Source organism: Juglans regia, chromosome 13 (genome assembly GCF_001411555.2).
Source record: "Juglans regia cultivar Chandler chromosome 13, Walnut 2.0, whole genome shotgun sequence".
Classification (NCBI taxonomy): domain Eukaryota; kingdom Viridiplantae; phylum Streptophyta; class Magnoliopsida; order Fagales; family Juglandaceae; genus Juglans; species Juglans regia.
Window position 1 is genome coordinate 21,281,455 of NC_049913.1, and position 144,179 is coordinate 21,425,633.

General features: G+C 38.9%; 4 protein-coding genes across 5 annotated transcripts in view; 2 read left to right on the forward strand and 2 right to left on the reverse strand.

Annotated features, from left to right (window-relative positions):
• Positions 1-17,871: 17,871 nt before the first annotated feature.
• On the reverse strand, positions 17,872-25,999 carry LOC109005793. The gene is made up of 5 exons (XM_035684351.1): positions 25,947-25,999; positions 22,381-22,492; positions 22,160-22,253; positions 21,855-22,032; positions 17,872-18,082 (listed from the first exon to the last, which is right to left on the reverse strand). The coding sequence occupies exons 1-5, from the start codon at positions 25,997-25,999 to the stop codon at positions 17,872-17,874; spliced, it is 648 nt and encodes a 215-aa protein (XP_035540244.1).
• Positions 26,000-36,040: 10,041 nt separating this feature from the next.
• On the forward strand, positions 36,041-48,907 carry LOC109006095 (AP-5 complex subunit beta-1). The gene is made up of 3 exons (XM_018985266.2): positions 36,041-37,546; positions 46,543-46,982; positions 47,204-48,907. Exons 1-3 carry the CDS (start codon positions 36,122-36,124, stop codon positions 48,687-48,689), a joined length of 3,351 nt encoding a protein of 1,116 aa, XP_018840811.1. The 5' UTR covers positions 36,041-36,121; the 3' UTR covers positions 48,690-48,907.
• Positions 48,908-50,556: 1,649 nt separating this feature from the next.
• Positions 50,557-106,435, reverse strand: LOC109006106 (pre-mRNA-processing protein 40C). Of its 2 annotated transcripts, none has more exons than XM_018985285.2 (16): positions 106,207-106,435; positions 94,718-95,033; positions 94,483-94,629; positions 93,260-93,905; positions 92,970-93,133; positions 89,800-89,837; positions 89,223-89,301; positions 84,566-85,024; positions 83,785-83,868; positions 76,070-76,210; positions 75,849-75,955; positions 73,347-73,470; positions 60,861-61,004; positions 55,831-55,977; positions 52,501-52,623; positions 50,557-51,168 (listed from the first exon to the last, which is right to left on the reverse strand). In XM_018985285.2, exons 2-16 carry the CDS (start codon positions 95,024-95,026, stop codon positions 50,845-50,847), a joined length of 3,036 nt encoding a protein of 1,011 aa, XP_018840830.1. In that variant the 5' UTR covers positions 95,027-95,033; positions 106,207-106,435; the 3' UTR covers positions 50,557-50,844. The 2 variants fall into 2 exon arrangements, with proteins under 2 accessions (XP_018840830.1, XP_018840821.1); XM_018985276.2 differs by having other exon boundaries at positions 93,254-93,905.
• Positions 106,436-138,913: 32,478 nt separating this feature from the next.
• Positions 138,914-144,179, forward strand: part of LOC109006080 (tricalbin-3) — a 23,534-nt gene continuing 18,268 nt past the window's right edge. The window contains exon 1 of the mRNA XM_018985251.2: positions 138,914-140,088. Within this exon, the coding sequence (XP_018840796.1) occupies positions 139,307-140,088 (782 nt within the window). The 5' untranslated portion in view covers positions 138,914-139,306. The remainder of the gene's footprint in view (positions 140,089-144,179) is intronic.

The following is a 144,179-nucleotide window of genomic DNA, read 5'->3' on the forward strand; positions in this document are numbered from 1 at the left end:
TACGGTTTCAAGGAGAATAAAAGTCAATGGATTTAAATCAAACTTGTCCCATAAGTTAGGGAATAGATGGTTGAGATCAAAAGAGTTTGGATCTTTTCTTGAGTAAATAAAATTAAAGGGCTTGAAAGAAATATTATAAGGTCATAAAAAAAATACACCCTTGAATTATTTAATAACCCACATAAAATAAAATACACCCATCTTAAAATAAATTAATAAAATAATAAAAGTTTTTATCTCAAAATACTTAAAATTTTTAATAGATAACGTAAGGACCTACGTAGTAGGATTCAGGTATTACACAATGAGTCCTTATCAATTAGCTTTCTCGTGCTAGGCCTCCCACTTGGGTTGGTGTAACTCGCAGACTAGGTTCTTTAAGTGGCATTTGGGCGCCCCCTTATAGGATGAGACTTAGGCCGGGTTGAGCCCTCATTGTCCTATATGGGCTCAGTCCATGAGCCAGGAAGGAAATTCCCCGCACAATTAGGTTGGCAGAAAAAGATAGTTGACAAATAATAATTTAATTATTAGTTAAATTCTTAATTCACATATGATTAATATAATTGTAAAATATGAAAAAATAAGAAATTATTATTATTATTAATTTTATTATTATTTTGACTAACAGATGGATAATCCAATGTGAGAATATCTCTTGAAAAGAATAGACAAAAGGTAAAACATGTGATTTTAACCAAATTTTACCTTTGTCCACATCAATGCTAATGCTTAATATGACACATACGCGTCAAGTCATAATCAATCATAAAAGATATATTTTAAATTATAAAATTAGTGTGATAATAGAAAGAAAACTTAAATCAAAACCAAACGTGCCTAAAAACATAAAAGAAAGTCAAGAGATAAATTTTGCGGAAAAAAATATTTATTTGAATGTCTTTATACCATACACTATTCACATGTTAAATTAATTTAAATTTTATAAATTAAATTATGTTATGTGACTGATGTGTAATGTAAAGACTTTCAAACATCATTACTTTAACAAAAATACTTACTTTACATAATTTCTTTAAGATAAAAATAATGATGAAAATGATATAATTAGAACATATATAATTTATTAAAGAAGTCTGCATGGTAGCATGGCTGCCACCTATATATTTGCGTATTCCACCAAGGGATGGGTGACATCTGCCCATGACCATATATAACGCCTTGGTTATAGTTTATGCAATTTTGACACCTAGCTCTTTTTCACTTCACCTTCGACTTCTTCTTCCTTGGCTAGCCAAGAGGTCATATGAGCTTCAATTTTGCAAAATCAAGCAAGTTTTCTTACTTAGCTCGAAATGTTGCTGATATGATGTTTATATTGTTTAATCTTTGAAAAACAAAAAAGAGTTTATAAGTAGAGGTTGATCAAAAAATCAAGTGAAAAGTGCAATTAGGGTTTTGGGTTGAGCATGTACTTAGGGTTTATGTGTTAATATTTCTAGACCGTGTATGATATTGAAGTTATGCTATAATTTTAGACTTGATTGTGATATATATTTAAACATGGTTATGTGTTATTAGAATTAGGGTTTCAAAAAAAAAATAATTTTTAGAGATAAAAAGAGTTTAGGTATTTCAGCCAAGAGAAGTATTTTCAACAGATGAAACCTGTTTTGTAATTAAGCTATTTTCATGTGCATGTTAACCTAAAAAGAGTCAAATAAAGAGAAAATATGAGAAATTGAAGAAAAAAATGACTTTTGTAGATAAGTTATTCAGCTATACTATGATGAATTAGGGTTTGTGAGTTTATGTCAATTTAAAATGAAAATCTTGGAAGAAAAAAGAACATTTAGTATTCAGCCATGGCAACAAGTCATACCTTTGGCACTCTATGTATGATGTTGAAAACTTGAATGGGATTAAAAATGAATAAAGCATGATTTTAGGGTTATGGTGTAAAAGTGTTAAAAGAAATGAAATATGGAAAATATGTGAAAAGTGTTAGGAGAGATTTTTATTAAATAATATTTGGTTCAATGTATAAAATTTGGACTTAAGGTATTAAGAGAAAATCATCAAGGGTTAAGAGAAAATAAATAATTTAGGTTTTATATCATTCTTCCACTTGAGAATTTTGACGCTTAGAATTATCATTAATTAGAAATATGCATAAAAAGATGAAATAAATAGGAAGAAAATGATAGGTAAGAAAAATGGTAGAAAACGAGATCAAAATGGTCAAAACTGTAAAGAAGTAATAAATGTGAGCAGAATCGGCAAATTTTTTTTTTTTTTTTGGAAGGAATACTTTTCTTCAACACTTCCCTTAGAGCAAGGAAACAATACATGAAGGACACTCCTCCATATCCACTATTACATCATATACTTGTAATGCAGATTTAGCTAAAGTATGAGCTACAAGATTAGCCTCCCTTCGCACATGATGAATAGACCATCTTGAAAAACTCAGCAACTTTGATTTGATGTCACTAATCACCATCCCATAGCTAGACTGATTGCCATCCTCCTTGGAGGTGTCGTTGATCACTTGAAGTGAAACACCTTCAAGAATTATATCCTGCATACCCATCTCCAAACTAAACAGAGGAGCATGTAGAGCTCCCATAGCTTCTGCCAATAAAGGATAAAAAACTGATGATCTATTCAGTCTCATACTAGCTAAAACTAACCCTTCACTATCTCTGATTACAACTCCAATCCCAATAATACCTTTGCTCCCTTCTGTTGCAATATCCTTATTAACCTTAAAAGAATTCAAAGGGGGAGGTTCCCACTTTGGAACCAAATTGCTAGAGCATGTAGAAGTGATGACCTTCTTAGAGTGAGCATCCTACTACTCCTTTAAAACCTCTTTAGATTGTAGAGCTATCACATTTGGATGCTTGAAATCACTCTGAGAAATATAATGGTTCCTTCTCTGCCATACTCTCCTTGCTACCACTTCTATCTCTTCCACAACTGCTGACTCAAAGCTTGTGCAGATGCCCTTAAAGAGTTCAAGAAATGTCTTCTTCCAGTAGGCACTCTTCTGAATTTGTTTGGAACATTGGCTCCAGACATCTTGTGCTGCTGGACATGACCCACATATTCCTCTTCAAAGCAAATAGGATAGTTTGGACTTTCCACAACCTTCTTTTATAATGGTTTAGATTAGTAGGAAGACCATCTAAGCAAGCTTTCCACAGAAAGATCCTACCAGCTGGATGGATGTTCAACTTCCAAATAACTGACCACACTGCACTTAGTGTTGGAGCATGAAGGTTGACCCTTTAATAGTTCTTTTAATTCTTTGTGAAAATGGTATGCACTTCTCACTGTAAACTGACCATTAGAAGAACCATTCCATATCAATTTGTATGGTTTGTTGGTACAACTAATAGGAATCTTCATAATAATCTTAGCTTCCTCCCTTGCGAGAATTCCTTCAATTAGAGTAGCTCTTCAGTGATTAGTGTCTGGATCAATAAGCTGATGAACTTTAGCATTTTCATCAAGATCCTTTGCTACACTTTGAATTATGAAAGTAGTGGGTTTAAGAATCCACCATTTATCCTTCCAAATGTGAACCTCTCTTCCATTTCCAATTCTCCATGAAGTGCCCTTCTCAAGTAATGATCGAGCAGCAAGGATGCTTCTCCAAATATAGGATGGTTTTCCACCCACTTTAGCTTGAAAGAAATGGAGCTTTGAGAAGTATTTAAGTTTTACGACTTAGGGAAGCTAATGAATGAGGGCCTTGGAGTAGCCTCCACTCTTGTTTTGCTAGCATAGCCAAGTTAAAACTTTCCAACTCTCTAAAACCCAGCCCTCCCACTACCTTAGACTTCACCATTGTGTTCCATGAGATCAAGTGAATTTTCCTCTCCTTATCTTGCTACCTCCACTAGAAATTCTGTATTACCTTATTGATCTCTCTAAGCAGGTTACGAGGAAGTTTAAAAACTCTCATACTATAAGTAGGCAGATCTTGTACAATAGATTTGAGAAGAATTTTTTTGGCTGCGTGTGAAAGAGACTTGAATTTGAAGTTGCTGATTCTGTTTCTGACTTTGTCCAAGATACTTCCAAAAGATTTTTGATCGACCTCTTCCAACCATGGCTGGCAAGCCCAGGTATTTCTCATAGGCCATACTTGATCTAATTCATGCAATGCTCAAGATAATATCTTGTGTTTCACTTGAAGTATTCTTGTTGAATTGAATAGAAGTCTTCTCCTTATTAAGGGTAGGTTTGGGGGCTAAAACAAAACATAAAATTCTCATCTCATTTCATCTCATTATTATACCTTTTTCAAATGTCCATACAAAATATAATAAACAATTCAACTTTTTTCAAATCCCAATACACATTTTTCAAATTCCAAAACCATAATAATATTAAAACTTAATATTTTAAACTTCAAAACAAAACACAAAATTCTCATCTCACCTCCCAAACCTACCCTAAGTCTTTGCCCATAAGCCTTTTCATAAATGTTTAGCAAAAATATCAACCTGCTCCACTCAAGAGAATTTGCTCTGCAAAAAATTAAATTGTCACCTACAAAAAAGAGATGATTAATGTGAAGTTTGCCTCTTTCAAGAGGGACTCCAGTGATAGAACTAGTCTAATCTGCATTATTCGAAAGAGAACTCACGACTTTAGCACAAAGGATAGAAAGGTAAGGTGATAATTGATCACCTTGCCTAATCCCTCCAGAAGGTTTGAAAACAGGCTAAGGAAGACCATTAATCAAGATAGAGTAAGATAATGAATCAACACACTTCATCACTGAGTCAATCCACTTCTGTTCAAATCCCAACTTGCTCATGACAGCTCTTAAGAAATCTCATTCAATACGATCATAGGCCTTACTCATGTCAAGTTTCAAGGCCATAAAACCATATTTACCTGATAATCTACTATTCATGGTATGCATGGCTTCATAGGCTACAATGATATTATCCGAGATTAGTCTCCCAGGGACAAAAGCTGATTGGGTTGGAGAAATAATCTCTAGCAAGATCCTTTTCAGCCTCTTTGCAATGGTTTTTGAAATGATCTTATGAAGAACATTGCAGAGACTAATTGCCCTAAAATAAGACATCTTGGTGGGGGATTTTATCTTGGGAATAAGGGCAATGAAAGTGTCATTAATATCAGTAACCATACCATCAAAGTTGAGAACAAATAAGGCAGCTTCAGTAACTTCTCTCGTCCAACAGAATCCCATTAAGTCTGATAAAATGTAGGAGGGAAACCATCTGGACCTGGAGAGTTAAGAGGGTTCATTTGGAACACAGCCTCCTTCACTTCTATAGCAGTGAATTTCTTAGTCAACAATCTATTCATATCTCCAATCACAACAGACTGCATGGGCCTCAAGCACATCTCAATCCCTTCAGGGTAACCTGTTGAAAAAAGATCATGAAGAAATTTGTGGAACTGAGCACTTATAGCTTCTGGGTTGGTAACCATGAAACCTGAATCATCAATTATTTTGTGAATAGTATTAGTTTTCCTCCTCTGATTTGCACATTGGTGGAAAGACTTGGTATTTCTATCACATTCTTTGAGCCATCTCTACTTAGCCCTTTGCTTCTATTTAATATCCTCCTCTTCAAGAAGCTTATCAACCTCCTTTTGTAAATCTTTAATATTGTTTCCCATCTCACCCTTGTTTGACTCTTGAAGCCTCGAAAGCTTAGAAAGTTTGGAGTTGATAATCCTTTTGAAATTTCCAAAATTCACCTTACTCCAGTTAGGTGCCGTTTGGATAGTAAATTGAGATAAGTTGAGATAAAACTTGAAAGTTGAATAAAATATTGTTAGAATATTATTTTTTTAATATTATTATTGTTTTGAGAATTGAAAAAATTGAATTGTTTATTATATTTTTTGTGAAAATTTGGAAACGTTGCAATGATAAGATGAGATAAGATGAGATAAAACACTTCTTGTATCCAAACTAGGCTTAATCAACTTGGCTTTGCACCTTTGAAGACCTTATGTAGCAATTGCCAACTTGTGAGAAGCCAACATAGGTTTCTTCCATTCCTCCTTAACTAATAACAGACATTCTTCCCTTAATGCCCAATTAGCTTCATATCTGAATGGTTTATCTATTTTGGTTTTATCCTGAAACTGAGAAGCCATAGTGAGAGTAATGTTCACATAAAAATATATCTGCAAATATACAGAATCATAACAAGTAGTAAAATGTTTTAAAGAAAACGGTTATCGAACCCACATAGAATAATTATGATATTGAGTATTGAAACTGACTAAATTAATTACTATTAGCAAAACTGAAATTTGAAGAATGATTTATCTAAATTAAACTGAAGAAAATAACATTAAAATTAAGATCTTAAAAATAATAATAATAGATTTAGAGTATTTGACTTCACCTAACAAATCCCACACAATTTATTCTTCTTTTCTATAAAATCTCAATTATTTCAAGTTGATGATAAAAATCCCTTAACTATTTAATATTTTCTCTCGGACAATACCAAAAATATCTCCAACTAATAACTCCATATCTCTATGTGAATTTAACTAATTGGAGACTCATTAAGTTCTTTGGATTTTTCTTAAAAATCACACTAGTCGTAGTAAAGCATCTCTGTTTTTGCTCAACTAATGGTGTTTAATCTTAGAGCTGTAATCACAAATCACCTCTCAGTCTCATCGCAATCCAAAAGATCTAACAATAGTTAGCTAGAAAATTGTAAGCATTAAGAACATGGAATAAACACACAATTGTGGAAATATTGAAAATAAAATAACTTGGAATATAAACTGTGTGTTCAATTCTAGGTTACATCAATGCTCTAGAAAATAGAATTACTTTATAATGAAATTAAAAAGAAAAAGAATAAAACTGGTGTTCTTCGTTGAAGTCGATTGATGAAGCATACAACTCTCACCTCTGCCTTCCAGTTCCGCCTTCTTGAACGAACACTTAAAGAATCAATTCTGGAACTCTTAAACTCAGACTCAGACTCAAAAACATAAAAACCCTCGACTCTGATTCAGAACTCTAAAACATAAAACTAAGATTAATAACCATGACTTTGATTCAGAACTCCGACTCCTTATTCATCCCACAAGACGAGATTAAATAGATGTCAAAACTCAAATCCGGAAACAAAATAAATGCAGCTACAATTTAGCCTAAAAATTTAGAAAATAGCTTCTAAAGATAGATGTTAACATAAAAGGAAATTATTCCAAGAATATCGGAATTATCTAAAATGGAAGATTCAGTGATATGTGGCTTGAATTGCGGAGTTTGAGAGGATTTGGTCATCAATAGATTGATTGCGAAACTCGGGAGGGTCCCACCGGGTAGATGCCGTGTGTGCTGAATATAACTAACAAGCGTGGAGGTCACAAATGCATGGGCGTGGAGATCACAAAGACCACACGGCCCTCTCCTCGCCTATCGAGTGGAAAGACTCCCGACCAGGATGAAAGACTCCTCTCGCATTTTCTAGTTGTTGCCCACGATGTCGTTTAGGTTTGTCGTTTAGACTAATCGCCCAATCTTACCGCCTAGAGCTTTGTCGCCAAATCTTCGTGCCTTATGGTCACAAGTTTCCTCGCCTATCGAAAGGTAAGTCTTCTCGCCTTTGGGTGAGAGAAATCTCTTTGCTGCTCAAGGGACAAGGGTTCTCACCCAAATCTCATATGCTCTCTTCAGATCTCGCTGCCTCTCATCGGTCTGGATCTGTAGTCTCTTCTTTTGTACGAAAATGCTCTAATTTTGCACTAAATGTTCTCATTCATTCAAATCCAAGAAAATAAATAAAAATATATAGAAATAAAATAAAATCAATAGTACTGAAGGGAAAATGACATTTTTCATAAATAAAAGAGTGACAAAAATCACATAAAAATAACACTTATCAAGTGATAGGCCTTTGGTCTGAGCTTTGAGCTGCCTCAGTCTTAACAGTAGAAAAAGCAAACATTTCATGCCAAGTTGCATTGCCAAAGGCTCGATCCAACATTTCTTTAGTAAACTGCCTACCTTCTCTGTTATTACTCCAAGTAAACATATCTCCCATAAATCCTAGATCACTCAAACCACAGTCCTCTACAGCTAGTTTGAAATCTTCCATTTGACAATAAGGTCTCTTGGCTGCCCCATACTTTTCATGCTGGTGTAAAATCTCAGTAAACTCTCCCATGCGAAGCCGTGCCATACCAACATGAGGTTTTAGAGCTTTTAAAAGCTTCCATCTATCAGTTCTCCTAAAGGTCAAAGGATTTCCATTGAAGCTTGTTAAGATCCATTCCTTCCCTACTAAAGGATGTGTTACTCTTAAAGAGACGTGACTCTTGGTGTAAGATTCAAGACCCACTACATTATCCCATCTCCACAAAAAAACAATTCCTCCACTAAGACCTTTGTTGTCAATCACAAAACTATGATCAAAGCCTAACTTTGTTCTCATTGTTTCAACTTTTTCTCTATTACACTTAGTTTCAATCTTGAAAATGAAACTTAGGCTCTTATTCTTCACCAAAATGTGAAGTTCTCGAACTATCCGAGGGTTCCCAATCCCTCAGCAGTTCTAACTTAGACATATTATTGTTGTTGGTGGAGCTGCTTAGCATCCTCCACCAGTTTTTCCTGGTTTAAGCTCTCTCCAGGTAAGAGCACTATTTTTGACTTCTTAGTAACCCTTCTACCTTCCCCTCCCTCTTCAAACAACCTGCACCCCCTCTTGTTTAAACCATATTTATCAGAGTGTACATTATGGACATTAGAAGAATCACAAGAATGAGCAAAATTATCACGGGCTCTTCTTTTCCAACTGGCCTGTTTTTTGGACTTAGCTAACACTTGAATCTGATTAGTAGTGAAGTGATCCAGTGAGCTAACTTGATTCGAGATAGATAGCTCTTTAATAATACTGATAGAAGGGTTAGCTGATTCTTTCTAGCTTGTGCCTTTATAAGCTTCCATAAGATCCTCCTCTATAGAGTCAACTTTCCCCTCCAAGGCCTGTTTCCCATTTCCTAAACCACTGTCAATTAAGGAAATATCTTCAACATTTGGTAATGGCATCACCTTCAAATTTGTCTCCCTTTTTTGAAAAGAAACTTTTACAGAATTAGGAACCTTGCCAAATACAATGTGATTCTCTTGAAATTTTGCGTGTTCCCCCGCTGGTTCCTTAGATGGCTCTTGTGATTTAGTGCTAACAGTTCCACTTTCCTTATTGGGTTTCTCGTCAGAATTCCATTGATGCTGATTGTGTTGAGGCTACTGAACTCCATCTCTGCCATACTTCCTGGATGTATCACCAACAGAATTTGCAAAGGTTGCACGAAGCCATGACCCATACTGAAGTTTCTTCTCCTCTAAAGAACTCATACTTTGACCAGCCAAGGGATAGACTCTCTTGGCATGTTTGATTACAGCACAATGAAAACATAAAATAGGGAGTCTCTCGTATTTGAAAGGAAGCCATATTTATTTACTATCAATAGACAAGAATCTACCTCGAATCAAAGGTTGTGTTATGTCTATCTCCACTTTTATATGCAAGAACTGTACCCAACCAAATCCATTTCCATCAACTTCAACGTCCAATACCTTTCCTAGACTATTCCCTATTTGAATGCCTACTTCTCTTGTTATGCTAGCAAGAGGCATGTTATGAACCTGGACACAGAAAACTTCAGTTGAGAAACAGATATCTTTTGGGGGTGTATTCCCATCAAACTCATGTAGACACGCCAGTAGCCTATCGAAAGTCCAATGCCTCCCTAACAGCACTCTGGCCTTGTCTTGTTCCTGTCGAAACTCCAAAAGAACTCTGTTGTCCCCCACTTCCTTGAAACAAATCCAACCCTCAGGTTTCCAAACTTTAGACATGGTGGACCTAAAAGCCTCTCTATTCACAGTTTTGTCAGCAATCACAAGTGCAAGAAGACAAGATTTTCCTTTTGACATTGTCTCATGAATAGTTAATGGTGGCATAACTACTTCTTGCTTCTCCTGGTCAATGAGTCTAAAAGCTACCCACATCTTCTCTAAATCCTCCTCCATTATAACCTCAACAGACCAATGTCCAAGAGACAAACCTTTGCCTATGCAAAGAGAGAAAAAAACTCACCATTTAGAGAAGGAGAGGACCGAACCTCTAATAAGCCAATAATTTTGTTTTTTAGCAGAATCAGCAATTGATGATGCAAAAAAGGGGTTTATATGCAAAAGACTTAATTTATACTTTATACTAAGGTAGGCTCGTTTGCTTACACAAACCATCTCAATTCATCTCATCTAATCATTACAACATTTTCAAACTCCTACACAAAGTATAATAAATAATTCAGTTTTTTCAAATCTCAAAACAAAATAATATTAAAAAATTATATTCTAACAATATTTTATTCAACTTTTAGCATTCATCTCATCTCATATGTGTAACCAAACGAGATCTAAATCTCATCTCATCTCATTTCATTTTCTTTTTAAACATCGCTTAAGCACAAACATCACGTAACCAAACGAGAATTTTCTTTCTTTGGCAAGTGGAATGAGACATAAAATTCTCAGCTCATCTCATTTCATTATTACAACTTTTTCAAATTTCCACACAAAATATAATAAATAATTCAATTTTTTCAAATCTCAATTCAACTTTTTCAAATCTCAAAACAATAATAATATTATTGTTTTTTAAATTTTCAATTTTTTCATTAAATCATTACCTAATCAGTACAACTTTTCTAAACTTTCAAACAAAACAAAAAAATAATTCAATCTTTTCAAATCTTAAAATAAAAATAATATTAAAAAACTATATTCTAACAATATTTTAACTTTATAATATTTTAATTCAATTTTTTCTCTCTCATTTCCCAAAATTCCATAAAATAAAACTATTTAACTACTATTTACAAACTATTTAACTACTATTGACAATTTTTCATCTCATTTCATCTCATCTCAACATCTAAACTAACAATTGAACGCAATTTCGAGTATGAATGATCTTTAATAACCGAATGAAATTTATTATTTTGTTTCCAATTGCATGCCATGTTTATTTCTTGCCAAATGATTTGATTAAATTCCCTCATGTATATTGAAGTACAGTTCAATTTCTTATGGCACTGTCACCAAAATTAATAATAAGAAAGAAAAAAGACCCTATGCTGGAATGGGAAAGAATCTAGATGGTACTATTCTAACCACATCTAGAGTATATAAAGGAGGAACTGACATCGAGTGGGAAGCATCCGACACCGGAAGTGCGAGTGGGGGCCAATCGCATATATGTTTGATAGATTTGGGGGATACAAACCTATGGTACAATCTCTCGGTTTTAACTATGGGCTCCAGGTATAATGCATGGGAAATTCACCCCGCGAAACTTCCTCACTTACAATTTTCCAACTTTCACCAAAAACAACGAAAAACATTCAAGTCCAATTTTTAATGTTGGAGAAATCAAGCCAACTGCATGATAGCCAATGTGGGAGCAAAAATTACACAGATTACCCATTTTCTTGTGGGTGTTGTGTACATGGAGAAACTCATGCACAATTATGTTCGGGTTGGGAACAACCATGACTTCAAGGTCTGCTACCACACCATGCAACAAAACAAAAACATCTGCCAAGAGTTAGACCAAAGTTGTCCCAGGACAAGGTGGAGGCTGTCCGAGACGCCGCAAATTGATTGTCGGATGGGAAACTGCAAACTCGCATGAAACATCTTGGTATAAAAGTTGACATATTTCACAACCCTGTCAGATTTGACTTTCCCAATGTGATGGCTTGGGGAGATAAGCTCCATTGACTTTAAGATGTTGTACATGCCTCTCAAAGCTTCAAGTAAAGAGGTAGAGACCATCGATTTCCTCATGCTACCATCAAAGGTGGGAATGGGAGCAAACATGTCATCAAGAGAAGATGAATGTTGTCAATGAGAACGATCTAAATGAGCAGGATCTAGAGAGGAGTGACTGGGGGCAATATCATTGTTGTGGGTTGAGTGGTTGATGCCCTTGGATTAGGAACTCTTGGGAGGTGCCATGGAAGGTGGAGGGACGTATTTGTCCCTCACCGGGTCCTACCCACCTCGCCAAGCCCAAAGCCCAAATGCTACTAGCCTATCGAATGGCGAAGAAGAGCAAAGCCCATGCCGGCACAAGAAGATGGGACAATGCTCACACCAGCATGCCGCATTAAATGACCCTATATAGGTTGCAGGAAAGAGAGCTCGACAGGAGATCTTGTCCCTGACAGGGGCTACAGCATTAAATGCGACGACATGCCACCCAGAGCAGGGGTGGACACCCTAAGCATAGAAAGAAAAGAGACCCAACTGGAAAAGAGGGCTATAAAAGCCTAGACACAGGTACAATTCATACACAAGTGTTATCACAAACTCTCTCTCAAAAGATAAAACTAACTTAAGCATCTTAGGTGTTTTCTAGCACTGTGGGCCACAAGCTTCCTTGATATAGGTTGGAAGAGAAGGTCGTTAACTCCGTCTGCGGGATCTTTTAGTGAAATTGACGTGCCTTTCGTATGTCAGCCACGACACAGTCCAAGGTGACTTGCGATCAGGAAGCTACCTCGACCAACATGGAGGGAATGTTTGTAGAAATGGAGGAGCGGATGAGAAGGATGGTGTTGGAAATGGAGAATCTCAGGAGAGAAAACTAGATCCTAAAAGGAAGGAATGCTTGATCTAAACAAGATGCGGGGTAGAGCCAGAATGAGTGAATCGAAGCAGAGTTGTAAAGTGCAGACGAGGTTGCTGCTAACGATGAAGAAAAGAAAAAGATGCACCTTGAGCTACATAGCCTCATGGGCAAGTACGAGGAGATGGCAAAAAAGATAGGGCCATCTTCCTCCTCAGTTGATCAGCTGCTCAACAACACGAACCTCCTTTACAGTGAAGTTATAGTGGTTTTGCTTCCGCCTAAGTTCAAAGTCCCGCAGACTAAGATGTACGATGAATCCAAAGATCCAGTCAAGCATCTCAAGACTTTCCAGTTTGAAACAACGAGAAGATGAAAGTTTGAAAGCTTAAATCTCTAGTTCAAAAAGGAGAGCATGACTATTGAGTACCAGGACAAGAAGATAATGCTAATAGCACTCCTGGGCGGCGTTTGGCCCAAGAGCCCATTCATGGTCGAATCAGTGAGTATGGGTGATAAATGGTCCGGTCGGACTAACCGGACCGGTCCGGACCGAGACTTAGACCGGTCCAGTCCGGTCCACATTTTAGAGGACCAAAAATATTCGGTTCGGTCCACGGTTTTTTCGGACCGGATCAGACCGAATGAAAAATAAAAAAAAGTATATTTTTTATATAATAATTGTACAATTAACAATATAAATTTTTAAATATATTATTAATACTTGTTAATATTCTATAAATTAACAATATTTTATATATATCTTCATCTAACCTATCACTATTAACAATATAAAATTTTAAATATGCTATTAACACTTGTTAATATTCTATGAATTAATAAATATATAATATCAATTAGTTAATTATAAAGTAATTATATAAATTAATAATATAATTTTCATCTAATTTATTATCATTGACCATATAAAATATTTTTTTATTGAGTTTGTTACATAATTCACATTAATAAGTCACTTAATTTAATTTAGTATTTTAAATAAATTTTTTTATTAATTATTTTTTTAAAAAAAAAGGCCGGACCGACTGGACCGGACGGGACCGATAGCTATCGGTCCGGTCTAGTCCCTTTAGGTGTTCGGTCCGGTCCGGTCCGGAAAAATGATGGACCAAAAATATTCAGTCCATTGCCAGATCGGACCATTTGCAGCCTTATTGGTGAGACAAACCCCTACAACACTGCGAGAATTCATGGACTGGGCAAATGACTTTGTGATTATTGAGGACACCTTCCAGGTTTTTACTACCCCGAGTTGGAATAGGCGAAGAATGAGGATAGAGGAGGCACTAGTGTGAGAACCCATGAGAAGGAGTCGACGACCAGGAAGAGGCAGTACAAGAAAAGAAAAGAAGGTGGAGCTCCTCCTAGGAAGACGCATTCGAGCATGAGTGTACAAACGAGGAGCAAGGGGACTCCTTCAACAAGGAAACAATGATCACAGTCAAACAACTCACAAATTTGCACTTATCATAATGCAGAAGGCCATTGAACCGAGGATTGCCACCACTTGAAACAAAGGATAAAAGAGATACAAGAAAATGGGGAGCTTGGGCAACTGATTGCCCAGGATCCATCGTCGCCTAAGCAAGTAGATGACAGAGGGAATGAGCAAGAAAGAGAGAATGAGCAAAGCCCAAGGGGAAGGATGAGCGTGGAGAATTCCCCACGCTGAAATCAAAACAACGTACCTTTAGAAAAAATCCAAACTATCATTGGGGGATTCATTAGGGGAGGCACTTCTGTGTCCAGCATAAAGGCATATACCCGAAAGGCTAGATACGAGGAAACTTTTCATCGGGAAACCAACAAAACAATCCTAAACCCAAAAGATGACAACTTCTTCATTCAATGAATGTGACCATGAAGGAGTGATCTACCCACTCAATGATGCCCTATTGGTAACGATGCAGGTCGCCAACTTCACCACTAAGAGGATACTAATAGATAACGGGAGCTCGACCGACATTCTTATTTGGAAGGCATTCACCAAAATGGGAATCGATCACAACCCATGGGTTCCATAACTCTACAAGTGACGATCATATCTAGAATGTACACGACCACCATAATGACGAACTTCCTTGTGATCAAGACCCATTCCTAGTACAACACCATAATCGAATGTCCAACGTTGAGCAGTCTGAAGGCCAAAACCTCTATGTACCACCTGAAAATGAAATTTCCAACGAAAACAGGTGTAGGCAAAGTGTGTGGCGAGCAGGTGGTGGCGAGAGAATGCTACGTGCAGGAGTCGAAGGGTGGGGAAAAGGATGTTCATATGATAGTACCTAAGCAGCAAGCTCCTCCCCCGTTGCCCGAGCTCATCAAGCAACAAGTGGAAACCAAAGACGAGCAAAACCTAAAGCAATGAGAGGCTGACAAGCCTTTAGAACTGATTACATTAGACGAAGTTCACCCTGAAAGGAAGGCGAGGAAGTATGTGGCCATAGCAGAAGTGGTTGACCACCTACTTGCTACTAGGTTTATTAGGGAAGCCCACTGCTCGGAGCTTATTGGCTAAAGGATGCTAAAGGGAAGGAATTGCAGCACCTCAATAAATATTTTGTTTAAAAATCTCTCGTGTAAGAATATCTCACAAGCTCGATAAATTTGCTTTGAATTCTATTGCGTTCCCTTATGTTTCATTGCTTAGTTTCAATGTTCATCACTACACAAAATTATGCACTCTAAGCCGAAATTCCACGCTCGCACAGATGAACAAAAGAGGGAACTCCTCTCCTAAATGTCTCATCTCTCCTCACCACCCAAAGCGGTCAAGCACATCTCCCGCATGGTTATCCAAGCCCAAGTATTTACACACTTAGACAACAGCCAATGGCCCTTTCACTCAAGTCAAAGAATACGACTTTCAGAAAATCAACACGACCTAATCAACCTCGGCATACAGGATAAGGGGCACACATGAGAAAAGGTGTTCCTTTATCTTCTCCAGACCCAAAGTGTACCCATAACCCCAAGCTCGGTTACGAACTATTTTGGCCGTCATCATCTGAGGAGAGAGCCGAACAAGTTATTCATTGAATGAGGTGAGCTCAGACTCAGATTTCTTCTCCCGCTTCTTACGGGACCTCATCTTCATCTTAGCACACAACCAGGAGTCATTGAGCCTAGCGTACTTGTTCTCCACTATGACTTTGTCCCTCCCAAGCACCACATATTGCTCCTCGATCTCCTCTTTCTCAACCTTGATGTAGTCAAGATCCAAGCCCAAGTCTAGTCTAGCGTCCTCAGCCTCCTTCAACTAGGCAATGTATCCAAGGCAATGTCGTTGGGCCTCTTCTAGCTCTTTTTCTAGGTGGGACACCCGAACCCACTCTAGATTCTGCTTCTCTTCCAAGGCTCCAGTCTCGAAGTGATTACAGGATGCCTCTTCCCTCGATCGGCCCAAGTCCTTCTAAAGGGCGAACACTTCTCCATGAAGGTTGGCAATGTCCTTTGCCAGATAATGGTTGTAATCGTCAACTTGAGCAAAAGCCTGCTCGGCTTGGTCTCTCGACCCTTAGCTCGACGATCTCGCAATAAGCTTGGTTGGCATAAATCTGCAACACATGGACCTTCTCCTTCAGCTATGCCCGATTATCCATGATCCAGGCTACTAATTGATCAACCTTACCAAACAAAACTAGTCAATCGATAAACCACAGAGGAAAGAAGGACCTAGTAAGAGACAATAAGAAAATTTACTAGGGATAGAAAGTTTTTGAGCTTGTTTGTTGTCCCGCTAATGGTTTCGGTCCTAGCTTCTCCAGCACCAGGTCAAGAACCTTGTGATCTAGAAGGGCCAGCGCACCTCTAGGAAGCAGCCTCCTCTCCTTAAGGAGTTGAACTAGATCCCCGAGTGGGCCCAAAAGAAAGTGAACGAAATGAGGGAGGTAGTGGCAAAGAAGGCCCCTCGCACTTAGGATCATTGCTCACACCCCCACTCGACTGTGACAAAGGCTCAGTGCTCACAGGGTTGACTGAAACTAGCTTGTCCAACTGCTCCTCCCCACCCTGTGTAGGAACCTGGGAAGAGACCTTCTTGAAAGCAGCAGATGAGGAGACTCCCCGCCCAATCAAGGCATTCAACAGGGTCCACATGAGAAAGACCCTTGGGATCAGCAAGGCGAACGAGTATCTCACCACCAGAGACTGTGGAAGGAGTTGAACCTAGAGAACATGCGCGAACCTCAGCACTGTCCTGAGGAGCCTCTTCCAGCTGATGGGAGGGTGCCTCGGGAGCCGATACCTCCACCTGGGTGATGTCGCCTGATGTAATAGAAGAACCACCAACCTACTCGTAATGCCCCTCGAGAATCGGGATGTGGGACACGCTAGGAAGAGGATCAAGAAAGGCTTGGAAGAATGCCATCTTTGTGTCCACTTCGTTTGGTCAATAGTCCCAATTGGCCCTTGGTCACCAAGCAGGGTAGGAGAAGCATCCAAAGACACAGGCTGAGCTTCTGGCACGGGGAACTCAAACTTCAACGTGGTCGCCAAGTCAACAACAACTTGTTACATGATATCGTCAAAGCTGTCAGAGTCGAGAGAATTCTCCTTAACAGGTACTTGGACACTCGATGGTGGCTTGGTTTGTTTCAGTAGCTCAGCAGACAGGCAAGAGGTCCCGTATTCTGGCTCCAAGCCACCATAAACTTCCTTCGACCTCCTAACCTCCTCGCCTTCACAACAAGGTCTTTTTTCTCCTCACTCTAGCAGACCATTGGCGAGCAAACACATGAGATCAATCTGGCATTACCAAAAACTGGTCAATGTTCACCCCGGTCAAGAGGGCGTCGGTCTAAAATTTCTCCTGGTGCAGCTTGACCTAGGAGTAAACTTTTGCAAATAGACTTGCTCTCGCTCAAAGAGGGTCATAGAGATTACTTTCGGGAACAATCCCCCACATAGCCCAGACATGAAATTTTTGGTTAACGGCTTCGTTACCAGGGAATTCCCATCCCTTGCCAGATACAAATAGAAATTTGCGTTGCCAGTTTTTCGCATTGGAGTAGAGACCCTCAAATCGACCAACCCGATACTTGGATTAGGAGCGAAAGCTGCAGATATTCCCTTACAAGGATCGAATCCCATGGGTAAATTCGAACTCTTCAATAGTCAAGTTGGGATACTTCTCGCTAGCTAGTTCCAGGACCATGCGCCATACCACACAGTACAACATCAGGATCCTCCTTGTGTTGGGATGCAACTAGGTCGAGGCCATTCCAAGAAAATCTAGAACGTCGCAGACGGGGTGACAAAAAGGGAGTCTCAGCCCATGCGAGAAAGCACTGGTGTGCAGAGCAACCTTCTTGGTGAATCCCTCTGAGTCAACAACTCCAAGGTGGGGCTCCTGGGTCTCCAAGATGATTGAGTCAAGGATCCCATACGCATCCCTCAACACCCTGAGGTCCGTCGAACTAGTGTTGGCATACCAACCTTAACCCTTGTAATAAGGAGTGTGACGCCCCCAAATTCCGCTTGGGATCTGACGGACATTTGAAGCGTCGAGACATGCAACACAAGGTTACCTGCCCCCGTTCATGACATATAAGATGCAATATTCCTAACATGCATCTAGCATTATGCAATATTCGCAGCGGATAATTTTTTTCTTTAGCAATACTATGCACCAAACCGAAATATCCCAAATACTTACAACATACTTCATACATAATGACGTACTAAACAACTGAGATCACAACACTAGTCCAAAATGGTTGTGATCAAAAGAGTGTTGGAGATTGAACACCACAAATACAAGTAGTAACCTGAGGTAACTGTGTACTACCATCTACGTCACACCATCGCTTAGTCGATCATTTCCAGTTGGTCGATTCTCGATTCTCCTTCAGATCCTGTAACAAAATCTACCATTCGGGGGGAATGGTAGTTGGGACTACCACAGTGAGATTTGATTACAAATCTCAGCAAGTTAACAAGAAACTTCCACACAGGTTAATGATGCATGCATGGCAGTAAAAGCATGAATGCATAATCAAATCATAAGTAATCATAGCATAACTTGACATACAACATAACATAACTGGCATAACTTAAACTGAAACTGAAGCTTAGCGTGAACGTGAACGTGACTTGAAACATAACATGGACTTGAAACATAACATGGACTTGAAACATAGCATGAACATGAGCATGCATAATTTGAACATGAACTTGAAACATAACATGAACCTGAGCATGACATAACATAAATGTGAACTTGGAACATAACGTAAACGTGAATATAACATAATATGAACTTGAATATAACATAATGTGAAATATGACTTGAACTTGGAATCTTATTCAATAGACTTAATCATTAACGTGACCATATGGGTGCTACACAGGTACCCTTGAGCCGTGTGTCCCTGCCGATTATCGCATCACATCACAGGTTTCTATACCAGCTGTGAGTGCGTTAATACGTACTCCACAGTTGTTGTGGCCCCACGTATTCTACGTGTCACAATTGCTGTGTCTCACGTAGTGTATGCTCCACAGTTGTTGTGGCCCCATACTTCATGCTCCACAGTTGTTGTGGCCCCATGACTTATTTGTTTGTGCCACACTTGTTGTGGACATACGTAACATAATGTGTGGCACCATCGGCGTTAGTGCCTGGCGCGCTCCGGTGACCAGCTAATTAGGCCCCATTCGCAACCTGTTGACTGTACTTCATCAACCCAGAGAATTTCACACCTATTTAGACACTCCAGCGTGAACAAAGGAGTTCCACTAGGATATTACCCCATCCTAGCGCTTAGGGTCGTGATTGATATGAATAATTTAACTGGCATACATGACATTTCGTAACATGACGTAACATGAACATGACATTAAAGATAAAAGTCCTGACATAACATAACGTGACATGAACGTAAGATGACAGACATGACATACTTCAAGACATAAATGTAACATAATACATTTCATAACATGGCATACATGTAACATGCAACATTTCGTAATATGGTATACCATATAACAGACAACATTTCTTAACATGGTGTAACATGTGACAGTGAATATTACGTAACATGAAATACATGTAACATATGGCATACTTAACATGACATACTTGCAATGTATAGCAATACGTGATATAATATCTTGTGTAACAGATGAATAATTCATGACAGAATAGATTCTGTGTAATAGATAAATATGTAATGACTTGGCATGGCACATATGATAACATGCATACATACAATTTAGTTCCATTACTTATCACACATACACATTAAATTGATAGTAAGTTAAAAGCTAACTTACCTCAATCTTCGCGCTTCGAGACAAACTCAAGTGCGATCACGAGAAACTAAAAATAGTGATTTCTAAAAATTAGAACTTAATCACTAACAATTAGGAATATGGAAAAATATCAACTTATAGTAAAGTTACCATTTTACCCCTAACTTAAGGATTTTGCATCCTAACTCAAAAAATCGCCAAAATTTACATACCTTATGTAAATTTTATCCTAAGCTCAAATATCAATTCAACAACCATCAAAACTTTATATGGCCGAAACTTACAAGGCTAATTCTTTTACTTTTTGTTGTAATTCTTTCAAATCTCAAAACTCATAATTAAACCAAAATTTTTCTTCTACTATACTCATAACATATTCCTAAGAATAATCATGTTTTGAATCATGAACAAAAGTCATCAAAATCACTAAAACCATACTTGAACTTTTTGGTTTCTCTTCTAAGTTCAAAACAGAATTTTGTTTCTAACTTGTTTTGATCAACCTCTTGATCCATGACTTATAAAGAAGTGATCTTCAAACCAAAACATCACATGGTTCAAAAAGGTGTCCTAAAACAGATCCAAACTTCAAACTCAAGATCACATGGGTAAACATCAACCAAAACATAAATTTAGCCAAGAACATCATCACTTTGGCCTAACCGAATATCTCCTTGCATAAAATTTCATATCTTCGAAACTAACATCAAATATCTTCAAAATAACATTCTAACATGTATATAAGAGGTTTAGGATCTTCCAATAAAAATATCAAAGCCATTGGAATTAGGGGTGTGCATCCGGATCCAGATCCCGATATCCGGCCACAACCAGATCCGGATCCGGATTTTAAAAACCGGGCGGTTATCCGCCCGGATTAATCCGGATTTAATCCGGGCGGATAACCGGGTTAAATCCGGATATCCGGATTATAACCGGATTTAGTCCCGTTTTTTTTTTTAAGACAAACTTTTAAAACAAATTTATAGCAGGTTTTTTAAAAAAAAATTCTGATACCATGCTTAAATTGTCCATATTTCTTTAAAAAAAATAATTTAAACACTTTCTAAAGTTAATTTAAAAAAAAAAATTAAATAACAAAATAAATAAAAATACAAAATAAATAATATTGTTGTTACATCACAATGCAAAACATAAATTTACAAAGAACATAAATAATAATACATCACAACTAATTAAACTAATACATAACAATGCAAAATAAATAACATTGTTCAATATTTTCTAATTATGCACCCAGCTTTGATGATTCATTTTCTGGAGTAGTTTCTGTGCAGCAGCTTGATTTACGTGGGTTGATATCTTGGACAAACTGTACAGCCATGCACCTTAGACGCATTCCTCCAAACCAGACATAAAAATACTCGCAACAATTGTATAAACTAAACCCAAAGTTGCTTGGGCCACCATTTGGTCAACTCTAACTTACTTGTGTCATTGTTTTAAGAAAATACTGACAACAAAATGGAATGAAAAAGAAGCAAAAGCCTGGCTAGCTACTAAGATATAAACAAGAAGTAACCCCAATAAGCTGGGTCAATTCCTTCAATAAAGAGAACCCTTGGGATATGCATGCAACACTCATAATAAACATAGATAAACTTTAAAGCTTAGCTAAATTAAATTACCCCAAAATTGCTCCCCTATCACTACCAAAAGCCTCTCCTAGTTAAAACCTAGAAGCAATGACCAGCTTGTTCATCACAACATTGTCACAATAGACTAGTTCTATAGTGGTGATCTAGACTACCCAATCTAAATATTATTCATTTACAAAATGAAATTACAAGTTTTGAAGTCTACAAAAATTGTTCTCTATTCAATTGATTTTTCGTAAAGATGTCAAGACCATTGTTATTTAGATTCATTACTCTTATATTTCCATTGTTATGCGTCTGGGAACAAATATGATACCTCTTTCTAACATTCTCAAAGATTGTTGAAGCAATTCCCCGTTGGCTCAGAAGAAAATCAAACAGCCAAAGCAAAGGTACTAATAGCTTGATTCTCCAATCATCTACAATTGCCTTATTGTTCATGCCACCAGCACAATTTAGCAGTACAAGCCCTTGAACTAGGCTTCTGCTAGATTCTAATCAGAGATGATAAAACAGAATGAGACAAACCACATATCATATCTAAGAGCCAACCAGGTTTAATGATTATCATTGCAGAATTGACAAGGATTCTTTCTTCACCCACAAAAGGGTAGAGCTTACCTGAGGCAGCAATTACGCAAGCAAGACTTCCAACAGAGTTGCCAACTAGTACAGTTGGCTTTTGAACAATTTCTTTCAGGAAGTCCAATATCAACTGTTTAAAGTTAGTTAAAGTTTTAGAGGCTAAACTCACAATGCTAAAGGGTTGACATACACACATACATACATACATACATATAGGCCCATAAAATTCAAGTTTAAGCTTCAAGATATAAGTAGACCTGAGCCCATGTTTCCATACTATAGTTAAAGCCTGCTGGTTTATCAGAAGCACCAAAGCCAAGAAGGTCAATGGCATATACAGTGGAATTCTGAGCCAACGTCCCAATATTTCTAGAGGAACCTCAACCACAGGTTAGTGAAAAATGTGAGATCCGGTACTTCAGAAATTTTATATTACAGAACTTTTATATACACTAATGTAAATGCAAAAGACAATATTCTGCACTTTAAAAAACAAAATGAGTAGGTTTCTATTTCAAAGCAAGGCTAAAGAAACTGCTCAAGGCTCAACCCTGAAATTCGTGGCTCAATACAAATAGCTCATTCATCCATAGCAAAATAACAGAAACCAAAATAGCTTATTCATCTAAAACAACAGAAATAGCTCATTCTTCCTTCCTAACCCAAATAACATAAACGAATTTAGCTCAAAGCAAGGTTTAAGTTTCACAGCGAAGGCATTACCGGTAAGATAAACTATTTCATTTCCAACGTAGGGGGCAGGGTGATTGAGGTTTAGTAAATAAGTAAAAAATTATTATAAATCCCATAATAAAATCAGATCCTCTATCATTTTTATTCCACAGTGAAGCAACACCGACCAAATCAAAGCAAGAAAAATTTCTGATCACACACTACCATAGTTAAGAAAAGAAGAAATTAGATCTAACCAAAAAAAAAATATTGCGATTGAAAGCCAAAGAAAGTGAGCAAAAAGGAACAGAGATCAAGTGGTAGGGTTTGGGATGTTACCCTGTTGCTGGGATCAGATCTGGAGAGAAGCTCTGAAGCAGGAGCTGCGAACGCGGGAAATTACTGCCAAGGAGAAAAGCTATGAAGCAGAAGCCGCTGGAAAGAGCTCTGAAGCGGAAAAAATTTACCAAACTCAAGATGCTGACCGAGGATAGTCATCCCGAATCAAAACAAAACCACACAACCTCAACAAAATGAAAGAAAAAGGCAGAAAACCCTAAGTATAAAGAAAGGTACCTTAAGAGCTTCGAGAGAGAGAGCCTTCGATGGTAGCCTCCTCATGTCTCACCCAGATGCGCGACGCTTCTCTTTCGAAGTTTGGAGAAGACGAGAAAGCTGCAAACCTAAGCGAGAGAGAAACGGGTTTGAGAATGAGGAGAAGCGGATTCGAGAACGAAAGAGATGCGGTTTTTTCTTTTTAGAGGACCCGGTTACGGATAATCAGGTCACATAACCGGATCCTTAACCGGATCCGGAATATTTTAACCGCCCGGGTGTAATCCGGGCGGATAACCGCCCGGATGCACCCGGATTTCTGGGTTTCGGACCAGATTCGGAAAAAAACCAGACCGTTTGAACACCCTTAATTGGAATAAGATTAAACCATAAAAGATTTAAACTTTCTCAAAACAGAAACTATTTTGCCTCTTCCAGTTTCTAAGTTTCTAGACCTAAGAAAATATTTCACCAAAACTTTTAATCATGCAACAAATCCTCAACCAATAATCATATACACATGTTAACAGTACTCCATAAAAATTTCGGACCAAGATCTATTCATTTGCTTGGTCAAAAACGCCAAAATATAACACACTCTCCAGTTTATCTCCTAGAATGACCTTTCTGGGGTCTAAACAACTTTTGACTGATCAAATGATCTCCGAATGGAAAAAACAAGGTATCCACTTAAACTAGACTCCAAAATAAAGAACTTTTATGAAGGAATCTTTGTGAGAAAACACTTAAAAGATCTTCGAAACAGGCATTCAAAAGAGGTATGAAAAACTGTCCGAGAGTGTCTTTTGTGTTTTATGAAGGAAAAGTGTAAAGGAGAGCTGCTTTTCGTGGGAAGTGGACTGGAGAGCTTCTTACACAAGATATGTAAAGTGATAGGACTGAAGGAATGGTTGAGTGTTGGTCTTTTCTTCTCATAAAAATCAGACCAAGATCTTTTCTCAAGGTGGAGTGTGAGAGTGAAAGAGTGAGGTGGCCCTTTAGCTTTGTCTTTCAAGAACCTTCTAGGTCCTTCTTGTAAAGATCTGGCCAGCCAAGTGGGGTACAAAACTTAGCCATAAAGCAATCCTATGGTGACCAAATTCGTGGGCCTTAATGGGCCTAAACCGAATGGGCCTAAATTTTGGAGTTTAAAGAGGGTTTGGGTTGCTATCAAGCCCAAATCCAATATCACCTGGTCCAATCAATTTTTCAAGGTTAACAAGGTTGGATAATGATGTTTTAACACAAATTTGAAGGATTAATAGCATGTGGAAGTGATTTAATCAAGTGACTAAACACAATGCTAGAAATCGGATTTGAAAGGGTTTGAAGGCCAACTTTAGGGTTTGGGAAGCCGTTTAGGGTTTCGGTTTCAACAAAACTTTTGGGCTTTCAATTGGATTCCCACCATTTAGGGTTTCACTAGGATTGAAAACCTCTTTGGTCTGACACAATTTGGTTGAGCAGATGAAACAAGGTTTTGCTTAAGTGGCATGATCTCACACCTTGATTCCTTCAAATCCATCAAACGCTCCTCATGGCGCCAAGTGTCTAATAGTATTCACTAAGTGTGGCTAAGATTTTGCCAAGTGTCCAAATAAAATTTCTCTAATCTAATTTGGACATTCCACACTGATTTTGAAACACTGCAATTGGTGCGCTTACCGAGATTACTATTCACTCTAAAAAAGTGAATCATAAACTTAACACTAAAAATTCCTAAATATTCATATTAACCTACAGTGAAAATCTTTTACCGAAATTCAACCTCAAACTGCCCCTAAAAATAATTTCACAATTTCCATCAGACGTTTCGTCCGGAATTATGAAAATAGGCTATTACGCCATAAAATCCTAAATAATCCACTGAGTCTAATGGCGTAGACCATAATGTATTTTGACACTTCTAACCACCTCAAATAAATAAAACTCATATTTCTAGCACCATAGTGAGTGATAACACTGACTATGTTGACAGACTAAAACCTATGCAATTGGTCGATTCGTAAAAACTTAATACAATTAATTGTATTAATTAATTACCCAATAATATTAAAAATATTGAAGATTGATGTTGGTAAAGTTTGATCAGTGTGGTCCTTTAAAAAAAGTCATGCTTGCCCCTTTGAATATTATTATTCTTTTTCCTCATGTACGTTAGTTCAATTCTGAAAAAAAAGCCCATGCTCTATAATGCGACTCTTGTCTACCAATGGATGATTATAATTGAGAACCATGCAACCAAAATCATCAACAGTTTAAACTTGAAAAAGATTGCTGAACTTAATTTCTAAGCTACCTTCTTTTAGCCTTTTAATTAATTCAATGGATGATCAATCGGATATATATAATTTATAGTAGATCGATGTGACAGGATGATATTCATGAATTAGTTGTTTTCCAACTTGCATAATTAGTTGTCATTGGTGTTTTTTAATTCACAAACAAAGGCATCAATCATGTCTGGCATGTGTAAATCTTATTTGAATTTTTATAAAATTTCGATCGGGTTTATTTTTTGAAGAAGTATGTACAATATTAGTCTTCACTCTTAGTCGATTGAATTAATTTTCCTGAAAACTTATCAAAGACTGACCTTGGATATTGAACAACTTTAACAGGGCATGGGAAAAGGAGAAAAACACCCATATCCGCTAACACCATCTAGCTCAAATCCCTCAAACATAGTATGTTATTTCATAATTTAAAAACTCATTGCAACTCAATGTTTAGCATCCTAATTATTATTATTATTATTATTATTATTATTATTATTATGCTAGCACATCCCTCAAATTGATATACTAAACTATCCAAATTACATGCACAATAACTTTAGACCAGTGCCTAAATGGTCACCAGCTTTGCTACAATATCCAGATGGCAATAAATATCCAAGCAACATTTAGGTGGTTTTTCAACTTTGTTCTCGTCTTTTAGTTATAAGTTAATTATTTTTGAAGCAGTTTAAATGTTTTCAGCTTTACCTAAGAAGTTTTCTGTGATTATGTGGAAGGCCTTAAACTCATGTCTTGCAGTGGATGATCGTATAAGGAGAATTGGTGTGCCGTTAGCATCGAAATGTGAATGTTGTAGGGACGGGGCCATAGAGGATATGAATCATGTGTTATATAGTGGTAATATTGCTAAGGTTATTTGGAAGTTTAGTTCTAATATTTTGGGTATTCCGTTTGTCCCAAATCGGTCTTGGAGGGCAACTGTTGAGGCATGGTTCCGTAGAGCTTCAAAGTCCTCTCAGTTAGGTATTCTTATGGGAGTTATTCCTGTCATTATCACTTGGAATTTATGGATATGGAGATGTACAGCGAGAATGGAAGGTAGGAAGGAGAAGGTTCAGGTTTTATGGAGATTGATAAAGTATTGGATTAACTGGGTGGGTATTAAGATTCAGAAGGATTCCCGGCTTGTAGATAAGGATGTAATGATATTGAAGTCTTTGAATCTTCCTATTAATTTTAAAAAAAGAGGGGTTTCTATGGCAGTTAGATGGGAGAGACTGAAGAAAGATTGGTTTAAACTGAATGTGGACGGAAGTAGTATAAATAACCCTGGTATTTTGGGTGCAAGAGGTGTAGTAAGAAATGAGTTTGGGAAGATGGTTTTTGCGTTTGCTGAATCCATTGGGAGTGGTAGTAATAATCTGGCAGAAGTTATTGCATTAAGAAGAGGGATTGAACATTGTAAACATTTGGGGATTAATAATATTAATATTGAAATGGACTCGCTTTTGGTTGTTAATTGGGTTCAGGACAGAAGATGTACTCTTTGGTACCTAGAGGATTTTTGGGAAGATATTATGAATATGTTGGCAGAGATGAATTTCTCTATTAAACATATTTATAGGGAAGGTAATAAGGCTGCAGATTTTTTGGCTCGATTGGGTAGTAATGGGGTCTCTCATGAGTGGTTAGGGCAGACGGATGTTCCTCATTTATTAAGAGGTATTCTTAGAACTGATTCCTGTGGTTTGGCTTATCTCAGGTAGTGTGGTTGTATTTCGGATTGAGTGTTAGTTCTCTTATTTTTCTTAATATTCCTTTATATTGTTTATTTGAGTTTTGAGTTGGTGTTTGGTGCTTGGGGCATATTTGGTCTTTCTTATTATTGTAATGTCCCGAGTACATTTGTTTGTAACCACGGTTTTCCTCCGCCACAAGTGAGGGCTTATTAATAAAATTGGGTGGGGATCACTATTGGACAGGTGATTTCTCACTCTTTGATAAAAAAAAAAAAAAATGTTTTCATTTTTTTGTTTTAAGCAAAATGTTGGTTACCCATTTCAATATGGGGATGGGACCTCTGAGACCATTTATCGCTACAAGCTCAGCAACGAGGCAAGAGTTAGTCAAGAAGATAGACCCGATTGTCTAAAAACTGAAGCGCCATGTACTTCTACTAGAGTTGATGAAGAAATTCTGTTGGATAGACCATATGAACGGAAAACTGACGATGGCACTACCGGTACTTCGCAGGTAGTGCCATCGTTGGATGGTGATGGTATCATTGAGGAGCCAAAGTTGGGGATGAAATTCAATTCGTTTGAAGATTTGTTGAGCTATTATAAGCAGTATGTTAAAAAATACGGGTTTGAGGTGATGACACAAATGAGTGAGAGATCAGAGGATCAAAGTGTCAGATATGTCACCATTGGTTGTGCACGGGGAGGGAAGGCCCGTAATAGGAGTTCTAATGTCGCCAACCCACGTCCGACGGGAAAAATGGATTGTAAAGCAATGATTAATGCCTTAAGAGTCGAGGGAAAGATGCAGTTGACAACAGTCCATAATACACATAATTACGGCCTCAGCCCAATGAAATTCCACTTTTTTTATGTAACAGAGAAGTGAGTGAGACCATTAAAAGAGTCCTAGACACAAACGACTTAGCTGGCATCCGACTGAATAAAAGTTACAAATCTCTAGTCGTTGGCTTAGGTGGGTTCGAGAATCTCCCATTTTTGAAAAATGATTGTCGCAATTACATCGACAAAGCAAGACATCTACGACTTGGCACAGGTGGTGTTGGAGCACTTCGAGATAATTTTATGAGGATGTAGTACAAGAATAATGGATTTTTTGCATTGATGGATTTAGATGATGATAAGAGGTTAAAGAATGTTTTTTGGGCAGATCCACATAATCGGGCGGCCTACCAGTATTTTAGTAATGTAGTTACATTTAACACCACATACCTGACAAATAGGTATGGGATACCCTTTGCACCATTTGTTGGTGTAAACCACCACGAGCAGTCGATTGTTTTGGGAGCTGGATTGATTTTCAGTGAGGACATGGATACCTTTACATAGCTATTCCAAACCTAGTTGCAGTGAATGGACGGTATACCTCCAAAGGCTATTATTACTGATCAAGACAGAATAATGAAAAATGCAATTACTATTGTCTTTCCAGAAACTCGACATAGATTATGCCTGTGGCATATACTAAATAAAGTCTCTGAGAAGCTTGGGTCATATGCTGCCTACAAAAGTGGGCTGAAAACTCAATTGATGAAATGTGTGTACGATACACAAACTATTGAGGAGTTTGAGAAATGTTGGGCTAGGTTTATTAACACATACGACTTACATGAGAATGCATGGTTGAAAAGTTTATATGTGGAGCGTGAGAATTGGGTACCAGTATTCCTAAAAGAGCACTTTTGGGCTGGAATGAGTACAACCCAGCTCAACGAGAGTATGAATGTTTTTTTTTTATGGTTATGTTCATTCAAAGACAAACTTGAAGGAGTTTGTCAACCAGTTTGATAGTGCATTGAGGAAGAAAATTGAGAATGAAAATCATGCGAAATTCCAATCATTTAGCTAGGTCGTTTCACGCGTATCTAGATCTCCAATTCAAAAGAAATTCCAAGAGTTGTACACTTATGCTAAATTTAGGGATGTTCAGCAGTAAGTAATTGGTTTGCTCGATTTGGATCCATCTCTACTTACATCGGATTGTGTAATGAAGAGTTATTTGGTAAAAGATGAAGTTCGTATTGAGGAGTTCACTAAACTGGTTACATATTCAGTGAACTTTAATGAGGAAGACTGCAATGCTAAGTGTTCATGTGGGTTATTTCAGTTGAATGAGATATTGTGTAGGCATATTTTGGCAGTATTCAAATCTAACGGTATAAAATCATTGTCAGACTGGCACATTCTAGACCGATGGAGGAAAGACATCAAGAGGAGATACACGTTAATTCGCAGTAGCTATGACGCAGGGGATCAAAGGCCAAATGGTAATAGATATTCAATTCTTTTGAATATGTGTTATGGGATGATAACTTATGCGGCAGATTCTAATGAGCAATTCAAAAATGCAAAGAAGAGGATACATGATATGACTGAATGTTATTGCGACCAGACACGCTACTTATCTTTGACCCAAACAGGTTCATACTGGATAAATTTTAAAGTCTATTAAAATGATTTACTTCTTTAATAACTACTTAATTTCTATAATTATATGATGTCTTATTTAACAGTTATTTGCCCATAATAGGTTCGAATGCTGGTTTTATGACAGAGGACAAAACTGCAGTTGGTAGTTCACAACGAGCTAAGAGTCCACTTGTTGTTAGAGGGAAAAGAATACCCCTATCTCTAAGGAGAGCATCTAGGATGGAGACAGACATGTGAAAGGTTAAAGCCAAACAGAAGAAAACACAAGTTAGAGGGAAACGCAAACAGGTGAACGTTTTAACATTGGGAGAATTAAAAATAAAAGTGTGAATTTGTATTAGATTTATAATGTAAACTTACAAGAAAGAAAATTTTACTTGTTACTTTATTATTAGCGAGAAGGAAATACACCAAAAGGAGATACACTAGCCATGGGCACGAACAAGAATTTATTTGGGGCATTAGAAGTGGATATCACAAATCCTGGACAAGTGCAGGTATCATAAATAGATCTATTTATCAATTAAACAATGATTTCGTCCCCATCATTATTGGTCAAATATTTGAATTGTGATCAATGCTAATCATGTGCAAAGTTGAGATGGTAACTTGTCCTGCCTTTAATATTTACTAAGAATTTTGTTATTTATAAACAACATGTTCTAGACAACTCAGTATTTGACAATAGGGAAACCCAGCACCAAGAAATAGTGATTGGTAGCCAAGAAAGTGTAACATTTCTAAACTTTGCATCTACTAATTGTAATATTTAGATGACATTAATATCATTAATATTTGCATATTAATCCTAGCAATTTTTTTGGGGTTGGATGGCGCACAACCTGACCTCCCTGGGTTCTGATGTATCACAACCGGTGCAAGAAGGTTGAATTTTAAGTTTTGCAAGCTTGGCAAGTGATTTGTTTTGTAATTAATTTTATAAGAAGAAAGATTGGTGGCTATAGCTTTTGTAATTATTTTTGTAAGAAGAAAGCTTGGTGGTTATATTTTTTGTAATTTTTTTTAGGGAAGCAAGCTTGGTAAGTGATAGGTGTTATAATTATTTTATATTCACAAAGCTTGAAAAGTGATAGTATTTCCAAATATTTTTGGAGGAAGAAAGATTTTGTAATTATTTTATATTCAGAAAACTTGGAAAGTGATAATATTTCCAATTATTTTTGGAAGATGTAATAGATGCAGTTGTAATTATTTTATATTCCTAGTTCATAATTAGGCCAAATGGTATTGAGGAATGTGATCTCTTGTCGTAGGATGATATTGGTATTGATAATGCATTGCCATTAAGCCAACAGGTTCATTTACGGGTAGTGATAATGAATTGGCATTAGGCCAACAGGTACATTTAAGTGCATTTGGTAGTGATAATGCATTACTTGGAGGCCAACAGGTTCATTTACAGGAGTTGGTAGTTCAGTCGCTCCAATACGGCCATCTCTGATCAGAGATCCAAAAATTACAGGACTTTTTCTTGGTTCCCATAAGTGACATTAATATAGCTTCAAGTAGAGTCAAGTAAAATAACTTGTTCAACCGATTGTGAGGACCCAATGGTCTTGTAAAATTTTATATTGCTTTTGTCACCATTAAAGATCAAACCGCAATTCCTGGGTTGGAAATTCTTGTCATATTCTATTCAGTTCTCATGGAAGTTGGTTATACAAACATTTTAATTATACAATTATACAAACCACTACCCATTCAGACTAAACTACAAATCAGTTCTCTAAAAATAACTTATAACACTTAGTTATACAAACAACTACAAAAAGACCAAAATAACAAACATAAAGACCAAAATACAAACATAAACTACTACCTTGTCAATAAATAACAACAAACAACTAATAAAAGACCAAAATACACCCGAGATATCGTGCGTGAACGCCTTTGGGCAGCTTCTCTCTCAAGAAGCGCCAACTCTTTTTTCTGAACCTCCTCATTTCTACTGTATATCACCATCTCTCTCTTCTTAATTTCATCTACTATCTTACAGAGCTCAGTTACTTGGATTTTGACATCGAATAGTCTCTTCTCGAGCTCTTCCTCCTTCTTTGACAGTTCATTTGCATATTCTTGTAGCTCTATGTATTCATTACTATCTGCCCACTTAAAATATTTACAATATGGTAATCCCTGATATTTGCACACACATATAAAAAATGTTAGATGTACGTAATATTAATCAATCTATTAAACATGTTACATTATTTGGGCTGTAGTTACCTTTGTGTTGTACTTTGGACACCCTAAGAAGGGTCGTCTTGGATTTGCCTTAGTATTTAAGTATCTCAATATAGCTTCAACTTCATAGAAGCATAAGAGAGGAGCCAAAGTACGTTTGCCAAAGGATGAAGAAGACAGTGATGATGACGACATTCTAACATCAACCAGAATCACAATGGAAAAACACACATATCAAAAGACACACAATAATCAATCCTCTAGGAGTTCCCAGTAAATCATCAGTTATAAAAGTCAAGCAAAAATAAATGGTCAATCAAGCAATAGAAAACAGAAAATCAGAAAATTTTAGCAAAGTAGCATAGATGAAATTCCATTTAGTAATTTTTAAATCATCCACAGGGTTGAATAAACAAAGTAGCAGTTTTCTTCCAGAAACGGAATTACACTGTATTTTTTTCAGAATAATAACTTGCAAAAAATTATTTCTTATGTTTTGCAAGTTATTTGTACTCGCCCAAAGATACTCATATTCTCTATCTTACGTGCCTCTAGAAGTGGGTGTAATTCACTAACATGTTTGCCCATTACATCAGGGTGAGAAAAAACTACAATATTGGAAAGATTAAAGACGTTATAATTTGTATTGTGACTTGTTCTTTACATAAAGAACAAACTTAGACAAAGTTTTCCAAACCAAATTTGAAGTTGGGTCCAAGACAAAGTTTTCCAAACCAAAGTTGAAGTTGGGTCCAGTTTCACATGAGTCAGCAATTTTTAAAAAAACACGGAGTAATTCATGTTGCAGTTGCACGAATTTAGACTCTTTAGTACACATACATTATTGTGAAGTTGAGCATCAATGGTCATAATGAGTTATCGAAATGAAAGACTTTTCTTGCTTATTAATGCTAAAATTAAGTTGCAAATTCAGAAGATTAAACAAGAGCATGTTTTAAGGTATCTAGAATAATAAATACACAATTACTAAGCTACTATTTTGGTCTCATCTCTGTTGTGACTTATTTGGTCATACAGATCATGCCTGAGCCTAGTAATTCCTCTTTCGAGGCCATTAACCATACCACTCCTTTATTATGATTAAATAAGAATCATCACCAGAAAAAACTCCAAACCAAAAGAGTTGAAAAGTAAAACAAAAGCAAATAACAGACTAAGAAATAATGCATAATACAAAAGGATATGTACTTGCCTTCCACCTGGACCGGACAGGGGCGAGTGTTTCCTTGTGCCTTGATCATCTTCTTCTAGGATTAAGGTTTCAGGATGAAGGGAAAGGGGCTTGGTTAGGGTTAGGGTTAGGGTTTCGAGATGAGGGAAAGGGGCTGGTTAGGGTTCGGGTTAGATTTAGGATTAGGGTTTCGGGATGAAGGAAAATGGGCTTGGTTAGGGTTAGGGTTAGGGTTTTGGGATGAGGGAAAGGGGCTAGTTAGGATTAGGGTTTCAGGATGAAGGAAAATTGGCTGGGTTTGGGTTAGGAGGGAGGGAGGTCTACTGGGTCATCTTCGAGGGAGGTGAGAACTCGGGATGAAGGGAGATGGAAGGGCTTCGAGTGTTTCGAAACACATAGAGGAAGGAAGGGGCTTCGCTGGAGAGAAATATAGCTTCAGGGTCTTCGAAACACAGAGAGGAAGGACATAAGGGACTTCTAGGGAGAGAAATTTCTTAAGGGTCATACAGATTATGCCGTGAGGACGGACGGAAGGGGCAACTGGGGAGAGAAAGGGGGAGAGGGGTCGAAGCAACACAGAGAGGTCTCGGGAAAGGAGAAACACAGAAGATGGGTTGAAACTTGGAGAGAATGAGGGAGCGCGAGGGGAAATGGGGGCAAACTTAATAAAATTAAAACGACTTCGTTTTATTTTTTTCATGTCATCGTCGTTTGCCCTACGTTTGCACCAGCCGACTACCTCCAGCATTTTTCTAACTTGAGACAAAGCAAAGAGCAAAATGAGCATCAAGGCTAACGGTGACGAAGGAAGGTTGTTCATCTCACCATGCGAGGAATTAAAGGTGACAAAGGCAAGACATGCCAAGAGACGAGAATGAGTAGCATTAAATGCACAGTGGCCTAAAGTAATGATGGCCTAGAGAAAGGTGCGAAGTACATTAACCAACACCAAGCATTTAATGCACTCCGCAACGGCAACGTGATCCGCATTAAAGCCCAAGACAACAATGGTGGAAAATCTCCTACATAGAAATCATACCTATGAGAATAAACATTGATTTGGATTTAAAGATGAGATGAATTGATTTTAGATAAAAAGTTAAAAGTTAAAAATAATATTGTTAGAATAATATTTTATAATATAATTATTATTTTGAGATTTGAAAAAGTTGAATTAAGATTTGAAAATTTTAAATTATTTATTATATTTTGTATGTAAATTTGAGAAAGTTATAATAATGAAATGAATTGAGATAAAACACTTTTTGAATCCAAACGGAACAAAAAAAGAGCCAATAAAGCCAAAACGAGCTCTAGAGTCTAAAGTGTTAATATAGTATTTTTCTTTCACTTTTCTTTAATTTAAGCATCAGAAAATATCCTTTTTCGGGGATCACCAGTTTCCCTCTCTTTTGATTTGTAGAGCTATTCGAGTCATGAGCGGCAGTTCAGGCTGATAGAAAATTGAGTTAACAATAAGGTCTGGTCTAGTTTCACAAACTTTTGAAATTATTTCATTTTATCTCATCTCATCTCATCTCATCTTATCTCAACATCTAAACATCATTTAAATACAAATATTTTTTAATTTTAACTTTTTTATCTAATAATTATTTACTCATTATAACTTTTTCTAAACATCTAAATAAAACACAAAAAATAATTCAATTTTTTTAAATCACAAAATAAAAATTATATTATAACATTTTTTTAACTTTATAATTTTTTATTCAATTTTTTTCTCTCATTTTTTAAAATCCCATAAAAATTTTAACTCATACTATTTTACTATTATTCACAAATTATCTCACTACTATTTATAAATTTCTCATTACATTTCATCTCACCTCTATAACCAAACGAGACTTAACTACTAATGAAAGACTAATTTGAAATATGACCTTAACTATTAAAAAAAATTAAAAAAATATTTTAATACTGAAATGTTAAAAAACAAAAATGGAAATCGCGTGCACAATGCCAGGGAAGACCTGGGCAGTTCCTCATGGGTCGCTTGACCTAGGCACGACGGCTTGGGTCGCACCAAGCGACGCTGCTTGGGTCAGGCAAGCCAATCTACCGTGTTTGGGTCGTCAGACTCCGGTGGTGTTACCTCACTATTCGCGTGACCTAGGTTCTTTTACCTTTTTATAATTTTATTATTAAATTAATTTTTAATTTTTAGATGATAAGTGGCAGCCCCTCTTTGGTAAGGAGGGATCGATTTAAAAGTTAAAAAGTTTGGGAACTATAAATTTAGAATTAAAATTTGGGAATTAATCTATCTAAAAATTAAACACATAGACTTAAATAGTATTTAACCCCATTTTAAATTAGAGTAGTGCTACGCGCCTCTCAATTTGCCTCCTTCGTGTGTCTAAGTGTAATTTGTAATTTTTTTTCTTTTTATTTTAAATATTTGTTAAACATGTTTAAATATTTTTAAAAAATAAAAAATATTAATATATTAATGGTCACTTTTATAATCAATAAATAAATTTTAAAAAAATTAAATATATAAACTGTCAAAATGAATAGATAAAATAAAAAGACATAGTAACATTATTCTTTAAATTAATATACCTAAAGAGAAAGGGCATGAAGTTAAATAGCATTTTAGATTAGATAAATGTTATGTATCAGTCACTATTTATTCTTATATCTTATATTTATATTTTTTTATAGAGTGTGAGATATTTTTTATAAGATATAAAATATGAGATGATAAATAATAATTAATTATAAGATTTTTTTAAGATTAATCCTATTTTATTAGGCTACCGTTGCTTGTAACGCGTATCCTACTTTCCTTCTCTTGGATCCGTTCTGAATTAGTTTGGCCTTATCCCGCACCAATTACACCGTAACAAATAATAGGTTGTCCGAATTGAAACTTGAAAGCCTCTTTCCCAAAACCCAACGGGGAGGCCAAGGCAAGGCAGGCATGGCGGATATGCTGCCGCCGGCGTTAAAGCCAGTGTCCCCGCAAGATTGGGAGACCCTCATCGACGACTTTCAGTACGGCGGTCTTCGCCGGCACAAATGGACCTCCCTCTCCCCAGTCCTTCTCGACCTCGCCCTCTCCACAATCCTTAAAAGGGACTTCCCTCTCAAGCTCCACCTCCTTCTCTTCCTCGAAGAATTCTCCGACTCCTTCTTCCTCGAACCCATTTTCCTAGACCGCCTCCTTGATTCCCTCCGTCTCGTCATCCAATCCCCCGCCGACGGTTTTCACATTACCTTACCTCTCAAAGATCAGTTTCTCGTCTCCACCACCTCCATTTTCATCTCCCTCGACATCTTCAACAAGTTTCACATCCGCTACGCCGAGAGCTTGGTCGAACTTTTGTTAATCATTGTCAACCGCCCCAACCATGGGCCCGATCGGCAGACGCGTGCCGTGGCGTGCGAGTGCTTGAGAGAATTGGAACGCTTTTACCCTTGTTTGCTCTCCGACATCGCCGGCCACCTCTGGAGCTTGTGCCAAAACGAGCGGACCCACGCCTCGCAGAGCTATATTCTTCTGTTCACTTTGGTGATACACAACATCGTGGCTCTCAAGTCCAACGTGTCCGTGCTAAACACTTCTGTTCCTTTGGTTCCCTTCAATGTGCCGCAGTCTCTGCTAGCCGGTGGTTCTTCCAACTCGACGAATATGGGCTTGAACTACAAGGAGCTGAGGAGGGCGATGGCGTTCTTGCTGGAGTCGCCGCAGGTGTTGACGCCGTGCGGGATGGTGGAGTTTATGGCGATGATAACACCGGTAGCTATATCTTTGGAATTGCAGCCGTCGATGTTGAAGGTGCAGTTCTTCGGGATGGTATCTTCCTATAATCCAATATTGTGCCATGTAGTTTTGATGTTGTATTTGCGGTTCGTGGATGCGTTCGATGGGCAAGAGAGCGAGATTGCCCACCGGCTTATATTGATGTCGAGAGAAGCGCAGCATTATTTGGTCTTTCGGTTGCTCGCTCTTCATTGGCTGATGGGTTTCAACGAACTGATCTCGAGTGGAGAAGTGAAGAAAAAAAAGGCAATGGCCGTTGAGATGAGGTTGAGCTTCTATCCCAGAGTGTTTGATCCGCTTGCATTGAAGGCTTTGAAACTTGACTTGCTTGCTTTCTGCTCGATATGTATAGAGAGCCTGAAATCGGAGAGTGCCTTGGACGCGGGGAAGTCTGTGGATAAGCTATTTGGAGATGGTCTTGTGTCTGTATCAGCTTTCAAGTGGTTGCCTCCAGGGAGCACGGAAACTGCAGTGGCATTCCGCGCTTTCCGTGAGTTCTTGATAGGTGGGTCGTCACATTCTGCCACTGATCCTTCCACCATTAGAACTCTCTTGGAATCCACCATCTTCAATACTTTACAGGTATTTTGGGGTTTTCATTCTCTTTCTTTGTTCACCTATTCTTCTCATGATATATCAAAATTAATAATTATTCTATCGGAGTTAAAAGACAGTAGCACAGATCTGAAAAGGACTTAGACTGTGTCTGTCTCGCGGCAAATTGAACTACTGAAGAAATATATATTGGTAAAGCTACTTGAAGATATATCATATACAATAAATAGGCATTCCATTCCATTGCTCTTCCAGAACTGTTTTGTCAAAACTAATGAAGATATGTGAGGCTCATCCTTTAGCACGAGTGGGATTTTAGGGTTTGATGAATTAGGAGAAGGGCTTAAATCTTGGGTTTGTAAAAGAGGAGAGAAGAAAAACTTTTGAGACTGGTTAGGAGTTGTGTACAGTACCCTTGGACAGTGTCATTATAAAGTGAAGAAGGAATATAGCCAACTATGGCTGAGCCTCAGCCACTGTCCTGAGGCTTACTGACTGACCTTGATGCCCCTCAACTTGATCACTGAGAAATGGTGAGTTGCCGTCAGTCAGAGGAGCTGTGCATTTACAACGGCCGGGTTGGTGCTTTGTTTAGGGTTGGAACTTCAAATGATTGTTGCCCTTCAAACAGTTGGGTTAGTGCTTAAGGCCTTGTTTGGTTACGCAGTTCAGATGAGATGAGATGAAATGTTCTGTTGAAAATTGAATAAAATATTATTATAATATAATTTTTTAATATTAATTTTGTTTTGGGATTAAAAAAAGTTGAATTGTTTATTATATTTTGTGTGGTAGTTTAAGAAAGCTGTAATGATTATATGAGATGAGATGAGATAGTTTGGTTTTGTGTAACCAAACCAACTTTTTAGGAGTCATAGTTCTTTGAATGTTTTTTCTGAAACGAGATGGCTTCTAGTTTGAGAGAGATTGATAGAAGAACTGAGCCAGATCTGGAACTCGGCCACCATCAAGGCTGAACTCATAGGATTTAGAGCTCAACCATATGGATCTTGATATCTCTACCTCTCCACAACAGTACTGCGACTCCACTAACATCCCTCCCCCCTCCTGTCCGAAAACATTATGGAACGACTTCCACTCGGGTGGGACTAACTTGGGTGATGTCGAGAAGGGTGATTGATCTTCTAGCTTCTTGGAGAGGCCTTCAGGCTAGCTCTCATATTGCAGCAAGATGGTCCCAATATGCTGATGGTGGTGCATTTGGAGGGAAAGGAATGACAGAAGTTTCGAAGATCAAGAGTGATCAATGGAAGAGCTTAGGAAATTGTTTTTCAATACTTTATTTCATTGGTCGGTTGGAAGTGATTTCAATGGAATGAGTTTCCATGAATTTCTTGTATCGCTGAACTAGCATGTTCAGGTGATGCTCTTGTATATGTCCCATATACCTGGGCTTTTGCCTATTCTTATGATCAATAAAATTTGTTTTTCCGATAAAAAAAGGCTCCTTAGCCCTCCAAATGCTCCTCCAGGTAAAATATTGTTATTTGGATTCATGAAGGCCCTATGGAAAGAGCAAACAAAGAGTTTCCCTTTCCTAGGGAGAGTCCACCACATCTTGTCTACCTCTTGATTTGTTATTGTCATGGAATTTAATGAGCTCAAGAATTATGAGAAGACACCAACTTCACAATGATGGGTTGTTATAAGGAAATCAACATTCTACTTAAGATAACTACCAAAAATCTCTAATAACTCAGCCAATGATGCCTCATAATCACACACAATCTTATAAACAACAGGAAAGGTGTAGTTGAGGGCCCTCTGTCAACACTAAGTGTCATGCCAGATTATGATCTTGGAACCATCCCCACCATAAGTCTCGACACCCCCCATCCCCTTCTGATGCTCTTCCATTTCCCCACTCCATAGACCTCTTGTAGCTCTATAGTGCAGCCCCCTTCCCAAAAGCACCCCTATATTTGGAATCAATCACCACTTTCCTCAAGGCCTTCCTCCTTTGGTGATACCACCACAACCATTGTCCAAGAAGAGCCCCTCATGTTTCGAATCCCCAACCCACCCCCTGTGATCCCCGAACATGCCATATCCCAACTGACTAGGTTTGATTTAAACTCTCCTACGTTGGACAGTTTTTATATACTTTAATTTCCATGATTTTGTATCTTTTTCAATTTCTAGCTCGATGGCTTTCTTGTACACTCCTTGTTAAACTTTGATTGCACCTTTTGCACTTTTTAATGAAATTCTTAGTGCTTATCGAAGAGTAAAACTAAAATTTCTGCTTGTAACATTTGGATTAAATGGTAGGATGGAGAACTTCATCTCGTTCCAGTGCTCAGTCTCCAGATCTTGGAATTGTTTCCAAGGGATATGGACCAACAATACTAAAATGGCAAGAAGATGGGATTTTCAGTGCTTTTGGTGAGCTTATGATTAATAGAATTTTCAGATTTATGATTAGGATTTTCAAAGAAAGGATTAGGGTTCAAAAATTGACTAGTGTTTCAGAATTGATGGTGAATGAAGCAAGAGCTGTGTTTGTAAAAGTGCATTTAAGCGTAGAGCTCCAAGGCCAAATTGTTGACTTACTAAAAGCAAAGCCCAATTACAGAAGCGTACATTAAGCGCTCTTTTTGGTGCTTTTTTTAGTGAACTTAAAGCACCAAAAGCAAAATTTTTTTATTTGTCCCAAAAATATAGAAATTATTTGTTTTAACCATCACTGAAAGAAAAACTATTCGTGTTTATCTAAACCCTTAATTTAGATGAAGTAGATGATGAGGATTACAAATATTTTGATAACGATGATGATGGTCTTATGCTGAATAATAAGGGTGATTATATACTTTAGGTAATCATGCCTTGGCACTCAAAACTCAAAATTCCATTACTAAAGTCTCTGAATTCATTGAACACAACGAAATATATATTGACTCACTTTAGTTAATGTAGCAGGACCAGGACTTTTAATTAAAACCCAAGAAAACTTTCCCAAGAGAAAATTGTAGAATAATCTAGACAAAACACAATGAAAAAATTAGTCCAAAAAAAAAAAAAAAATTATGCTGATTTTTATGAGATTTCATATCTGCACTGCACATAAGAATACCATAACTCAAATGAAGAACCTAATTTAATATTGTTTACCCTATGGTACCTTTAATATAAGATTCAAAAGCATATACATCTTGCTTTGATCAATTATCACGTGATGACCCTACGATTGAAGAGATTTAAGCTGCCAAAACTAGAAATCACTGTAAAGACAGACAAGACTCTTATTTGATGGCTCCATCAGAAGGAGATAAGTCTAGCTACTTCTTGGGCTCTTGAGTTTTCAATTGGCTAGATGCACTTTGTCACTCTGACAATATTAAATGGCAATCTGGACTTGTCTTTCTACCAATATCAAGTAGTTTGGATTACATACACTCTGGTGGTACGTTGGATCTGATTCCATCGCCGGAAGTGGAAGATGGTGAGATTGTTGTACGGAACGTCGTTTGTGAAGTGTCGAATGGAGGGGAACTCAAGCTGATCATGTCTCTGGCTCTCTTGGTTAAGGGTGTACATCTGTTGGATTTGATTCCTAGGTTCTTCTAGCCAATTTTTTCTGTTGAGGAGTTACGACAACCTGAGTTGGATGATGGTTCGATGTTGGATATTTCTGGAGATTTGCAGTTGGTTAGTTCACCTGAAGATGTTTCGGTTGAGCCTAATCTTCAAATGTCGTTAATAGAGGGAGATTGTGATGATGAAGAGGTGGGTAATCCAACTCCTTTGGCTTTACGCACTCTTCCGCCTTAGTCCGCATCCATATTAGCTTTGGATTGGGTTTTAAAAGATGTTGAGGAATTACATGCATGCGTGGGGAGATCTTGTGACAGTTATGAAGAGCAATTTAAGGCTCTTCTTGTTGCAATCGAAGCTGGTCAGTCTACGGGTTTGAAGTCAGCTGCAAAGGAGGATCTTAGGCTTCATGGGAAGAATGATACGCCCTCCCTTTCAATCTGTCCCTCCCAACACTTCCCTCCTTATTATGATGACTTGTACAAAGAGGGATTAGTGACGTTAATAAGCGTCTTTGTATTAGGTCTCTCCTTTGTAATTAGAAAATTGATATCCTTTGTCTCCAAGAAATGAAGCTGAGTTTTATTGATAGAAGTATTATTCGTAGCTTGTGGGGGTGTTCTTTTGTGGGTTGGACTTATTTAGCTTCTCTGGGAGCTTCAGGAGGTGTTTTGTTGATGTGGGATAATAGAATGGTGGAGTTAGTGGAGGAGTGTATTGGAAATTTTTCTGCGGCATGTTCTTTTAAAAATATTGAGGATGGGTGGAAGTGGGCTCTTGCGGAAGTTTATGGGCCTAATTTGGATAGGGATAGAAGCTTCTTGTGGAAGGAATTGGCGGGTTTGTATTATTTGTGGGATTTGCCTTGGTGTATGTGTGGGGATTTCAACATAATTCGATTTCCCAGTGAGTGGGCGGGAGTATCTAGTTTGTCTTCGGCTGGCTTGAAGCTGATGGGTTTGTTGATATGGTTAGGAGCTGGTGGGTTTCTTATTAGTTCACGAGAAACCCTAGTTTCACACTTGCAGGTAAACTTAAAGCCTTGAAGGTTGATTTAAAGAAGTGGAATAGTGAAGTTTTTGGGAACATTTAGTTGCAGAAAATCTCTTTTGGAGGAGTTGCATGTTTTAGAGGTTGGGGAGGAGAATGAGGTTATGAATGAGGAGTCTTTGTCAAGGAAGAAAGAAGTGGTGTCCAAGCTTGAGAGGGTTTTATTGATGGAAGAGATATCTTGGAGGCAAAAATTGAGGGTGCTTTGGCTAAAAGAGGGTGACAAGTGTACTAAATTTTTTCACAGTGGCTAACTCACATAGGCGTAGTAATGCTATTGAGTTGCTTCATTCTGAAAATTTTTTGTTTCATCCCTTAATGAGATTCAGAATCACATTGTGCAGTTTTATGAAGCTCTCCTAATTGAGACAGCAGAGTGGAGACCTAATCTTGATGGTTTTCTTTTTGATTCTTTGGATTATTGTTCAGCAAGCTGGTTGGAGAGACCGTTCGAGGATAATGAGATTTATCAAGTGGTTTTTGGGATTAGTAAAGACAAAGCCCATGGTCCAGATGGCTTTTCTATGGATTCTTTTCAAGTGTGTTGGGATATTGTGGAAGAAGATGTGATGTGGGTTTTTCAGGAATTCTTTTCCTTTCAAAAGTTGAGAATTCCCCTAATGACACTTTTATTCCCTCATTTCCAAAATATCTGGGGCTTCAGAGTTGAAGGATTTTCGCCCTATCAGCCTTGTAAATGGGATTTATAAGATAATCTCTAAGGTGCTAGCAAATCGTATGAGTACGGTGATGGATAAGATTATTTTTAAGCCTCAAAATGCTTTTTTTGGGGTAGGCAAATACTTTATTCCTTGCGAATGAATGTTTAGATGCTCGTTTGAGGGTAGGCGTTCTAGGAGTTTTTTGTAAGCTTGATATGGAAATGGCGTACAATCATGTAAATTGAAATTTCCTTTTCTATATGCTCGGGAGATGTGGTTTTGGAGATAGGTAGTGTGGGTGGATTAGACATTGTGTCTCAACCGCTTAGTTTTCAGTGTTAGTCAATGGAAATCCTTGTGGTTTTTTTTTTTCAGAGTTCGAGGGGTTTGAGATAGGGGGAACTGTTATCTCCTTTCCTCTTTTTTATCATCATGGAGGCTTTGAGTCGTATGGTGGAGGTTTCTGTAGAGGGGTTTCTCTCAGGTTTTTCGGTGGGAAATGCTAATAATGGAACTATCACAATTTCTCATATGCTTTTTGCAGATGACACTCTTATCTTTTGTAATGTTGATCGTGAGCAAATTCAAGCCTTAAGGGCCGTGTTATTATGTTTTGAAGTTGTTTCGGCCCTTAAGGTGAATTTAGAAAATTCCGAGATGGTTCCAGTGGGGGATGTGCGGAATATTAACTGTTTGGCAGATCTTTTGGGCTGTAAAGTGGCTTCTGTACCTATGAAATATCTTGGTCTTCCGTTGGGGGCGTCTTTCAAGGCTAAGAGTATTTGGGATGGGGTGGTTGAAAAGATTGAGAAAAGATTGGCAGGATGAAAGTGACCATACTTATCAAAAGGGGATAGAATTACTCTTATCAAAAGTACTCTTTCCAACATTTCGACTTTATTATGTTTCTTTATTCCCATTGCCTGCGAGAGTGGCAAATTGGTTTGAGAAGTTAATTCGTGCATTTTTGTGGGGTGGGGTGGAGTGGGAGAGGAGAATAAAATTCATCTTGTGAGTTGGAATAGAGTTTGCTTTCCTATTGCAAATGGAGGTTTGGGGGTTCGAAAGTTGATTAGTTTCAATAAGGCTTTGTTGGGGAAGTGGTTGTGAGGTATCAATTGGAAGGGGAATTGTTGTGGAGGGAGATTGTTGATCGGAAATATGGGAGTGATTGGGGACTTGGTGTTCTAAGGAGGTTAGGGGGACTTATGGTGTAAGTCTTTGGAAATTCATTAGAAAGGGGTGGGAGGATTTTGTTAAATATGTTAATTTTGTTGTTGGAGAGGGTTCAAGGATCCATTTTTGGTTTGATGTTTGGTGTGGCAAGTGTGTTCTTTTTAGAGAGTTCCCGGCTATTTTTCGTATGGTAGCTAATTTGCATGCATCCGTTTCAGATTTGTTGATCCGTTCTAATGGAGCCTTGCATTGATGTTTGTTTTATTAGAGCTGTTCAGGATTGGGAACTTGATGAGGTTGCGGATTTTTTCAGCTTCTTGTATTCTCTAGATATTGGAGGTAATGAGAGGGACATAATATTATGGAAGCATACGCCATACGGGGAGTAAAATTTTTTCGGTTCAGTCATATTTTTTTTTATTGGTAAATACGAATTTTATTAAAGAAAGGCGAAGCTAAGTACACGAGACATATACAAGAGCAATACCTAGGCATGGGTGTCTAAAGATACAAGGAAATCATGTACGCTCTTGCCGTTAAAGTCTATTACAATTGACCAATGGAATAAAATTTGAAGAAAAAAAGTTCTAAGCTCGTCCATTGTCCGTTCACGATACTCAAAGTTGCGACCATTCCTTTCCATCCAGATGCACCACCATAGACAAATTGGAATCATCTTCCACATAGCTGCAATTTGAGAATTATCTCGGAGGCCTTGCTAGCTGACCAAAAATTCAACAACCATTCTTGGCATCACCCATTGGAGCCCCGCTCTAGGAAAGATATCCATCCAGGTGCACCACCATAGACAAATTGGAATCATCTTCCACATAGCTACAATTTGAGAATTACCCTGGAGGCCTTGACAACAGGCCAAAAATTCAACAACCATTTTTGGCATCACCCAAAGGAGCCTTGCTCTAGCAAAGATATCATTCCACAAACTCATAGCCGTATCACAATGCAATAATAGGTGATCCACAAACTCCCCACTTGTTTTGCACATATAACACCAATCCAACACAATAAGTCAGCGTTTCCTTGGATTATCTAAGGTGAGAATCTTCCCTAATGAAGCTGTCCATACAAAAAAGAAGCTTTTAGAGGGGCCTTAGTCTTCCAAATGTTCTTCCAGGAGAACACTCTTGTAGAATGTCTCATTAGGGACTTATAGTACGACCGGACAGTAAATCTTCCCTTCTTGGACGGTGACCATATCATTGTATCAGCTCCTCCATTCACTCTATAGTTATACACGAGGGAAAAAATCTGCAAATGTGTCAATTTCCCAGTCTTGCACAGCTCTAATAAAAATGATATTTCATTGAGGAGAGCCACTAGATAGATCCATGAGTTCTGCAACTATAGCCTCCTGTCGTCTTGCAATGCTGTATAAAGTTGGGTAGGCTTCCTTAAGAATTCGGTCTCCACACCAAAGGTCATTCCAGAATTTAATTCTGGAGCCATCCCCAACTGCAAAGTGTGTATATCGCTGAAAGTTGGTCCAACCTCTTCTCATGTTTTTCCAAAGCCCCACCCCATGTGGTCCGCTCACCTCGTTCGAGCAACATCCTCCCCACAATCCACCATACTTTAGCTCTATGATAACTCTCCACAATGCTCCCCTTTCATTGTGGTATCTCCACAACCATTTACCCAATAAAGCTTTATTGAAAACCAGCAAGTTCTGAATTCCCAGCCCACCTTCACGTATTGGGGTGCAAACTGTATCCCAATTCACCAAGTGAAACTTGAATTCTTCGTCTATTCACACCCCCCCCCCAAACAAGAAATCTCTTTGCAACTTCTCTAGCCGGTAAGCCACCTTGACTGTTCAGCATTGAACTTCTTTTCCGTGGAAGCATGTTTGCCTGTTTGGAGGTCTCACTGCCGTCCAAAGTTTTTTTATATGGACAGCATTACTTGGGAAAATTTTGATGATCGATAATTTGAGGAAGCGTGGCTTGGTTGTTATGGAGTGGTGCTTCATGTGTAAGAAACATGGTGAATCAGTGGATCATTTACTTCTACATTGTGAGGTGGCTAAGGCTTTGTGAAATGGTGTTTTTTGTAGAGCTGGGCTGGCTTGGGTAATGCCTATGAAAATAGTGGATTTACTTGCGTGTTGGAATGGGCTGCATAGTTGTCCTCAAGTGGCTGCTACGTGGAAGATGGTTCCTTTGTGTCTTATGTGGTGTATTTGGTGGGAAAGGAACAAGCGGTGCTTTTATAATAAGGAGCGTACTGTAGAGAAAATCTGGAAATTTTTTGTGTGCCCTTTACTTCAATGGTTTTCTGCTATTGTACTTAATGGAGGGTCTGCTAATGAACTTTGGTTTTCGTTTTCTGATTCTAGAATGTAATTAGGTGTTTCTTTTGTATAATTCCTGTATACACGGGTTTCGCCTATTTCATTTGATGAATAAATGTGTCTTTCTTACTTATAAAAAAAAAAATCACTTATGACTAACATTGTAAAAACATTTACGAGTTTGTATGGTCTATGACTTTCAGTATGGAATCTTATTCTGCTTGTTTATTCAGATCCGATCTATTCTTACTTTTTCAACTCTTTTCCAGCGGATGCTAGTGGACATGATGTTGGAGTATCAAAGATTGGTTCCAGTGATTGTTGCTTTTATTGACCGCTTGCTGGGCTGTCAAAAACACCATTGGTTGGGAGAACGCCTGCTTCAGACATTTGATGAGAATTTGATTCCAAAAGTCAAAATGGACTATAAATTGGTTTCTTGCTTCCCAATATTTGATAGAATTGCTGAAAATAATACAATACCGCCTAGTCGATTGTTAGAGCTTCTGACCAAATTTATGGTTTTCCTTGTTAAGAAACATGGGCCAGATACAGGACTGAAATCTTGGTCTCAGGGGAGTAAAGTTCTTGGTGTCTGTCGAACCATGCTGATGCACCACCATAGTTCTAGATTGTTCTGTAGACTGTCTCGCCTCCTTGCATTTTCTTGCCTTTATTTTCCAGATTTGGAGGTTCGTGACAATGCAAGGTATGGATATAGAAATCGGTTCCCTCCAATCCCCCGTCGAAGTCGGATTTCATTTACTTCTATTCTTCTGCTATCATTACAGTTGAAGTTTAATGAGCTTTTCCTCTCTATAAAGTAATGGTAATTAAGAAAATTTGTAAGGGATCTGCGAATTATAAATGACACATTGTTAGCTTTTGCTACTGATTTTTCTAATTATTATCAACTATGGAATTTGGCAGGATCTATCTGCGGATGCTAATCTGTATACCCGGAAAGAAGCTTAGAGATATGCTCAACCTTGGGGAGCAATTCCTTGGAATTTCGCCATCTCCACATTCTAGCTCATTTTTCAATATTCAGTCTCCTCTAACTTCTCACGATCTCAAGAAATTGAGAAACGTCTCATCCTATGTTCACCTTGAGCGGGTGATACCCTTGCTTGTCAGACAATCTTGGTCCTTGTCTTTGTCAACTTTCGGTGTTGGTAATAACAAACCCGATTACCTACAGGGCATCACAGACAGTGAATCTCCAGGTGAGGAAAAGGATATTGATGGAAGTACAGATATCCAGATTCTAGAAACTGAAAGGATTGGTCAGCCGCAGGAACCATTGCGTGTGATGGATTCAAAGATTTCAGAGATCTTAGGAACATTAAGAAGGCATTTTTCTTGCATACCAGATTATAGACATATGCCAGGACTTAAGGTTAAAATATTTTGTACTTTGAGATTTGAATCTGAGCCTTTCAATCGTGTTTGGGGGGGAGTCAACTCTCCTGCTAGTGGTGTGGATGGATTAGATACCCTTCCTGCTATGTATGCAACTGTGCTAAATTTTTCATCCTCCGCACCATATGGATCTATTGCATCATATCACATACCTTTTCTTCTTGGAGAACCTCCCAGAAATGGGTACGTATCTGGTGAAAGTATGCCATTAGATATTGTTCCTGTAAATAGTGGCCCTGGAGAACAGAAAAGTTTTAGAGCTCCTGTAACAATTGAATTAGAGCCACGGGAACCAACACCCGGTCTTCTTGATGTTTCCATTCAAACAAATTCAGAAAACGGCCAAATCATTCGTGCTCAGCTTCATGGTATCTCAGTAGGCATAGAAGACATGTTTCTCAGGGCTATTGCTCCACCCGACACCCCGGTAGAGGCAATGCCTGGTTATTACTCAGACTTGTTCACTGCACTCTGGGAGGCATGTGGTACTTCTTCCAACACAGGTCGGGAGACCTTTCCACTGAAAGGAGGCAAAGGGATTGCAGCTATTAGTGGGACCCGATCAGTCAAGCTACTTGAAGTCACTGCAACCTCTTTGATTCGGGCAACCGAGCGCTACCTGGCTCCATTTGTTGTAAGTGTGATTGGTGAACCACTTGTTAATATTGTGAAGAACAGCGGAATCATCAGAGACGTAAGCTGGAAGGATGTGGCTTCAGATTCTTCCCCTGATGCGTCTACGTCGGTATCTGGTTTTGATGGAGGCCCACTTCATCTTACGTACTTCGCCGGTGAAGATGAGAGTGAAAGTCTTGTCAGTACCAGCAAAAAGACCATGGGATGCTTTCATATTTTGATATTTCTTCCACCAAGGTTCCATCTCCTTTTCCAATTGGAGGTATGTGATATTTCAACTTTGGTTCAAATCAGAACTGATCATTGGCCATGCTTAGCTTATATTGATGATTATTTGGAAGCTTTATACTTGGCGTAGGGGAAACTTCTTTCCATAATGATTATTTGCTTCATTTGTTTCTTTGTACGCTGCTGTAAGAGCGTTAGCATTTTGATTCACTTTCTTTTTCTATATACTGTTTCCCCCACGCGGATATTTTTGTTCTTTGTGTTCAATATAAACTCGTGTAAATACCCTGGAAGCGAGTCCTTTCCGATGTTCTATAAATTCAATCCTTTTTGGGCATTTCATTTCATGCGACGTTCTCTCTCTCTCTCTCTCTCTCTCCATGAATCAAGGACGGACATTTTCCCCCCTTAAAACGAGTAATTCTACATACAACCGTGAAGTGCGTAAACGCCGCGTAATCGCTTTAAAAAAGAGTGGGATCCACTATTAAAAAATTAATTTATTTCATGTGGGTCCAATGTTTTATTCACTTTTTTCAAAGTGATTACGCGACGGTTGCACAATTCACGATTGTAAATATCTTTTCTCTAAAACAATTAGGTGTTGGTTTCAAGGTTTTTTTTTTTTTTTTTTTTAAGTGAGACTTCTGTCATTGGATGTGGGGGGAAATTCCATGAGCAAATAGTAAATATGTATCTCTCATCAGTCATCACGTATCTGCTTATCCGTTTGACCATTTTTTAAGATAATTGTAATTTTTTTAATTAATATTTACAAATTTTCATATATATATATATATATTATATTTCTTATTGGTTATCATATGGCAATAATGCCAAGTAGCAATCTCGATGTTAGTCAATTTGATAAAAGATGAACGAAAAGGGCCTCGTTTAGTTACAGATATGATACGAGAAATAGTATTAAAATAATTTATTAGTAGTAGTGAAATGATTTAACTTAAAGTTTTCTATAAGATTTTGGAAAAATAAAAAAAAGGTTAAATAAAAAAATTAGAAAGTTAAAAGAGGGTTGAATATAATTTTTGTTTTGAAATTTAATAGTTGAATTATATTTTGTTGGAAAATTTTAAAAAAATTGTAATAATTTGATAATGATGAGATAAAAAAGTTAAAAAATTTTTAAGAATTTGAAATCAAAAAGTATATATTTTTTTAATGGAGTTTGAATGTTGAGATGAGATAGAATGAAAATAGTTTGAAAGATTTGTGAAACCAAATCAGACCTTAATTGTAAAAATTTGCGTACCTAAGGAGTTAATATAAAAAATTTAAGATGAAAGTGAATTGCAAATATGTTAAAACCCAGAGACTGATTTTGTAATCAACCCTTTCTAAATTGGAGATTTTCCTCCATAACTAACAAACATATATAAAAATAGAACAATTTGCAAATGTGAGTTAACCGACTACCCCTCCCCCCCACATAAAAACCATCTTCAAAAATATTAAAAAGAATCTTACAAACATTGCCAAATTCAGTATTTGAACAAGTATTGCTGTCTTTTCCTTCTGTTAATAGAATAAACTATATTGAAGCACAACATTCTATAATGAATATATGGGCACGTTTAAGGAAATGATATAACACTAGAATGAGTAATAATTTGAACAAGTCTTGCGTGGATCCTTTGTAAACAAGTAGACCTTACTATAAAAAGTGAAAAAAATCTATTATTTTTAAGTGAGACCCACTTATTTACAAAGGACCTGCGTAAGACTTGTCTATTTAAGATTTTACTATTACTCCACTAGAATATCCACAAAGCTCTGGGAACGAAGTCTGTTTCAAACTCCTTGATTTTTTTTCGAACTTGGAGACGGTAAGAAGGCAAAAAAAAAAAGTACAGCAGCTTGCAACACCATTCTAATGTGGCAGTCATGTATCAGTCATTCAAAAAATTCAAACAATACATGTCTACTACATCAGTATCATGCTGGTGATGTTACAAAAAGCATTACTGAAAAAGTAATAATAATAATAATAATCATAATAATTAATAAAGAATTCCTATGTGGAGGAAAGATCTCAGAGACACTCAGATATCATGTAACTGAAATTATTTTCTACCCCTACAGAGGCGGAGTGTATGTAATTGTGGCATTAGAACAAGTAAAAATGGTCTAATCAAATAAATACGTCAATTAAAAAATTCCGTTCATTGTTTTGATATAATACAGAGGAAATTAGACTGAGACCCTCAATAAGAGTTGTGGGAGGAAAAGTAGATCAAAAGCCTACACTCTACCCCCAAAATGACTATCTATCTTCGATCGTGGGTCCTTCTTCTTGACCCAGACAGAAACCTCCCAGAATCAGCTGAGTTTCTACCTTTTGACTCTACATGCTTCTTCTCTTCTTTCTGATCAAGTGCCACCTTTTGCCTCCTTAGTATCTCATCGGCATATCGGCGCCACAAGACTTCCCTCTCTTTTCTTGGCATCTTGTTGTACCTGGGATCAGGCTTTAGAAGACGTTTAGCAGTCGACCATGAATTGAGAACTGTTTTCCCTTCTTCTGTCTCTTGAGCAGCTGCTTCCGCTGTCAAGACTTCAGCTAACAAATACCTGAATTCCTGCACACATCGCTAAAAAAATGCAAAACCACAGAGAAGATCATTATATTTCAAACTTCTTGTGATGCGCCAAAATACTGTTGTGCAATTTGCTTGAACTACAAATGAAATAATGCAGTTTAAAACTTGAGTCACGACAACCACACAACTAAAAGCCACGTTACATTTCAAGATCGCCTTCAGCATTGTAGGATCACTACATTATTATCATATGCTCATGGAGGAAGAGAATTCCATAAGCAACATCCTCCCATTTTTTGTACAAGTAAATAGCCAAAGATTTTTTCCCTTTCTTTCTCAGTGGGCAATTAAAAATATATATATATTTTCATCCGCACACGGAACATATATAACGGATGCACTCAAAATTATAGAGCATAACTGAAGCTATTCAAAATATGATGCCACAGTATATGAGAAAATAATGCAGTCAGTTTCCTATCTCTGAATCTAGCACTACTTTTTAAAGCAGACTTCTTACGCCCAAGACTAAACACATGCTTCATTTATGATACAGATATATAACTAATTAGTAATTACTGAAGAATGTGAGATATTAGCATGGTCCAAATGTTTGAGATTACTACTGTTCTTAAACCTGGATGCTCTGATGTTCAGTTACTAACACGGTCACAGATATGAGTCGATACAAAGAGCATACTAAAAAAATACAATGAATCCTAAGATAAAAATGTTAGATAAAGAGCACGTAATAGAATCAAAACTCTTTTTTTCCCTAACAAGGTGTCTTGAATCCTATTGCACATGGCTAATCCCAAACACATGTAGTTACTTTATATGAGATTCCAAGTAATTATCGAGATGAATTCCTGGGGCTGGCCATCAGAGAAGTTGTGGTTATAATACAAAAATTGGATCAATGCTTTTTGAGTGTCCTGGACCCCAAGTGTCGACCAGACCAACCCATGTATTTAATAACCTGACACACTAACAAACTTTTAATTATTCAGAAGCTGTACAGCAATTATTAAAAAGAAAAATTCTATTTGGAAGCCGGTGTGCAAAGCACACCGGCTTGCAAGTAGAATAACTCTATAAAAAATAAAATACAAGCAGATAAATAAAAAGAAAGAACCACCCCAGAAGCTGTAGCTTACACATCAGACACGCTGATTGAAGTGATCAACCTGTTTGCTTTCATGAGATTTGAGTCTCAAACTGACCCAATCCCCACCCCTTTTATCAAAAAAGCCAAGATTTTGGAGATTTTTTACATATAATTTCATATAATTGAGCATAATTCTAATCAACAATAATACAAATCTGGCTGCAGGAGTATGTTGCAGATAAAATAAAACTTTTAGCCCGAAGGCATGTAATTACCTCATTCAGCATCTTTATGTGTTCCCGAAAGAGCTTTTCTATGTCAGATGGATCCAAGTCAGTATTGGTAGCACGTCCTTGGGGATCCTTCTCCAACTTTGGCTTAGATTCTGTCCAAGATGCCTAATCAAAAGAGAAGAGCCAAAGGCAAACAGATTTATTCAGGATGTGTGAGAGCAAAAGCAACTAAAAGAGCCAGCAACATGAAGTTGTTCAGGGTCTGTGTCTGTGTGCACGAGAGAGAGAGATAGAGTATGGCTTGTATAAGAGTTGCTTCTTTTTAAAAACTAATCGGCACGGGGATTCTCAAAACATAATGCATCATGATCCACTAAGGCAAAGAAGCCAAAGCTAATTTTTCAAGGTTTTAAATATTTTATCAGTAAGGCCAGCAACATAATAGGTGTTGAACAAATAGAGCCTTCTCATTCGCTGCTAGGCTTCCATTGATTGTAGGTTTATATTAATTCACATTAAAAGTAACTCATATACTAACTTCTTTTACATTTAAGCCTACATCAGCAGAATTTACAAAATGATCATGACATATTGTAATGACCTGATCCAATATTATTAGGGATGAAACATAGATAATTTTATTGGGTCTAAATTAAGTTTAATGAACCATATTTAATAAGCCCGAGAGCTATAATTTTGTTGAGGTTGGCTAGAAGTTTTAATTAGGTTCATAGGCCCAACAAATTATTTTAAGGCCCGTTAAGGTTTAGTGGAGGATTCTAGATGGTATTAATAGGCTAATGTCTTGGGAAGCCCAATTGAGAGTATTGGGTAATTTTGAATAGGCCCCAGGCCCAAAATTTATTATGGTGGATTAATGGTTCTCATTGGGCTTAATCGAGTTATAAGCTCATTTAATATTAATGGACCAAGTGGGCCCTATTTAATTGGTGTTACGCCCAAGAATTATTTTATAAGCCCAAAAGTATTTATTAGACAAGTTAGGCTCATTTTGGAGTTTAAGTTCAGCTCGTTATGGTTACTAAGTGACCTAACCCATGAAATTATAGGCAGCCCTAGAATTTAGTTGGACCCATTAAATGGGCCAACCCTTTGGTTAGAGCCCAAATTAGCACCCAAGGAGAAACCTAGTAAAACATGGCCCAACTCAAGACCCAAAACCCATGGAAAAGCCCAAACCGTGCACACCCAAACCCAGACCCTTAAACCACAATAAAACCAATTGTGAGCCTTCCCCTTAAAACACTGTCTTCTCCCTTCTAAGAACTAGGGTTGTCGCTCTGCACACACACCCTTCTCCACAAAAGATTTCCTCCCAGCCGCAGCCTCCACTCACGGTCTGACTGCCTCCCTCTCTCGTTCTAGCCCCTGTTTTACAACATGGAAACCAGTGCAATGGAAAGCAAGAGCAGCCCCGCCCTGCAACAGCCCATGCCAACGTCTAGCACGCAGCAAAGCTCTGACCGCCACCACCAATTCACAGCCAGCATACCGCACGTGGTTCCTGCACTGCCATAAAGCCTGAAGCCCTCTGTTTTCCAACCTCAAAACAGAGCAGCCTTTATCCCAGCAAACCGAGCACCATTGCCCACTACCTCCCTTAGCCACGACCAGGAACCAACCACCACTCCTCTTCTGCTCTCCTCAACTCCAGCCACCTTGGACCACCGTGCACCACCATAGGAACAGCCCAGCCAAGACCAGCCTCAAGCTCATGGCAGGCCCCTCCCCATGCGTTGAAACACAAGCCGACAAACCAGCCTCTTCAGCCACCCCGCCATGCACGTAAATCTTGTCTGCCAGCTCCTTCAACCACTGTAGGTACACCACCATGTAGCCTAGGCCAACCATTAGTGCAACCATGAACCACACTCTATTCTCTCGGTTATATATAGCTTGCACTACATGCATTACGGTATGGCTCTAGCTCTCTCTCTCTCTCTTGACATTATTCTCTCTATGTATCTTTGTCTCATGCATATTACGAGTTGGTCTTGAAGAGAAGTGGCAAGAGACTGTACGATTATATAGGGTGCAGAATTACATGTTTAAGTTTGGGTCTTGCAACATGATTTAAGTGGGTTAACAGTCACTAGTTAGTATATGTCGTTTAAAGTTTATTTAGTTTAGTTAGGAGTATGGGTTACAGCCATGCAAGGAATATGGGTGGTACGAATGGATTTAGGCTTGATGATTTTCTGGGTGTTATTATTCAAGTTTGTATGCATGGAATCTATGACTATGATATGATAGGACAAGATACAACATGAAAGTATGCATGTATGATTATGATGAAGTATGACTGTTAAGATACGTAGGGCCTATGTTATGATATGAAGACGGTACCATATGTTTAAGGGGCATATTGCATTGCCAGGATTTACACGCTATGAGTGCACCCAATGTCTTCCATATGAATGGATTCCACAACCCGCAACCACGGGAGGAATCAGAATCTACTAAGATTCGCTAACCCTAACTCACAGGGGTCAACGGTGGGTACTGGCCTATGACAAGTGAAAGACAAGTTAAGACATTTCAAGCACAGATCAAGTTCATGTTCATGTTATTTACGTATGTAACTATAAGTATGCATTTGTTTTCCAAGAAACCTTATGTTATATTATGTTTATTGTATGATGTGTTGCTTATTAAGTATTCAACTCATTTTTTTATATTTTAACCACCCTAGGTGATGATCTTTATAAGGATGGAAATGCAAGACAAGACTTGGCCCAAGGAGACAAGGCAGAGGTCTAGATAGTTTATGACATGCTCAGTTTCATGATTTCAGTTTAATAAGTTATTATTGATAAGCACATGAGACTTGATTGATTATAATAAGTGATTCCACAGACTCTCTTTTAGATGTTAAGTATTTTGATAAGAAAAAATGACATTTTTATTTTATGGAATCTTTAATACTTGGTGCTTTCTTGAGAATAAAATTTTAAAGGCAAGGACAGTAGCACTCCGCTCACCCGAGATTTCCAAAAATGAAGTTTTTCATAATCCTAGGGAAACGAGGTGTTACACATATTTTAGTACATGTTCAATCCCTTACTCATAACAAGAATATATATATATACACATATATAGCATGCACAAAATAATGCGAAAATATCTGTCATCTATGAAAATTACTTTTTGTGCAAAAATCACTTAATGCACAAAAATATCACCATATAGTCACTGGCCTAACCAAAGCCTTTAACATTGCAGCAGACACGAAATAAATAATACAGCTGGAAACAATTAGACTCCTACAGATGACTTGATATACAGCATAACCATCAAACATTCCCAATTCAGTACTACCCATAACTGAATCATCAGGGAGAAACATATTACCTGGGGGTCTTTAATTATTTCCACAAGTAAAGCCTGGAAAGATGCAACTGCCTCCTTTCTGCGAACTTTCAACCGCACCCTCTCCATTTCCTGTTCTTCTCTTTCCTTTCTTTTCCGCAATTCTCGCTCCCTTTCTTTCAACTTCTCCTGAAAATTGGTAGGTCACAAACTTAAAATATTTTCAATGTAAATCAAATATATTCAGGTTTGATGTACTAGGGAGATCTCCAAAAAGGGAACTTCTTTTTTCATACTTAATGCATTTTATCAATTAATGCACTTTCAATTTCATAATTAAGCACAAAGGTGTGCACCCAAACTACACAGAAAGTTTACAAAGGAAATGCCAACTAACATGAATGAAAAAGAGCAAGTCTTTGAAGCTTTAAAAAACTAAGAGATAGAGTTGCGGGGAGAACCCATCCAAATATAGAGGGTGCTGAAGAAGGTAGCTTGGTCTAATGGGAGGGCTTGGTCTAGGATGGACAGATTTATTGTCTCTCCTTGGGAGGCTCACTTTCCTAACCTATGCCAAAAATGCCTTCCTAGGCTATGCTCCAATCATTTTCCCCTCTTATTGGATTTTTTTTTTTTTAGGGGGGGGTGGGGGGGTCTTCATGAGGGGCGGAGATACTTTAAATTTGAGAATATGTGGCTAAAGGTAGAAGGGTCACAGACAAGGTTAGATCGTGGTGATCCTCATATCAACTTTCGGGCACTCCTAGTTTTGTTTTAGCTGGGAAACTTAAAGCCCTGAAAAATGACTTGAAAAAATGGAATATGGAAGTCTTTGGGAACATTAATGATCAGCTGAATATTCTTTTTCAGAAGCTGCAGTGTTTTGATGAAAAAGAGGTTGATGGGGCCCTCTCAGTTGAAGACAAGGCAAGGAAAATGGCTGTTGTGACTGAATTGGAAAAAATAACTCTTATGGAGGAGATTTCTTGGAGACAACAATCTCGGGCTATTTGGTTAAAGGAAGGGAACAAGAGCACAAAATTTTTTCCACAAAGTAGCTAAATCCCATCGAAGGAATAATGCCATTGAGGTTCATCATTCGGAAGATAGGGTACTTACAGACAATGTTGAAATTAAGGATCACATTGTTCACTTTTATGATAAGCTTCTCACGGAGCAATACCATTGGAAGCCTAAGGTTGACGGGCTGGTCTTTGATTCGATTGATCAGTAAAGCATGACCTGGTTTGAGAGATCGTTTGAAGAGGAGGAGGTGCTTAGTGTGTTAAGAGGGATGGAAAAAGACAAAGCACCAAGTCCAAATGGCTTCACAATGGCTTTCTTTCAGGCTTGTTGGGACATTGTTAGGGAGGACATCATGAAAGTTTTTCTAGAATTTCACTCGTTAATGAAATTTGAGATAAGTCTTAACACTTCATTCATTGCCCTTATTCCTAAAAGGGCAAGGTCGGTGGAGGTGAAAGACTTCTGTCCCACAAGTCTGGTGAGTGGGGTATATTGGTTGAGTGAAGTTATAGAGAAGATCATCTCGAAGTCACAAAATGCCTTTGTCAAGGGAAGACAAATCATTTACTTGGTCCTCATTGATTGGATATGGTGACGGCTTTTGATCATGTTAATTGGGATTTTTTGGTGTATATACTTGGTAGGTATGGTTTTGGTGAGAGATGGTGTCAATGGATGAAACATTGCATCACCACCGTCAGATTCTCGGTTCTGGTTAATGGCACTCCTAAAGATTTCTTTAATAGCTCTTGGGGCTTGAGGCAAGGCGACCCTTTATCTCCTTTCTTGTTTGTTTTAGTAACGGGTGTACTGAGTAGAATGTTGAAGGTGGCGGCGGAAAGGGGCTTTATCTCTGGTTTCTCGGTGGGCAGTTCATTGAATGGTGGCTTAAATGTCTCTAATCTTCTCTTCGCTAATGACACGTTGATTCTTTGTGAGTCGGATCCTGACCAAATTCGTTCCTTGAGGGCTCTTTTGCTTTGTTTTGAAGTTGCCTCCGGCCTTAAAAAAATCTGAAATGTTCCTGTTGGCTTGGTTAATAATTTAGGCAAATTGGCTGCTATCTTGGGTTGCAAGGTGTCATCCTTGCCCATGAAGTATCTTTGTCTTCCCTTGGGGGCTCCTAATAAATCCAAGGCAATGTTGGATGGGATTATTATTTTTTTTATAAGTAAAATTTTATTAAACCACGTAATTAGGCATAGCCCAAGTACAAATGAAGTATACAAGAGGAAAATGCATAATTACTAACTAAATCTGAAAAACAGCACAAAAGTCATTTAGACTAGCCCCATCCATTACAATAATCGAAGCCCAAAGCAACAAAGTATGATAAAAGAAGTCTTTAATCCCTCCCACCGAGCATTCTCTATTGTCAAAACAATGCTTATTCCTCTAATTCCAAATACACCACATAAGACAAAGAGGTCCCATCTTCCAAACAACCGCTATTTGACGATTGCCTTGAATCCCATTCCAACGGGCCAGAAGATTCACCACCCTCTTAGGCATCACCCAAGCAATGCCAAGCTTAGCAAAAACCTCATTCCACAGAGCCTTCGACACATCAAAATGGAGAAGAAGGTGATCTACCGATTCACCACCCCTTTTGCACATGAAACACCAGTCCATTACAATGATACCTCGCTTTCTCAATTTATTGATAGTAAGAATTTTCCCATGAGAAGCTAACCAACCAAAGAAAGCTACCTTGAGAGGCACTTTGCATCTCCAAATATTTTTCCAAGGAAAAAAACCAGTAGAAGAATGAGATGCCAAGAACTTTTACAAAGATCTAACCGTGAATCTCTTATTACCAAGCTGTTTCCAAAGTAATCTATCATCCCCTCCGGCTTAATTTTGAAAGCATAAAGCAAGCTGTAAGAATCAGTAATGTCCCACCTCCCAATCCTGGACATCCCTAATGAAGATAACTGACCATTGAATAAGACCAGTAGAATTATCCATATAATCCGCCACGGAAACATCTTTATTCGAGGCAATTTTAAAACGAGAAGGGAAAGCAATCTTCAAAGCCTCATCTCCATACCATAAGTCATGCCAAAATCTGATCCAGTTACCCCTACCCACCTTGAATCTGAGATTTCTGGAGAACTCCCCCCATCCATTACGAATGAATTTCCACACTCCCACACAGTATGCTCCTCTAACTTCGTTTGAACACCACCCTCCCCATAGGCTCCCAAATTTGGCATCAATAACAAGCCTCCAAAGAGCATCCCCTTCTAAATGGTACTGCCACAACCATTTCCTAAGAGTCCCTTGTTAAAAGTTTTCAGCTTTCTAATCCCCAAACCTCCCTTAGAAATAGGAGTGCAAATCTTGTCCCACTTAAGCAAGTGGAATTTCTTCTCATCCTCCAATCCACCCCACAAGAAAGCACGAAAGATCCTATACATTTTATTAGCCACTCCTACAAAGGAAATAAAGAAAGGAAGTAGGTTGGGATATTAGATAGAATACTCTTGATTAAAGTGATTCTTCCCCCTTTGGACAAATAGATCCTTTTCCAACCAGCCAATCTACATTCAATCTTCTCTATAACCCCATCCCAAATTGCCTTAGATTTAAAGGGAGCCCCCAAAGGAAGCCCAAGATACTACTTCTTAGGCAAAGTGGAAACCTTACAACCCAAAATATCTGCAAAATCTCCTAAATTATTGACCCATCCTACAAGGACAATTTCAGACTTTGACAAGTTAACCTTTAAGATGGAAATAGCTTCAAAGCATAACAAAAGAGCCCGAAATGAACGGATCTGATTAGAATTTGGCTCACAAAGGATTAAAGTGTCATCTGCAAAGAGTAAGTGTGGGATGGGATTATTGAAAAGATCGAATATAGATTGGCAGGTTGGAAGAGGACTTATTTGTCCAAAAGTGGTAGAATCACCCTAATCAAGAGCACGTTATCCAACCTCCCAACATACTTTCTATTTTATTTCCTTTGCCAACAGAGGTGGCGAATAGATTGGAGAAGATTTTTCATGATTTCTTGTGGGGAGGTTTAGAAGATGAGAAAAATTCCATTTGATTAAGTGGGATAAGATTTGTACCCCTTTATCTTGTGGTGGTTTGGGGGTTAGAAAGTTGAGAACCTTCAACAGTGCCCTATTAGGGAAATGGTTATGCCCGTATCATTGAGAAGGGGATGCTCTTTGGAGGAATGTTATCAAGTTAAAAATGGGAGTATTTGGGGAGGTTAAAACGTAGAGGCAAAACGCATGGACTACTTCAGTATTTAACCCTAAACCATGTGCATCCATGTTAGAGGCACACCTATATTGACCTAGTGATGTTATCAACATGTAAAATCAACAGCACAAGTTAAAAAACCACCTTTCCAATATTCTCACATCTGTCCATATACATTGGCAATGTCTACAGTGAAGCAATTGATATTGCCATGAAAATGTAAGTTTGCTTGGAAAGTTAAGTTAAAGCAAAAGGAAAAACCAAACACACACAAATCTCACAAATATTTCTTTTAGTTCAGTGAATCCTATCACAAAAAAATAGCATCTAGGACATATCACAGTTACTATTGATTTGGTATACCATAACATGGTCGATTTGGAACCATTTGATAAGAGTAAATGAAAAGCATTACTAACAGCGTATCAAAACCTGAAAAAAATAATCAATAGCTATAAAACAAAATCCAAATGTATCCTTGTTAAAAGTTTCTCATGAGAATTGTTTTCATAATTTTCTTGTATCTATTTCTAGTTCTTGACTCAATGTTTTCTCTCTTACACACCCTATGTAGTTGGGCTACGCCTATTTTCTTTATTATTAATAAGATTTTCTTTTACCTATCAAAACAAAAGTTTCTCCAAAGAATTCTTTGAATATTGAAATAAACAATTAAAAATATGCAGATAGGCTAGAGTTTCAGTTAGTTTCTAGCATCTACATTCCAGTGCAATAAGTAGTTCCAATCAACTTATAATACCAATTCATTTTCAAGTTTAAACCAGAGAGAGAGAGAGAGATTTATGACAGAAGCAGAACAAAAGTCTATACCTGCTCCTCCCTTTTGGCTTTTGCTTCTCGTTCTGATTGCTCTTCTCCAGCCTTCAGTTCAGATATATACTCATTAAAAAAAATCTCTCTGTCCTCGTGCTTAGCAGATTTGTATCTTGAGTCATTCCTCAGACTATCTTTCACCTACAGAAACCAAAACATAAAATTTATTCTACAAGGAAAAACTAATACATTAGATAAATAATAAAAAAAGATGTTTCATTAGCATGGTCTACAAGATTCCTCGTTATAAAAAAAAAAGAAAAAAATTGAAATGGAACAAGACATCGAAGAAAGTTCTTCAATCATTTTGTCATATAAACTATTAACCTTATCAAGCAGTCAGCTTGAAGAACGTGACATCCCTTGAAGTCCCTTCCAAGTGCTCTACTCGTTGATTGGGAATATTTTAATAGTAAGCAGGATAATTTTATTAATGAGCGAAGATGTTATCCAAGTACACAGGGAGTAAGCATTGGAACCACCTAGGTAGAAAAAGTGGAAAGGTAAAAAACAATCCCCAAAGCTAAGGCTAGAATAACTTGAGTTTGCTGTCACCTAATGATACCAAGTTTAAAGAAGAAAGCCTTTAGCTCCTCCATATTCTTCTTGCAATTCTGGAAATTCAGTCTTTCCACAAAGTCTCATGGTCAAGGCTGCCAAACCAACCTCTCCAACATATCAATAGATACACCACTCTTGATCCAGCTCAGCCCAAAATGACTAAAAGCAGCTTGCAACATCTGTCATTCCCTTAAATTATCCAGTGTGAGGACTTTCCCTGAAACCGCAACCCAAAGCAAAGACTACTGCCCTCAGTGGAGTTTGACTCAAACAAGCATTCTTCCAAGTTAGAGGAGACTTTTTGGGGAGACAACACATGGCAAAACAATTTCACTTCAAACGTCCCCCCGCCACCCCCCTTCCTCTTTGATAGAGCCCAAAACATTGCATTTTCTCTATCTTGTCTCACTCAAATTGGTTGAGTAAAATTGGGCAAAGCCAAGGTTATGCCTGATACTGTGGTTGAGCTTCTGGCCGGCTGGACAAATTTGGGCGGTATTACACAAATCACAGCTATGTGGAAGATGGTTCCTATTTGTATTCTATGGTTTGGCTCTTGATACCCATCTAGAATGAGAAAGCAGTTTGTAGGAATAATTATCATTAATTCGTAGCATAGATACAAGGCAGTATTTATAAATTACACAAATCACAGCTATGTGGAAGATGGTTCCTGTTTGTATTCTATGGAACGTATGGAAGTGTTGGAAAGTTTCCAAATTTGTCTTGTCAACTTTACTGGATTCTTGGGGAATATTGGCTATAAATGTGTCAATATTCTAGGAGATTTAGTTTCCTTAGAAGTTAGCATTTAATTTATTCTTTCCTATTTATTCTTTCCTTATTTTCTTCTGCTGTAATTTATAAATACTGCCTTGTATCTATGCTACGAATTAATGAGAATTATTCCTACAAACTGCTCTCTCATTCTAGATGGGTATCAAGAGCCAACTCTGGTTTGGATTCGCCTTAAACCCTAATTTCTCTGGCGGCTCAAATCCGATCCTAATCTCTTGGGTTTTCTTCCTTCTTCATCTCTGCCCATCTCTTTTGTTGATGTCAAACCTTTCATCATGCTTGATACTTCAAACAAGGCCAAACCTGAACCAAAAACTACCCATTCTAAACCATACTCTGTCCAAATCACCAACATACGACTGAATGAGGCTAACTTCCTGTGGTGATCAAAACCAGTCCGGATGTATATTTGAGGGAGAGGGAAGATAGGGTATCTGACTGGTGAAACCAAGGAGCCCGAGAAAACAGACCCATCCTATGTTGTATGGGATGCTTAGAATTCCATGGTGATGGCGTGGCTTGTGAATGCTATGGACGAAGAGATTAGTGCAAATTACATGTGCTATTCTACTGCAAAGGAACTCTGGGACAATGTTAGTCAGACGTAATATGACCTTGGAAATTACTCTCAGATATATGAATTGCGGCAAAAGATCAGCAAAAGGTCCACTAACTTATTAGCTAATTCCTCCACCCAAAACATTTCCTCCAAAAAACATGCTGAAATGTCTCTTTTTGAGTAAAGAATGCTCCAGCCAATAGATGCAAATTCATGTCATCCAGACCCATTAAAATGATCAACTAATTAATAAAGTATCACTAGTCTTGAAAGCTTAAACGATTGGAAATGGAAAATTTAATTGTCTACATCATCATACTCTGAAACACACTTCACATATGGGTAATACCCCTCCAATCAATGAATGGGGCCAAACACCATGGACTCCAAACTTAATCACAAGGAATATAGAAGAGGCAAGATTCAAATACAGGACCTCCTGTTAATGGACAGCTTTGCTGTCCATTGTTTGTTTCCATGTTTCTTTCCTTGATTTACTCTTCTGTATAATTAGCATAATATTTGACAGATTGTATAGGGAAAGGATTAGCATATACTTATTTCTTTCCATGTATAGAATTATTTGTACAATTTATATAATAAACAGAAATCACAAGGCCAATGATTCGGCCATTCTCACAAAATTGACATGGTATCAAGAGCAAGTTCCTAATTTCCGTGTCTCTTCGAATTTTTCTTCTCGAATGTGGGCTTCTCTATTTCGGTGCACTCTAGGTTGTTTTTTTGGTGCACCCGATGTGACTTTCTCAACCTCTTGGACTTTCAGTTCTAGTCTGGGGTGTTTTTTCAACACTTTTGTGCAATCGTGACTCCCGCAACACCTTTCTAGCGTGACTTTCAGCTTCTCTTTGCTGTCGCAGCAACTCCCTCTGCTTCCCTATGTTTTCTCAGCAATCTGTTTTTTGGGTTTGTGTTTCCGGCATCCTCTGTTTTTGGTTTGGTGATCTTCAGCATCCTCTATTCGTGTTTCTCGGCATTCTATTTTTCGGCACTCTCCTTTTTTGGTCTATGTCTTCGTGGCAGTCGCAGCAACACTCTTGTGGAATTTTTTCGGCTTTTGTGATATTTTTTATACCAGGTCCTTAATTCATTTTATTTCGGTCTCCTTTATTTTCTGCATTTTTTGCTTTGTCTTGGGATTCATTTATTTGTGATGGATTCTGCACCTGTGTCAAGTTTACAGGCAAACATTACTCTACTTGGGCATTTCAGTTTGAACTTTTCCTCAAGGGAAACGATCTTTGGGGTCATATTGATGGCACGTATGTCACACAAACATCCAATACTGACAAATCCAAGGATTTCGGGGCTTCTCTTTCATGGGTTGTACTTGATGCTTAAATCATGTCTTGGCTTCTTGGTTCGATGGAGCCACATATTATCACCAACTTGCGGGCTCATCGCTCTGCTCAATCCATGTGGACTTACTTGAAGAAGGTTTATTATCAAGATAATGATGCTCGTCGCTTTCAGTTAGAACATGTGATTGCCATGTTTCAACATAGTAGTCTTTCCATCCAAGACTACTACTCGGCATTTCTGACTCTTTGCCATGTTCATGTTGCCGCTCTTTCGACTATTCAGAATCTTCATAAGACTAGCTGGCATGATCAGTTTCTTATGCTGCCCAAGGACAAGAACCACCTCTGAATTCTAAAAACTTGCAGTGTTTCTGCTGCAAGAAACATGGGCATATTGCAGCCAATTGTCCTAAGAAATACTACTCTTATTGCAAGAAGAAATGTCACATTATAAAAGAATGTCATATTCACCCCCAAAATCGTCAGGCCCAAACGTTTCAGACTTCTATTATTGCCCCTCCAGTAGCGACTTCTGCAACACATGACTCTTCTTCAGGTGCTTCCTCTGTTCCTGCACCTCCTGCACCTCCTGCAGCGAATCACTGAACACCAGAAATGGTGCAATAGATGCTGCTTTCGGCATTATCAGCAATGGGGTTCAAAGGTAACACTTCTACTAAACTCAAGTACTTGGACCCGGGGGCCTCTAATCTCATGACGAATAATCCCACTGCTCTGCGTCATGTTTGACCCTATGCTGGTCAATCTGCTATTCAGACTGCAATGGTAGTTCTTTGCCAATAGTTGTTGTCGAAGATGCCTCTTCTAAGTATACTGATATGTTTCTGGCTCCTCAGCTTTCCACGAATCTTATTTCTGTTGGTCAATTAGTTTATAACAATTGTGCTATAAATTTTTCCGGTGATGGTTGTGTTGTGCAAGACCAGGTAATGGGGGAGCTAATCGCAAAGGGACCTAAAGTGGGGCACTTGTTTACACTATTTTTGCTTGTTCCAGCACTTTCTCCAATTTCTTCTATTAAGTCTTTTGCTTGTAATAATGTTCCAGATCTTAGTATGGTGTGGCATCGTCGTTTAGTCTATTCCAATACTCAGATCTTATCTCATGTATTGCACTCTGGTTTTTTTGGTAATAAAAAACATTTTTCTTTATCTGTTGAGTGTGATTCTTGCAAACTTGGTAAAAGCAAAACGCTTCCCTTTCCTTTGCATGCCAGTAGAGCTTCTCACTACTTTGATCTTATCCATGGTGATGTTTAGGGACCTTCCCCGGCTAGTTCACATGAAAAATTTAAATATTATGTGACTTTCATTGATGATCATAGCAGATTTACTTGGCTTTATTTTCTTCGCTCTAAATATGAGGTTTTTTCGTACTTTCACTAAGTTTTTAGCTTATGTTGACAATCAATTTTCTACTTCTATCAATGCATTACACACAGATTCTTGTGGTGAATATTTCTCTATTGAGTTTCAGGCATTCTTGGCTTCTAAAGGTATTATTCATCAACGATTGTGTCCTGCTACTCCACAACAGAATGGAGTAGCCGAACGCAAAAATCATCATCTCCTAGATGTGGTACGTACTCTCTTATTAGAATCCTTTGTTCCATCCATGTTCTGGGTTGAGGCTCTAAAAACTGCTACTCACTTGATTAATCATTTACCTTCTTAAGTCTTACACATGGAGTCTCCCTATTTCCGCTTGTTTGCTAAGCAACCTAGTTACAATAATCTCCGTACCTTTAGTTGTGTATGTTTTGTTCATTTACCTCCTCATGAGCGACAAATTATCTGCTCAATCTATTAGATGTGCATTCTTGGGATATAATGTGTCAAAAGGAATTTGTTTGCTATGATCCTACATTAAATCGTACACGCATTTCTAGGAATGTTTTTTTTTTTTAAAATCAATATTTTTTTCTTGTGTCCTCTTCTACTGTGGTCCTCCCCTCTTTTGAGCAGCAGTTCTCGGACCTTCATCAAGTCAGCTCTCGCTTTAAACCAGGTATTGTGTATATGAGACGCTCCCTCCCACCTTCTCTTCTGGTGGCTCACCTGATATCTGATCCTACCACGCTCCAAAATCAATCAGTTGCAGCACCTACAGAGGCTTTGGTACGTCACTCTCCTCGAGTGTCTATACCTTTGGATAGATATGGGTTTCCTTCTTCCAGTTCTGGCCATTCTATTTCAACTCTTACTGCTGCATTGTCCAATTTTGATATTCCCACATGCTACTCGCACGCTGTCAAGCATGATTGTTGGCAACAAGCTATGCAGGAAGAAATTGTTGCTCTAAAGGCCAATCACACATAGGACATTGAGCCTTGTCCTCAATTAAGGTTCGATCTGATGGCAGTTTGGATCGATACAAAGCTCGGCTTATAGCACTTGGGAATAATCAGGAATATGGGGTCAATTATGAAGAGACATTTGCTCCTGTGGCTAAGATGACAATTGTTCGTACTATTCTAGCTCTTGCTGCTTCCAATGACTAGCCACTACATCAGATGGATGTCAAGAATGTTTTTCTTCACGGGATTAAATAGTATATTTATATGACGCCACCCCCAGGATTGTTTCACTCTCCGACTTCACATGTGTGTAAACTCCGTCGCTCTCTTTATGGTCTGAAACAAGCTCCAAGGGCCTGATTTGATAAATTTCGAACCACTTTATTATAATTTTCATTCAAGCAAAGCAAGTATGACACTTCATTGTTTCTTCGGAAATCATACATGGGTATTGTTGTTCTTTTGGTTTATGTTGATATTGTGATCACTAGTTCCGATTCTGCTTTACTTGTCCAGCTCAAGACTCATCTCTCAGAGTCCTTTCATATGAAAGATCTTGGGTCTCTCACATATTTTCTTGGTCTTGAAGTGCATCGTAGTCTCTCTCGTATTTCACTCAATCAACATAAGTATGCTAGCGACTTGGTGGCTACAACTGGACTACAGGAGGCTACCTCTGTCAATACTCTCACGGAATTAAATGTCAAGCTTTGCAAAGAAGAGGGTGACTTGTTGATCCCAGTTTATGTGACACCCCGTATTTTAATGTATTTTAACTGAATGATTATTTTAATTAATTTAAATACTAGTTCTCTTGGTTTAAAATTTATTGGATTTCTTGCTGGTTTATTTTATGATTTTTTAAGTTGTGAAAATTATTTTCTTATGCTTTATTAATATTAATTATTGTTTTGCATTTAAATTTCTCTTAATTTAAATTAGTTGTTTGTGGGTTTTAAAATTATTGTGTTGTTGAATTTAATTATTTTATTTAAATTTATTGTATTGAAATAATTTTCATTGGATCATTTTGTGACCCAAACTGTGAGAATTAGAACTCATTTATTTCCCTCTATTTTTCTTTTTCTTTTTCTTCTTTCTTTTTCTCTTTCCTCTTTTTCTTCTTTCTTTTTCTACTAGAACCCCTGCTTCCTCCCGCGCACACGAGCCTCTCTCTCCCTCACCCATGCATTTTTTCTTCTCCTCCCCAGCCTGCCGCCGTGCGCCTCCGTCCGACAACACCGCCCAACCCACGACCTTCCCCACCCTCCGGCGACCTCCCCCTCCGGTTTTCAGCTCCTCACTCGCTGGCGTTCTCCTCCACGCACGGCTTGAAGCCGCGGCGTTCTCTTCGCTCCAACAACGCCGTCGCGCCACTTCCAACCACCATTTCTTCACCACTTCAATATCGACCTCCTAGCAACCTAATACACCCATCCTGAGCCCCGATCTGCCACTGGTGAAGCACATTCATCAACATTTCCATTTTGGACATTTTAGTCTTCAACCACCCTTTACGCCGCCACCCACGGCCAACCACTACTATCATTGGCTTCACCGACATCCCTAAACCTTTCCCTATCAATCTCGAGTCTTGATTTGTCCCCGTTCAAAAGTGAGTTTTTGAGACCCACGGCCACAGTGCATTTTGCACTATTCAGTGGCTGTGCCGCCACTTCTAGCACCTCCGTGATCTTTCAAAAATTATATTATAGCATTGTAAGTATTTTTCCAAAGAACTTTTGAGATTTAAATGTATTTTCGTGCTAACTTATATTTACTGTGAATTGGTTAGTTGTGCTGGACTGAGTCCGAGGAGTAAAGGGGTTGGTTGGATTGGATGATGGAATTGTTTGTGTAATTGATTTATGCTATGAGATTTATTAGTTGTTTCGGGTTTAAATATTGGTATTTTGAGTTTGACGTGGGTTATGGTGGATATTGATGATTTTCGGAAGTGATAATATATTTTGGAATTATGAAGGATTTAAGTTTTGAGGAATTAAAATGGGTTATTTAAGAAGTTTAGGCTTAAATATCGAAATCCGTGATTGATTGAAAACTTACGAAAATTATATGATTATTTTTATAGGTGACGATTTATAGTCGACTCGACATTTCTTAGGAAAATTCTGAAAAGCTAAGTTGTTCAGGTAAGCAGGGTTCCTATGCTAGATTTGCATAAAAATAAAATGTGTTGAGGTTGATTTTTGAAAATATGCATGTTTTGTTATGAAAAGATATTTGAACTACCTCAGTTATTTGTTCTGCATTACTCATGAGAGTCTATTTAAGAATAAAGTATTTTCTGGCATGACTGGTGTAGACATGAGCTATTTTGCATTTTGCTTCTGAATTGTGCAAAAGAGAGCGAATATGAAAGTTTTTGCATAAAATTATGTTTTGTGATTTCTGAAAACTCTATTCTGTTCTGATATGTCCTGTACTCTGATATGATATGATTTCTGAAAACTTTGTTCTGTTCTGAAGATGTTATGTGCTCTAATATGGTGTGATTTCTGAAAATGTTTGGTATGACATTCTGAAACCGGGTTGTGGTTTGTGAATGGTGATCTATTTGACCTACCACGGGTGCTAATAGTGGCTTCTGTTTGGGTTTGTACCAATTGTTCTGTTTCTGGTGCACCCACTTTAGAAACAAAGTAGTTTTTCTGGTGGTTTTTCCTGTGTGCACACTCGAAGCTCTGAGAATAAATAAGGGGAAGATTCACATTCTGTTTCTGCTCGGTTAGTTACCGGGGTTTGCACAATCCTACCACGGGGGTTAAACATGGTCTCTGATGTGATATGATGCTTTGGTACGATGGTGGTCAATTATGCTATGCCAAAAGAATTTGAATAAGAATATTTTTGAACTTTCATTCTGATATTTTTGATAACATGTTCTGACTCTGCATTCTGAAAATAAAGTGTTTTATTCTGCATTCTGAAATCTGTAAATGCTCATGTTTGCATACTAGTATATGTTCTCTGCTTATTGAGTTGTTGATAACTCACCCCCCTCTTATCTCCAATATTTTTAGATGATTTTTGGATATTTCAGCTGAGGATCAAGACTATGAAGAATTGGGTGAAATAACTTAAGAATAGTGGATTAAGAATAGAAAGTTTTCGATGAGTATTGATGATTTTTTATAATTATATTGTTGAAATGTGAATTTAAGTGACATGTAGAGAAGTTGGTAATTTTTGAAGTTACTGTATTGAGGATTTTATATACGAGTATGTGTGGTTAATTAAATTTAAAGTGTTTACGTTTGATTTGAAGCTTTTGGAAGAGTATTTGCAATGTTGGAGTTGATTATCAAGTAATATGAGTTAACTCTCCGGACCCTCGGGGACAGGGCGTTACAGTTTATACCGGAAGTTGGTGGGTAGTCTTGTCTATCTCACCATTACTAGAACTGACATTTCTTTTGTTGCACAGCGAGTCAGCCAGTTTCTTCAGACTCCTCGTCATCTTCATTTGGCTGCTATCCGTAGGATCATACGCTATGTTCTAGGCACTTCTGCCCGTGGCTTATTCTTTCCTGCAAGCAATTCTCCTCGTCTTGCTGCTTATAGCGATGCTGATTGGGCTGGTTGTGCTGATACACGTCACTCCATCACTGGTTGGTGCATGTTCTTAGGTGATGCGTTGATCTCCTGGAAAAGTAAGCAGCAAGACAGAGTTCCTAAGTCATCTACAGAATCTGAGTACCGAGCGATATCTCTTGCTTGTTCCGAAATTATTTGGTTTCGAGGTTTGCTTGCTGAGTTAAGACTTCTCTAAGACTAATCCTACACCTTTACACGCTGATAATACAAGTGCTATTTAAATCACGGCCAATCCTGTCTATCACGAGCGCACAAAACATATTGAAGGCGACTATCACACTATCCATGAAGCCTTTGAAGCTCGTGTTATCACTCTTCCACACATTTCTACTGAACTACAAATTGTTGATATATTCACCAAGGCTCTCACTCGTCATCGACATTGCTTCCTAAGTAGCTAATTGATGCTTGTTGATCAACCCGCATCAATTTGCGGGGGGCTGTCAATGGATAGTTTTGTTGTCCATATTTGTTTCCAAGTTTCTTTCCTTGATTTACTCTTCTGTATAATTAGCATAATATTTTTTTTTTACAAGTAAAAGTATTAAATATATATATATATATATATCAATATGAGTAACCAAGTACACTAGATGTATACAAGAAAATCTCTAACCCATACTAGAAAGCTCCTATTGCCCCCAAAAGCCCACGAAAAACAACCCAACATACATCAAGCCAGAGTTAGAATAAATCACACCTCCCCAACCCGAATGCAATGTTTCCTGTAGCCCAACCTCCATCTGAAATACCCTTTATCCGAAAGACTACCCAACATTCATCAACCTCTATGCCCTCAACTTGAGCTTCCACCCTTAGCGTCGTAGTTGATTGCACAAAAAAAAAAACTTCAACTCCCTGCTTTTCTTAAAGCTTGATTTGGTATCCCGCGAGTGGCTTGCCTCAATCTCAGTGATTAGAGCTTTAAACTGGTCTTCACATCCTCCATGTGAGATTCCCACAATATGCTGAATCTCATTAACCTTTTACAAAATCCAATCCAAAGATGATTCATCTATATTGTTTAATGGAGGAAAAGATATCAAGGGGACAACGTCTTCCCCTGATGTAGCGCCCGACGTAGTTACAAACGGTGCCAACAATAAACCCTAGTTCAAATCTTATGCCTCCTCAACAACACCAATGGTACTCTCCTCCATTGGAGATTCTAGATTGACAGCAAGTCCCTTCACCTCTGGTGCCTTGTGTGTGCAGCTTCGACGGACCCTACTTTAGACGTCAGCGTTACACCATGATCACATGACGGAACCAGAGCCAAGGGTCCTATCGTTGTTATCTGTGTCTTCCCACCGTGCTCCAAGCCTTCCACAGACTCTGCTCCTGTCATAAACTTCTCTAATACACAACCTGTCGCCTTCCTCTGCCAATATGACTGGGGACAAGTCAGAAACCTCCTCCAAGTGTTTCGTAGAAGCTTGCGTGCATTTCTGCGTAGGAGCTGTTGTCACTGGCGTTGAGATAAGGGTCTCCTTTGGCCCAGGACTTCCGTTGGACTGTGAAACTGGCCCAAAAGTGGAGCCCTTCTCAAACATGGGCCAATGGAGCTTCGGCCTCCATTTCAAGTTTGGAAGGCGAAGTGGGCTTATGCGGCACAACCCAAGTTTGGCCTTCCCTTTGTTTGGCCACAAACTATTACACCCAGCAGACTTCCTTTTTCCTATTTTTAGAGGCCTCAAACGTTGGCCCAAGCCCAGGCCCAAACCTTTAATTATCTTAAAAATCCAAAACCTTATCTCCTTTCTAAACAATTTCAAATCCTCCTTCACACCCGTTACCTCCTTTTTCAAACTATGCAGATACCTCTGCAACTCATTTTCTCCTTGACAGCTATCCATTTCAGGTAATCGGCGTTTTGCCCCTTCCCTCTTCAAACCAAGTCCCTTCCGAAAGTTTACATGCCATGCCTCCCTTTTTGTGTTTTTGTTCAACTGCCAAAGGATGACTCGGAACTCCATGCGCTACTGCCCTCTTCCCTACACCACCCACTGCCACCTTTGCATACGACTTGGACTGCCTCACAATCTCCTTCCCCTTCTTTACCTCTCTGTTCATTTGTGGTGCAAGGAAGGACTGGAGCCTTCTTAGCCAAACTCTGTTTTAACTCCATAGAAAAGCTCATCCAACCTTTTCCTTCCACTCCTTCCGATCACTAAGAGACCACGACCCCCCTACCACCACCATAGTTAGTTACTTCCAAAAAATGCCCATCAGCATTCGACCTCCTATGAACAAACAGATCTTTGATTCCATCCCTAAAAGTCTTGAAGAAGTCTTTCCCTCCCTCCGATAAAACACATTCTTCCACTGTACTAGCATGACTGAGCACCATGTCCTTGGTTACCTTCGTGCCCCTTTCTGTGATACGACAATACTTTCCACCCTCCATAGACACTATAAACACCATTGATTCTATTAAAATGTGTTTAGGAATGCCCATGATTAAACTTCCCCAGATCAAACACCTTTCACCAAATCAAACTTCCCATTGTTGGAGTGAGACCCCCAAAAAACCAGATCTGCACGGTGAAAAAAAAAAACCAGACTGCTCAAAAACTCGGTTGCCGGACATGGTACCGGCATCGAAAGTCCCTTGCAGGAGTTGCCGATCTTGTCTGTGTCGGTGGAGGTGCCGGGAACACAGATCAGCTGCCTGAGGAGATGACAGAACACAGAAACCAGAAACGGATCTAGTAAAAAACCACGTCGCCGAAGGCCTGCCAACGCCATATGACCCTCGATGAAGTCACTGGGGGCTGGTAATCTTATCTGTGTTGGCGGTGCGCAGTCACTCGCCGAACTAGAATGGGTGGGTGAGTGTCGGCGTTGACACTAGATTTATCTCTGTGCGAGAGAGAGACAGTGGCAAGATCACGGGGATGGAGGCTAGGGTTTAGAGAGGCTGCCGGCGAGAGTGGGACGGCGGCAAAAGGTTGAAGGGATGATGGAGGCTAAGGATTTTTGGGAGGGAAAAGTTGTGTAGACTTCAGAATATATTAGGAGACCTGTAGTTAATGTTACTTATTTCTTTCCATGTATAGAATTCTTTGTACAGTTTATATAATAAACAGAAATCACAAGGCCAATGATTCGGCCATTCTCACAAAATTGACACCACTTGCTCTAATACGACGATAAATTACCATTGTCCACAGCATTAAGTTAATAGAAAATCATGAATTTAATAATTTGTACAGCTATATTCCTATAATCAAAGCTATATAGTTAAAGACACTAAAAATGCATTCTGTTGAAACTATATACTCAAAACAAATTATAACTGCGCATACCTTTGACCAACGGGAATTGGCAGTTATATCTCTTTTCTCTCTAAGCATGGACTTAAAACTGGTGGCAGCAGCTGCACGTAGTGCTTGGACCTTTTCTTCAGCAGCTTTCTTTAAAGGAAAGACCCTGAAAGTGATGTAGAAACCTTATCTAACCATATGATTGAATCTGACAAGACAAAAGGCAATTACCATGCTAGTCCAAAGAGATTATAGGGCTAAAGGACACACCAAAAGTGGACCCGAGAATCTTGTCTCTAGCCTATTACTTGCGATTCATGTTGCTTTCAAGGGTTCTAAGAACTTTCTGTCTAGGAAACATTTCAATATAAATTTGAATAAGGATGCAAGTAAAAGAAATTATGCAGAAATGTAACAGCTTAGTTAAGTCTATTACAAAATATGCTGAGCAGACACTGACATGAGACTTTTTTATAAGTAATAAATCTATATTGACAAGCACAAAAGGCGCAACTCAAGACCACAAGGAGACTTTGACTTGAGACATAAACCTGAATAACATGCTCACACTCTGGTCACACTGCTTTTTTGAAAAGGACACCAACATCATTTATCACACTGAAAGGCACGCTCATTTAGTGCCCCACACCCAAAAAAATCTTGGATGACAAAGAAGACTCCATAAGAGAGTCCTTGATAAGTCAACCACACCTGACAAGGCCACCATTATCGACTAATTATTACAAATACATTATGTTAAACTAGTTTTAAGATTTGTGTACACAAATTAAGATTTGTGTACACAAAAGAACAAGGGAGGCACTTCAAGAATAAACGTCTTCAATTAATATGATAATAAGAAGGATCCCCATCAAAATATATTTTATTACCAAGTTATTGAAGAAATCCAACCATAAATGATTGAGAAAATAGGGCCAGCTTTGATAATTGCAATCAACTGGCTGTAAGAAACAACCAGATTTTATGATCAAATGGAACAAAAAGGGTTGATTAATGCCATGTAAATAGTTGCTAATGATCTTCGGTCTTTTTTTAACAGTATTTGGGTTAAAGTGGCGATGCCTCCGAAGGTGGTTGATGTGTTTTCTTTTTCTTTTTTGTTTGGGGTGGGGAGGGGAGGAGGAATTTTTGGACAGTATCAAAATAGTTCAATTTGGAACAAGTATCTATATGCCTTAAAGGTAAATATGCGTGCCTTCAACGTGGTTGAGTTGTCTACTCTTGCGCTGAAATTTTTATCCCTACAACATTTGTTTTGAGTGGTCTAATGCATTTGGCTGTCTTCTCCTTTTATAGAAATTATAGTATATATTCAATTATACCAATCCTTATTATCAATGAAATTTTGTTTACCAAACAAATATAAAAATACCTGAGAGGAAGATGTATCCTAGGTTTCTCCTTTTTTAATAAAATCTTCATATCAATTAATGAAAAAGAAAATGACATCCAGATTTTAACTCATGCGGGTGATGTGAATTATATCAAGCTAGGTTCTGGATTGGCATTAGATAGTGTCATCTTCCCAGGCTACAACAGGTGAACCTTTTTTGTTTTATAAGTACATCATGCACATGACTATGAACAAATCAATAAAGAGGCACTTCTAAACAGAAATAAAACCTTTCACAGCTACAAAGAACTATCCCAAACTACATGGTGGGGGTGAGGGAGGGGGGAGAGAGAGGGCAGGGGGAGATGAAGTTAGCCATTCTCCTATGGTCAGATCAACTTGGATAGAATTACCATATTAAACCCATTAAAAGCAATGTTATCAATGTATCAAGAAGAAAAAGTACATAAAAATAAGAAACGAAATCAACCCAAAGCAGCTTGAACATTTACTTAGCGTATCTGCAACCACTAAGAGAAGGAATGAAGAAAAATGTGTTAAAAGGGGGGTAAAACAAAAAGCAAACCGAAATATATAATTTTTCCTCATACGTGTTTTTTGTACATCCATTCCACATCTGAATAACGATTATCAACCTCAGCTGGGTAGCCTCTCTAGTTATAGATGTTATTATCACCTTGACCAATTCAATCATGTTTGTCACCAACAAAGCAGGGACTGAAAATGGCTGGGACCCAAGGGCAAATATGTCCCATTTAGGTCTAAACAGAATGGAGTTAATACCACAGGGTCACACCAGCCTTCTATCATCTACGCATTAAATATATCAAATTGGCTAAAATAGAGCTCAGCAAGCTTAAAAATGAAACGATCCAAAACAAAATGCTTACGGACCCCTACAACCAAACAACATATATCGGTGACCACCTGAGCACATGCTTTTGGTGTTGCTTAGCATTTCTAAGGGGATAAACAACCATCACACGCCATTTTCGTAAAGCAGGGCTTTATGTTCCAACAAAATAAGGCACCACCTTGACAGCACTGATAACTACTTCCTAGTTAATTAGGAACCAAATAGATGATGGTACCCTTAAATGCTTACCTATTCCATGCACAAACGTACAATGCTAAGAAAACTGGGGCTATTATATATTTTCAAGTGATACCTTTCATTCAATAAATGTTCCCGATCCTTGCGGTCCAAAACCTCAAACCGTGGATCAGCACCCCATTTCTTTCTGAAAGTTTGATAATCAGTGTTGTGATCAATATCCTGAAAATTGAAGTGGGTCAATAAAACATCACTGATCCACAGCTCTGAATCCAAAATATATAATTAACGAACATTAGACAAAAAAAAGATTTTCATTCAGCTAAAATGTGACACCTCTGATGCTTCACCCAGTAACTGCTTAAACCCTTCTATTGCAGCCTTTTGAGCTGCACGTTTTTCCTTCCGTTCCTCCTCAGCACGTGTTTTAACATAGTGTTCAAACAATGACCTCCTAGCAGAATAACTTGGAATTGCCTGCAACAGGACTTTCACAATAAGTATCAGAGAAAATGTAACTCCTTAATATAATGTGACAGGAAAGTAGCGCTTGATGCTGCATGCTAAAACAACATGATAAAGGAGCAGACCCCTTTTCTAGTACAGTATCTGCAAAAGAGAGCAGCCCTGGATGCAACAGACAAAACTGCAGATAAACCATCTGAAGCTGCTATTAATATGAGATAGAGGAACCATGCTGGACACATGTTATTCCGCACACTGCACTCAAGGCACCAAAATCTCATACTAATACATGTCGAATAAAATAAGAACTGCCAAATGATATTGCTCATATTATAAGACCAAATGAAGGATCATCTTGAAGGCCTAGGATAAGTCTAAGTATTGATCACCACTGACTTATATAAAGAAAAGTCCTAGTTAATTTCACAATATCTTAACTATCCTACAAAAGCATACTTACAAATGGATGTGACTCAATGTGAGATGTTAGATCAATAAAAGGAGCTTTACAATCTTGCGGACCACATTTAGCCACATTTAGCTACAATCTCTCTCTTTTTTTCTCTCAGTACGCTTTAGACTTTTTCTTGTTGTCAATGGTGGTTGTGGGTTGTAGACGGGGGGGTATTCTGTTTTCAAAGTATGGCTATGAGCTCTATTAGCTGTTTAGCTATAGAGTCAAAGGTTTTTGAGGTGAGAAGAGATGGGGGTAGGGTGTGCATTACAGAGAAAGGATGGAAAGGCGAGAGCTGTATATGGTTGGGTTTAGAGACTATCAGTTGGGTGGCTAACTCACTGGAGGCTTGTTTGAAGTCTTGGAACAAAGGCTACTACTCAGCTCGACGGGAAGGTGACAGAGGCCTCACTACCCAACGATGCTCAAACTCTCGTGGTTCAAATATGGCTTTGGCTGTGTATGGCGGGGGAGGGCACAGGAGTTACATACTCATACCTGAAGACAAGGCTGGAATGGGGTGGAGGAAGATGGTGGTGGTGCTGAAGGACATGGGCAGAGTAGGTGTCCAGGGGAGAAAACCATCGCAAGCGATGGCGGTAACTTTGCCGTCAAGATCGTACAAGGAGGCTCTGGAGGTGCCTCGAGCCGCGCAACACTCTGTGATGGGAGACTTGCAAAAGGGATCACCTCCCTTTTTGGTAGCTGCTCAGAGTGGAGGAGGTGATGGCAGAAAGAAAAAAAAAAATTTGATGGAGTTACGTGAAGTGCAGTTCTCGTTGGGGGAGCTAACTAATAGAGTTGGGGAGCTGATACAGTGCATTGAGGATTATGTGATGGAGGGTGTGGGCTCGGGCTGCCATTTGGGCTTAGGGGACGCGAACGGTGGGCTTAATGTGAAGGGCCAAGCTTTTGGGAAGGGCCAGGCTCATGCTACTGGGATCTAGCCCACGACAAGAGCACAGCAAGGAGGCCCTTTCAGGAGGAAGAAACTGCAGGCCAATGGTGGCTCATCGACGAGTGGGCCTGAGCCATTGATGCCGGAGAAGCCTTAGTCGAACCCGCAGAGACTCCGATGGACGTCCCGTCGCTAGTGGAAACAACACCAGAGCATGGAGGAGGGACTTATGTCGTCCCTAATGCTCACGATGGCCCGATTGTTGCACAGACTATCACGACGAAGGGTATCGGCGCACAGACAAGACAACTACGCGAATGTCAATGGAGCTGTCGGCGAGCAGCGGTAAGGGTGTGAGTACCACCTTAGAGGAAGGGGATGTTTCGGGACAAATAGGCGAGACTGATCTGGTTACTGTTGGCGAGTCTTTGCCTTCGAACCAGACACAGATAGTCCCAATTGATGATGAGGAAGCTATGGGTGGGTCAAACGAGGTGTTCTTGGAGCCAGGAGTGGAAGAAGTGGTTCCTATCCTGACGGGAGAGGATTCGGTCGCTGGAAAAGAGATGGGCACCAACCAGCTGAGTCTATATGTGGATTATGTGGGCAGTGAAGAGGAGAAGATGGGTAGCCCGTCACCCTTACAGATGCTCCCACTCATATTGCACCTCGAGCATCAGATTGGGTATTAAAAAAAGTAGAGGAGCTGCATGATTGGGTGGGGATTTCCTGCAACGGGTATGAAGACCAATTCATAGCTCTCCTAGTAGCCATGGAAGCTGGTCGCTCCACAATAATGAAGTCAGCCGCTAAAAAGGAGAGAGAGTTGAAACGACTGCAATGCTCCATTAACTATGATAATAAGGAGGGAACTTCGGGGAGAGATAGAGCAAAAGGGAAGGACGTCTCTCTTGTTAATGAAGCTTAAAATACTGTCTTGGAATGTGAGAGGGATCAATGACGTGAATAAATGACTACTTATTAGATCCCTTCTCCGAAGTTGGAAAGTAGACATTTTTTGCCTACAAGAAACTAAACTAGCAGTTATTTCTCTTCGAATCATTAGGAGTTTGTGGGGCGGTTTGCAAGTGGGATGGCATTATTTACTGTCCAATGGAGCATCCGGGGGCATACTACTTATGTGGGATAAAAGAGTGGTGGAAAATATGGAAGATTTCATGGGGGATTATGTGGTGGCATGCTCGTTTAAGAACGTCATGGATGGCTATCAGTGGGCTTTTGCAGGCATCTATGGGCCTAATCTTGACCGGTCACGAAGGCTACTATGAGATGAGTTGGCCGGTATTAACAGTATATGGGACTTACCTTGGTGTATTGGAGGTGATTTTAACGTCACCCGTTTTCCGAGCGAGAGATTAGGTAGCTCCCACCCATGGTAGAATTTTCAAACTTCATTTCCGAACAGAATTTACAGGATATTCCTCTTGCAGGTGGTTCCTTCACTTGGTCTAGCAACCGAGATCTTCCATTTTGGTCTAGGATAGATAGATTTTTAATCTCTCCGGAATGGGAGGCACACTATCCGGATCTCATTCAGAAGAGACTACCCAGGTTGTGTTCAGATCACTTCCCCATTCTTTTGACTTGTGGGGGCATTAGAAGAGGCCCAAGTATTTCAAATTTGAGAACATGTGGTTGAAGTCAGAGGGTTTTCTGGACAGAATAAGACAATGGTGGTCTTCTTACCATTTTCATGGTAATGCTAGCTATAAGATGGCTTGTAAATTAAAGTCTTTGAAAAATGACTTGAAGGAGTGGAATATACAAGAGTTTGGTAATGTGGAAAGTCTGAAATCTGTTCTAGTGGAGGAGCTTAAAGATTTGGAAGGTGTGGAAGAGGAGAGGCTTTTTACTGAAACCAAGCGGGCCCGCAAATCCCAAGTGATTGCGGACATTGAACGACTATCTCTTTTGGAAGAAATCACGAGCTTTATGGTTTAAGGAAGGGGATAGATGCACCAAGTTTTTTCACCAAGTGGCCAACTCACATAGGCAGAACAATGCTATAGATACTCTGTTGATAGATGGGGCGGTCTCATCCAACCATACCGAGATCTTTTTTTTTTTATACGTAAAAGATTTAATTAAAACACAACCATACCAAGATCTCAGACCACATTGTCAATTACTATGATAATTTGTTTTCGGAACAATTTGAGTGGAGGCCAAGACTTGACGGGTTGGTGTTTGATGTTCTTGACCCGCAAGTTGCAGAACGACTCGAAAGGCCATTTGATAAGGTAGAGGTCAGGACGATGATCAAGGGTATGACAGGCGATAAAGCCCCAGGTCCCGATGGCTTCCCCATGGCTTTTTTTCAGACGTGTTGGGATGTGCTTAAAGATGATATCATGGAGGTTTAAAGCCTTAATGCTACTTTCTTAACACTCATTCCTAAAAAGCCCGGTGCAGTAGAAGTGAAAGATTTTCGTCCCATTAGTTTGGTGGGTGGGCTATACAAAATTTTATCCAAAGTATTGGCGAACAGATTGAGTAAGGTGATGGAAGGCTTGATTTCAAAGCCTCAAAATACATTTGTACAAGGTAAGCAAATCATTGACTCGGTACTTATTGCCAACGAATGTCTGGAGAGTCGTATTAAATCAAGAGAGTTGGGACTCCTTTGTAAGTTAGATATGGAAAAAGCTTACGATCATGTCAATTGGAGTTTCTTAATTTATATGCTGGAGAGATGCGGCTTTGGCTCTAAATGGTGTTCCTGGATCCTTCATTGTATTTCCACGGCCTATTTCTCTGTATTGGTATCCAAAGGTTTTTTCAAGAGCTCTCGAGGTTTGCGACAAAGAGACCCTCTTTCTCCTCTTCTCTTTGTTTTTGTGATGGAAGCTTTCAGCAAGATGATTTCAGGGGCGGTAGAGGGAGGGTTCATATCAGGATTCTCAGTGGGAGAGACAAGTTCAGGTTCGCTTAACATTACTCACCTATTGTTTGCTGACGATACACTAATCTTTTGTGAGGCCAGACATGAGCAAATCCGAGCTGTGAGAGCTCTTTTATTATGCTTTGAAGCCGTGTCAGGCTTGAAGGTGAATTTGGCTAAATCAGAGGTAGTGCCAATGGGACATGTATCCAATGTGGAGTCTGGCATCCATCTTGGAGGGTAAGATAATTTAGTTGCCCATGAAATATCTTGGCCTTCCGCTAGGTGCGGCATTCAAATCGAAATCTATTTGGGATGATGTAATAAAAAAAATGGAGAGGAAACTAGCTGGTTGGAAGAGGATGTACTTATCCAAAGGGGGCCGGGTGACTCTCATAAAAAGTACTTTGTCTAACTTATCAACATATTTCCTCATTATTTCCGCTCCCTCCTATCGTGGCTCATCGCATGGAGAAAATTCAATGTGATTTCCTTTGGGGAGGGATCAAGGATGAGTTTAAATTTCACTTGGTGAAATGGGCCACAATTTGTTCCCCCATCAAAGGAGGCTTGGGTATACGGAATTTGAGATCTTTCAATCAAGCCTTGCTTGGCAAATGGTTATAAAGATATCACCAAGAACGGGAGGCCTTGTGGCGAACCGTCATTGCTTTGAAGCAGGGGGAATCATGGGGAGGGTGGTGTTCTAATGCGGTGGGTGGACCTCATGGAGTTGGGCTTTGGAAAAATATTAGAAGAGGGTGAGACACCTATGCAGCACATACTTGCTTCAAAGTTGGCAACGGAGTTAAGGTAAAGTTTTGACATGACTTATGGTGTGGTGATCGGGCACTCAAGGATGTTTATCCACAAGTTTATAGCTTAGCAAGAAGGAAAGAAGCTTTTATCGCAGATTTGACTATCTATTCCAATGGCTCTTCCCAATGGAACCTCACTTTCCATAGAGATGCACAAGATTGGGAGATGGATGACCTTTCGGCCTTTTTGGACTTTGTGTACTCCACTCGTGTGTCGGGGGAAGGTGAAGACAAGATATATTGGCGTCCATCTAAGAAGGGAGTGTTCACGGCCCGCTCTTTCTATCATTCCTTAAACTTGCACAACTCAGTCCCGTTCCCATGGAGGAGCATTTGGAAGACAAAGGCACCTCTAAAGGCATCTTTTTTTGTATGGACAGACTCTTTGGAGAAGATTCTTACTATAGATAACCGAAGGAAACGTGGCATGATCGCTATAAATTGGTGTTACATGAGTAAGAAGAGCGGTGAGTCCGTTGACCATCTATTACTACATTGTGAGGTTGTCATGACCTTATGGACAGATGTCTTAGCACGGGTGGGGTTAGCGTGGGTGATGCCGGAAAATGTATGTGATTTTTTAGCCTCTTGAAGAGGTATTAGGGGCAACTATCAAATTGCATCCATATGGAAGATGCTACTTATTTGTCTATGGTGGTGCATTTGGAGGGATCGGAATGCAAGATGCTTTGAAGATCAAGAGAGATCAATGGAAGAGCTTAGAATTTTTTTTTTCAATACTTTACTCCATTGGCCGATTGTAATTGATTTTCATGGCAGGTCTTTTCATGATTTCCTTGTATCTATAAGCTAGACATTGTGAATGTGCTCATGTATATGTCCCGTATACTTGGACACTCTCTGTCTCTCTTTTGATCAATAAAATTTTGTTTACCGATCAAAAAAAAAACAATATCTTAACTTACTTACAGGAACCCATGAACAGGGAAGAGAATTACCACTGACCCATATAAAGAAAAGTCTCAATTAATTTCACAATATCTTAAGTCACTTATAGGAGGAACCTATGAACAGGGAAGAGAATTAATCTGACGACGACATCCCCCTTAATACCTACTCACTTACAGGAACCTATGAACCTATGAATAGGCAAAGCCAAGTACACAGGAAGTATACAAAGGAAATACCTACTTCACACTAGAAACAAAAAGAGACTAAAGCAAATCCTGAAAATTATCATCATTCAATACAAGAGCCTTAGCCCACAAACACAAAGTACAAAAGAAAAAATCCCTAAGTTCTCCCATCGAGCGTTCTCTGTCTTCGAAGCATCTCCCATAGACACCACATCAAGCACAAAGGAATCATCTTTCATATGGCAACAACATGTTTTCTCCCCTCAAAATCATCTTCCATATGACATCCCCCTTAAATTATGAACCATGTAATAGCAGAAGATCATCATAAAGTCCAATGACCAAATGTATTTTGAGAAGTAGTCCAATTCACTAGATAGTCTGACAACATTTTTTCCTTTTTGGTTATTAGATCTTGAATTTTGATGAAATTTTTTTCATTTTACACAATTCATGGAAGAATGAATCGAGAAAAAACTAATGAATGTATCAGCTACAAGAAAAGATCACGAGCATAAGTGAGAGTCCTACAAACAAAACCAAAAATGCAGAAAAGAGGGGGAGGAAAAATTATGCTATTGTGTTTATTTATCTTTTAGCACGCAAACATACACGTGTATAAAGACACATACAAACATATATATGTATATTGTGTATATTTTTTAATCAAAAAATGCACGTATATTGTGTATAAACAACTTACACACAAATATGGGATTGAACTAATGACCCATCCTCCAACCCAAGTTATGCAGGAAAGAGAGGCCATTTGATTCAATATAGGGCTGTCTATTGGCAGGCTAGGCAGGTGAGCAAGCACCATGCATTAAGACCTAATGTGCTAACCCAAACTCAAGGTGGAAACTTGCAGCTTATTTCCAGCCCTAGGAGCAGTACACCCAGGCTAGCCAACCTAGGTCCATGTACGATTTTTAAACACCAATGTACCCCTTCAGATTTCTTTTTTAAGTAAATAAGAAAAGATCGGGGCCATGTAGTCTTTTAGATTAAAGGGCAAATTTAAACCAAATAGTACAAGGTCTAATGTTTAATTCTCATTTATCATATTTTAATTCAAAGATATATAAGCACAAATAACATTAGAAAGAGATCTGGGCCATGTCGAGCCAAGCTGAGCCTATTTGTATGAGTAAAAAAAATGGGCCTAGCCAAAATCTGGCCCCTTCCCACTCAGATAAATGATAAAATAGGATGATCATGACCATTAAAATATGGATGCAAGAGTTTATTACATTATTCAATGAAGAGGAACATTGAATTCATGTACACAAATGTTTATAGTTATGTGCGAAATGACAGTTATACCTAAGTCAACATAATAGCCTTGAAACAATAAAGATGTAAAACTTTGTTTCATTTCCGCACATTGCTGAAAAAACCTTTAGACCCAACAAACCTTGAAGCGTGGATCAAACACTATCTTTGGCAATTCCTTCTCCCATTTCGAGAATGGTGCCACTCCTCTTTCCTTAAGCATTTCCTATGAATTTCATAAGAATAAATTCCAGATCATTAGCATTTGTCAACAGGTATATTTAAAGTTGCATATGGAGGAGCTTATTCATTAAACTGGATGCAAGCTCAAACATCCAAGAATGACCACAAGCATGGAATTGGGGTTGAGTTTGTAAGGATCTATACCACGGGCACGATGAAACATAACATAATTACTTAGCTGTTAAAAAGTTCACAGATAACTAAATAAAAGTTCATGCATGACAAGAAACTATCAGTTGTTTTGAAGAGAACGTAATAATTTATTATAATGCTTACATAAGGCAAGGGTAGATGTTTCTCACTGAATCAAATCTCCTTGGACTGGTATATTTGAATTATAAAACAAAAGAAAATAAAGAAAATCAGATTTGAATCATAACTACAAGTTTCAGTCATGACTTAATACAAGCACCGCTTTCATTACTTAAGTAGGTAGGTTTCTGGAGGAAAAGGATTGTCCATTACAAATAGGAAAAACTTGGTTACTTTACATATTTTTATAGATCAATATATTCCAATAAAAAAATCAGAATCAAATTTTAAAAAGTAATAACAATATACTTGGATTTCAAAAGCGCAAGGCAAACAACAGCAGGAGATTAAGTTTCCCACTTTTAAATGTGTTCAATGAAAAAAGAAGCAAGATACCTTTTTATAGATTAAAAAAAGGAGCAAGATACCTTAAACTGGATAATACATTCCTCCTTTGTCGGTCCACTGTCTGCATCCTCTGAATCTGAGGAAGAGTCGGACATGTTACCATCCCCATTAGCATCTTTTAGCTTATCTCTGCTGTCCTCACTTTGCAGACCTTTAACTGTGGTATCAACTGCTCTAGAGCCATTTAACTCTGATGCTGCTATTCCTGATGGTGCAGGGTTAGGTGAGGAGGTAATAGGAGATCCAGAGTCCTGCAACTTCTTTTTTATCATATCCAGCGCAGATGATGATCCTGGGACAGCCAAGGCTTTCAGAGCCATAGCATCACGGCCACCTGTGCTAATGGCAGGAGCATTCAAACTAATTGGAGCAGATCCTTTTTCAGTTGATAAATTAGCATGTGGCAGAGATATTGAATGTTCTCCATCCTGCTTCTTTTTCAATTCTGTCACCTCGCTTGGGATCTGCCAGCTACTAATCTGATAAAGAAAGGAATAACAATGAATTTATGGAGTAAGAGTAACATCTGATTAAATTTAAGCATCTTCTCTTATGTTTTAGTTCTAACATTTAAACCGAGACCAACTTATAGGCTGGTAGTTTATGAGTAAACGTGACTCGCAAATCAATACAAAACATGAGTTGCGAAACTTCGGGAAACATCATAAATGTAGAGTTTTCCAATACAACTCCAGATACTAAGCCAGTACATGAAAGGAAAAATAAAAGCACCTGATATATAGTTGTCTAACATTCTCAAGCAGGGTAATACGCACTAACTACAATGAACATGAAATAGAACCTTAACACAACTGGATGCCTTCAACATGATCGCAAACCAGGTAAGATTACCACAGCAACCAAAGAAATGTAAGAGATTTGTGTTTCTATTTAAATTTGAACGACATATTGTGCATTCATCACAAACAAGCACTCTACAGCTTTATCACAAACAAGTATTTTTTTAAGTAAATTCATTTCTTTAAGAAGCCCAGAGAGTAACCCTAATACAAGATGTAGTGAAAAACAAACATATAACTTCAGAATCATAGTTTGCACTTATTATCTATATCTCTATACAATAATAATCATTTGGAGCAGCTATAGCTACAGTACTGAGTGCTAATTCCTGATGATCTTCAATTAAGGTGATATATCTAAGGACGCCCTTTAGAGATGGGGATTTCAAGGTAGCGTCCTATTGAGTCCAATTTTTGGAGCTGGCAGGGGAAAGTAGGCGTTCTATGTTTCAAGTATTCGAAAGATGCAGTAGTAACGCCCAATCCATTTGCTTTGGCTAAAGGCAGTTCTTTTGGCTGTATCCTCCTTAGAGGAGAGATTTTAGAGGTAAGATGGGCAGTTTTGAAGACGCTCTATCGTAGGACCCCACCTTACTTGTTCACCAGGGTCCAACAAACATGGACGGATTCAGGAACATCTCCGACCGCATTCGCAATGGTAAGGGTGTTTTTGGGAATTCAGATACTTCTGCACCAAATGGGTCAATGCTTGATGGGTTTGCACCTGAGGATGGGAATGATCCCCTGATTTCTGTTGGCAGCATCGCTAAGGGAGTCTCCTTTTCCCTTTACTATCCACACCCTCAAAGAGACGTTGGTTCAAATATATGGGGAATTTATTAATGTGTCACGTGTTGCTTACTAACATCTATTTTTATGTTTTGACTGACCCAGGTGAAGAAGTGTTTCATGATGAGTCCACTGGCCAGGAGTAGTTGCTTAAGAAGACTGAGATGAGACCAGACTTAAGTGTAATGTTGATTTGGGGAATTTCTTTACATTATCTTATAGATTATGGAACTTTTTATGAAAAAGTGCAAGACTAGGGTTTTTTAATAGGTAAAATAAGATTTTATTTGATCAAATAACTAGGCAAAGCCAAAATACACAGGAAGTACACATTTAGAACACCGACTTACAAGTTAGGATCTAGATATGGATACAAGAAAATCATGGGAACTAGTCTCATTGAGGACAATAACAGAAGCCCATAAAAATAAAGTACGGAAGAAGAAACATCTAAGATCATCCAACGAGTGTTCTAGATCTTCAAAACTCTTATCATTCCTTCCCAACCAAATATACTGCACGAGACATGAGGAAATCACATTCCACATTGTAGCAATTTGGTGATTACCCTGAAGGCCTCTCCAACTAGCAAGGAGATCCACCACCAGTCTAGGTATTGCCCATGCAAGTCCACTTCTTCTAATCCCATAAGACCCTAGCCGCCTCACAATGAAGTAATAAATAACCCAGTGTTTCACCACTTTTTTTGTGCATATAGGACCAATCCACAACAAGCCCTCGCTTCCTTAGACTGTCCATGGTCAAGCTTTTCCCAAGACAAGCAGTCCAAACAAAGAAAGCAACCTTGGGAGGCAATATGCGCTTCCAAGGAAACGGATCAAAGTTCTGATGTGTCAAAACCTTGTACAAAGATCAAAAAATGAACTCTGTACTCCTCAAATGAATCTAATCCATCTTATCCGCCTCATCCCTACCACGCAATCTTGAGAGCTTTATCACTGCACCAAAGGTCATGCCAAAATCTGACTCTGGATCCCTGACCAACCACAAATCTGAAGTGACTTGCATAACCCCCCCCCCCCCCCCGGCGCGGCGGGATTGATTCCTAATTCTCCATAATCAGAGACCATATTGCACCTCTAACTTCATTGGAGCACAAACCCCCCCGAGAAGCACTCACATGCTTAGAATTTTAACAACCTTCCACAATGTCTCTCCATGATGATCACTTCCCAAGAAGAGCCTTGTTAAAAGTTCTCAGCTTCCAAACCCCCAACCCTCCGCTTGAGATCGGGAAGCAAACCGATTCCCAACTAACAAGTTGAAACTTGGCCTCATCCCTGATCCACCACACAAGAAAGAGCAGAAAATCCTCTCGATACGCTTTGCCACACTTGTAGGTACAGGAAATAAGGATAGGAAGTATGCAGGAAGGTTAGGGAAAGTGCTCTCAATTAATGTGATTCTTTCTCCCTGTGATAGGTACATCCTTTTCCATCCTACCAACCTTCCCTCGATCTTCTCAAGCACACCATCCCATATAGCCTTAGCCTTTAAAGCAGCCCCCAAGGGAAGACCGATGTATTTTAGACTTTGCAAGGTTCACCTTTAAGCCAGAGACAGCTTTAGAGCAAAGCAAGAGACCCCTCGATGAATGAACATGACCACGATCTATATCACAAAAAAAGCAGTGTATCATCTACAAAAAGAAGATGGGAAACATTCTACTGAGGGCATCCATACTACTAGGGGAAACCCACTAAAAAGCTTGATATAGATATCCTCTACCAACAGTGGCCTCCAGCATTCTACTGAGGGCATCCATAACAATAAGAAACAAAAAAGGAGACAAGGGGATCCCTTGTCTAAGTCCCCGAAAGTTGTTGAAGAAATCTAGCATACCATTCACCAAGATCGAGAAGCGAGCAGTGGAGACACAATGCAATCCAACTATGCTACCTTTCCCCAAAACCGCACTTCCCAAGCAAATAGAAATTTCCAATTCACATGGTCATAAGCCCTCTCCATATCCAGCTTACATAATTTTTTTTTTATAGGTCCATATCTAGCTTACATAAAATACCTGGCACTCCCGCTTTGATTCTACTATCTAAACAAACATTCATTGGCAATTAGCACTGCGTCAAGAACTTGTCTCCCTTTGACGAAGGCATTCTGGGGCTTCAAAATAATCTTCTCCATGATCGTAATCATAAGATTGGCAAGAACATTGGATATGATTTTGTACATCCATTAACAAGGTTAATAGAGCAAAAATCTTTCACATTCAAAGCCCCAGGCTTCTTTGAGATAAGTGCAATAAAGGTTTCATTAAGACTTTTTTAAAACTTCCCATATGAATGAAATTCATGAAAAACCTTCACAATATCCTACTAACAACATCCCAACAAGTTTGAAAAAAATCTACAGAAAAGCCATCGGGACTCAAAACCTTATCTTTAGCCCTTACTTTTATCACCTGCTGAACCACTTCCTCTTCAAATGGTTTTTTTGATTGGTCTGAGTGTCCAGGAACAGCATCCCTACTAATCCCGATGGTGCATAGGCCCTCGGCCTCTTCAAATGGTTTTTTAATAAGTGCTACTAAACAATTTTTTAATAATAAATTTTTTGAGCATTTTATGTTTGTAGAATCTTTTATACATGGCTCATATGTGATGTATTGTTAGTAGCATCCTTAATAATATGGAGGGAGGGGGGGTTACATTTTCAGAATTGTTTTTAATTACACCTTCTGCATTTGAATAAAATTATCTTATTCGTCGGAAAACAATAATAATATTAGTAATAATTATTATTGCATGCATGCACATGTATTAGATAATGGTAGACACACTGGCTAGACTACAAATTATAGGCGGACTTGCACTGATCTCAAGAACTAAAGCTGTTTTTGCTAAGAAGGCATAAACTCACATGGCATCATGAAGCCCAAAAATGAAGGCGTATAGAGAGAAAACAGAGAATGCAACTAAACTAATTTAGCTCTAAACAGATTTGAAGAACATGGCAGAATCTTTCCCTGGTGCTGGGGTGGAGGGGGGAGAGAGGACAAGAAAAACAGGGAGAGTCTTCAAGCACCCAGTAATCTCAACATAACCCATACCTTTGTTTTGCTGTTGTAGTAATATTTTTTACCATCACTTGTGGTGACTAATACCCAATCAGTACCCAATATGCTAGTCCTGTCCACAAGGAAAATATGGCACCACTTTAGAAGGAAAATTTTTAAGGCATTGCTTAAGACAGCGAAGATAACCTGCAACAACTCTAATAGTTAAAAGGAAAACAGTGCCAAAAAAAGTAAACTACAGAAACTCTAATGATAATATTGCGTAAAATCAGAGGACTTTTCAGATTTTCTCACACACCAAGGACAGGACCAAAACAGATCATCTGTAAATTTTTTTTTTTTTTATTGGCACCGGGCGTCCGGAACAACGTCCCGACTAATCCCAGGGGTGCATCTGTAAATTATATAACCTTAAGGATGCTTCTGACTGTATCTTCAGTAGCAAACACATATAGATCTGTTATGGTTTCCATTCATTCTCAAGTTCTGATTGAGATTTTTAATAGACTTTTTTATTCCAATTAAATGCTTTGGCATGACTCAGAACTCTGTCTAAAACATGAAAGACAACTAATATTCCAATACCATGAAGAATAATAACAGAACTTACGTTGAAACTGGAGTTGGCTGCACATGTACTTTATCATGCTGCAACAGAGTACCAACCAAGAAAAAGGTGATATTTAATTAGATACACTGAGGGTAATCTAAAATTCAGAAAGAATAGCCAAAGAAGTAGTTTCCAGTTCTAAGAAACTTCCTTAAAATATTTGAAAGCCATGCAGTAAAGGAAACCTCAAAATTAAATTATCTCTAAAAGTCACAAATGCTCGTCGAAACAAAACCAATTGAAAATAACCTTCCAGGCATAGAGAATTCCTAGAGAAGTCATAGGAGAGCCCGCAAGATTAATGCTTAAACATCTTTATATGTAAAGTAAAAACAAATGCCACTTTCCAGGCTTCTTCTCTCTAGCAACTCATATGTACTCTGAATAACAGGTTTTTAGTAATGCCAAATTATTTTCTTTTATAGGTAGTTTGGCATTTCAATTTGGATGGAGGGGTCTGGGTTTTCTTGGAGAGAGAGAGAGAGAGAGAGAGAGTGTATTAGTAATGCCAATTTTTTTTTTTATAAGTAAATGATTTTATTAATGACGTTAGTAATGCCAAATTATGAAAACATAAATTTTTATTTGGGTATATACAGTATCTCTTTATGAGGGCTGGCTGCCTAGGGACAGGTTAAGGGAGGACCTGCTGGGCTTGCTTCACATGAGTCATGAGATTGGGTCAGGGAATCGGAAAGGGGTTCAGGGCAAGCAGGCTTTTGGGCACACGGAAAAGGGAAAGTGGATGGAGGATTGCCTTTGGAAGCCGGAATGCAGGGATCATGATGATCTAGATGTTCCTCACAAAGCCAGAGCTTTATAGCATTAATTGTAGCAGTGGTAGGGGGATGTTGGAAATTGGAACTGTTCATAGTAACACACTCAATAATCCATGTACAACTTTGTTGGGGAAGCCAACGGCCCGAGTACAGCAAGGAAAAAGTCCTACCTCAAAAGAAAATCATTGGTGTATCTTTGTTGGATATAGTGAAGAATGTAAACATAAAGAGCAGTTTTGATCGGATTTTTGTGATTTAACATAGTTTAACATAAATAGGGTAGCTGGGAAATTCACCCAAATATTAGGTAGTTATTTCAAAAACTTGCAGCAATGAAGCTTTCATGATATCTAACAAAACATTAGTATTTGAATCCAAAAACTATCAATTATTTATGGGCACTCAAAGCCTCTTAGTTGCTTCCAAATATTTGTTTGGAATGAAGGATAAAAACATGATACCATTGTATGGGTTTTACAGGAAAAAAAAAAATTAAGGTCTAACTATCAAAAGCTTCAACAATAAAATCCACATCAAAAGGCATACCTGCCAACATTCCAAAAGCTGTTTTAGAGTCATAATTAATTAGAAAATGAAATTGCAGTGATAGAATCTCACAAAGCGTCCTGTGGATGGTGGTTTTTTCTCAGGCTCCTCGGTGGAGAATGGAAATTATGGCTCTCATATCTCTCAACTTTTATTTGCCAATGATGCTCTCATCTTTTGTGGAGTAAATCAAGGCCACATTCAATCTTTGAGGGCACTTCTTCTATGCTTTCAAGTCGTCTTCAGTTTGAAAGTGAATCTATTGAAGTCCGAATTTGAACATGGGAGATGTTCCTAACGTGGCAAATCTGACTAGTCTCTTGGGATGCAAGGTATCTTCCTGACCCATAAAATACCTTGGCTTACCCTTGGGTGCTACTTTCAAGTCAAAGGGTATTTGGGATGCCATGATTGAAAAGGTGGAGTGTAGACTAGCTACCTGGAAGAGGTTATACCTATCCAAAGGGGGTAGGCTTACATTAAGCAAAAGTACCCTCTCTAACCTATACACATATTTCTTGTCTTTGTTTCCACTTCTCAATGGTTTCCAACCTTATTGAGAAACAACAATGGGATTTTCTGTAGAGTGGGATGGGGAATGAGTTCAAATTCCATCTGGTGAACTAGACAACAGTGTGCACCACTATCTGGGGGAGTATTGCGGTGGGATTGTGGAAATACACAACAAGAGGATGGGAGGCTTTCTTTAAACCCATGCATCTTGAGGTGGGTGAAGGCTCTTGAGTCAAATTTTTGGCATGACAAATGGTGTGGTGATTGAATCCTTAAAGACACATTTCCAGCAATATTTGAGTTCACGAAGGATGCTTCAGCAGCTTATCTCTTGGATTTTCCTAATAACTCCTTTCAATGGAATGTTAATTTTATCACAATAGCATAGGGTTGGGAGTTGGATGTCATCACTGAGTTCTTTGCTTTATTGTATTCCACAAGAGTGACCAATGAAACTAAAGACGATCAGTTAGAGCCCCTCCAGGAAAGCTAAGTTCATGGTTAGATCGTTCTACCAAATCAACATACGCTTAAAGCGCTTTTAGAGTTGCTACCGTGGTTTTCAGCATGATCTACGAAAGCTTTTCAACAAAAGCTTCAATTTGGTGCTTTTTAAAACAATTGGTTTTCAGCTTTTTTTAGATGCTTAAAGCACATTTTATAAATTTACCAAACATACAATTTTACTCAAAACCAACCGGGCACTAAAGCTCCTTTAAAAGTAGCATTTTTTGTTTGGACAGCTTCCTTAGGCAAGATTCTCACTGTAGACAACTTAAGGAAACGTCAAATCATGGTGTTAAATTGGTGTTGCACATGTATGAAGAATGGTGTAACGGTAGATCATCTGCTCCTACACTGTGAGATGGCTAGGACCATTTGGGATGACTTTTTAGTGGGAAGGGTAATATCATGGGTCATGCCTAGAAGGCTAGTGGATTTTTGAGCAAGTTGGAGAGGCCTCCAAGGCAATCCTCAAGTGGCAACAATTTGGGAGATGGTTCCTCTATGTATGTGTTGGTGCATTTTGAGGGAGAGAAATGATGGAATTTTTTAGGATCGCGGGAGGACAATGGATGAACTGAAAGCTTTCTTTTTCAAAACTTTGTTCTTTCTGGCGGGGCAACAGATTTTAATGGGCTAAATCTCCATGATTTCTTTATCTCAGTTGTAAATTCTAGTTAGGTATTACTCATATATATGTCATGTGTACTTGGGCTATGCCTATTTTCTAATGAATAAAACTTATTGATCACCTATCCCAAAAATAATCTCACAAAGGGAATGAGATAACCAGTACTTGGAAAGAGCAAATCACAATCACAAAAATACCTCCCCCTTAAAGCCAAGAGGTTTATCATAAGTGGATTCTCCAGTCACGGCATTATAATAGTAGACTACTCCTGCCTCCGTCTTATGAGCAGTCCAGGCATCTAATTGTTCCTTAACAGCAGCTCCATCTTGGGTTCCAACTTCTTCTACATTTTTCCTATTATCTGCAAATATATCGAGTGACAGTAATGAAGCGAAAAAAGAACTCCACACAACATCATTAAAGAAGAAAAAATAAATCATACATTGTTTCATCAGTAATTAGTACGAAACCATCGGCATACCAATACCCGGAGGAGGTAATTCTGGCTGCATCCTCAAAGTTCCTGCCAGCATATGACCAGAAGCAGCAGAAGACACAGATATTGTCGGTGCAGTTCCCAAAGGAGTAACGCCAGGAGGTTGAGAATCAGGTAATGGAACAGAAGGGAGAGCCATACCACGTGCTGGCAAAGGAAAGGGACCAGGAAAAGCAGCAGGGTATGGCTGGAACGGTGACCTGGGCAGGCCACCCATCTGTGAAGGCTGCAACCACATTCCCTGAGGGGGAGCAGCCATGGCAGGAAAGGATGCATAGGGATAATTTGCAGTCTGGACAGCAGAACTTGATAAAACAGGGGCTGTAGGCATAGTGGGTCTTGGGACAGCTGAAGAGGAAGAATCAGTAGCAACAGATAGAACAGTCAGATTAGAAGAAATTTGAGCAGGCGCTGCTATTCCAGGAGGACCAGGTGTACCAGGAGTTCCAGGCATTCCAGGAGGCATAAAAAAAGATGGGGCAGAGGGCACCCAAGAAGTTACTTGGTTCAAGCTAGATATTGAAGATACAGGAATGGTAGAACTTGTAGAATTATCAGCAGGTAATGAAACAGGCTGAGGGATAGTTGATGCAGATGACAGAGTGCCAGCTTCTTGTGCAACAGCAGTCAATGAATTCTGGAATTAGCCAGGAATTTAGAACAATTATTTTGGGATACAAACATATCAGCAACCATTACAGATTTATAAGATAAAACTGTAATAATCTGGCCTGGCAATAATTAGATACTACAATGCAAAAGATTTTTTGTAAGGGTCTGGCTGTTTAAGCTGTGTTATTCTGTTTTATTTTATGTTTCAAAACTGAGTAATTGGACACACTGTCGGCAAAAGGATGCAACAGGTAGACACAAGCCACATACATAACAAAAACTGTTTCAGTACACAATCTATCTTGGTAATTAGAACAATTTAAACTCTTCATCAAATCTCCATGCAGTAATATAACAAATGCCCAAACATTTGGATCATCTTCTCAAACATATAAATCTATATCCTAGAAAGAACAAAAGAAAGAGAGAGGAAAACAAAGAAAAAGATTATTCCGATGACAGCAGCAGGTGTCTGTATTTCCACAAGGGTTGTTTAGTAATCAAGATGGAAAAACATTTACAAAGTCATGCACTCCAGCAATAGAGCAAAAATCACATTTCACCTTTGAGAACTCATGTTTACTAAAAAATATGACGCTTACCCCACTAGATTGGAACTGCTGATTGCTAGGGAAAGCAACACTGCTTTGTGAAATGTTATATGAAAAAGACGGACTAGAAGATGAAGACACGCCCGAAACCGGCAGTTGAACCAACAATGGAGATGCAGGTGGATTTGAGTTAATGACCTGAATGAGATGTAATTAGTCAGAATCAGAGATTAAAAAATACGAAAATCATCTATAACTCCAACGCATGGTATAAATTATTACTTACAGAGTTAGATGATGACTGCTGAGAACTTCCAGGAGGTGTACTAGCATTTGAAAGCACATTATAAGAGAACAAAGGTGGAGCAACTGCATAGCCAGGTGCATTAGAAAATCTCGCTTGGTTAGGTCCTTGTGTTGAACCACTTGCAGTACCAAGTAAACCCTTTGAAGTAGGTGTAACTGCACCAGGAGCAGGAGCAGCAGCAGTTGGAGTTGAAGGGCCACCAGATGACACTACAGCAGATGTACCAGGTACAGGTGCTTGAGAAGCTGATGGCTGTATTTCCTGTGTTAACCAAGCGGGTGATGCCATATTTTACCTACATATGATAGAGTCAACAAGATAAGAATCCTGATCATTCAGCTTATATGCATACATCTGATTTAATATGCCCTCTCCCCCCCAACCAAAAAAAAAAAAAAATCAGCAACAAAACCACCGAAAAAGGGATGGTAGCCCCTTGTATCAAATTTATTATTTGAAGAGCAAATCTTTTAAAGAGAGAGTGGAAAGTAGAAGGAAAAGAGAGAATAGAAAAACATAAAAATCTCAAAATATGATGCCCTGTATTGAGTGAGTGTAGGTGCTGAATGAGATCCCACATTATTTGGAAATGAGAAGTTCATGCTCTTTATAATGATGTCAAGGGGCTCCAATTGTACCATTAACTAATCTTCTTAAACTATGGGACCAAATGTCGGATTGTGATTGTATGTGGGAAGGTGGTAAATGGGATCCCACATTGCTTGGTAGGAAGAAGTTCAAGCCCTTTATAATAAATTCCAAGACATCCCACATTGCATCTTTACTTGATAAAATAAAACCTTAAATCTTGACTAGTCCTTTTGGAGTATGGGCCCAGATGTGACTTGGACCTCCCTTGGGTCATTACAAATGGAATCAAGGCCAATTCCAACAAAAAATGTGGGACTTGAGCCATACCACCTATGATGGAATGGCTCAACATGAACAAGGGGGGTGATTGCGATACCCCGTATTGTAACGCCCCAATGGAAGGACCAAACCACAAGGCCTATACTCCAAAAGGACTAGTCAATGATACAATTGGAACCCAATTGAAACATTATAAAGAGCAAGAACTTCTCATTCTCAAGCAATGTGGAATCTCATACACTACCTTGCTCTTTATAATATTTCAATTGGGCTCCAATTGTATCACTGACTAGTAGAACGGGTATCACAATCTCCCCCCTTATATTCCCGACGTCCTCAACGTGCTAGTCTACTATAGGTGGCACAGCTTAAGTCCCACATTTTTTTATGGGATAGGTTCTTATAACATTTGTAATCCCCAATGGAAGGCCCAAGTCACATGGCATGTACTCCAAAAGAACTAGTCAATTATACAATTGGTGCCCTATTGGAACATTATAAAGAGCAACAATTTCTCCTTCCCAAGCAATGTGGGTACCCATTCATCACCTACCCTTATCACTTATTAGAATAAGGTATCACACATATTGAGTGAGTTTATGTGGTGCATGGGATCTGACATTGTTTAGGCAGGATAAGTTCTTGCTATTTATAATGATTCCAAGAGACTCCAATTGTACCATTGACTAGTCATTTTGGAGTATGAGCCCAAATGTGGCATGTGCCTCCCTTGAGGCGTTACACAAAATAGTTGGGGGAGAGAGAGAGAGTAACGACTTTGCCCTTAAAAAAAAAGGGCAAAGTCGTCTTTCTTCTTTTAGTTATTCAGTGGTAGATAATGATGGAGTGTAGTTTTTGGATAGAAGCTAAGCAGTTTGTGATCAAAAGAAAAGGGGGGAATTTCTTTTGTATTGTTGAGAAGTGTAGAAAGTTCACGAAGGTCCCATACCTCAATGGAGATGTGGTGGTTTGGATGGTTAAGGTGGTCGAGGAATGCTTGAAGTTCTCGGGCATTAGGGCACCTTATCAGACTAGAAGAAGGGAAACAGAGTTTTCCTGGTCCAACTATGTCAAATACGCATGGTAGGTATGTGAAACTGGTTGAGCTGGGCACAAGCAAGGGGAAGGGAATCATTGCTATTCCTGAAGGGAATCATTGCTGTTTTCAGAGACAAAAACAGAGGTGTTTTTAACAATGGCATTGCAAAAGAGGTGAGTATGGTCAAATCGCTCATAGGGGTTTCCTCCTCCCATGAAGCTCCTTATTTGTCAGCTTTGATGGAACCTGCAAAAGATAATCCTGGCCCTAGTAACAAACATGGGAAAGATAATATCAGGAAAGATTAGGCAGTGTTGATTTTAAGGAATAAGAAGGATGGTTCGAAGGAGGTGAATCGACGAAATTTTTCTGATGATGAGGTTGACAGTTGGCATCCCAGATGTTGAAGAAAGTTGAAGAAGTTGAAGGGTCATTATGGCACATTCGAGCAAAGCTTCTTGGATGGAAGCATAGGCTGGATTCAATGTTGAAGACAATAGATGAGGGACTAAGCCTAATTATGGGCCTGGGTCATGTTTCAAAAGAAAAATTGAGACAACAGCTAAGGTGAAGAGGGGTTGCCTGGGCCTAAGGTTTCTATTGCAAATAAAGGAGTTGGGCTTGTTAGAGGCCCATACCAGAGGCATGAAACAAGGAAGAAACATCATAGTGGTGGGCCTCAGAGTTATACTAGCCCGCAAGGAGAATTGCTTCAACCCAAGCCTACGGCGACTCCGTGGTCTAGAACATAATGGGTCGTCGGCGATGGGCGAATCTTCTGGGTGTATTCCGGCGACGAGTTCTTCTATAGCAAACACGACGAATGGGATACTCAATATCGCGAATAGTAGGAGGGATGAGCCCAATTAGGTGGTTGCTTCGATCCAGCATCAAACTTCACATAAGAGGTCAATGGGTGATGGTGACCCTCCCAGTAGCAATCCAACGGCGTGTTTGCCCCAGAATGGTGCGACGGAGGTTCTTCAGGGGATTCTACGAGGTCGAGTTCCAATCATGCTGTTGGGAATGAGGTATCCTCCGTAGATCGTGTGCCAAGGAATGTTGATGAGGTAGAAGATGAATGTGGTGAAGGGCTAGGGGGGTCGAGACGTCTATCTCTGAAGTTTCATGCACTCAGTTTAATATATTTGAGTTACAGATGGTGATTGGTCGAGGTGAAGGTTTTGAATCTTGGGAATCAGGAGAGTTGTTTAAATCAGATGAAGATCTCGATCCTATTCCTTTGTGCTCTATTAATCCAAGCATTGAATAGCCAAGCAAATCTTCTAACTGGGTGTTGAGGAAGGTGGAAGAAATCAGAAACTATGTTGGAATTTATTGCGACGGATTTGAGGAGCAATTTAGAGCTCTACTTATTACCATTGAGGCTGGTCAACCTGCTCTAGCCAGATCAGCTTCTAAAAAGGAGAGGGAGTTGAAAAGATTTGAGTGTACTATTAATTACAAATTCAGGGAAGGGAGTGTCTTCAGAGACAAAGGCAAGGAGAGGGCTGTCAACAGTTTCCCATGAAGCCCAGGATCATTTCTTGGAATGTTCGAGGACTAAATGACTTTAGGAAATGTCTCCGGGTGAAAAATATGGTTCGTCAATGGAAGGCTGAAGTTATTTATTTTCAAGAAACTAAATTGAAGATAGTCAATCAATTGGTGGTTAATAGTCTATGGAGTTGTCACTACGTGGATTGGATTGAATCAGTTTCTTTTTTTTTTTTTTTTGATAAGTTAGAACTTTATTAAGCACAATGTAATAGGCGAAGCCCGAGTACACAGGAAGTATACACAAGAAACATCTAATTACATTCTAAAACTTAGAAAAACGAAGACAAGAACTCGTTTACAGCCCCACTCTTGAGTACAATAGAAGAGAACCAGCTAAGTAGAGTGCTTATAAACAACTTCCAAAATGCATCTCTATTGCATTCCCGATCATTAAAGCACCTCTCATTTCTCTCCAACCAAATACACCACATAATACACAAAGGCATCATTTTCCATGCAGCTGCCACATGGGATCAAGTATGCATTTGAAAGTTGGTCCAGCTTGTTAGGAAATTGACCACTGCTTCTGGCATAACCCAGCACAGCCCAACCCTTCCAAACACACCATCCCATAGCACTTTAGCCATTTCACAATGAAGTAGTAAATGGTTCATTGATTCCGCTTCTTTCTTGCACATAAAGCACCAATCCAAAACAATCATTCCGCGCTTCCTCAAGTTATCTATAGTTTGAATATTCCCTATTGTTGCTATCCATACAAAAAAAGCCACCCTTGACGGAACATGAGCCTTCCAAATCCTCTTCCAAGGAAAGCCAATATGGTGCTGATTTAGTATCACCTTATAAAATGACTGAACTGTAAATTTTTTAGAGGTTGTTTGTCTCCAACATAGTTGGTCCCTGCCCTGTCTTCTTATCTCCACTAGATACAACTGTCTAAAAAAATCAGTAACCTCCTCTACTTCCCAATCCTGGCAGATCTGGAGAAGCCTACATCCCAAAGCACCACTCCATTGGAAAAAACCATCACCTTGGAAACTGAAGCTTGCTTATTAGTCGTCAATCTGAAAACAACCGGAAATGCTCGAGACATTTCAATATCCCCACAACAAACATCAGACCAAAATCTGATTTTTGAACCATCACCAACCGAGAAGTTAACTTGTTTCAGGAAGCGACCCCAACCTTTCCTAATAAACTTCCATAGACTCACTCCATACGAATCCCTGCTCTCCTTGGTACACCATCCTCCCAAATCACTACCATATTTGCGATCAATCACCCCCCTCCACAATGCTTCCTCTTCCCCATGGTATCTCCATAACCACTTCCCCAACAACGCCTTATTAAAACTACATAGACTATGAATACCCAGACCTCCATCAGCAATCGGGCAACATATTTTTTTCCAACTCACTAAGGGAGTTTTAGTCTCCTCTCCCAGGCCTCCCCATAAAAAATCTCTATACAATTTTTCAATACAGTTGGCCACACCAACTGGTAAAGGGAATAAAGAAAGGAAGTAGGTAGGGATATTAGAGAGAGTACTCTTTATAAGAGTAATCCTACCCCCTTTAGATAAATAAGTCTTTTTCCAAGCTACCAACTTCCTCTCTATCTTCTCGATCACCCCGTCCCAAATGTGTTTGGCCTTAAAAGATGTCCCTAGCGGTAGTCCCAAATATTTTATGGGCAGAATTGCAACTTTACACCCCAGAAATTCAGCCAAGTGATGAATATTATGGACCTCTCCCACCGGTACCAACTCCGATTTACTTAAGTTCACTTTTAATCCCGAGATGGCTTGAAAACATAGCAGGACAGCAAGTGAACTTAAGTGAGGGTATCATCAGCGAAAAGCAAGTGTGATATAGTAGAAGAGCCACTAGAATTAGTTCCCACTGAAAAACCCGAGATAAATCATGCTCCTACCACTGCCTCCGCCATGCGACTCAAGGCTTCCATAACAATATCAAATAAGAAGGGAGATAAGGGATCCCCCTGCCTCAAACCTCTAGAACTCGGAAAATACCCACAAGGCTGCTCATTAACAAGTACAGAAAAGCGGACAATTGAAATGCAGTGACTTATCTAGCCACACCACTTATCTCCAAAACCGCATCTTCTAAGCATATACAAAAGAAAATTCCAGTTTACATAATCATATGCTTTTTCCATATCCAACTTACAAAGAACCCCCGGAGCCCCTTACCGCATGCGGCTATCTACACATTTATTTGCAATCAACACCGAATCTATAATTTGTTGTCCTTTAACAAATGCATTTTGAGATTTAGAAATGATCTTCCCCATCACTTTGCTCATTCTATTTGCTAACACCTTTGAAATAATCTTATAGATACTACTTACCAAATTAATTGGGCGAAACTCCTTCAACTCCGAAGCACCCACTCTCTTTGGAATCAAGGCAATAAAAGTGGCATTCAAACTCTTCTCAAACTTTTGAAACTCATAAAATTCATGAAAAACCTACATCACATCCTCCTGCACAATCTCCCAACAATCCTAAAAAAATGCCATAGAAAAGCCATCCGGCCCGGGAGCTTTGTCTCTACTCATTCCACACACCACCCGATGCACCTCAAGCTCTTCGAACGGCCTTTCCAGCCAACTTGTTGAAGAAGCATTCACCGCTGCAAAGTTCAATCCATCTATCTTAGGTCTCCAGTCTTCCGTCTCACTAAGGAGGGAACTAAAATACTGCACAGCATGCTCTTGGATCTCAGCAGGTAAGGTAAGCAGATTATTTTCAGTTCTTAACATCTCAATAGCATTGTTACGTCTATGAGAATTGGCCATTTTGTGGAAGAAGCTAGTACACTTATCACCCTCTTTAAGCCAAAGAACTCTCGACTTTTGCCTCCATGATATTTCTTCCCTCAAAAGAACCCTCTCAAGTTCTATTTTTACTTCGTTCATCCTAGACAAGCTCTCCTCGCTATCCCCATCAGCTTCCAAGGATTGAAGCTCTTCCCAAAGGGCTTTTTATTGTTGCTCAACATTCCCAAAAACCTCCTTATTCCATATCTTCAAATCAGCTTTTAAACCTTTGAGTTTACTAGCCAAAACAAAACTAGGAGTCCCCTCAAACTGGTACGACAGCCACCAACTTTTTACCTTATCAACGAAGCCCTCCACTTCCAGTCACATATTCTCGAACTTAAAGTACCGTTTGCCCTCATGAATACCCCCACACTCAAGAATAATGGGGAAGTGGTCCGATCCTATCCTTGGAAAATGTTTTTGGCACAACTTCGGATAATGAGCTTCCCACGACAATGATAATAAAAATCTGTCCAATCTAGAACTGCCTCTAGAATTGGACCACGTAAACTCACCCCCCACCAACGGCAAATCCAACAGTTCCAAGTCAAAAATCAGCTGTGAGAAAACCTCCATTGCTGTAGTTATTGAAGAAAGACCCACCCGCTCACTTGGGAATCGAACTATATTGAAATCCCCACATATGCACCAAGGAAGATCCCACATAGAATACAACCCTGATACTTCATCCCACAGTAGGTTCCTATCCCGATCCCTATTGGGACCATAGACATTTGCTAATGCCCACGACCACCCATCTTCCACGTTCCTTAATACACATGCCACCAAGTAATTTCCAATGCACTCTTCTACCATCTCGACAATTCTACTATCCCACATGACTAGTACTCCACCAGAAGAGGCTAAATAAGTCCAGCCTACAAACAAACCTCTCCACAAGCTACTAATAACATTCCTATCAACACTTTCCAATTTTGTTTCTTGGAGGCATACAACATCGATCTTCCAACTATGAATAATGGACCTAATGCGAAGGCGTTTATTGACATTATTGATCCCCCTTACATTCCAAGACATAATTTTAGGCTTCATTAACTGATATAGCTTCCCTCCCCTTAGATCTGTTCCTTCCCGAAGTACCCTCCTTATTGTAGGCGTTTATAGAACAATGCAATCTTCTCAACTCCCACTTCTTTTTCACAGATGACTGCTCGACCGTGGATCGACCAGCTTCAATAGCAACTAAAAGTGCCCTCAATTGTTCTTCATAACCATCATAAAAGAGACCCACACAGCTTTGAATTTTCTCCACTTGTTTAAAAACCCAATCTGAGGTTTCCTCCGACACAATCTAAAGAGGAGTCATCTGTAACAGAGATGAACTATCCATCTCCTCCTCATAAACAGCTACTTCGAGCTCTGGATCCGAGACCATCCTATCCTGCTCTTCCATTTCAGACCGTACAAACTCAACCTGCCTGCTTCCTTCTAAATTTAAGAACTGTGACAATAAACAATTACCCCCTTCCACCATAGAGGTCAGAACCTCATTTTGTTCCTCAGCAGCCTCGACAATTTCCCCTGCCTCCCTTTCCAGAACATGGTGGACCAACATAAGCTCACCCGAAGCTTCCATTATGCCTATCGACTCTTTCTGTGCCATTGGTGGAAGCATCTGTGCTAATATCGGCTCCATTACATTGTCTCGGGACTGAGCCGAAACTGTCTTGCCTTTGCTCACAAGAAAATCACCTTTACTCCTCACGATTGACGTCGGGATCTCCTTATCTACTACTGTCGACCAAGTCTATGCAGGAGCCATGACGTTTGTTTATGATCTTACGGCATAACTGCCTGAGTTCACCCCTCCATGCTTCACGGACCCTACTGTCGACGGCTGTTCTTCCGTCGAAGCTTCGAGGACCTTCGACGTCACCGTCTGAGGCTTCGCCGGTGACGGTGGCACTGACCCACCCACCTCTGAGTCTGCCCCGACCTGCGATTTCTTCCTCCACGCCAAACCTTTCAGCTGGTTGGGCTCGGTTCTGATATTCTGTTTGGACTAGGCCTTACCTTTAGGTCCCCTTTCCTGGCCCACACCCAAAGCCTCAATCCCCTTCTTCATAAGATCAGGCTCCGGCCCACTCCCCAGGCCCAAATTCAACCCCATAACTTCTTTACCCAAAACGCACCGTATCATCCCTTTGACTTTAACTGCCATCTCTTCCAAAGCAGCCTGCATACCCCGCAAATCCTTCAAAATACTTACATCATTTTGCCCAGACACACCTCTGCCATCACCCTCCCGCCTCTGTGCACCTACCAAAACAGGAACTTCACCTACTCTATTCAGGTCTACCAAAGCAAAATTTCTCCCGTCTCGAGGTGTCTGCACAACCTCCATGTATGACCGAGCCAATGGGAGTGCTACTGTCGACGAAGATGGTAGACTTCTCCCCTGAGCACATTCGTTACCCACCTCCCTCACGACCACTGCAAGCTTCCTCCACCCCATTCCATCCCTTTCCCCAGAGATAAAGATGAAACTCCAGCGCCCCCCTCCACTATACTCCACTAGGGCCAAGAAACTGCCACGGGAGTTGGAGCCCTTCTGCGCGATGTATCCCCTGTTACCATCCCTATAAGCAGAGTAGCACACCTTTCTTCCATGCTTAAAACATTCCTCCAAAGCCCTTAAGACCCAGCGTGCTGTGTCCCAACCCAACCTCAAAGTTTGCAATCCTTTCCAACCCCTCTCCGTGATAAGCACTTCACACCCCTCCGTCCGTATCTCAAACACCTTCAATTCAATTGCTAAACTTCTCATGGAGGACATATTCTTCCAATGATGCAACAGACACCCCATCGTCAAGAGCCCACAACCACCATGGACTACGTGAACTTACTGAGAGAGAGAGAGAATGGAGCTTCGGGAGGTATTATTGTAATGTGGGATAGGAGAGCTGTGGAAATAGTAGACTATTATGTGGGAGAATTTTTTGTGGCATGTCACTTTAGGAATGGGGATGATGGAGTAGAATGGGCTTTTGCTGGTGTATATGGGCCAAATGCGGATTCTAGTAAAAGTATTTTGTGGGATGAAATGGCGGGAATCTATTGCTAGTGGGATCTTCCATGGTGTATAGGAGGGGATTTTAATATTACTCAGTTTCCTTGTGAATGAGTAGGGGATTCTCTGATTTCTAAAGCTATGTTTGAGTTTTCTGATCTCATTTCAGAGTTGCAACTGGATGATTTACCTATGGTGGGAGGGGATTTTACGTGGTCTAATGGGAGAGCATGGTCACGATTGGACAGATTTTTGGTTTAGCTTCTTGGGAAGCATTATTTCCAAAGTTGAGTCGGAAAAGATTGCAGAGAATTGTTTCTGACCACTATCCTATCATGATGGATTGTGGGGGTATTATTAGTGGAAAGAGATATTTTAAATTTGAAATTATGTGGTTGGAGGATGAGGGTCTTGTTGAAAGGGTAAGGAGGTGGTGGGCTTCATATCATTTTACTGGTACACCAAGCTTTGTTGTGGAAACATACGGGGAGCAACAAGTTTTCTGTTAAATCATATTATAAGGTGTTAACAGTTCAACAACATATCTCGTTTCCGTGGAAGAGCATTTCAAGGGTTTCTGTGCCTTCTAAAGTTGCTTTTTTTACTTGGACAGCTGCTCTTGGGAAGATTTTGACGGTTGATAATTTAAAGAAACGTGGTATGATTGTTATGGAGTAGTGCTTTATGTGTAAGAAAAATGGCAAATCGATTGATCATTTACTTTTACATTGTGAGGTGACTAGGGAGTTATGAGTTGGCATTCTTAGTAAAGTTGGGTTGAGTTAGGTTATGCCAAAGAGTGTGGTGGATCTTCTAGCTTGTTGGAATAGGCATCATAATAGTTCTCAACTGGTAGCGGCATGGACGATGATTCCTTTGTGCTTAATGTGGTGTTTATGGATGGAAATGAATGAGAGGTGCTTTAACAATAAGGAGCAAGCTGCGGAGAAAATCTGGAATTTTTTTGTGTCTTCTTTGGTTTTAATGGTTTTCTGCTATTGTACTCAAGGGGGGGAATGTTCATGAGTTTTTGTTTTCTTTTCAACTTTCTAGAATGTAATTAGGTGTCTCTTTTGTATACTTCCAAGGTACATGGGCTTCACCTAGTTTCATTCGACCAATAAAGTTTCTTACTTATCAAAAAAAAAATATCTTATTAACAATAAAAAAAAAGGGCAAAATTTAACATCACCATCATATCGCTATTTTATACCCGCTTCTCATCCCCCTAATCCTACTACCCCACAAACACGTACATGTGCTTTTGTTTGAATTCTTAAAGCGTGCTGCCTCTTGTTCAAGCAGGATTCAGACCCTGTACAATTGTTAAGCGTAAGAGTCTCACAAAGCAACCCCCTCACAGCAACCATCAGATACATCTCCATGGGCATTATGCCCAATAAAATGCATGCTTTTATAATATCTAAAGCAACATACTGTTTTTAATCATAGATAGTAGCTAATTTTAACAGTGAACCATGATTGGGTTAGAATAATAAAGGATATGTGCAATGCATAAGAAGGCCTCCGAGGAATTCTTTCTCCTAGTACATCAAAAGAAAGAAGAAAACCTCAAAAACTTTTCAAGGAGAAAGTTTGGGAGGCCTATTTTCACTAATAAAGGTTTTTTTAACCGATCAAAAAAATAAAAGTTTCGAATCTATAGTTTACATTTACCTTAAAAAATATTCAGTTCCACCTTTTCTCCTATGGTGGCCTTTTATATTGCAGTGCGTAGTCCAATAAAACAAAAAATAAAAATCCAGGGAATTAATTATATATCTACCCCAAGTTACTGTCAAGAACTTGGTTCTTATATCGCATCTTCGTGAACCATTACAGAATTATTTTCTTTTCAGCATTATCTCAGAAACCAAATATAACTAAGCTAGTAAAATAAGCGTGAGGTACAGAATTAATTGTTAATGTAGAAGAACGATTACATACACGATGAAAAAAGAACAACACCAATAACAACAAAGGCAAACTAAAACCTTAGTAGACTGTTCTACTTGAAAGAAAGCTAAATCCTTAAAAATTGAAAACTCTCTTAAAAAGTACAGCGCTATAAATTAATTTGCCAGTTTGTCTATTTAACGAGAAAGTTTTCCCGGAAAGTATTTTCTACCACAACAAGCATAGGGCAAGAGAGCCAATGCTAACCAGATTGAGTTCGGGAACGTAATGGAGCAATGGAGTTGTGTTCCCCGTCCGGATGGGGCGCACGTTAGCGTCCGTCGTCTGCGTCTATGCGGGTTTTGAGTCCCTGAGTTTAACCCTCCGAGTGGAAGAAAAAGAGAGGAAGGGGTTGAAATGGAAAGAAAGAAAGGACCTAATGCGCGAGGAAGAGGGTTCGCATTCTGTAGTCTGTACCCTCGCGTGTATACTGCAATCTTGCTCCACATTGCCACGTATTCATTCCACATCGGCCTATTTGAATGAGAAGACCCAAATCCTGCGCATGGTATAGCTCTGTTTAAATTCGATTAACATATTTAATAATTTAAACTTCTAATTTAGATTCAACTTTGAATTAAGGTCTCGTTTATTTTGAGAAAACATCTCATTTCATCTCATCTCATCTCATCTAATCATTATAATTATAGGTGTAACTAGTCCGGTTCGATCCGGTTTTAGATAAAATTTAGGACCGAACTGGTATGTACCGGTTTTATATTTTTCAAAACCGATTACGCACCGGTTACCCTCCTAAACTGGCACTTCCGGTTTTATCGATTTCCAGTCCCGTTTTTCAATTTTTTTTAAAATGCAAATTTCACAATTTATCATTATAAATTTGTTTATAAAAAAAAACTAATTTAAAAAAAATTGTTTTATATTTTTATTATAAGTTATATATTAGTATTAGTTATAAACTATATATTCAATATTAGTATTAGTTATAAACTTTTAATGATTTAGTATTAACATTTTATGTAATAATTTATAAATTATAATAAGAAATTATTTCACATATAAATATATATAATTATATATAAAACTTTCACATAAAAAATTATAATTATACATAATATATAAAACTTATATATATTAATATATATATATAATATTTTGTATAAAACTTATATATACAATAATATAAATATTTTTTTTATATTTTTTTTTTATCAACCGGTCCGGTCCGGCCCGAAAAATCCTAAAACCGGAACCGAACCGAAACCGGCAGGTTTTCACATTCTAAGAACCTGTCCCGGACAGACCGGTTCAAAATCGGTCCGGTCCGGTCCGATCCGGTTTTCTTGTTTCCGGTTTCAACTTACACCTCTAATTACAACTTTCTCAACTTCCAATACAAAATAAAATAAACAATTCAACTTTGTCAAATCCCAAAACAAAAATATTATTAAAAAATACACTCTAACAATATTTTATTCAACTTTTTAACTTTAATCTCATCTCATCTCATCTCATCTCCGAAAACAAAGAAGCCCTAGTTGACTTTTTCTAAACTCGACTGGTTTAAGGTTATATTTGGATAGTGAGTTGAGATAAAAGTTAAAAGTTGAATAAAATATTATTAAAATATTATTTTTCAATATTATTATGGTTTTGAATTTTGAAAAAGTTGAATTACTTATTATATTTTATATGAAAATTAGTGAAAATTGTAATGATGAGATAGGTTAAGAGTGTTTCTCAATCCAAACATAACCTAATATTTATTAAAGATAAATAATATGTATAAGTTTCAAATAGATAAGTTTTGCGTAAGCTTTTATAAAAAATTTGATCTCATATTAAAAAAAATGTAGAAAAAAACTATTTTTTTAGTGAGACTCACTTTATTACAAATGACTTACACTAGATTTGTATATTTGAGACTTGTACCTAGCATTATTTTGTAAAAACAAACGAACCATACTCAATTATTTTTTTCAGAGAAGTACTATTTATTACTTTTTTGTGATCATTCACTCGTCAGTCTTTATTATGACATTAATTGATTGGAAAACTATTTATCATTCATTGTTTATCATCAAATCACTTGAAACCAAATAAGTGGAGGATTAAAAGATGGTTGTAAGGGGATTTTTCCCTCCCCCCATAAGCCTGAAGAATTCCCATGAAAGGTTAATGGAACGTGGGACTCCTCAGCCCAACTCGGCCAAGCCTAAGAGGTACTGCCAGGTGCGTGAGAGAGCCTGCACGGAACACTCAGCCTAAGGACCAAACTTGCCTAAGAAACAACCCCTAAGTGAGGCAAACTAGCAGCAATGATTGATGGGCACGTTGACCTAACGCCTCACTTGTGACGCCCCACTCATAGGGACCTGTGGTACCGGGTGGATAGGAAGTAAGGGAAGCTCTCGATCTTTTGACAAAATGACTCACTCAAAAATGAGCAGCACAAATGCTATCTCAAGTGCAGGAGGATGTCGCGTAATAATTAGAAATAAATTCCTAGATCGTCTCCTCAGGAAAAGTTACTTAAAATCAAACTCGTTTAAAATGGTGAAAATATTAACAAAGAGAAAATAAAAATAATGTGCAATGAATGGAATAGTGCAACAAGAGTGAAAATGGCACTATTCATGGACTAGATTCATATTTTTAAATTTTTTGAGTGTCGAAATGAAATGTAAAAAAATAAAAAAAAAATCAACTAAACTAAACAATCTTAATTAATCTTAAAATTAAATAATAAAACAAAAATTATTTAAATCCTAATTAAGCTTTAATCGATCTAATATGCAATGAAACTGATAGATTAATAAAATTAATCTAAAAATTAAACTAGATTAAAAAGTAATTGACAAAATATGAACTGAAAATTGAAAAGCTCCAAAATCAAGATTTTAGGGTTTATCCTTGTATTCAAATCACAAATTCTCAAAATTAATCTATAGAAATTGTAATCACTGTTAAATGAAAGTTTAAAGAAACGAGAAAAATAAATAACACGAAGTAAATAAACAACAAATAAAATGCCCAAAATTTTAAGCCAAATATCTCAAAAATATTCCATAAACTTTAAACTGAAATTAAATAAAAAGAAGATAATGAAAAGAGCAAACCAAATAATTGGAGATGGAGGTGGTAGGCAATGGAGGAGGCGGCTGGAGCGGCAATTGGACCCTGGAAGAGTTCTCCAAATGTGCAGTGCTGCTCTATAAAAGTCTCCAATTTCGTGCTAATTATATGCTTAAATAAGGTAAGAAAGAAATTCTAATGTTTTCATATTCTCGCACACAAAATCGCTTAAATTTTAGGACTCACATTGGCAGTCATGTACGTACTTATGAGTTCGAATTTAGAAATCATTATTAGAGACAACTTTGTAGTCATTTAAGATAGCTTTCCAACGCATTAAGAATCATATCAATCCAATATTTGAGCGGAAAGTTGTGATTAAAATATCAAAGTATGTCCATTCTGTCTCCTAACGCATTTTGGACTCTGATCCGAATTACTCTCAAACCCCATAATTATCCTAATTTGAAAAGTCCTACACTCGTTGAAAGTTCTTAGGTTGTTCCAACGTCTTGCCCACTTGAAAGTCCTTTGAATTTGAAATTAGAAATAAAATAAAATAAAAATAATAGAATATCAAAAATATGTTGTACATGTGAATGAACATTGTCCAATTAAATCACAAGTTATAAAACTAAGCATAAATCATGCTATTAACAAATTTAAATCACAATTCAGATTTATTCATCTTAACCATTTTCTCATATAAAGTCAATAATAATGTAATAAAATAAATAAAATATATTGGTTCTAAATGTATAAAATATGCAATAATTCAGCTCAATCACAAAAGGATATCGACGAACTACCAAGGACGCCTACAGAGTAAAACAAGTCAAGAAACTACGCTGCATTAATGACGTTGTCGCAGAGGCCACATCGCATTAAAAGACTCTGACAAAGGAAACAGTCGCGACATCAACAGGCGGGAGCGTGTCCAATCCCAAACTGCCCCAACAACCTACATCCATGTGGGACCAAAAGAGGCAGGTTGAGTCAGAAGTCGCCTCGTCCCTCTCGCGGAGGAGAGCAGGTCCAGCCTCCGGACAGCCCAAATATCTACCCTAACCCCCGTCGCGGTGAAGAGTAGACCAGCCTCACGGTTGTACGAAGACATTACATCCTCGGGGGACGAAAGGGGCAGGTTGGCATGAGGCATCTCAACCTCTTCTCGACATAGTGCGGGCCGACCGCCCGAATGCTGCACCGAGGAATGAGAGCATCAACAACATGAAAAAATAGGCGAAAGCATCATATCACAGTTCAAGTGGCCCAGGTTTACAAAGTCCAACAACTCTCGTGGAGCTAAAAATAAAAGTTATTATAATTTGCTTATTTTTCAGCTAAATATCAAACTACGTGATGTCAACTGTTCCAGTTCCAAACTGTCCGAACAACCTACCTCCATGGGGCTACAAGGGCAAGTTGCCCCAAAGGCCACCTTGTCCCTCCCACGGAGGAGAACGGATCCAACCTCCCGACTCGCCAAACATTTACCCCAACCCCCATCGCAATGAAGAGCAGACCAGCCCCACGAGCATCTAAAGAAGTTACCTCCTCGGGGAATTAAAGGGGCGAGTTTGGATTGAGACATCTCAACCTCTCATCGATGGAGTGCGGGCCTAATCTTCTGGCTACCCGACACGAGCGCCACCTAAAACAACAAAGTACCAAGCAACTGAAACGTCACCTCACATGCCAAATGGCCCAAATTATTCAACTCCACGGCCACAGTGCAACTCGGGAGGGACGCAGAGGCTAGCTAGCCAAGCGCTTCCCTACCTCTCCCAAATGAGGCAACCAGAATCTCCTCAACACTGGCTTAAATCTTAAAGGGGGGTATCCACCCCCTCCAAGCCGACAATAGTGGGCAAGGGCTAACACACTCTGATGATGTTTCTTCATCTTTTTCAGTGACATATCAAAATAGAGCACGACAGCGCAAAAGGAAAAGCTAAAGGAATAGGCAGGATAAAGAGCATCCAAGAGACCAATGACAAAAGGAAAGAAGCCGACTTAAGAAAAATGGAGAAAAACATCGACCTCATGATATAGGCACTAAACATTAAACCATGTCACCACACTACAAATCGGGAAGGCCACGAAGAAGGGATGGCCTAAGGCTTCGACTTCCCCCACCATGCCGACATCGTTGGGTAAAAGCTTACAAGTGCTGACAACTACTACTTTTTCCTTTTTAGCGAAGCTAAAGGTGATGGCGTGAACAAAGGTTAGCAGGCGGCAGGGTTGTCATAGGCGGACTTGGCGCAGGTGGGCTGGGACAAAAGCCCAGGGCCTCGACCCCTTCCCCCACCAAAGCGCAAGTCCCTTAATGCCTATGCCCCCCTTAGGCTAACTAAAAAAAAAAAGAAAAAAAAGAAAAGAAAAGAAAAGAGAGACTCTGGAAGCAAATGTCCACAGAAAAGAAGCAGGGAGAAAAAAGGTGAGCACAATTTTATTGATGATTGAATGCATACAACAAGCTTACAATGAATAAGTTACAGCATAAAGCCACAAGCCTACAATGAACATGTTACAACATAAAGCCATAAAGACATGAGCAGGCCGAGAAAGCAGGAGGCAATGACGACTAAAAGGGAAACCAAAGCCTGATCAGAACATATTCCAATAGAAGTGGCAAATAGAGATCACTATCACTACGACGTGCCAATAACGCCCTATGTTACCTCAAAGAAAATCAATAGGGATGTAATGAGGTAACTAATTGAGCCATATGGTGATAGCAACAACAAGGATACCATCAGGATGAAGGAGTTCGAACGAGTCGTAGAGATTCTAGCATCCAGAGAAGCAAAATTGAAGAGGGAAATACAAGATACCGCCGAGAACTACTTACCGGACGAAGGAGTTCGACCTAGGCAAAGAGATTCTAGCATCTAGAGAAGCAAAGCTGAAGAGGGAAATACAGGATACCACCGAGAACATCTTAACTGATAAATGAGTTCAGCCGAGTTGAGGAAATTCTGGTATCCAAAGAAGCAAAATTGGATGCCTTCGGGCGACGACAACAGGGAAGAGCAAGACCCACTGACAGAATTGGTCGACGCCAGTTGAGGGAAGTGGGCGATCAATGGGAGGGGTTACCTTCAGCAGAATGGTTTGTAAGCGCACCTGGATTAGATCCCTTCCAATGGCAGCACCTCGTTCCACGGCCGTTGTGTCTGGGGGAAACTCCCATATACTTAGAGCCCTTCGGTTACACAGGGGATTCCGAAGGACATGAGTCTTCATCCTCTCCAAGCCCTCCTGGTACATGAAATGCTAGGCGTCATCGCGAACAACGCGAACATATGTTAGCTCCTCACGGGTTGCCTCGCTAGTCTAGCTTCAGCATGATCGGTCTTCAAGTCCCTCCTCCTCTTCCTTTCACCTTCCAAGATCTTTCTCTTGTCCTCCAGACTTGGAGATATTCTCAAACTTCCCCGTCACCCATCTGTACGACTAAGCATCAGAGTCATGTTGCTTGCGCAACTCAGCATTTTCGGCCAGTAGCTGCTCCAGCTCCTGTTGACAGTGGTTGAGCAACTTATATTAGGGGTGCTACCCCCTACAGGGCGGGGCCACCCCCTCCCCGCACCCCGCCCCAAGTGCCTCTTTTCACTTAAAAAAAATACTACATTTATTTTATTTAAAAATTATTTATAAGTATAAAAGTAATTAAAAATATATTTTTAGATCCAAATTATAAATTTAAATTTTGTAAATATGACTATAATTTAAAAACTATGTAATTTTTAAATTTGCTACTACATATTTTATGTAAATTGTAGTGTATTAGTTTTTAAATTATGTAGTTTTTAAATTTTTCAATGCATATTTTGTGAACAAATCTAACATATTGTAATATATATTTATATATACATAATTTGTAAAATATAAATATATATTTATGTTTATATAAATGTATATAATATATATATATATATAAATAGGAGCGGGGTTGGGCCCCTCCCCGCCACCCGCCACCGCTAGGGGCCCTAAATGCGGGGGCGGAGCGGAAAAAGGGTGGGGCAGCAGGGCGGCCCCGTTGCCCACCCCTAACCTATATAACTCATCTCTTGCCTTGGATGCAAGTGCCACCTCAAGATGAAGAAGGCTGGCTTCATCCTGGGAACTCACCAAGTCAACGAGAGCCTCCCCAACCTCCTCCTTCCTCTTCCGCTCCTCCACCTCAACATATTCTCACCCGCCACCTCATCTCGACAGTCCACAATGAACGTCGCCAGACGCTCCATACCCTACCATAAAAGTCACAAGTCAGTGTCAAAAAAGGAAGCACGCTAAGAAAGTGCACGAAGAGGTTGTAGGTAAGTAACTAATCCCAGATAAGAGCTTCTTAAGCCAGCTGTCCACCTCACGAATGCAATCAGTGCAGCCTTCGGGGGCCACCAATCAAAAGTTTGCAAGGATCACGTCAACAGCCTACACGTCCTCGCCAAGAACGGAAGGACCACATTCGGCCCCACTATAGTGTCCACCTTCGTGCGAGCTACTGTCAATGTCGAGGTCCCATCACCCACTCCACTACTAACCTCGGCAGGGATGATGTCAATAAAGGCCGATGGAGCCTCAACGACAATGATGGCTATTGGATCTCCGATGGCCTCCATGGGCACCATCGCCACCCCTACCTCGGGTGAGTCCGCAAGGACTCCATTGGCCCAAGCAATGGCCCCTGCTACCTCACCTCTAGCCAAGACAACTTCAACTTCAAGAGAGCAAAGTATTGGAGACTCCATAATGGAAACTTGCTCAAGGGATTCCCTCTCCTTGGCAGGATGCTCCTCAGGCGGGGGAGAAAGGACCCGCTCAAGGTCGATGCCAAGGGGCGAGAGCGTGACTCAGGGCTCTTCCCCCGCCGAAAAGCCTGCAACCTATACATAGCACAATGGGGTTGCAGGAACCACCTTCGAGATGATCATCGGGGCCGGCTGCATGAATGGAGGCCTCAAAACATCAGCCCGGGCTTGCAGCACAACACGAGGAAGGTTCGCAATCACCATCACTTTGTTCGGCAATGATAGCTCCAGCCGAATGACGAGCACCTCCACAAAAGGGCCTCCTGGAGGGATGGGAAAGTCGTCAGAGTCGGCTCTAGCAGGAGATGCCTTCTATGGTCTCTTTCATGTCCCCTCCACTAGTGGGCTTGGAGGGCGACTACGAACTTGGGGCATGATCGCCCTAATAGGAATAGACTGGTTGGCGAAACGTAAGTTGGCTGAGGGAGCCAATTATCGGCGAAGGCTATCCTCCACTAACGAAGCCTCCGAAAAAACGTCTTCTAGATGGGCTTTCACCCAAGCACGAATGACCTTGATGCTTACTGCCTCCCCTCGGGTCATAGTAGGGAGAAGGCTCTTGTCATCGCCCATAACCCCCATATGGCGTGAACAAGGAACGCACGTCGAATGGCCTAGCCGAGAGGGAACTCCCACCCCTTGCTAGAGGAAAAAAAAAGAAAGAAAAAAAAGAAGAAGAAGCGATCCCTTTACTCTTTTATACTATGACTCCAGTTGAACGAACCCCTAGATTGATTTGAAACTGCAAGTGTTGTCATCCTGCTTAAGGAGGTTGTGAGTGAGGAGGAACTCAAGAGCCGTAAAGTCTGGGTAATTAGCCCCGGCCTCCTCCAACACTCGATGCCAAATGACGCATCATGACACAAGGATCCTCCACGTATTTGGGTGGAGCTGAGCAGGTGCTAGTAAAAGATGATCCAGCACTTCACGCATTGGACAACATAAAGGCAACTTGAGACCACTAGAGAACATGGTGGGGTACACCGCCACCTTGGAGGTAAAACCCTCGAAATCTACCTCACCTTCGGTAGGGCGAGGCACCTCAAGCTCCAAGTTTCGAGGCTGTAAGTCTCCTTCAATGACTCCAACTCATTAGGAGTCCCCCCCGACCGCCATGAATAGCCAACATAGACCATTGGTTTAGAGCCGCCCTGTTCCCCGGGAGCACGAGTAGAATCGAAAGGTCTAGCAGGCTTGGAAGGGAGTGAGGAACTCTTGGGGGCCATTCGGTAGTAGATGGAGAAGAACAGAGGCACAAAATGATCAGCGCACAGAGGAAAGTTTGGGAGGAAAAGGGGAAAACTATGGGATACTTTGAAGATGAAAGAATGGATAAGTAGAATCCGAACAAAGTGAGAGGAAGGCCTTACATAGGCAAACGCGACGGTTAATATCCCAAGGCAGAAAGGGCGCATGCAATCCACGAAGTTGCCAGAATTCCACTAATCCCGTGATTCCTACGGCGCGTATCCACGTATCCAATGACAAGACGTGTGTAGAGGTAACCACCTGACGCGATTAATGACGAAGGGACAGAAGGGACACCCTTAAATGTGAAGCATAACTATCAAAATGCAGCCATAAAGATTGAATTTAAACTGATGTCAAGCACCTTGTAATGTCGAAAATGCCACGAGAACGCTAAATGTGGGGAACCAAGAGAACTTGCGATAAGTCAAGGAAAAGAGAAAGAATTCCCATCGGATTAGTTCGATAGGAATTAGTGGAATAACTGTAATGGGCCGTGGGACTCCTTGGCCCGGCTCGGCCAAGTCCAGGAGGTATCGCCAGGTGGGGTGAGAGGGCCTACATGGGACACTTGGACCAAGGACCAAACCTGCCCAAGAAGCAACCCCCAAGCAAGGCAAACTAGTAGAAGTGATTGATGGGACATGTTGACCTGACGTCTCCCCTGCAACGCCCCACTCATCTGGACCATTGGTACCGGACGGATAGGAAGTAAGGCGAGCCCTCGATCTTCTGACAAAAGGATCTCGATGGACTACCATGGATGCCTGCAGAGTAAAGCAAACCAGAAAACTACGATGCATTAATGACGCCGTCGCAGAGGCCACATCGCATTGAAGGACTCTAACAAATGGAACAGTCGAAAGGACATGGGCCCCCACAGGGATAGACATGATTTGTCCCTTTTAGACTCTCAATATTAATAGAAACCTCTAGGTAGCAAAAAAAGCTCTCTAGACTCTCTCATTATTTGCAACCTTCCAAAATACACTACTAACTTAGGCATCGGAGGCTCCCCAACCCCAAGACCGTCCTCTCCCAACCATTTTCTTTTTCATTTTTGCAAACCCAACTCAAAAGATCCGAGTTCCTGGAACTTAGCCAAAAAGTGTACTAAACACGATGTCAACAATGGTGATTAAGAAAATTGTGAATAATTTTTTTCTTTTTAAAATTAGATTTTTATTCTAATTTATATAAAATGTTATAAATTATATAGTAGATTTTAACAATTAAACTATTCAAACAAATAGTTTAAAGTATAAGAAAATTGTTACAATATATGAGTTTATAGGTTATAGAGAGCACCCATAATAGGATGCAATGTAAATCTAACATTTACACCATCCAATCTTCATTTGCCACTAGGGGTGGATGGCATGTTCTCGCCACCCATCTGCCCCTGTCAAGGGGAGTACGAGGGCCCCCACCCGTCAGATGCTGGTGTGCAGTCCTCCACCCACACATTAGAGAGTTGTGGGAATGAGGTATGAGTTAGGCCCAGCCCATTCTAGATATCCCCTAGCTCGTTTGAGCTAGGCCCAGGCTCGCCTTAGATTTATAATGAAACAAATTCTTTTTGGGTATCCCCAAAATGGCATCATTTCATTGCTAATAATGAAACCCTTTCCCCTTCTCTAGATTCCTCCTTAGTCCTCACTCTCAACTCTCTCTATCTCTCCCTCTTAGACCCTCTCACTCTCACCTTAACCACTCTCTCTCTCAACTCAGTCTCTGTCTGCAACTCAAATTGTCACCGAGACCTAAAATTCATTCTCTCTCCATCTCTGTAAGTATCAATTCGAAAGTTCTCATTTTCCTTTTTTTTGGCAATGGAGGATGAAATTTTTCATTGGATTTGCAAAATGAGATTGTGTTTTGGATGCTATAGAAGATGAGATTGATTGGTGTTTGTAACTTTCTATGTTGATTGGGATTGATTAGGGTTTCAAACCGAAACTTTAATAAATTAAGGTATTAGACTAAAACCCTAACATAAATTAAGGAATTTGAACCCTTAAATAAATTATTTGTATGATGGGTTTCAATCCGAAATCCTAATTTATGTTAGGATTTTTTATTCCCTAAATTGGGTTAAGAGATCATTATGAAACCTTTAACCTAATTTATTTTAGCGTTTCAATTTTGAAATCTCATAACGGTATGTGGTTTCAAAATTGAAACCCCAAGTAATTTTAGGGTTTCACTTTTGAAACTCCAAAACAGCTTGTTTGATTTGTATGATTTTAATTGTTATGTGATTTATGTAGCATGTCAAGTATTTGTAAGTTTGTAACTCCATAGATAGTGGGTCAAGTCCGAATACAGCACTAGCCAGCTCCCCTACACCTACTCAAACTCCTACACTCATGGGCCTATCCAAAAAAAAAACTTGTTTCCATTGTGTGGGAACACTTTACCAAGTTAGAGGGTGATGACCCCAATGATCCACTAGCAAAATGTAACTATTGTGGTAAAGTTTGTGGATGTCACTATAAATGATAAGGTACATCTCAATTGAAAGTCCATCTAGAAGAAAAATGCAAAAAGAGTCTGTTAAGACGTTCTTTAGTTGAAAAGAGTCAATCTAGATTGGAGATGAGATTTAAGAAAATGACGGATGGTAGTGGGGGAAGTACGTTGAAGAGGTTTACAAAGTATGATCCGGAGGAGTGTAGGAGCCATTTAGCTTTTATGGTCATAATAGACAAGCTACCATTTTGGTTTGTAGAGGGTCGGTTCCAAGCATATTATAAGTACTTGGAACCTAGGTTTGACATGGTGGTGAAAGATATTCTTAAACTATACAGTGTACAATAAAATTTATTAAGAACCAAACTGACGGGTTAAAGAGTTTGCTTCACCACTAATATATGGACATCTGTCTAAAACTTGAACTACATGTCTTTGATTGTCCATTTTGTAGATTGTGATTGACAATCGTACAAAAAGATTCTCAAGTTTTGTTTAATTGTCAATCACAAATATGAGACCATTGGGAAGGCATTGGAGGCCGCAATAAAAAAGTAGGGTTTGCAACAGGTTCTGTCAATAACGGTTGGCAATACCTCGTCTAACAATACCACACTTGAGTATCTTAAGAATAAAATTAGGGGTGACAATTTGTCAATTTTGGGTGGTGAGTTTTTGCATGTTCGATGTGCTGCACATATCCTCAATTTTATTGTGACCAACAGTTTGAAAAATGTTCATAAGTCGGTTGCAAAAGCAAGAAGTGTGATGAGGTTTGTGAGATTTTCACCAACTAGGCTTAGACAAGTTCAAGGTTTTTGTCTTCCTGCGAGCATACAGTGCAAGAAGATGCTGTATCTTGCCACAAGATGGAACTCATCATTCTTGATGTTGGAGATGGTCCAGCAGTATAGATTGGCCTTTTTGTAGATCGGGAGTTTGGAGCGGCCCATAGATTATGATTGAGATAATGTGCAGATTTTTGTAGGATTTTTTAAACTTTTCTATAAAGGGACATGCACTATTTATGTTACATCTAATGAATACTATCAGCAATTTGTCAGGTGAAATAGCAGTTGGATGAAATGTGCGAGAGTGGTTATGCTACTTTACGAATTATGGGAATGAGTGTAATAACCCGATCCAAATATTATTAGGGATAGAATGTTGTTTTATATTATTATAAAATTTTCTTATTGTTATTATTAGTATTATCAATTTTATAGGATTCTATGGCATTAATAAGTTGTTTATATTTTAAATATGAAATTTTATTATAGCTATCATTTTAGTTATAATTGTTAATATTTTCATCTTTTTTAATAATCGTCTTTCCTAATTACGGTTTAATATTTTGGGATCTTTCGTCAGCCTTCACGCCTTCATTCTTGGGACATTCAATATTAATTTGAACGTTACGCTATCAATGGAATGCAAGCGTCAAAACCCTCACTTTTTTTATACCTCTATTTCCTCTACATTATTTTTCCCTTCACACTGCTATCTTCTCTAGGGTAATTTCTTCATCTGGAAGATTTTGTATATTGTAACCGACTTACGCCCGCATCTCTCGGTTTTGATTAAGTTGAACAAATTTCATTTTTGTAACCGATGGACTCACACGAATGAAAACCTACACGACTTCTATATATACCCATGTAGTCATGCACATGCCTTCATCTTCCCCATAATATAGGGTTGCCGCACTCTCTCCTCACACACAACATCAACTTCTCAGCCTCTCAAAGTGATTTCAGCAACACACACAAGAAACACCCACGATAGTCAAAATCACATGGAGCAACCAAACATGCAGAACCTAACTCCTCCACGTCTCCTCCATGCCGTCTTTTATGTTATACCAATTTTGCATCGCACGAAGCAGCAAGCTTTAGCCACACCTAGCACCACCATACATTCTGTCCTCCACGCTGAAGTAGCTACAGACAATTGAGTACTGCACCACCCATCTCCTCCACATCGCAACCACGTAATGACACCACTCTCAGCCCCAGCCTAAAAACAGCATCACAACCACAAGAAAACCCATCGTGAGTGTTCGTATAAAAATATATCTGTAAGTGCACAGAATCGTAACAAGTAGTAAAGTGTTTTAAAAAAAACGGATATCGAACCCACATGGAATAATTATGCGATTGAATATTGAAATTGACTAAATTAATTACTATTTGAAAAACTGAAATTTGAAAAATTGATTATCTAAAATAAAATGAAGACAAAAGCATTAAAATTAAAATTTTAAATATAATAAGAATAGATCTAGAGTGTTTGACTTCACCCAGCAAATCTCAAATAGTTTATTCTTCTTTGTTATAGAATCTTAATTATCTCAAATTGATGATAAAAATCCCTTAACTATTCAATATTTTCTCTTGAATAATATCAAAAATATCTCCAACTAATAATTCTATATCTCTATGTGAATTTAACTAATTGGAGACTCATTAAGTTATTTGAATTTTTCTTGAAAATCACACTAGTCGCAATAAAGCATATCTGCTTTCGCTCAACTAATGGTGTTTATCCAAAACATAAAAACTCTCGACTCTGATTCAGAATTTTCTCTATTTATCCCACAAGACGAGATTAAATAGATGTCAAAATTCATATCTGGAAACAAGATAACTACGGCTAAAATCTCTACTAAAGATATGGAAAATAGTCTTTAAAAATAAATGTTAACATAAAATGATTTATCCCAAGAATAACGAGATTATCTAAAATGGAAGATTCAGTGATATGCAGCTTGAATTGCAGAGTTTGAGAAGATTTGGTTGCCAACAGATTGATTGTAGAACTTGGATTTGGTGGTCAGCAGCAAATTGATCCCGGTCAGATGAATTATCCCACCGAGTAGATGTCGTGTATGTTGAATATAACTGGCATGGAGGTTAGAAATGAATAGGCGTGGGGGTCACAAAGACCACACAGCCCTCTCCTCGCCTACCGAGTGGAAAGACTCCCGATTGGGATGAAAGACTCCTCTCGCTTTTTCTAGTTGTTGTCCATGATGTCGTTTAGGTTGGTATTTTAAGTTGATCGTTTAGACTAGTCGCCCAATCTAACCACCTAGAGCCTTGTCGCCAAATCTTCACACCTTCTGGTTGCGCCTTTTGGTCGAGAGTTTCCCCGCCTACCGAGAGGTAAGTCTTCTCACCTTTGGGCGAGAGAAATCTCTTTGCTGCCCACGAGACAACACTCCTTGCCCAAATTTTATCGACTCTCTTTAGATCTCGCTGTCTCTCATCAGTTTAGATTCGTAGTCTCTTCTTTTGTACCAAAATACTCTCATTTTACACTAAATCTTCACATTCCTTCAAATCCAAGAAAATAAGTAAAATATGTAGAAATGAAATAAAATCAATAGTATTGAAGGGAAAATGACACTTTTCATAAGTAAAAGAGAGATAAAAATCACATAAAAATAATACTTATCAGTGAGCCAACGAACACCACCACGGGTAGCACCAACATAATCCCATCTTGGAAAACAACCATCTCTAACCACGTTGAATCGTCATGACAACAAACGGAAGTGCACTGTCACACATCTGCTTTCGAGATCCACCGTCATCCAGCCACCGAAAACAGCCAATGGTAGTGCCTTATTCTGCTACACTCGAAACAAGGTATTTCTATGTGCAAACCAGCTGCCACTGCATGTCGCCAGCTCCCTCCACGTTGCCTCCATCTGCATAGAAAGTGCCGCTGGGCACTTCCCGTCACCCCAGGTTTGCCGTATTTCCTCTAGTAAGCCCATGCTCAACCTCAAACCTCTTTATCTTCTATGTTACTTCCCTTTCTAAACCAACGACACCGATATATATATCTTTCTCTCAACTCTCTGTCATCGCACTCGCGACCATCGCCTCACCTTAGCTCAATCGCGTACTTCCTCTCTCAGTAAGGATTTGTCACAACTTTTATTTCCATCAAGAAAATACCTTGTTTGATGTCAAGTTGAAATGAATTCCTAAACCTTCACTCGGTTACACTTACATAAGGGTATACTTTTTAAGATAATTACAATTATGCCCCTTAGTTTTATGAGCCAAACAGAAAATATTTTGATCTTTTATTTTTTAGGTTGAGCTTTGATTGTTACGTTAGGGTTAAGTTTCACATGGCATTGGTTTATCATATTTCAGGAACTGTTATAATATTTTATGAGAATAACTTCCAACCAGTTTAACCAATTTCTCTTAAATAACAACCTCTAATGAAAGTGTGCCACGTAGACACCTCATATTCTCAAACGTGTGACTGCATTGCAGAGGGAATTTTTTTTTTCTCTCCTTGAAGCCCCATCCCTCCCTCCCTTCGTCCTCTCTCTCTTAGGAAATGACTCACTCCCTCCCCTCGAACCACCCCTCCCATTGAGCCCCACCCCTACCTCCCTCCCCCTATTTCTTTGTTCTCTTTCTCTCCCAAGATCTATAGCCGTGTTTACCCTCCGTTGAACTAAAGAACTAGAGGCTTGGAAGCTGGCTCTATTTCTGCTTCAACAAAGTAGTAAAAGAGAGCTCTCTGCTGCTTTTCATCAATGGTCATGTATCCTGCATATTGCTGGAAACTAACATGTGGCTACCTTGGCAAGTTGATGAATTTATCATCTCCTGCAACTAAGTTCAATGCTAAGAACACTTGCAAAAGAGTTGCATAGATTGTTCCCATCATGATCCATGATTTCGGTCACATAATCAAATTTTAGGGAGAGAGAGAGAGAGAGAGAGAGAGAGAGAGAGATGCAATAGCGGGGAAAGATGATGACTTGCTAGCTTTTAAGAGTTGGTGATGGAAATTCTTTAGATAAATTAATGTGATTTAGAGCAGGAGAGGTGCGCCGATGTGGAGACTAAGAGGTTCGCCAGTGTGGGTACACGATTTCTGTAGATTTGATTTTACTATCCTATTATGCGGTTCATGTGATTTGTATGTGGATTGGTGACGTGTCTGCATATTATTTGTTGCTGTTAAAAGCGTGAGAACGGAAACTCCGTTCCAAAGAAGGACTCGTATTTTAAGTAGACTGATTTTCATATGGGCTTTGACGTTTAAGTTAAACTCGATTTTAATCTATGATTAGCCCAAAAACTTTATTTTTCATTAACCTTAATTTTTCCTACATAAAATATATAAGGGTTTAAATGGTGTTATTAACTACTAAATTTTTATAACTAGATTTCAGTAGTAAAATAGTAAGAGTTTAAGCTTTATTTTAAATACTTTAAACATGATTAAGTCTAGTTATGAAATGAATGTCATTGCTTATTTCATCAGATTTGATAAAATTTGTTCTATTACAGTTATAATTAGAAAATAAAGAAATATGTTAAGAATATTTAAATGATATAAATATTTATTAGACTTCTTGTAAAATTGAATAACTATGTTAATTGTAAGAAAACAAACCTATTTTAAGAATTTAGGTTTTCATGACTTATTTTAATAAAATTGAATATAGCCCAAGTATTCTACTAAATTATAATTTGAAAGTGAAAATATGTATTAGTATTTAAATAATTTAATATATTAGCATGCATTAATTTTCGTATTAAACAAAATATTTATTTGATTGTTTAATTAAGGGGGATATTAGCACATGTTTTCCTAGATAAATTTAGTGAAGTTTAATACTTCGTGTAGGTGACGAGTTACAAAGTGAGATTCAGGAAGCAACGCAACGAGGTAAGTAGCTTGGTCATAAATTAAGAGTAACACATTACTTAATCATATAGATTATTATTAAAGTCAATTCTTGAAAGATAGTATTTATGTATCTCGCATGTCATGATATATGCAAGCATGCCATTCATAATAGCATACGATCATGTTATTTTTTTAGTATCATGTTCAGATTCAACATTTAATAGTTATTTATTTTAGTATGTATGTTATGTATCTCATATTGTATAAGACATATAAGCTTTCTTAAGTTTAAGTACAATATAAGTTTAATCAAATAGTTATTCAGATGTATGGTACCAATGCGGTTTTAGGGTAGATGTGCAAGTCATGGACTCAAGCATAGTCCACCGTAGTATACCAGAATACTACGCAGTGGCTCCCCTTGCTGTCGCGGGATGTGAGGCTGATGCACAACCTCGCACACATAGTTAAGTGTGTTGGCCTGTCAAATCAGTCAAATAAATCAAATCACTCAGTTAATTCAGATAAATAAATCATGCATAGCATAAGCATCAGTATGATCAATTATGATTTAAAGCTCTCAGCATGAAAAAATTTATGAAAATCTTACGTTTATTATGTTTACGTTGTGATGAGTTTCTTATTGAGTTTTCGACTCATTTTAATTTTATTTCATGTTTTTAACCACCCAGATGAGGATGATGAACACGAGCAGGCGGGTCAGGATTAGATGGAGCCGTTAATTAAATTCCAGACTTGTTAGAATAAATTATTTTATGACATAAATTTTATTCAGTTATTTCATTTATTGTTATTTGGAGACGTATTTTTTATTAAAAAAAATTATGAAATAAATATTTATTTTATTAAATATGAGATCTTTTATCGGACTATTTTTATGAAACTACATGACATCCCTAATCCTAGAGATATGGGTGTCACAATGAGCATGAGGCTCAAGTATGAGAAGTATTAGAGAGATTTGAGTAGGATCAACATTTCTATACGTGACTATTGCTCTTAACCCGCGGTAAAAAATTGATGATATGGGATTTGGCTTGGAAAGCACTAATGGTAAGGCATGGGAGGATCAATTTGTGGCAAGGGTTAAAGACAATCTCAGTAGATTAAATGATGAGTTTGATGCATTCAGGGGTGTCAATATAACCGTTAAACCATCTACCTCATCGCCTCCTCCCGAAGTAGATTGGCTGAAAAAGTATAGGTGGGGTTAGAGGTATGGCGAGACCCTCAAGCTTCGGAAGACTTTAGATGGCCAATCAAACTTGGATGGATACTTGTCGACAAACATACAACCATATGGCGCAGTTTGATATCTTAACTTTGTGGAAGGTCCATGCCGTCAAGTATCCAATTCTTTGAGAGATAGCTCGCAATTTTTTGGCTATCCCTATTTCTATCACAGCCTCATAGTCCACCTTCAGCACCAAAGGAGCATATTAGTTCCATTTCTGAGTTTATTGTCTCCTAGCATTGTGGAGGCTTTGATTTGCACTCTTAATTAGATCATTAAGTCAATTCATATTCTGAAGGTGGTAGACTTTGTAAAGGCCTATGAGGAGGATGATGTTGATCAGCTTGGAAGCGATAAACGCTTTTAATTCATTATTTTCCTTTTCCTTATAATAGGTTGTGTTATATTTATTTGACAAACTTAATTTCAAATTCAATTGTTGTAGGGACAACTTCGTGAAAGGAGGCTCCATCTCAATCTACATTGGCCCCAAGTTTACTTTGATACACCACCATTACCATTGGTTTGTTAACTTTGTTAGTTAATTATTTGTAGATTTTTACATTTGAATATAATGTTATTAACTCATAATTTCATATTCTCATTTTTTTCCCATTTTCTTCAAATTTTATAATGCCACTTGCTACTTGGAGTAACCAATTCTTGAAACATTGTTATTCATATTCTCATTTTTCTCCTATTTTTTTTCAGGTTTTATAATGTCACTTGTCACTTAGAGAGTAACCATCTCATATTGCTATTAGCTTATGTTCACCATTGTTATTTTCATTAACTTTCTTTTTCAGATGTATTTCAATTCTTGAAACACTATTATTCATTCAATTTATTTGAAATTTGTAATATTTTTAGATTAATGTGTAATAGTCTATAGTGCTTATAATAACTTATAATTATTAGTTAGAACTTATAACATAGCAATTACTTTATTAGAGATCATTAAATTTTATGTTTTATGCATTTAATTTTAATTTCTTGATTTTAAGTATTTAATTTTATTCAAATATTTTTTTATTAAATTAGGCTTAAAAGAAGGATTATAGGCCAAAAAATGGCCTAGAAATAGGTTTTGGGCCCATCGGCCAATAAGGTTGGGCAGTCGAAAGATTAGACCTGCAGTGAATTCGCCGTGAGGGAGGTAGGGAAGTCGAAAGGCTGGACCCACCATGACTTCGTTGTGAGGGAGGTCGAGCAGTCAAAAGGTTGGACTCACCTGTTGACTCTCAACGAGAAGTTAGTAAGGTCAGACAGTCGAAAGACTGGACCCACCATGAGGGACTTCAGGAATTCGAAAGGCTGAACCCTTATGTTGACTCTCAATGGGAAGTTAGTAAGGTCGGGCAATCGAAAGGCTGGACCCGCTATGAGGGAGGTCGAGCAATCAAAAGGCTGGACCCCCCTGTTGACTCTCAACGAGAAGTTAGTAAGGTCGAACAGTCGAAAGGCTAGACCCTCTGTGAGGGAGGTCGAGCAGTCAAAAGGCTAGACCCACCTATTGACTCTCAACGGGAAGTTAGCAAAGTTGGGCAGTCGAAAGGCTGGACTCGCCTGTTAACTCTCAACGAGAAGTTAGCAAGGTTGGGCAGTCGAAAGGCTGGACTCGCCTGTTGACTCTCAACGAGAAGTTAGCAAGGTTGGGCAGTCGAAAGGCTGGACTCGCCTGTTGACTCTCAACGAGAAGTTAGTAAGGTTGGGCAGTCGAAAGGTTGGACCTGCTTGTTGACTCTCAACGAGAAGTTAGTAAGGTCAGGCAGTCGAAAGGCTGAACTATCCATGACTTTGTTGTGAAGGAGGTCGGGTAGTCGAAAGGCTGGACCCACCTGTTGACTCTCAACTGTAAGTTAGTAAGGTCGGGCAATCAAAAGGCTGGACCTGCATGTTGACTCTCAACGAGAAGTTAGTAAGGTCAGGCAGTCGAAAGGCTAGACTCGTCTAATGACTCTCAACGGTAAGTTAGTAAGGTCGGGTAGTCAAAAGGCTGGACCCGCTTGTTGACTCTCAACGAGAAGTTAGTAAGGTCGGGCAGTCGAAAGGCTGAACCTGTAGTGACTTCATCGTGAGGGAGGTCGGGCAATCAAAAGACTGGACCTGTTTGTTGACTCTCAACGGTAATTTAGTAAGGTTGGGCAGTAAAAAGGTTGGACCCGCCTGTTGACTTTAAATGGAAAGTTAGTAAGGTTGGGTAGTCAAAAGGTTGGGCCCGCATATTAACTCTCAATGAGAAGTTAGTAAGGTTAGGCAGTCGAAAGGTTAGACTCGTCTGATGACTCTCAAAAGTAAGTTAGTAAGGTCGGGCAATCATAAGGTTGGACCCGCTTGTTGACTCTCAACAAGAAGTTAGTAAGGTTGGGCAATCGAAAGGCTGAACTCGTCGTGACTTCGTCGTGAGGGAGGTCAAGTAGTCAAAAGGCTGGACCTGCCTCAACAGTAAGTTAGTAAGGTCGGGCAATCAAAAGACTGGACCCGCCTGTTGACTCTCAACGGGAAATTAGTAAGGTCAGGTAGTCAAAAGGCTGGACCCGCCGTGACTTTTTTTTAAGGGAGGTAGGGTGGTCGAAAGGTTGGACCCGTCGTGACTCTTGCAAGATAGCACACACAGTTCTGAAGAGAATGTAGCTCTATTCATAATTTTTTCAAGAGTTTGTACATATATTTTCACATTAACAAAAAAATCTTTGTTAATGCTCCGCTTTCCATGGGTGCGTGTGGTAGCTCTTTCCCTTGGGAGTCTCGGAGTCGATAGAAACCCGAACGGTTGTTGACCATGACAATGTATAGACATTCCCATCGCAGGCCCAACTTTCCTTCCTCTCAGGTAGTCGTCCATGTCTGTCTCAACACCAGGTTGCCAACCTTGAAAGATCTTGGTCGGACTTTCCTGTTGAGGTAGTGCTCGACCTTTCTTTTGTTAATCGTTGTTCTTATCCCAACCTCTCGTCTTTTCTCCTCCAGCAGGTGAATAAAGAATATAATATAGATCATAACAATTTTTTTGAGCTTGACCAATTAAGCAATTAATATATAAAAAAAATATTAACTTTTTTTATTAAATTAAAAAATGGTTTGGATCGATCCTAACCAGATGATTAGGAATATAAAGTTTCAAGAGAATCAATGTGTGATATCCCGAGTCCTTATTACTAATGGAATTGAAATGATCTACTTTCATTAAATGACTTATTAAATGAGCGGTACTTCTAGTTTCTCGTCGTTTGATCCTTGGTCGAGCTGTTGGATCCTATAGGTGGGCATCCCAACCTCGACAAGCACCACCTCCTCGTGTCCTTAGGTGAGGGTGAATGGGGTTTCGTCTGTCAGAGTTCTCACTGTAGTATGGTAGGCCCACAGAACCAAGGAAGCTCCTCTGACCAAACCACTTTCTTCTCATTGAGCTACTTCTTAAGTATCGTGAGCAGTGTCATGTTGGTTGTCTCAACTTTCCCGTTGGCCTGTGGGTGTCCCAGGAATGAATATCTGAACTTGATTCCCAAGTCTTTACACTAGTCGCGGTAGTGGTCTGAGTCTAATGGCATCCCATTGTCCAAAATTATGCAGTGGGGAATGTTGAACCTGCATACCACTTTCTTCCATTGGAACTGGGTGATGTTGCTCACCGTTATTGTTTCTAGTGCTTCGATCTCCACCCACTTAGTGAAATAGTCTACTGCACCCACCACGAACTTTACACCTCCCATGCCTAGAGGTAGGGGATCGACTAGGTCAACTCCCCCCCATGCGAATGGTCACGGCGACGTCAGTTCCTCCGATGGGGCAATGAGGTATTTGGGTGAACTCTTGACACTTCTAACATTTTCGAACAAACTCCTCTACATCCTTGAAGGGGTGTGGCCAGAGTAATATCCTGCCCTTACTACATTTCTTGCCAATGCCTTCCCACCAGAGTGGTTGCCGCACACCCTTTCTTGTATCTCCACTAGGATGTATTGTGCTTCTTCAAACGAGACACATCTTAGGAGAGGTGTGGGGCAACCCCGCCTGTGTGCTACTCTGTTCTTGATGTTCCTCGCCTCCCACTTCTCGTCGAGCAGTTCGTTGGCATCCAAGTATTTGATTATCTCCATGGCCCATTCTGAAGCCCCCAACCTTAACTCTGAGATCTTGACCCCTACTATGGGCGTTTCTATCATTCTGATCACCATCTATTCTGGTAGAGGAACGTCTTCCTGCCCAGACACAGCTCGTGCCAACTTGTTGGCCTTCTAGTTCTCGGCCCTCGGCACCTATTGGATTTGAAAGTATCAGAAGTGGTTGCCCCTTCCCCCACCAGCATCAAGTATTTCTTTAGCTTCTCATTCCTTGTGGCGAACTCCCCCCGGACTTGGTGGACGACCACTTGGGAGTCGGCCCTTACTTCTACTTCGTCCACACCCAGTGACTCGACGATCGCTAATCTGGCCAACAATGCTTCATACTCAGCCTTCTTGTTGGTGGTCTTAAAGCCAGCCTGATGGCGTCGTTGTGTTCTTCCCTAATGTCTGTAACCATATGCACCCCACTCCCCTGCTAGCCCGACAGGACGAACCATTGACAAAGATATGGCAGGGCATCAAGGGAGGTGCATCTCAGACTTCTTCTGTGAAGCCAGTGAACTATGTGATGAAGTCTGTCAGCACTTGCCATTTCAAGGTATTTCTAGGGATATAATCGATGCCGAATCCGCTTAAATCTATCGCCCAGTTCATCAACCGACCTGAGACATTTGGTCATTGTAGGATCTTCTTCATGGGGGCTTCAGTCAAAACCCGTATTGGGTGGGCTTGGAAGTATGGCCTTAGTCGTTGTGCAATCGTCACTAGGGCAAAGGCCAGTTGGTCCCTTCGGGGATATCTCACATCTTCTCCCCGAAAGGCTCGGCTTGTGTTGTATACCAACTTTTGGGAGCCCTTCAAGTCCTGCACCAAGGCCGTGGAGACTGCATGTGGAGAGACAAACAGATACAGGCTCAAGGTTTCTCCTAGTTCGGCCTGACTGAGTAGTGGTGGGCTGGCAGGGTACTACTTGAAGTTTTTGAACGCCTGGTCGCACTCGTCGTCTCAGGTCTGCGCCATTCACAACACTTTAAACAAAGGTAAGCACTTGTTTGTTTACCGGGAAACAAACCGGTTGAGGGCCACAACTCTCCCAATGTGATACTCCATATGATATGGATAAGGGTATGTGATGTATGGGATCCCACCTTACTTGGGAATGAGAAGTTCTTGCTCTTTATAAGGTTCCAATGGGGCTCTAATTGTATCATTGACTAGTCCTTTTAAAGAATAGGCCATGTGGTTTGGGCCTTCCATTGGGGCGTTACAAATGGTATCAGAGTCTATCCCAACCAGAAATGTGGGACTTGAGCCGTGCCACCTACAATGGACAGGCTCGACGAGGACGTCGGAAATTTAAGGGGGGTAGATTGTGATACCCCATATGATATGGATAAGGGTAGGTGGTGTATGGGATCCCACATTGCTTGGGAATGAGAAGTTCTTGCTCTTTATAAGGTTCCAGTGGGGCTCTAATTGTATCATTGACTAGTCCTTTTAGAGTATAGACCATGTGGTTTGGGCCTTTCATTAGGGCGTTACACCCAATGAGCCTCTACACTTCATTAATGTTTCGAGGTGGGGTCATTTTGAGTATGACCTCCACCTTCTTTGGGCTGGCCTCTATTCTCCGCTCAGAGACTATGAAGCTCAGGAACTTCCTGAATTTGACACCAAATGCACACTTCGTCGGATTGAGCTTCATCTGATACTACCACAGCACTGCGAAGACCTTGCATAAGTCGGCTAGATGTTGTTCATGGGTTCTACTATTGACGAGCAGGTCATCCACGTAGACCTCCATGTTCTTCCATATTTGCTCCTTAAACATGCAATTAACTAGCCACTAGTAAGTGGCTCCTGCATTTTTTAGGCCGAAGGGCATGGCCATGTTGCAGTACAACCCTTATCTGTAATGAATGACATTTTCTCCTCGTCATCGGGGTTCATGCGGATATGGTTGTACCCCGAATAAGCATCATGAAACTCAGCATGGAATGGCCCGCGATGGAATCTACCATCAAGTCAATCAGGGGTAGAGGGAAGTTGTCCTTTGGGCAAGCTTTGTTCAATTATGTGAAGTCGACACAGCCTCCATTTGTCGTTGGAATTCTTCACCAGCACGACGTTGGATAACCAATTCGGGTAGTGTGCTTCTCAAATGAACCCACTAGGAGGCAGTCGACCTCCTCGGCAACGACAACACATTTCTCAGCACTAAAACTATGACGCTTCTGCTTGACCTTCTTGGCCTTGGGGTCCACACAAAGGTGGTGTTCGATTATGATGAGATCAATCTCGGGCATGTCTTCGTGGCCCCAAGTGAACACATATCGATGCTCTGTGAGGAGCTAATTCATGGCCTACCACATATCAGACTCAATTCTGCTGTCAATTCTAACTGTGTTCTCGGGGCCTGCTTGTCCTTACCCTTTTCAAGTGGTTCGTTTGGCTCCACTTGTTTGAGGGCCTGCTTGTCCTTACCCTTTTCTTCTCTGGTGGTGAACTTGGGGGGTGCCAGGGTGGTGCCACTGCCCGGACTTTTAATCGTGTGGACCTCCCCTTCCCCTTATTTTAGCTCCTGCACGTAGCACTTGCTGCTAACACCTATTTGCCTTAGATCTCCCTCACTCCTATGGTCGTCAAGAACTTCATCTTCAGGTGGTAAGTCGAAGTTACCGCCTTCAAGCTGTTAAGGGTTGGTCTCCTTAGTATGGCATTGTATGACGATGGGGCCTTTACCACTATGAAGTCGGCCATAATCTTGGTCGCGTGAGAGGTTTTGCCGACCAAGACTGATAAGGTGATGTTTCCCACCGGCTGAACCATCTCTTCTGAGAACCCCTTCAATAGCATAGGCGTTGTCCGCAGGCTGGTGGGATTGTTCCCCATTCAGGTAAAGGCATCCCAAAAGAGAATATCTACGGAGCTTCCGTTGTCGATGAAGATTCTTTTGGTTGTAAAGTTGGTGACTAGCATGGTCACTACCAGAGCGTCTTCGTGGGAGTAAAGGACTCCTTCCTTATCTTCTTTTCCAAAGAAGATGATAGTGCATTGGTGTCTCTTCTTTGCTTGGACGGGAGGTGGTCAGCCAGGTACACTTCCTCTTACCGAGCCTCCTGAATTGCACTTTCCTGCCTGAGGAAGTCGGGCCGCTGCCCCAGCAATGGTTCTGATCTTGCCTAGGGACTGGTGTCCAAGGGCGATTTTGCGGAGGTTCTCACTCCACCTGTCCTCTTCTAGGGCTTTCACTCCTTCTCGACCTGTCAAACCTTCTCCAACTCTGTTTTCATTCCCTCTTTTGGTTGGTATGGCATTGGGCAGTGAGGTGCTCCGCCGCCTCTTCCCTCTTCCTTTTGAGGAAGTAGTAGTCCTCGGTGTTGTGGGTGTCAAGGAGGTGGTAGGTGCAATAACGACAGCTTCTCCTGTCGTGGTTATTAGTTTCCTAGGTACTCGATATGTCTCCTTCTTGCACAGTCAGACTGACTCATGTGCGTCGGGCATCTATACCAACTGAGGGGACGACTTCATCTCTCCTCCTACTTTGTTGTCCTTTTCTGTGCTTTTTTTTTTCCCTGGGGTCTTGGCATGTTCCGATGTGTTAGCCTTCCTATCAGCTTGCTCTAACTCAGATTTCCTCGAGGCAATCAAGGCCCGGAGTGTATCTTCAACATTGATGAAGCCATCTGCTTGATCCATGAACTCCTCAACATGGTGGGGGTTTCTCTTGCCATTTCCGCCATGAACAGGTTTCGAGGCCATATGCCCTCGACGAGTGCAGCCAGCGTGATCTTCTCATCCTGGTCGTCTATTGTCATATGCTCCTTGTTAAACAGAGCAGGGTATACCTTCAGGCTTTCTCCTCATTCTGTTTGACGGTTGGAAGGTAGGTGGCTGGGCGCCTCCTTCTCCTGTTTGCCATGAACTGTGCAAGGAACAGGCGAGCTAGCTCTCCGAAGTTATCAATCGAGTCGGGTGCTAGTGACCCAAACCATCCTCTCGCAGCTCCTTTCATGGTCCGCGGGAATGCTTTGTAGGCAATCTCCCCAGAGAACCCATGAAGGGTTGTCATATGGGCCTTGAAGGTCTCCAGGTGCTCGAGGGGATCTTTGGACTTGTTGTACATGTCCATTTGGGGTACCTTGAACTTTGGCGGCAACGGTGCAGCCATCACCTTTGCATTGTATGGCAAATCCATGTTGATGAGGAGTTGGTTAACCAATGACAAAGCCCCAATCGTTTTTGCCATCTCCTAATACTTGTCCATGAGGCTAAGCAGCTCGTGATTCATCTTCTTTCTCTCTTCCTCGCCAGCATCTACCCTGCCTGTGCTCCAAGATTTTTCATGCTTGTTCCTACTCAGCCCTACCTCATCTTGCAACTCGGTGTTGTTTCTCCTCAAGGCTTCATTTTCTTGGCGAAGATTCTCTACTTCTTCTGCCATCTTCCTCACGCATTCTTTCATCTCTACAAACCGTCCTTCCATGTTTGTTGATGTTGCTTCTTGCCCACGTATTGTTTGTGAATGTGTTGTAGCCGGCATACGAAGGACACGTTGCATCTATGAAGATCCCACAGACGGTGACACTGTTGATGACATGTTTTGCACACCTGGGGAGCCTCTAATGCCAAAGTTAGTATGTTTCCCTTAGTGTATTCACTTCCAAGCATTAGAGAGAGAACATTGTTACCTAGTGTCAAACTTTTATACTAGAGATTTGGGGACCATCCATACCCTGTGGTAGGAATCATCATCTAGAGCACAAGCGCCAGACCGTGGCCTTTAATGTGGCGTAGTCTCCTAGGCTATGTTTTGCACTCCACCAGAGGTAGGGATGTTGTTCTTTGTTCCCATCCATTTTACGGGTATAATCCTTAAACGCGAGGTATTCCTACAAAGGGCGTCAGAAATGATAGGTCTTGTCTGTCCACGTCGATGAGGGCCTCCTAGCTTAGGAGCTCGTGGGGTGGTAGGTGTTGCACGACCCTTGGGGTGTTCGTGTTGATGGTTCCTAGATGCAGTAGAGGGACATAACTCTAGCCGGGAGGAGATTTTAATATCCTGGTCAAGCCCAACCCAAATGAAGGGGTGGAAACATCCCTTCCAATATGGTTGGTTTGAAGTACAAAAATCTTTTAATTGATGAATTTTTTCATCGAAGAAGTGGTTCCATCATTACTTAATGATGTTATAAATAAATTCAATACCTTCTTTTAGTTCTTTTGATATTTATAATTCATTAATTTGTTTTTTAACTTTACAATTGGATTTATAATGGCCTACTCTTCCATATTTGTAACAAACAATGTTTTTTTTTTCTTTTTATTATATTTCTTAGCATATTTGTTCATTTATTATTATTAGAAATTTGTTTATCTTTTATATTTTTATAAGGTCTGTAATTTCACTTTTGTTTTTAGCATAATTCTTGTAATACTTTTTTCCCTTTTTATGTCTTCTAGAGGGGCTAATAATGAGATATAACAAAATTATTCCCAAAAATGCCTAATTCTTTTTAGCAAATTTATTTTCTTTATCAATTTGTTTCCTCATTATAAATCATTATACATGATTAAATTTGTTCTATGTATAGTAGTTATAATATCATTGTAAATGAGATTAATAAAATTAGTTGTACATCAATTTTTAGTACTAATGATTTTCGTACATTCTGGATGAAGTAATGTAGAAGTCCTGCTATGAATATTTATTTTCAGTATTACTGTTGACCGTCACTTACAATCATAACTTTAACTGGGAATATATATTTATACCAATGAGAATCAGATAATTGAGGACATCAAAGATTAATTAATAAATTACTAGTTCTTGCTTTGAATTGAATAGGGTCACCAACAAAATGTTTAGTTAATACAAAAATCAAGTGTTAATTGCATCTTCTAATGGTTGATATCTTATGTTTTAATAATTTACAATATTTTTTTTTGTCTGTATTGTTTTAATACTCGCTTTCAGTCTTCTGTTGACAAGTAGTGATCCCACCATCCTTCTTGTTCGCCAATAAATCATGTGACAATAATATGAGCTACTTTATTATCTATTTTTCTATTACTTTTATAGACATTGGTTACTATAATTATTTCTTAAAATGATTTAATATGTCAGATTTAGTTAATCCATCAATATTCCATTCATATAATACATCTAGTGAAAACTAGAAAAGTCACTAATATGATCTCCTCTAAGGCCTTATTTGTTTTCGTAAATGAGATGATATGAGTTGATATTAAAGTTAAAAATTGAATAAAATATTATTAAAATATATTTTTTAATATTATTTTTGTTTTAGGATTTGAAAAAATTAAATTGCTTATTTTATTTTGTGTGAGAATTTGATAAAGTTGTAATGATTAGATGAGATGAGATGATATGAGTTGAGATGAGATGAGACGAGAGGAGTTGTGAAAACAAACAGGGTTTATTAACTAGGAATCAATAAACTGACTTCTTATATTATGGGATGAGTTGAGATGAGAGCAGATGAGATGAAAGAAGTTGTGAAAACAAACGGGATTTATTAACTAGGAATCAATAAACTGACTTCTTATATCACTAATTTCCAAATCATATAATAAAATAGGAGAACTTGTCTTCCTCGAGACATTGATTGTTTATTAGAAGTAGAAGGTTCTTGGCATGATTTAACTTTTCTTGTTTATTAGAAATTTGTTCTAATAAATTATTTTTATTTTTGGAGAAGGTGGTCTTTAAATGAGATGGAATCTCATGTGGTATAGACAGATGATTTTCTTTTGTTTCTTTAATTGTAGCATTAATAGGAGAGATTTGTATTTCAATTCTCTCTAATTGTTTACTTAGTTTGTAGTTTCAAATTAGTATAATTTTTTTATTGAATAATATTATCTATATTTTTACTATCTATAATTAAATTATGGTTCCTTATTGGAGAAGCCAATACCTGACTACCCCTTTCGTAATATTTATTAGTTTCAAAAGGCAGATATTCTTCCAAAATTATTTGATCATTATTTTGTTTAATCCATTGGTTTTTTGTTCTATTAATAGTTGATAATTGGTTTGATTATAAATGTCAAACCATTTAAAGAAAAATGCATTTTCTTGTATTTCATTTAAAAACTCATAATATTTCTTTTGGATAAAATCTCTTAATTTCAATTTTAGAAAAAAATTGAGAAGGATGTTAATATTTTTCGTTCATTTTCTTATGATATAAAATCTTGTTTAAGATAATTTCTTTTATCAATTTCAAGATTTCCTTTTGTAATAATACAGATCTGGGCATCATCCCCAATTATAAGTGGGTATGTTGGAGAAGATGATTCTCTATGTTGTTCTTTAGTGTGTGATGTAGAAGGTATATTAGTATTAACAGTATAAACATACGTATCAATATTCTTGGAATAACTTTTTGAATTTGAGTATCTAAATTTTGGGATTTATTTTGAAAACCCAAAGTAAACACCAATCTAGATGTTTGATAATTTGAAAATGAAGGTGTTGTAAAGTGAGAGAATGAAGTTGGAAAGATATTTGAACTGATCCGTCTAATTTCTGATCTATATAATCAATATCATATATAGCATTATTTTATACCTTGGGGAATGGAGTTATATTGTCTAATCTCCATTTGTTAGAAAGAGTAATTTGATTCCAATTCGTTTGTCTAGGAAGTTGTATGCTAGATTTTAGTGTGCTTGACTGTAATAATAATGTATAACCTTTAGAGTTAGTAATTAGAACCTACGGTTCTAATGTTATTGTCATTAGTTTATAACGAATACGATAGACAACAATTAATTTTAATTCACTTTTTTAAAATTTTAAAACAAAAATTATATTAAAAAATTATATTCAAACAAATTTTAATTTTATAATATTTTTATTCAACTATTTCACCAAAACTTCATAAAACATCTTAACTCAAACTATTTCATTACTATTCACAAACTATTTAATTATTATTTTAAGATTTCTCATCTCATCTTATCTGAAATTTATAATGATGTCCATATTTTAAACATAATAATACAAAAACCTTTAAGTAACCCAATATGAATAAAAGAATATTTTTAGTCAATATGTTGCTTAATAGCTTCTTTAGTTAATAATTGTAATGATTTATAATATATAATTACTCATTCTAATAGTTTTTTTAACATTTTTTATTGAGTAATTAGTAAAAAATGATAATTTATAGGAGGAAGTAGACTACTTATAAATTTGATTTTTGGGGACATGAGGAACATTCAATCTTGCAAATTTCTTTCAATATCTAATATGTTATAATCCCCCAATCTGGCCTATTGGAATGAACATTGAAGATTTATTTGAATTAGATTTGAATAAGGAATTCATAAGAACATAAATATAAGAAAAATAAGAATTTCAAGGAAAACATATAGATTAGATCTTGAGAGAACATCACCGAGACCACAACTGAGACCACCCTAAAGCTTCCTCGCATTGATGAGCTAACCAATTAATTTTCTTGATTTACCCATACAAGACTCGATATTTTCTGTTCTTCTTTTCAACATATTATTTTGTTAAAATCCGTCTTATTGATTTTTTTTTTTTTTTGTTTGTCCTGAGCATAGAAGGGAGAGATGATTATGACATCTCTTGTATGAAACAAGAAGTATTTTAAGATAATCTTCAAGTTCTATAATGGTTGCTTCTATACTTATTAAATACACATGATATTTATAAAACTCAAATATTTATCAGATTCCTTCTTTTCTTAATATGAATTATTGGTTCTCGTATATTAGAAGTAATCTCATTTAAACCTATACAGTTATGATAATCTATGTAGTAGGGATCTATGATAACAATAAGATGTCAATGAATATGAAGATATATAATGATATGTAATACACTGAATAAACTTGGCTTTGATACCAAATAGGTAAACCAGGAGATATAATAAGATATAGATTAATTAGTATAGAGATATAAAGATAAATAATGATAAAAAGGAAATGTGCATAGCAAATTAGATAATATATTGTGAACAAACTTAAAAACTAAACATACTTACAATGAGATTAATTAGCAACTGAAGACATGAGGAGGAAGATATTAACAAAAAAGATAAGAAGGAAATAATTTGATGCAAGAGAGATGGTTTTTTGAATGTCCCTAATTTCTTTATAAGCCTTCAGTTTATAGATATCTTAATAGTGCATTCGATAATTGCATTTGAAAAAAACAATAAAAGGTGTACAGTAACATGATAATGGTCACTGAAAGTTATTTTGTCTCGATGCATCAGTGCATTCGAAACTGCACCAGACAAAAATAGTAGAAGGTATACAGTAACATGATATGATAACCGAAAGTTGTTTTGTCTTGATGCGCCAGTGCATTCGAAATTGCACGAGACTAAAATAGTAGAAGGTATACAATAATATGATAATGGTCATCGGAAGTTGCTTTGTCTTGATGTATCGACAAAAACAATAATGATAATTATTCTTGACTTGTTGCCTTGAATAATGGTATTTTCATAATTAAAGACCTTTCATCGTTATTGTCTTTTACGACGTAATATGTGGATCATAATCTGAATAGAGTTCAAAATTAAATGGATCTTGAACATCTTGGAGTAATTGTGTTTATAGAGGAGAAGGTTGTGAAGGGGGAGGCTGTTGGGTTGGAGAGACCTATTGAGTTGGAAGTACTTACTTTTGTTGAGAATGGCTTAATGTTGCACTTTCTTCATCAATGTATAGTTTCTGTCAATTTCTTTATTATTATTTTTTTTGGCTTGTTATTGAAACTAATTGGACCTGAAATCTATTGCGTTGAATTAAAACTTGAAGAGTTTTGATAACTCGAGAGAACATTTTAACAACACGATCATAATTATATTTTGACTACAATTTTGTGCTATTCATTATTCAATTTTTTTTATTTAATATTAGTTTTTATTTAGAACTTGAATTTAAAAAATAAAAATGATACATTATAATTATTTTTTATAGTTTAAGAAGAGGTTTGGATTCAAAATCTATCTTAACTCATCATTATAATTTTTTTAAATTTTCACACAAAATATAATAAATAATTCTTTTTTTTTAAATTTTAAAATAATTTTTTAAAATTTATATATAAAATATAATAAATAATTTAATTTTTACTCTATTATTTATAAATTATTTTAATTTATTTCAATTCATCTCTGAATTTAAATCTCTCTCAAGAGAGTGACTATGACAATTGAAGAGAAATTACAAATTTGGTGGGATTTCAAAAGTTTGAAATAATGATAAATTTTGGGTAAAAAGAATAACGAAAGGAAAAAAAATCCAAACCAAGACGATAGAGGTCTCGAAACGCGATCTGGACGTAAAATCCAAACCACAAAAAGACCAGACCACGAACACATGAGCTCAGCCATGAGCTATACTCTTAAATACTATTATGGTTAGGCGGCGCCATGCCTAAAACCCGCGTCGACTTCCACCGACCCACGTTTCTTACCCATGAAAATAGCGGAGTACGGATTGCCATCGTCGTCGTCCATCTTTTGATTGAGGCCTTCGAAGAATAATGCTAAATTGCCTTCTATTGTACAGGAGGAATTGAAAAACCTCCTCTGCAACTGCAACTGCAACTGCATGGGTCCATTTCTCGCTCGAACTACGCTCACCTGACGCTGAATTCATTATATGTTTTTTTGGGGGTTAAGCTAATTCTGCCTCTGAATTAATGTTTGCCATTCTACTACTAAATGATTTCGCAATCCCCTTCCACGAGCTTGGATTGCTCACAGTCACAGCAGCAGCAGTTCTTTAATCCCATCACCAATCCGTCAATCCCTTTCTCCAAACGAAACAGAAGAAATTCCCCAAGAAATTGGAGCTTCTTATCCTGTGCCATTCCCTCCGACCGTCCCAACTGTCTTAATGTAGAATTAGCCAATTCCGCCAGACGAGGCGCCAATATTTTCGTAGTCAAGCGGCTTTCCCATGAATTGGAAGGCGAAGATTTGTCCCAAGAATCGCCACTCCAAATGGGCACCAGTTTTACCAATTACCAGGAGGACCCAATCGTAGATAAGCTTAGAACCCAACTGGGAGTGATTCATCCAATCCCATCGCCTCCCATTAGTGGAAATATAGTCGGGTTGTTTGCCTTCTTTTTCTTTGTCGGTGTTGCTTTCGATAAGGTATGGGCTTCGAGGAAGAGAAACAAGGTGGATAGTGCGGATGGTAAGCGCGGCGGCGCTGGAGCCTGGCCGCAAGTTCCAACGAGCTTTTCCTTGTTTTTGGAGAAGGATTTGCAGAGGAAAGAGTCGGTTGAGTGGGTGAACATGGTGTTGGGGAAGTTGTGGAAAGTTTATAGAGGTGGTATCGAGAACTGGATCATTGGGTCGCTACAGCCGGTTATTGATAACTTGAAGAAGCCTGATTATGTGGACAGGGTTGAGATTAGGCAGTTCTCCTTGGGAGATGAACCGTTATCGGTGAGAAACGTTGAGCGCCGGACTTCGCGTCGCGTTAATGATTTGCAGTAAGTTATTGGTTTGAATTATCTGCTGGAATGGACGTTCTTGTGCTTACTTCTATTGAGCAGTTATTTGGTTATATATTTTGTTCATTTGTTCAAATATAGTATTAATGCTTGTTTTTGTTTGGTTCGAATGGCTTCAAAGAAGAGTGTTTCTCTATGCGTCCTTACTGTTTCTTCTTGTGAAGGAGGTTCTAAGTAAAGTGCTTTGAAGATTTCTCAATATGATGTTCGCTGACAATAATATTCGGTTTTATGATGCGCACACAGAACACCTCACTTACATAAGGTTGGTTCTTTCTTCTGTAGGCAGTTCCAGGCTTGAGAGTGAATATAGGCAATAGTGAATCGGTTCCATTGGGGGATGTTATAGGCCTCAAGGAGTTGGCAGGCGTGTTATGTTATGAAGTTGGTTCCTCATCTATGACTTAGTTTGGTATGCCATTTTGGCCTTCGTTTGAGGCTAGTGTGGTGTGGATATTAGGCTTTCAGAGAATAGAGAGGCGGTTATCAGGATGGAGATAATTGTGCGCTTTACTACTTTTTTTTTTTTGTCTGAGTTCACTGTACCCACCCATGTGGTTAATGGACTAGAGAAAGTGCAGTGGGATAAACTAAAGTTGGGGTAGGTTAGGAATTTAGATTTGACTTTAATGTGGTTTACTTGCCTTTGAACAGTGTGGGGTTGGGACTAAAAAGGTTCAGCAAGTTTAACTGAACTCTGTTTGGGAAATGGCTGGGAAATTCTGATCAGGAGGGGGATCGATCATATTTGGAGATGGGTGATTGTGGTAAATTAGGTGTAGAATTTTGATTGGTGGACTTAGGAGTTGGTAAGAAGTTATATAGCTATTTATGAATTCCTTTTATCACCAAGCTATCATGCTTAGGCATTGCTCTTCTATATGCCCTGTATACTTGGGCTCTTGCCTATTCCTATGATCAATAAAATTTTGTTTACTGATTAAAGAAAAAGAAGTTATATAGCTACCTCATCATATTGTTCTAGCAGAAAGGGCTCGTGCAGCTGCAGTGGGATTTTAAAAGGAGACCTGGGTGTTGTCTTTGGAGAAGGTGTACTATGGGCTGGGAGAGGCTATCAGGTCAGGTTTGTTTTGAGGGGTGGTATGTTAGAATATTCCACTTTTGGCATAGTGTGGGATGATGCCTTGAGAAAAAGATGTTTCCAGATTTATTCACAATAGCGGAGGATGAAGATGCTTCTGTGTTCTCATATTTGGGCTCCAAGAATGATGGAGGAACATAATCTTGAAACCTAAGGCTTAATTTAACTATTAGGAGTTTGGACCAATTGATTCTATGTAGAGTCTTTTGTATTCAACTTCCCTGCGGAGGATAGGACTGGGCAGTTATTGTGGAAGTCAAAACAATCGTGGGAAATTGCAATTCCCTTGGAGAGGTATTTGGCGTTTCAAAGTTTGAGGAGTTTTTTTTTTTTTTTTTCTTTTTTATAACAGCGGATGAACTAATAGGAAAGGGGTATCATGTTATTGAATTGGAGTTATGCGTAACTGCAGCAGAGAGAGTGTTTATCATCCTTTGCCTCACTATCCTTTGGTGAGATAGTTGTGGTCGTTTGTCTTCAATGTATTCGAGGTTCATTTGGTGATTCTGAAGATGGTGCTTTTGTTGGAAAGGTTTGTTAGAACAATGAAGAGATAGTTCCATTTGAAATGCAGCTTCAGGCTTCTTCATGTCTAGTGTTGATTGTTTAGATACGAGTGGGATAATCACACGCTTAAGGGTGTGGAGTTGCCTATTAATAGCTTAAATCTTTATTTATGCAGATCTTCAAGTGGCTGAACTCAGATGGCACCAGAGCCATCTCTTCTCTTGTAGAGTTTATTGATTTCACAAATTCAATTTGTGATTTTTCTCCAGTTTTTATTTTGATTTTAATTTTTTAATTTTTATACTTTTGGGTATCCTTGAGTTTCCACCTTTTAAATGATTTTTTTTAATAAGTAATAAGAAATTTATTTTTTTTGATAAGTAAGTAATAAGAATTTATTAATGCAAGTAGATGGGTATAGCCCAAGTACACAAGAAGTATACAAGTGGAAACACCTAAATACAAGCTAATAGCTCTGAAACTAGGAACTAGCAAAGTCTAAAAAGGAAACATTTAAAGAATCCCCATTCAGTACAAGATTTTTCGCCCAAAAACAAAGAGTTCGAAAGAAAAACTTTCTAAATTCTCCCAATGAGTGAGCTCTGTTATCAAAACAGCGTCCATTTCTTTCTAGCCACAAACATCACATTAGACATAGAGTTATCATCTTCCAAATATCAGCAATGTGATGGCTGCCCCTAGATCCTTTCCAACAAGCCAATAGATCCACCACTCTCTTGGCCATCACCCAAGCAATACCCGACCTGCTGAGAACCTCATCCCAAAAAGTCTTTGCAACCTCTCAATGCAGAAACAAATGATTAGCTGACTCCTCATCTTTCTTGCACAAATAAGACCAGTCCAGGCATATTATACCCCGCTTCCTCAAATTATCCGTTGTTAGAATCTTCCCGAGTGGCACCAACCAGCAGAAAAAAGGAAGTTTGGTCGGAACCTTGGATTTCCAAATGCACTTCCAAGGAAATTGATTGACACAATGACACATCAGCACTTTATAATAAGAGCTGACAGAGAAAATTGAATTTCCAGCATGTTTCCACAATATTCTGTCCTCTCCTCCCTGCACCATTTTAATGTCATACAGTCTACTGAAAAAATCAGTAATAATCGGCACTTCCCAATCATGAACATCTCTAAAAAATCTCACATTCCATTGGAGAATGTTATTGGAAAATGATACAAAATCAGCAACAGTAACATCCTTTTCTCTTGCCATTCTAAATGGGGAAGGAAAAACATTCTTGAGAGTCAATTCCCCACACCAAACATCATGCCAAAAGCAAATCCTATCTCCTCCTCCAACCATAAAGGAAACATGTTTAGCAAAATCCCCCCAACCATTCCGTATGTACTTCCACAAGCCCACACCATACACACTTCTAATTTCAGTAGAACACCAACACCCCCGCGCCCTCCCATATTTAACATCAATAATATTTTTCCATAACACATCCCTCTCTAATTGATATCTCCAAAGCCACTTTCCAAGAAGAGCTTTATTAAAAAACCTCAAATTACGGATCCCCAAACCCCCACAAGTAACTGATGAGAAGACTTTATCCCAACTTACTAGATGGAGCTTCTTGTTATCACCAAGACCACCCCACAAAAAACTACGAAAGATTCTTTCAATTCTACAAGCCACCCCAGCTGGCAAAGGGAAGAGGGAGAGAAAATACGTTGGAAGATTGGACAGCGTACTTTTAATCAAAGTAATTCTTCCCCCTTTAGACAAATAAATCATTTTCCACCCAGCTAACATTCTTTCTATTTTCTCAATCACTCCATCCCAAATCGACAAAGATTTATAAGGGGCACCCAAGGGAAGACCTAGATATTTCATGGGAACCGACAAGATCTTACAACCCAAAATGTTTGCCAAGTCCCTAGAATTCGAGATAAAGCCCACAAAGACAATTTTTGACTTAGATAAGTTGAGGCCTCGTTTGTTTTCACAGATGAGATGAGTTGAGATAAAAGTTGAAAGTTGAGTAAACTATTGTTAGAAAATATTTTTTTAATATTATTTTTGTTTTGGAATTTGAAAAAGTTAAAATTGTTTATTTTATTTTGTATGAAAATTTGGGAAAGTTGTAATGATTAGATGATATGAGATGAGATGAGTTGAGAAGTTTTCTGAAAACAAACAAGGCCCGACTCTAAGCCTAGAAATAGCTTCGAAGCATAATAAAAGCACTCTCAACGATTGAAGATGGTCATGATTAGGGTCGCTGAAAATAAGAGTATCATCAGCGAACAGAAGATGTGAGACCTTGATACTACTAGGAGAGGCTCCACCCACCAAAAAACCTGACATGAGATTTCCGTCTACAGCTGCATCAATCATTCTACTCAAAGCATCCATGACAATTATAAAGAGGAAAGGAGACATGAGATTCCCTTGTCTCAAACCTCGAGAACTAGTGAAAAATCTAGCTGG

What these genes read in the sequence shown, in the direction of transcription:
- LOC109006106 (XM_018985276.2), bottom strand. Translation starts at nt 95,026, where the DNA reads ATGGCATCACCCGCTTGGTTAACACAGGAAATACAGCCATCAGCTTCT. An exon ending in AATGTATTATCCAGTTTAAG is followed by an intron (nt 83,869 to 84,565) that starts GTATCTTGCTCC and finishes TGAAATTCATAG; the next exon opens with GAAATGCTTAAGGAAAGAGG. An exon ending in AAATAATTAAAGACCCCCAG is followed by an intron (nt 52,624 to 55,830) that starts GTAATATGTTTC and finishes TCTTTTGATTAG; the next exon opens with GCATCTTGGACAGAATCTAA.
- LOC109006095 (XM_018985266.2), top strand. Translation starts at nt 36,122, where the DNA reads ATGGCGGATATGCTGCCGCCGGCGTTAAAGCCAGTGTCCCCGCAAGAT. An exon ending in CCATCTTCAATACTTTACAG is followed by an intron (nt 37,547 to 46,542) that starts GTATTTTGGGGT and finishes ACTCTTTTCCAG; the next exon opens with CGGATGCTAGTGGACATGAT. An exon ending in GAGGTTCGTGACAATGCAAG is followed by an intron (nt 46,983 to 47,203) that starts GTATGGATATAG and finishes GGAATTTGGCAG; the next exon opens with GATCTATCTGCGGATGCTAA.
- LOC109005793 (XM_035684351.1), bottom strand. Translation starts at nt 25,999, where the DNA reads ATGGGTGTTTTTCTCCTTTTCCCATGCCCTGTTAAAGTTGTTCAATAT. An exon ending in GTATGGAAACATGGGCTCAG is followed by an intron (nt 22,254 to 22,380) that starts GTCTACTTATAT and finishes AACTTTAAACAG; the next exon opens with TTGATATTGGACTTCCTGAA. An exon ending in TTTGAGAATGTTAGAAAGAG is followed by an intron (nt 18,083 to 21,854) that starts GTATCATATTTG and finishes TGCCAACACTAG; the next exon opens with TTCGACGGACCTCAGGGTGT.